Source organism: Caloenas nicobarica, chromosome 1 (genome assembly GCF_036013445.1).
Source record: "Caloenas nicobarica isolate bCalNic1 chromosome 1, bCalNic1.hap1, whole genome shotgun sequence".
NCBI lineage: Eukaryota > Metazoa > Chordata > Aves > Columbiformes > Columbidae > Caloenas > Caloenas nicobarica.
In genome coordinates, this window is record NC_088245.1 from 178,409,434 (window position 1) to 178,553,612 (window position 144,179).

Genomic DNA, 144,179 nt, shown 5'->3' on the forward strand with positions numbered 1-144,179 from the left:
GGGAAGGTTATTTTGCAACAGAGCCAGAGAGCCCTGCACAAGAGTACCACTCACTGGTGGCTGTCAAAGGCTGCAGGCGAGAGCCCATATCCAGCAGCACAATTGCTGCCTTGCTTTCTCTGATCATCCTAGTTCCATAGGCAACAATATGAAAGGACTTGACTTCGTAGAGCCAGGCAAAGCATACTGAATTGCCCTTCACTTCAGATCAACAGCAAAGAGAAATGATATAGACAGTTACTGGCTCAGAGCCTTCTCCTAGAACAAAAGCTAATACCTTAGGCATCACTCAGCTAACTGGATCTTTCTTAAACAAACAACCAACCAAAAAATCCTTCATACAAAAAAACCGTCATCCCCCATATCCAAAAGAACAACAACAAAAAAGCTTCTTCAGTTCTTCTAAATTCCAACACAAGCAGAAAAAACATAGGGGTGAGTACACACAAACAAGAACAGCTCCTGGGACATTTCATAGAGAATGAAGTCCTCTCAGAAACTGAATACAGAATAAAGACCAGAACAGGTGAAAGATAAATACAGGAGTCCTTGCCCAAACATGAGAGATTGAACTTGAGTCTCTACATGAGTGATTCCTTCATGAAACCTTTCTTTTTCTTTCCTAAATGGACAATTGAAACTTGTAAAATAAGTATTTAGCCATCTATATTCTCTCTGCTTTTATCAATTTTGCTGATTTATGTTATTCAGCAATTCTAGATATTTTCCTGGATTTTTGAAGGGCCATGTACCCTATTAGGTATATATTTCAGAGGCTTCTTTCTCTCCTCTCAGAACTGGAGCGTAGGCTTCCTCTTCTATGTGTAGACAAGCAATGCTGCTTAACAGGGACCATATTGGGGGTATCTAAAGTTATACTGCAACATATAAGTAGGAAATTCAGCTTCACAGACCAGGAATTTTCCCTCATGGTATTCGTTAAAAGCTGTCAAAAGCAATTAAACACTTTCTGGTTCTCTATTGTCAGTAACACCTGAAGTGCTAATATCCCAGTGCAATGGAACCACCTGGCCAGTGCACATTTCAAAAGCTTTCCTGGGTTTCATTATATTAATAGGACCTTTTATCTTTCTCCATCTCAACCCATTCAAAAAGAGGACTTAGTTGTTGAAAAGAAACAGAACCCACAAGTTAGAGTTCATCAACTGTCACTTATGACAGAGCGAAAAGAATTCTGTACGTCCAAAAAAAAGGGTGATCTCTCAAGCTTTATTTGTGTACAGAATTGCCTTCCTCAACACCTCTCAGCCTTCCTCAGGATTCTACCTACCAGGCCTCCATCTGCAGCCACAAGTTGTTGCTCTAATAAACCCCAAAGATAAAGCTGTTCTTGAAGAAACACCTGCCTGGAGTTCGGCTATAGAACCTAAATTTATCCTGCTACTCTGGGCCATATCCCCTTGCAGGCTCACCACTTCTCCCCTGGTTGCTGAGGTAGGAACAAAAGCATGACCAGGTTATGGCAGGGATAGCTTCCAAACTTCCGGCTCTCCTTACCAAAGGGGTAAAGCAAATTACAGACCCTTCTTTTTCTGCCAGCAAATCTTGCCCTTCGTGATGAGAAGGCACCTCTGAACTTGCTTCCAACAACCATATGGGAAAGAGATGCTTCAGTTTCGGTGTGGACAAAAAGCAGATGAGAGGATCTCAATGTCTAAATCTGCTTTTCTACACGTAAAATGCCTTAGGGTCTGTATTTTTCTGGTGGTCTGCTGCCTAGTTACTCTTTCAGCTGCATTTCTACCAGTACTGCTGCCATCTCTGGGCCCAGCATCCAGTTGGAACAATCACTTTTTCAGACTTCCCTTCGGAACACGCAGAAGAATTGTTCTAGGGTCACTTTTTTGCCATCTCTTGGAAGAATAGTCATCTCTGGTTTCAGCCATAGGATTCAGGAACTCTGTGTCTCCTTAGCCACTCCTGCAGGGCTAAAGTCTGAGACAACTATATCTCCTGCTTCATCATCTTCAGTTTTCACAAAGGCTTCTTAACTCAAACCAAACTAGAATACTTGTATAGTCTTAAGCATCTCAGCCTTATCATTAGTTAATGATGTATCCCCAAATGGATAATCCATTCCAGGGCTAGTTATAGATATCATAGCAGAGAGATTTTAAATTATCCACTGCTATGATGACTCTCCCATCTATAGCAGGTTCCTATGTCCTTGCATCCACTTAAGGTCTCTCTTTCTCAGGAGCTGTTAGTCAGAACAAGAACTGCTGCTATAATGATTATGTAGGTCAAGAGCTGCTACGATTCCTGTCACCAGACACTCATTATTCACTACTTTCTGGCCATTTTGATTGCATTTAACTCTGCATAAACTGGTTCTATTTCCTGTTAACCACCTCAGTAAGAGAAGTTGCAAGATACTGTCTTTCTCCCCCACTAAAAATATATATATATATATATATATATATATATTTCTACCAATTTCACCTTAAGACAAAATAACTATACTTTCACAAAATCACAGAATAGTTGAGGTTGGAAGGGACTTCTGCAAGTCATCTGGCTCAACCTCTCTACTCAAGCAGGGCCACCTAGAGCTGGTTGCCCGGGACCATGTCCAGGCAGCTTTTGAGTATCTCCAAGGATGGAGACGCCACAACTTCCCTGGACAATCTGTGCCAGTGATCAGTCACCCTTACAGGAAAAGTGTGTGAGGGCTCATTCAAGGATATATCCAGTAAATAACCACTCACCAGAGGAGGAGGTGAGGCACTCTCAATTCTGGGAAGTCTCCTTAGAAAGCGTCCCAGTTTAAGGGGAGGGCTCCAGTTCACAGTCCCGCTGCTCCAAGAAGACCACTCAAAAGGGGTCTTTGGCAGGGACCCCGTTTTGTAGCCTGGTCAGATCTGGCTGTGGTCATTACAACGTGGTCCAGAAGCTTCTCAGCTTCTCTGGGCACCTCCTTTGTTGAGAACCCTGTCAATTGACTGAGGGTCCCACCCCTCCTGCCCCTCCAGCTGGGTGGAGGTGAAGTCACTCTGCCCCCAGTGTGGGGAGGACGTGACTGTCAGCACCATCCTAGGTGTATATGTGGGGACAGGCACACTGGGGCACAGAAGGGCATCCTTGGGCAGTAGCTGTAGCAATAAATAAGAATAACGACTTGATCAGCAGTCAGTCTCAAATGCTTCTGAATTAATTGTATTCTCTCTGTGTTAGCTCAGGAATGGCAATATCTGTGATGGACCTGGAACAGGAATGTATGATCACGGAATTCTCCTTCCAGGCATGACACTATAGCCTGCTTCTGCAGGCAACTGCCAATACATAAAAGGAGCTGGGAAGAGCTGGTATCTTTTGATGATCCTGCTCTGGAAAGAATTTCCAAGATAATGGCTCTCTGGAACCCCCCCTTTTGTTCCTGGAGGAAGAAGCCATATGCCACTCTCCTGACTCAATCCAGGACAGGCTTTCATTCTCTGCTGGTACTGTCCCAAACTAAGCTTGCAAGTTAAGAGCCTCTTTTTGTTAGCACAGATACATCTGACAAGGCTCCCTAAGAATCAGGGTAGGATTTCTTCACATATATATGGAGTTTGCACATAGCAAAAGGGATTGGGAGGTGGAGAGAAGCAAACAAAAAAGGATGGAAAGCAAGCAGGTCAAGCCCAGCACCAGGGACCCTGACTCCACTCACCATAGAACTTAAGGAGAGGTGTAATCCTCAACTTATTCATATAAGAAAGTCAATCTGTCTCTCTCACACACATACACTCTTTCACACTATTTCTTTTTTTCCTAATGCTCTCAGAAACTTCTACTTTTAGTCAGGCATCTTTGCTGTAAATCTCTTTAAATTGTAATTGTATGATCTCCCAGTTTGGGGGGGCGGTGCTTTGTCAGAGGAATTCCTGGGGATGTGGCTACTACCTGATGAAATTCCTTGTCCATTCATGTTCCTGTGTTTTATTTTCCGTCTGCGGTAAGCTAGGCAGCAGGGTGATCAAAATGCATCTTTACATCTCGATTCCGTGTTCTAACTTAGGAACTCTATGTGCTGTGTTACCCAGACTAACAAGTATTGCCATGTGCAGATTTTTACACCTGCTGGTTGCCTTGCTCCCGAGATAGCCGTGTTTCTGAAAAGAAGGATAATCTAGGCTGGCGTGGGAGAGCCCAGGTAAGAAAGTGAGGAGCTGAGGCCCATCTTGTGGCAGCGGAGCTGCTACAGCCACTTTGCAAAGCAGAACGCTATGCCTGGAGCTGAACAGAGTATGCTGCTAGAGGCACTAATTAAATGTCTGGAAACTCATAGCAATTTGTGATAGTCACATTAATATAATACAATCAACTTAGCAAATTTTCTCTTAGGATTACTCAAATCCATCTGCACGACTTGGTTCTAACTCTAAAATTTAATAAATTCTCTCCCTTTGAATGCAGACAAAAAAGACAAATTAAATAGAAGGTAAGGTTTTTCCCCACAATATAAAAGAAAATTTGAACAGAGAAATGATTTTTAGATGAAAACAAGAGAGACAATGGGAAAAACAGTCCTTTAGTGTTGAACTTCACTCTATTTTTATAAACCAATAAAGATTAATAGATTCCTTGTGCAATAAAAATGGAAATAGGACAGATATATTTCCTCCTTGCAACTCATTTAACCAGAAACTTCTGCACTGTTCTGCGAGAAGTACCTTCTCTCTGAGGACAAAAAGAGAATGAATGTAGAGAAAGGGAAAAATGTGTGAAACAGAAAACCAGCAAGCTGTCCAAACTGTATATAACTGAAAATAATAAGAGCAAAGAAAGTTAAACATACTCTTGGAGCAAGAGCTACTGCTCTATTAGTAGAAAAGACAGTGATCTTAAATACAGGATTGATAAAGCAACTAGCAATTACATTGGACTACACTTCCTCTACATCACTTCACAAATAGAAACAGTGTTTGAAGAAAAAAAAAAAAGGCAAAGGAAAATAAAATGATCTATGAAAATGCATAATGACCACTCAAACTGAGACACCAAAGCAGTATTATACACCTCAGCTGGACATAAGGACACTCTAGAACAAGTATTTATTCACCAGTTTGCCCATTATTGTTTGTGACTACAGTCTTGCCTTCCACAATGCTGGGAAGTCAATTAGCCTCCAGTGCTTCATCTTAGCTTTCAGGGTAACAACAGGCCTGGTGACAGGAACATGGGGAGTGTAAAGCAGAAAATTCACAAAAATCTCTTGTAAGAGCCGCCTTGTGGACATCCACCAGGACATCCTGCTCTGAATGGTCGGGGAATGTATGGCCTCCAAATGCAATTCACTTGTGAGTTCCCGTGGAAAGTTGTGTACCAGCAGCAGAAGTTACCAAACACCATACACTTCTAGTGTCTCTGTCTGGACAGTCAACGTAAACCATATCGCTAGAGCTTCTTCTACTTGGAATTTCACAGAATTCTGGGTTAAAAGTTGGAGAAATTCACTCAGTCAATATCACGCTATGACAGATTCATTTGTGAAAATCCAAGCTCTTCTCCCAAAACTTACACACTCTACAATGAATCACCTCCATGCAGATGCTTTGAGGATCATTTCTCTGTCAGGAAGATCTAAAACACTGGCTTGCACTCTTTAATTTTCCCACCACGGGATGGGAGGCAGGGAGCAAGAATGGATGGCCCTCATGGTAGCCATGCAGTCATGCTCCGTAGCCCCACAATTCCAACTCGTCTTTGCAAACAAACTGGTACATTTGCTTACTAAATGCAGGTCTGTTAATCAACAGCATTCTGCTTATTAATGACAACAAAGGATACAAAATTTCCATGAAAATAAAATGTCGGAATCAAAACCAACTAAAAAAGACAGCTACTGTATTTTTAGTGATGCAGTGGGTACAACGACTATGTTTAGACATACCATGAACATAGGCTACAAGAATTTGGAAGGAGCTTTCTAACACAGCAACAGACACAAGCCTACTCAGCTCACAGTTTGAACTGTGAACATCCCTTCTTAAAATACAGAGCAGTGCAATTTTAGTCGCATCGACAGAAGTATAAAATATTGGATTTATTAATGTAAACCAACATAACAAATTTGTGATAAATGTGATTTTTTTTTTCATGTTTTTGTACCTCCCGTTTCAAATAAGTTTGCTCTACAAGTCAGAAGCTTTTACAGAAAGCCAATTCAGAAACATAACTTCAAAGTAAAAAAGGAAATCACAATCATCAGACATGTTCCTCTCCATAGTTAGGGGTAGTGTCTGCTTGAAATTATCCCTAAAGGAACAAGTTGTATTCTTAAATTTCTGCACAATCTGAAAAGCTTTGATTTAGACATTTTTCATTCAGAACTGGAGAGATTCAGTTTGAAAGACTGCCTGGATGTTTCTGGATGTTTCTGGAGAATCACAAAACTCTGTGAAAAGGTGCTAAAAATTCAAGTAAACAACATAAGCACTTTGGGGAACACACATCAGAAACACAACCTTAGATATTCTTAATGTATCACTGAAGTATTAAGATCCAGTTTTTACTGACTCCAGAAAGCCCATTAATTCCCTGTCCCTCACAGATGGGAAAGTGAAACATTTTGTGCTGAGAAGATTGAGGCAAAACCTATGTATTTGCATGAATATAAGTGCTTTCTGTCCAAATAAATGATTACCCCTTTCTTTTACCCCTGAGAACATTAGCTATTCTAAACTCTCACTTTAATATGATTCAGCTATCAAGGGCAAAGGGATTTTCCTCATTACATGCAGATTCAATGGCATTCATTATGCAGCATTAAAGTGCTCTGTAACAATGAATTTTAGGTCTGGATCCCTCAAAGGGATCCAGGATTACAATAACTTTTTCAGGCTATGAAATCTTCCGATGTAATAAGGAATGATTAAGCATTTAAAAATGGAGCTTTGCCGAAGCAGCTATCAAATAATGAAACCTTAACCATGTGAGGAAAATAATTCATGCAACCTGTAAAGTGCACTGCAGTTCACTTAACTCTGCCGTTCACTTAACTCTGCCATTTAAGGGGTGTTAATAGAAACAGGCAAGATTCCCTCCCAGTTCCTGGGAACCACACTTTTTGGCAGTAGGCAACGCATACATAGCTAAAAAGACTAAACATAGTGTCTATTTTTAATCATTCTAGTCGTTAATACATACTGACAAAGAATGGTTATTGAGAACTAGGATGAGAAACAATTTCTCAATTTCCCATGTATCTCAGAGGGGAAAAAAAAAGAGAAAGGAATTCTGTGTTTAGATTAAACACTTCCTACTCAAATATTTAAAAATAAACTGCCATAACGTGCTTCTCTCCTCTTATTAACAGCCATTTTGAATATTATTGTGTAAGTAAAAGATTAGAGATAAAATATTTCTGTATTTTATAAGTTTATTCAGTGAATCTGTCGGCATTCATAATCAGTGACACCTTTTAACTGTGTTTTGAGCACAGCACAAACAGAAAACTAATTTCAAATGTTTTATTACAGCATGCATTTTAAAAGTTACAAAGGCAAGGAGAAGCCACAAAAGGACAATGCAGTAAATTGGTTTGGTTTGGGTTTTTTTCAGAGGGGTTGTTTACTTGTTTTATCAAGTTATCTGCTTGTTAGTGCATCATAGAAATGTGAGCTTTGAGCTAATCTAGCTCAACATACAAATTTCATGAGCTTCGTGTAATTCAAGTTGACCTCTCTTAAGATGAGGATTACAAAAGCCACTAAGATTTCCTTTCAGAATGAAGTGCTAGACAAATAAAAACAACCAACCAAAACAACAACAAAAAAACCCCAAAACAACCAAAACACCCCCCAAAAAACCCACAAAAAGCCCCACAAACACAAAACCTCAACAAAAACAAACAAACAAACCAAAACAAACAAAAAACCAAAAAAACACCCACACCAGACCCACAAAACAAAACCACCAAACTAATTAGTGCTTATGTATATCCTGGACAGACCTAAATTTCTGCTACTTTTAACAGATTTAAGCCTGAAATTTGGAGCATGTGGATAAATCTTGTTCCCTAGAAAAGTATCATATAAACCACAGCAAATATCAGAATTACTAAAACAGAGGAACACAGAAGTCAGAATTCAGAACAAGGGTATCAAACCACACCAAAAATAATGTTAAAACTGATGCTAGAACCCAAACCATTATTATTTCTGAAAGCAACAGCTTTTATTCTCATGTAAGATGTGATGATTTCAACAATATATTTGCAGTTTTTAAATTTGTTTTGAGACAGATGCTTATTTGTAATTCACATTTTAGTATGTTTTTACATCAGACCATATAGACTTCCGATACAGTAATTTTCCTGCACTACAAAAAAAATTGTCTTCAGTATATTGACCTAGTGTTCTAGGTATTCAAAACTCTGTTCTGTTTATAGAGGTTTAAAACAATTTTCTAGTGCAAAAGTTAATCTTCAGTGCTAGTTAGAAGAAATGCAGTTCTGCAGAGTTTTAAAAAGAGCACTTAAACCCATTAATGCAAATCTGGATTCCTGTAAAATTAGAAAAATACAGAAGTGGGCAATGTACAGAAGTAGGGTAGCAAATCAAGAATATGCAGAGTACAGTGAGATGAATGACATTTCAAGTCTGGCTGCTCTATATTTACCATTAACTGCCATAATGAAAGCAGCAGCATTTTCTCTGTTTTCTTTCTCAATTAGAAAATTAGTGAAACGCTGCCAGCATCCACTCCTACTTGTTACCATGTTAGATCCTAATTGCAATGGAAAATCATAAGAATTACCAGGCAAAAGCCTTACTGATAACAATAGGCTCTGTTGACTACAGGATTATTTGCCTGTGTAGAAGAATTAAAAAAAAAAAAAAAAAAGTCAAACTAGGTTAGTACAATCCACACTATGAAACACAGCGTGGGTGGGACAAGACAGATAGAAAGATGGCAGCTGTTCTTAGACCGCTGTTACCACATAGCCAAAAATATGCGGGGTGAAGTATGGGCAGAATTTCGACTGGAAAAAGCTCCCACAGATTACTTTGTTTACACAGTAAGGAGGAAAACCGGAGAGATTATGATTTTCATTCTCAGTCTCTGTGTTGCCGAGTAGCACAGACCCTTGTTTTTCCATAGGGCAGAAGCAGCCACACCTGCCATGTAGGGCAGGTAGCTTCTCGCAGTTCCTGAAGCTGGTGAGCCAGCCCATGGCAAAACATCACCCAACAAGCTCTCAAGAGCAGGTCCTTATGGTGCTCATATGACAGATCACATGTACACACACACGAAGGCATGAATAAAAAAACCCAAAACATTCTGCTTTGGCTACACTGGTACACTCATAGTGTTCATACTACTGTAATCTGTTTCTATAAGGGAAAGGAAATGACCCTTTAAATTACCATAAATCTCTGCTATAGGAGGATTTCTACCAGTATAGTTAGCTCAGGAAGGAAAAAGTCTACCCTTACATTTTTGCCAAGAAAGGCTGGAGCAAAGGATCCTTGTGGTCGCTTCCAACCCGGTATTCTATGATCTAGTTATTACACAGAGAACACACTTCAGTATATTCTAGGCCCAGGATTACCTGTGCTAAGTTATCCATAATGAACTATGTTCTATAAGTTGGCCTCAAGTTGCACCAGGGAAGGTTCAGCTTGGATATCAGGAAAGAGTTGTCAGGCATTGGAACAGGCTGCCCAGGGAAGTGGTGGAGTCACCATCCCTGGAGGTGTTTAAAAGGCATTTAGACGAGGTTCTTAGGGACATGGTTTAGTGCTAGAGTTAGGTTAGGTTATGGTTGGAGTTGATGATCCTGAGGGTCCCTTCCAACCAAAATGATTCTATGACTCTATAAATATTTCTTCTTCGAAAAGGGAAGCGCTGCTAGCCTCCAAGTCATGAATTTCTCTAACAATGTAAATATTAAATGACAGGCCTTAGGTGAATGAACAATGATCTTAATCAACCACGCTCAATGAACCATAGCATTATAATTTGATCTTGTTCATTACTTATTACTTGGCATTAGATAAATTGGAAGTAATTTTTGAGTTTGCCAAGCACAGCTGAGGTCTCCCCTCCATGACTCCTTCAATTAATCACATATAGATGTTGACTTTTATACCATATTTTGGATTATCTATCTTACAGCATATCATAGCTCATAATAAATGAACTCACAGTATAAATCTCCATGCAAAGGAAAGTTTTAAATACGCTAGCAACTTTCATACTTGGTACATTTAAATAAGCAGTTGGAGGAACTGGACCAAAACAGGCTCAATAAACGTAGACTCTTAAAATCCAGTCTTGCATAAATCCTCACATGATGCCTTAATTCTGCAGTCCACAGGCAAATACAGAGGAAGAAACATACTTAAAGCGATGTGGTAATCTAATAGAAAATAGGATACTCTGATCTTTCAGATTACTGTGACCAGCACAGTCTATTCCAAGTTTTATGGGATAAACAGATATATGTTACAGCTCATGCTCCTAACTGCTAGCAATAAAACATACCCATTGAGAGCAAGTCCTGGAGGAAAATAACATTTATTTTTCATTAAATGGGCTCTCCAGGATATGCCTACCCTTGTGATTTGTACAGTACCAAGTTTCTCTGGAGGCAGTTTGGAGACCGTGCCAGGAGCTTCCTGTTCCTCAGGTCCTGCTGCTGGGAATAAACACATTAATCCAGCTTCTCTGTTGCCAAGTCAATGCTTGTCAGACTTTTTTAAACTTGCACCCAAGGCTAGCCCTGCTCCTGACACTGTCCAAGACACTGACTTCTGTTCCACATAGGAAACAAGTAGCTAGCATGGAGATTTTACTCTGACAGCATTAGACTATTTTGCTTCTGGGTCCTACCATATAACATAATGTATTGCTGTCAGCAGATGGCCTCCCTGCCCTACTTCAAAGCATTCCAAAAACCATATTTAAGATAAAAAAAGTTGCTTCATACTGATAGTATCAACAATGTAATAAGCAACCTCTCCTTCCTCAGGCTTAGTTACTACTGTCTGAATTTGCGTGTCATGTGTGCTCAACTCTTCGCCTGTTTTTATATTCAGGAGGAAGTTTTAACAACCAGTCATGTCAACACCTTGTCAAGAAACATCAGCAGGTCAACACAAAACTCCAGTATCTGTTAGCAGAGCATGGTTTTGTTCTGTTGAGCAACGGTCATCTGGCATACAAGGAGTATGAATCAAAATATTTTAGAAACATAATAGAGCAGATTCACAGTAGCAGCATTAGATCAGCCAGGCTTAGAGATTGTACAATATAAGACATTTTTTCTATCACAATTATATCCATATCTTTGCTTTCCTTAAATTATTTTTAAAATAGTCTACTTTTGGATCTTCCTAGTTTTTTTACAAGGACATGAGACATTCTATACAAATTGTAATTAGAACAATAAATATCCCATGGTATGCTGTAGTAACAGGTACTCCCTGCCATATAGCCTCATTGCAAATCTCTCCTACTGAGCAAACATTTCACTTGTTTTCTGAAGCACAAATCATTACTGTCTGATAAGCATCCTTCTGACCTAGCAGCAGCCTTCCCATAGGGAGATACATCAACATGAAGCCAGGTTCTTCACAGTGCATGGCAGGACAAAAGACAACAAGCACACATTGAAACAGGACAGGTTCAGACTGTATGTAAGGAAAGACTTTTTTCCCCTGTGATGACAGAGTCAAACGTTAGAGCAGGTTGCACAGAAAGGTTATGCATCTGCATCCCTGAACATTTTCAAGACCTAGCTGGATAAAGCCCTGAGCAATCTTATTTCATAGAATGTCCTGAGTTGGAAGGAACCCACAAGGATCATGGAGTCCAACTCCTGTCCCTGCACAGGACAACCCCACAGTTCTCACCATGTGTCTGAGGGCCTTGTCCAGTCTCTTCTTGAACAGTGTCAGGCTTGGGGCCGTGACACCTCCCTGGGGAGCCTGTTCCAGTGCTCCACCACCCTCTGGGGGAAGAACCTTTTCCTAATGTCCAACCTAAACCTCTCCTGCCATCATGTCATAGCTGACCCCTTTTTGAGTATGAGGTTGGCCCAGACACACAATTCCTGAGGTCCCTTCTAACAGCACTGTTCTGTAATACTATACATTCTTTTTCCCCGATCACTACAAGAAAAAGTACATGAAACTACAAGTTGAAAGAACTTATCAATTTGATCAAGGCATACGCAACTGAACAGAAATTACTGCGCATAACTAGAAGCATGAAGGACCATGTGAGTCATAGAACCTCCTGCGATAGCATGCTACCACACTGCAAACCCTTATTGAACAGGATTCGCAGAATGTTACTCTCCCATGCCCTCATTGCGCACAGTTTAGGAACTGCCCACAAATACCCCCAGGGTTACATTAGAGCTCTTTAAACTCAAGGTCAATGGTGACACAAGCACAAGTGTGTATAACTGAATAAGTTTAGGCTGTATTTAGAAGACTCTTAGCCTTCTGAGGAATTAAATTCTGGAACAATCTGGTAATAGAAGTAATTAAGAATAGCAGAGCAAAGTGCTTGCAAAAGCTAAGGAACTTTATCAAAGGCCTAAGTTAATCAATGTCTACAAAAAAATTAACAAAGCCCTCATATGCAGAGGACTCAGGAGATTCCTATTAGCTAAGCTGAAAAAATACTTGGATAAAAGTCTACAGCCTATATGATGAAAGTCAAACTTGCCTTAAAAACATGAGTTTAAAATGTAAAGTAGCACTGATAAGCAGTCTTTGATGAAAGGATCTGACACAACAGTACACAGCAGTATTACTCCTGCCCAGTTAATCCCAAACCAGAATATTTTGCCATGTTTTACAATAGATTTTTTGCCAGGAAAAAAACAACATACCAAAGCCAAAACAAATCTCCTTATTATTCTGCACTACACTGGCTTTGAATTGTAGGTGTTATGCTGCCTAGAGAAAAGTCACAAAAGTGACTAATGCAATGCTTAACAGTTTACAGATTGCAGGTCACAAATGACCCAACTGAATAGTGTGACAAACATTCAGGACACACATTTTCTTGAGAGATACATGGACCTTCCCATGGGCACTTATTGCCCAAATAGAACATAATTGTACATAACAAAGAAACAGTGTGACTCGTCATTCATTAATGGTTAATCTACAGTAAGAGGTACAAAAATGATCAATGTTTTGGTCAGATGAGGACATGAATTCAGTTATACAGACTGGCTGGTCTTCAGCATATGACCCACAATTCTCTCACGAGAGGCTAGATGGCCTGCTCTTGCTAGAAGAGTGGCCTCCATTAGTATCAAGGAAAACAACAATATCTGAAAGGAGGTTGTAGCATGGAGGGTGTTGGTCTCTTCTCCCAAGTAGCAAGTGACAGGATGAGAGGAAATGTCCTCAAGTTGTGCCAGGGAAGGTTCAGATTGGATTATTAGGAAAAAATTCTTCACAGAAAGGGCTGTGAAGCATTGGAACAGGCTGCCCAGGGAAGTGGTAGAGTCACCTTCCCTGGAGGTCTTTAAAAGGTGTTTAGACGAGGTTCTTAGGGAAATGGTTTAGTGCTAAACTTTATGGTTGGACTCGATGATCTTAAAGGTCTCTTCCAACCAAAATGATTCTATGATTCTATGATAATTTCTAACCACGAATTAAAAGAGAAAACAAATAATGTAGTGACTGAATACTTTTATTTGCCTTCTAGGCAAGAGCACCTCACCGACACCTAAGGTAAACAGTAGTTAAAGGCCTTCTTAACATCCACATAATCACATCATTGCAAAACAGAAAAGTCAAATAAATGGTGCCGATATGAATGATACATTCGAAGGATCTTAAATTTGAGATTCTTTCTGTAAATTCTGTGTATTCTACCCACAAGAGGCTGCATTTCAGGATGCTAAGTACTTTGTAGATGGCATACCTTATTTGGCAAAATTAAGTTACTATATCATCATTTAACCAGTTGTTTTTCCACCCATCTTGTGCAAGTATGCACAACTGCAGCTTGCAACATGTTAAAAATACAGCATTCATCCCTAACAACTACTTAACCAGTGTCCCAGTTCCTTCTGTATTTTCCAAGTACAGAGTACAGCCTCTCACATTAATTAGGAGGAACTCGTAAACTGAAGTCACTATCTTAACCTCTCTATCAGCTTTCATCTGAGACACCCAACTCTTGTCTGGATTCTTGCAAGGTGCTCTGAAGAAGCTGGAGCGCCAGAGGCAACTGAAGCCAAGTTCTTCATGGGGTATAGGGGCTGAATGAAGGGCTGGGGTAAGGTTGTTCTCAAATACAACTATTCTAGATCAGAAGTATTCAGATCTTCAATATTTTAGAAAAAAATGCCAGATTCCACAGCCACAGAGCACAAAGCTTCTTAGATGATGTGCATGGCACGTTTTCACATTTTAAAACTCTTACAACTTTGTTTCTTTCTGAAGATGGAATTTAAAACAAGAAGGTGATGCCTACTACGTCACATGTTCAGTGTTTTATGTACAGCTGTAAGAATTTATTCCTTATTTTTCCTTTTGAAAATGAGAATACAAAAGTTAAAGCAAACAAGTCAAATGGACTAACACAGGCTGAATTCTGCTGTCATTTCCATAGCTGTAGCACACTGAAACTTAGCTATAGCTTCTACTCCCAATTAACGTCAGCATGACACATCTGAACATTGCCATGTACAATGCTAAATCTCAAGTTTTGATATATACATTTTAATCCAACCAATTGGAGTAAAAACACACACTTATTACTTGGTCATCAAGACTACATGTTATTGGGAGCATTTGATCCTAATATATTCAAAGAGACTGATATGGCAAGAGCAGTGAAATGCCAGAGTAGATCATCTGTCTTATCCCATCAGTTAAACTGGGATGAAGTATTTTTTAATTAGCAAGGTGGGGTGGTGGTGGTGGGGGGAAATATAAAACTTTTACATTAAAAAAAAGCTCAATTTTGAAGAAAGCTATTTTACTCATTCAAATAGCACATGGAACACTGTATATGCTATTCTAGTCCCTCAGTACAAAAAACCCACACTGTTTCACTTGTGGCATGTCAAAATGATAGAGCGTCCCTTATTTATTCTGCTTTTTACTTTTATTATTGTTGTAAACCAACCAAGTTCCTTCGTTAAATAGCTACAGAAAAATAATCAACATAAAATAGATGGTTAATTAAGACTTGAATGTGTGCACCATCCTGTAAGATTACACTGGTTTAGCAGAGGCACAGCCATTTATCTAATGACTTAAAAAATGTACTTGAGCTAAGAATATTTTGACTGCAAAACAAATATGAACTATTATTTATGTTCTTTAACTTTTGTGGTTTAGATATGTATGGTATAAAATCAAAGCAAAGCATTCAAGATACCATGAAATACTAAGCTGCCTGATAATGACATGAATATCTTCTGCACAATACTTAACTCCGCATCCATTTTAACACAGACATAATCAAGTTGCCTGAAATATTACAAGGCACTGTAATATCATTGCAAACATTCTCTTTAGAAGCAGCTGCGGAATTTTTTTTAGACCATCTATAGTGCTCTGTTGCTATTCTACACCTAATCATTTGCTGTCCCACAGTTCCTATTTATTTGAATATATGTAAGATTTATTTTTAATATATACTAGATTCTGGTTTCAGTCATACCACTATAATTTCCAGAATATAATTACGTCCTTCAACAGTTCATGTGTCTGTATGGAAACTGACCTTTTACAGTTTCTCAATCTTGTGGGAAAATTAAGTAAAGAGAGAAATTACATCAATACTTTTAAAACTATTTGGAATCATTCTCAAAACCCCAAAACAAAATTGTAGTTTATAGCCAGAACAGGCCAACATAAGCAATTGATATGAAATTAATAGCAGAAAAAAAAAAGTAATTATGAGTCTCTACCATTGTTTTGAAGGATACCACTAACACACAAAGCTTTTCATAATTTGCCATTCTTGATGCTTATATTGTTTTCAAAAAAGTTATAAGATTTTACTGGAGTAAAAAGTAATGTGATGAGAGGACACTCAGACTGGGATTCTCCTTCAAGAAAGCATCTATAGACAATTGTTCCAAATGATACGTTCCTGCGTATGCACAAAAGCACTAGCTATTTCTCTGTATGAAGTCCCGTCTAACCATAATGCTAGAAAGGGACTGTTTACCCTATGCTGCCGGACTTTTTCAGCTATGTGGGTAACACTAGACCAACCTTCATCAGTCAGTTTGGCCGTCTGGGAGTTCTCTTGGAAATGTCTCTTCAGATTTACTTCAAGCTAAATCGTTATCTTCCATTAAGCTTTTACTCATTCTGTATCTAATACAAAGTGCATCTCATGGGTAACATTTGTCCTTCCTGTGATATCAACTTTTTGCCACCCAACGGAAATATGTGATGTTGTTAATACTGCCTTAGAAAGCCACATTCCCAACAAGTTTCATCTGCATAAGGCTCAAGTCATTACAGAGAGATTCTGCAGTGATAATTCCAGACATGTTTCTTGGAAGAGCAACTTTGCAAGTGATCCTCAAAATCCTTTGTGTAGGTGCTGCCAGAAACTTAATAAGTACCTGTTAGTGACAAAAGAAAAAGCTATATTAATATATATATTAAATACACATGAATATCTACCAGAAGATGTTAGTCCAAGGAAGAACTTTAAACGAAAACATGACTTCAGTCAGATTTTGTTACAAAACTCTAAAAACATGTAAGATAAAACTAGAACATTTCCACTGTTTCATAATGATTTAGTATCTCAACAATATAAAGGGGGAAAAAAACAGTAAAATAAAGTTTTATTCAATTTTATGCCAACTTGGCATATACCTTTTAGAATAATTTCAATCAGAAATTCTAACTTTTAAAAATTTCCTTTAGGTAAAAATGTTATATACAAGTCCATGGCAAGGAAAACATCTCATTTGAATTGCATTTCTAAAATTCAAGACAGAAATTCTCACAAGCTGTATCTATAACCCTAGTAAAGCAGGGCAGTGGACCACGGACCTACTGGTTCACAGGTCAAGAGGCACAGATTGGCTCATGTCCAGCTTGCAAAGGTGTCCTGGTTTTGTTTAAAACAAGACCAATTCTCTTTTAGTGAATTTTCTTTTCAGCTAAGTTCCTCTAAGTAACTGCATGTTTCTGAAATTGGCTGCATGTTTTTTGGACACTGTTTGCTTCAGAACTGATGACGGTAGGGAGGGTATGTAGAAAAGGCCCAGGCTTATCCTTATTGCTATGGCAGCCAAAGTTGCTGATAAATTTTGTACGTCCCATAAGTGAGAGGGTTGTACAAAACGGGTGACCAAAATTGACCACCTAGGTATTCCATTCCATCCACGTCATACACCCTGTAAAAGTGGGAGATCACAAGGGTCTTGCTCTCTTTGTCCATGGCCAGGATCTCAACAGGACCCTGCCTGTGATCCTAGGCCTGGTTCCAGTCTGTGCATCTCCAAATGCAGTTCCTGTCTGCTGCAGAGTCCAGCCCAGGACTTCTGGGTGCCTGCCCTGCAGCCACTGGAGTGACACCAGCTATACCAGGAAATTCAATATTGGTTTTGTATATTTTGCAGTATTTTCTCTCTTAGTATTAATAAAGTATTTTTAACTTTCTGACTTGTGTCAGACTGTCTGACTTTTCGTCCTAAGAGAGCGTCTGCCAGTTTATTGTTGTCCTGCAATAAACAGCGACAATAAACAGCAAAGTTTCTTTGTCACAGGTTTATCTTAGAAACAGCTAGTCAAGAACACTCCAAAAATCAGAATCAAGCTAGTAAATAAATAGTGTGGATGATCATGATCCAGTGCTCCTTATCAGCCTTTTTCATTTAAGTACACAGATGGAGCCCCACAAATATTCAGTTTACATTTGCTGTTGCTTTTGACAAAGTTAACTTTTATATCAGTTTTGAAGACCCACTTAGTCATGATAACTTTTTCTGAACATATAAGCTCAGTAAATGAACGTTGTTCTTGTGTATGTAAGCTTTACTACATTGTGACTTGTAGTTTTGATGGATTATGCAAAAAAAAAAATATATATATACATACCTAGTTTATCATCATGTTGTTTCCAGATATAGGAATCAAAGAGCATAAATATCTCAATTCTTGCTTTTCAGAACAGATTGATGGAAATAGTTTTTATCTACTCAGTCACTGGTTCTTCAGATCCTGAACAGACAGAGCTTTCCAAAGAACTTATTTCAGTCAAAACAAAACCAGAAAAGAATCATGGAACACACAAAGACAATACGTCTTTTCAAGGAGACTCTCCAGCTGTTTGCTAACTCTGGCTTTCCAGTTCCTCAGCACCAGTGAAAAGACTAGGATGTGGTCTTTACTGTTTTACAAACAAAACCAAAATTCTCAAACATATTTCATTTGCCTATAGACAGCTGCACATACATGTGATAATTTCAGAATGCCACAACCGCTACAGAGGAACACTGCATTCTATTTTTAGTCTTCAAATCTTCATAAGTAGGCTTTATTTTTTACCGTTCACTAAATAAGACTGCAGTTTTCTGAATTCTATGATTTGGCTCACAGCAAGAATGAAAGCTCAAAAACACACAGAAGTTATTTTAATTTCAGAAAAATGCTTTGGTACGCTGATTGTAGACTGTGCATTAAATGAAAGCCCTATGTCTAAAGAAAAATCAGAACTACTTTTCAAAACAATGCTACAGCTGCATAGCTTTATGAAGCTGAACACCTATCAATGGTCTTAGCAATAATTCTGGAAGTAAAGCATCCAACATCCAATGTATTAAGATCTACAATTTATTTATTTGCTGGTACAATTTAGCAGAACTGACCAGAATGACTCATAGTATTTGGAAAGTGGTTTCTAACTTAAATTTCACAGACCTCATAAAATTTGTTGTGTGCCAGTTGGTAGTGAAGAACTTCAACATTGCACAGCTCACGTTTTAAGCTTCCAAATTTCTTTGGACTTATTAGTGAGTTGCATTATAATTCTCAAGGAGCTGCGAAGGATCCATTAAGGCAGAAAAACATGTTCCTTGCTATTCTGAAAATATTTATGCGCTTGCTAAGATATCACTGCATTCGGACAGCATTATGTACTACAAATACATTCAATTACATCATCAATATAAAACTTATTTTCATCCAAATAAACAGATTCTGTCCAAACAGAGTTTTGTACGAGCACTCAAGAGAAACTCAGTAGAATTAATTGTACAATTTATACCATCAAAACATATCTTGGGTAAAATTCTGTCTTTAAAGAATTACCTCAAAACATATGTGCTATTTCAATCAGAAATAAATGATCAGAATAAAGCTTAGAAGGGATTTGCATGGTACATAGATCTTGAGTGCTTCTCAGCTGAAGAAATAGTGAAATTTCAACTATTTGTCATAATCACATAAGAGTCAAAGATACAGCTTAGAATTAAAAGTAGTTTGATACAAGATTCTTTCAAGTGCCAATGATAATTGAAAAATTCTAATATTACGAAGCAATAAAGCAGAGTTTCAAGCTACAAGAAAGTTAGAACCTACTATTCAACAGCTTGCACATTTGTGCATGTATACACATATTTATGTTTAAAATACTCATATGCACCTTTCGGTATTTTTTGTTTAAACTACTTTCCTGTACCTTCTAGAAATGTTTCTATTTCTGTAATATAAATATTTCTAAAAAGAAATTATTTACCTAAAATATTTATAAAACGACTATTGTAACTGATGATTTTTTTCCCCCCTTCGACCTTTTAGTCACAGATCATGAAAAACAGAACAAGCAAATCTGTAATTTGGCCTTCAGCAACTTTGGAAAATAAACACAGACAACACAGTCAAAACCTATTCAGAATTTCACTGTACATTAATTAGCTGAAAATTTTTAACATGTTTCACTAATGCTAGCCTGAAATCTAAATTAAAGGCCCAATCCTGTCTGCTTCTGAGAAAATGTTTTACTTTTACTTTACTAGAAACAATATTAGAACCAAAATCGATTCAAAATTAATAAAAATCATGATACATCAGTATTATGTTAACTAACAATGAAGGCTCAGTAAAAAGAATACAAGGCAAAGAATAGAATAGTGCACTGTGGTTTTATTGATGGCAGCAATGACAATTTGCCTCTTTCATATGTAAAAAGTATTCAGCTTCGTATAATTAAGAACTTTAAAAAAGTCTATTGTGGTGTCAGGTCTACATTCCTTCTGCTCATATGAGCTTTCTCTGTTCCATTCTGTTGCTTGGAAAAAGCCAGAATTTCTTCTAGAAAGAATATCTTCAGCAAGTTGGAGCTGCCAGTGAATTTTCTTCCACCCCGAGAAAGTTTCTAAATGAAAAAAAAAAAAAAAAAGAATAAAAACAACTCTCTGCTCCTTGTGCAACATACACTTTACTGTTATTTCATTTTCTTCCTCCAAAAGAGTAGATATCTGCTTTTCAGTACTTACAGAGATATAAGTCTTGAAAAGAATAAATCAGAAGGTTGCACTTACATTGCAATAGATATGATTGGTATAATACAAGGAAATAACACTTTCTGGCAGTAACTTCTCACAAAAATTTCTCCATTGGTAAGGACTTCAATAGAGATTTTATAGCAGGTTTGACATGGTGCAGATTAATTCTGCCACAGAGCAAAGGAATATCCAAGAAACAGATAATGACCAAGCACTCATAGGTTTACACTCACAGGTTTTTTCAAGCTCTCCCAAAAGCTTCAAAACATTCATTTCTGATTACTTTTTCCCCTTCTTTTTCATACTGTCATGACATGCTATACAGGAAGTGTAAGCTCAGGATGTATTTCTATTATTGTTAGATCCTAATTCTTATATCTTGATTCTCTAGGAGGAACACCTTATTTTACAGACCTGTTAAAGCTAGTTATTTGACTCATGCACCCTAAACAAGTTAGAGTGGGTTGAATGGCTCTCAACAGAATGCTCTGAAAAAACTCTGAATTAGTGTTCTCTACTTCACACTGCTGGATATTAATAAACGACCATTTCTAGGTCAACAGCAACCACAGTGAGGTACTGACTACCCCATACTTCTGTTACTTCGCCTTAACGTGACTACTTTATTGCTCTGTCTTCATAATAAACACCGACACTAGACTTCCTGCAAGGCTGCAGCAATTATTCCTAATGCTCGAAGCATGTAACAGAAGGATCACAGAATCATAGAATCATATAATGGTTTGGATTGGAAGGGACATTTAAAGATGATCTAGTCCAACAGCCCTGCAATATTAACATTCTTCAGAATTTACCAGTTTGTAATATAAAATAATCATCAACAAGGTCTCTTTACAGGAAAAAAAAGTTACTTTACATAATACAGAGATACTCCCTCTCAGGGAGTAAAGGTCCAAATCATCAATGATCAGGTGAAGAGATAAAGCATCCTTCAGTGGAAAGTTGTGGTAAAATTATCTCACTGTATTCTTTAAAACTTCCCCTGATAAAAGTCTGGGTAAACTGAAAGCAATTTAGAAAAGGACTATCTTTGATTTTCTGCCTACATTTAAAATCAGATAAGAACTGATTACATCCATCACTTATTTTTTGAAAAGCTTAATAGATCTTCTTTACTGGTTTCTCTTTAATTCCACTCATTAGGTCACAGGTAATGCATTTCAAAATGCAACCTAAGCATAAGATATGTGGTAGCACGAGATGTACTATGGGGAGCTATAAGCCAAACCTGAAAAATATTTCCACCACAGTATCACAATAAACACTTCCTCACTTCACTTTACCTACCAAACAAGGCAAATGAGGGCAGCTACACTGGGCTTTACATGCGTTTCAGAAAGCAAATCTAGCAGGTGAAAGCTACTCTGAACCACACAGTAAAAGCTTCTGGATACGGCACTACAATATTTTTACCTCAGAAAGAGGGGCAATAGTGTTCTTAAACTGAGGAAGAATTTCCACTTTTTGACACTATTCAGAGATGGCCACAAATGCCACACTCTTGAAAAGAAAGGAACACTATGTTTAGTTTTCCAAATGCTCCCTAGAACACAGTGGCGGAGGATAAAAATCGGAGTTACAAATTCTAGACAAAATAAAGGATTGTTTTGACTGGAACTAACACAGAAGCTAACTATGCCTAAGTAGCACCACTCAACCTCTATGTCGGAGACATCTTCTGCCTCTCTATTTTCTTTTTCTACCTGTGTGATCCTAGTATTTCAAGAATCTAAGATCGACATATTTAATTTCATACATTGCCAACTTCTTTTTGGTGTTAGCATCCAACAGCTGTTACATTATTTTATGTTGAGCTGAATACTGGAAATTTTCCAAACACAAACCTAAATCTGATAAAGCAGCTAATTAAAATAGCTAGATACAGCAAATCATTTTATTATAAAATACACAAATATTCTAGTTGACTACATTTTAGCCATCGCAGACAGTCTCCACGTAATTAACCTTCTAACAATTCAGTTAACAGCAGCCAAAGAAGATAGTATTGAATGTTTTGATCTGGAGAGAACGAATCTTCTTATCGAGGAGTGAATTGTATTTTCTCATAATGAATTGCTGTTTATAGTGATTATTATTTAAGGTATCTATAACTCCTAAAATATTTACTTACTATTTGAATTGTAGAAGGTAAAGTGCATAATATTCCAACAGAGATAGACTTACAAAAGTAGCCAAAATTTACCAGGTTTAAGTTGCCACTAACTGTACACTGCTCTGGGTTAATACGTTCAGTTTTGGATGACAAATTGGCACAACTTTTCTAACTTGAGCAGATGTTGAAGTAAACAGTCCTGGGCCAAAAGAGGACACAGGAAATACCGCATTTCATCAACACTGAGCACATTTCATTCGGCTGATCACACTGACACTCCTCTGAGCCAACTGAGCTGGTTTAGAACTCAGCTCGGTGCACGTGCCAGAATTATTCTGCATAAATTATCTCAGTACATGTTTATTGACAGCGACTGATGCACTTACTTAAAATAGAAAATCCAGTGATATGGGCAAAAATAGAATAATTATCACCTTGGCAAGAGTCAGGAATAAATTTTGGTCTTCTATTGCCAGTACTCCCCCAAATGAAAAAGCTATTTTAGCATATGACCAAAAAAAAAAACCACCGTATTATTGCATGTCAGAAATAGCTGCAGAGATCAGTAGCACCTATTAAGCCAATTGAAGATGAAGGACTGGAACAAGAGAAGGAACTAAAAAGAGCTCGGGAAAAATAAAAAAAATCAGATTCTAGACAAAGATATACTGTAGATGTACACAAAATAGCTCACTTTATTCAGGATAGATTTTTAATCAACATTTGGAAATTAAAGATTTAGAAGATCCACAAGTAAAATGAAAGCAGTGAAGTATACTTGATTTGTTCAGTACAAGAATTATAACTTTTATCTGGCTGGACATTTTAGAACGTACAAATCAGGTGTACTTTTTGAGTATGATATAGAATCCCTTAATTTCTGCTAATTAATAAAATGTAGGTGCAAGTATATCCTCAAGATATAGAGGATGGTAAATACTCTTAGGTCTTGGACCTCCCCATTCAATGGTGAACTCGCAGATTTTAGATTTCAGTGTGCAAATTCTCCTTTCCATGCTAAGAAGAACCTTAGAAAGAATATTTATCCAAATAAATACAATAAGTAGAATATGGGATTTTGGACAGGTGTAGACAGTATTAAGTTCAGCAGGGACCACAACCACTTATTTCAAAGAAGATGGTCCAATGTAAGTGAACGAAACTCACAGTTGTTATCAGAAGTATCAAGTAAAACATTGCTCAGACCACATGAGTCCTTACATAAAGTTAAAGCACTATTTGCCAAAGTGTTTTTATTGCCAAGCCTCTTCCCACAGGTATATTAAGGCCCTTCCTACAGCCACAAAAATCGAGAGAAACATGTATCTCTGACTTCTAACACAAATATACCAATATCCATAAAAAAATTTAGAACCAATATGCCAAACATTATCTTCCATGTAGGTGATCGCAACAAGTGGTTTCTAAACTAAAAAGACACAACCATAGAAGTTTCACTTAAATAACAAGGTGCTAACTTAATATCAATAATTCTCCATAGATGTGGCCATCACTGCTCTGTGCCTGCTCCATATAAACAGATTATCACTATTAAACAAAGTCAGTCATACGTGTACTGTTGCGTAATATTTTTTTTTAAAACGAGAAACAAGGTTTTTCTAGGAATTGCAAGTTGTCTATTTGCTAGTAAAATGGTGATTACAATAATTTTTTTGTTCAAAATATTCACGATCTGCAACCCAATTTTGAGGGTCCTAATACAGCCAAATACCGGTAAATTTCAAGGAAGTTCTTTCATGAACTTCACAAAGACTGAAGAACACTGAAGCACAGAACAATCCAGATAAACTTTTATTGAAATCTAAACCCATTAAAAATGTCAATATCATATATTTACCTTTTATTTCTTATTAATCAGTTTCTAGCTCTTGGGGGTTGATAAAATTGTTGAGTAGGCCGTGTGGACCGTCTTGGCTGACCATCCCCTCCTCTGCGGAATTCTAGAGTTTGTTCATATGTTTCTTCTTCCTCCTCCTGCAGGTAGACAGCATTGTTTTAAATGGAAGAGTAGGTAAATGCATTATACATGAGTAGGTATATGCATACATACATACACACCCCACATACACACACATACATGTATGAATGAATTCATGCACACATAGCAACTGCTGCCTCTGTGCTGATAACCACTTAATAAAATAAGGGAGATAATAGGAGTGAGTTTTTCAGACCTAGGAAAGCTAACAAAAATAAGACTGAGAATCTCAAAACTGAATTCCCCAGGGCAGAACTAGACGTTATTAAATATTTGCAGAAAAAAGCGTATGTATTAAAGCAAAATTATTTTCCAAGAGCCATACAGGCAAGAAACTCAAGAAGCAAAATTACCTGAATAACCTGCCTGAGTAAGAGAAATATTAGATTTTGGGAGTTTAGAAATGTGTGTGGAATGAAATAAAAGCATTAAGAAATGGAAATGCAAGAAACAGTATCTGGCAACATGCGTACTAGAAAAACAAATCTGAAACAGTAGATAAAATCTGTGATACAGTAGTAATGACAAAACTCTACAAGTATAGTGGACAGCAATTTAGTTATGAATCTTCTATGTGCAGCATTAATAAACATAACCTCTGAATAGTGAAAGGAGAGGCAATTACACATTTGCGATATTGCATTCACTCATAGGCATCTCAATAGCAGAAAGATATTGACAAATTAGATTAAATTCGGGGGGTGTGGGGGGGGAAGGTGTGGAAATCAAGAGACTAGAGAATAATTTACAAAGGAAGATTAAAATAGCCACATATTTACTTTGATCGAGCAATACTGAAAGGAAAAACATTATTCTGATGGAATATTTGTAGGTGGTATGCATTAAAGATAGAGAAGAATTTTAAGAGCACTAGAGTTGATAACAAAGAAATAGAAGAAAAAATTATAGGCTGAAAAAATAAATAAGTTTCTGAATATGATTGTCAAATGGTGTCTCAGGGAAACAGGTACAATTTTGTTTCTTTAGTATCCTAACACTACACTGTAGAAGACACCAGGTCCAGAGGGAACATGCTGTAAAAAAACAAAACCAAACAAAAAACCACTTTTGGGAAAAAGTACAGAGTAGGTACCTCCTAATTCCCTTTCATTCACAGCACAGGAACATACAGGAACAAAACCCAAGAACACTGAATGAGTCATTAAAACTTCGTCAACAATTCCAACACCCAGGAGCTGTTTTAGAGTGCAGCATGCATATAACAGAGAGTAAGCATGTCACAGTAGTAAAAATATTTCACTACACGAGGCAGAAAGGAAAAATCTACAGCCGAAGTTTCTTTCTGCTGTGAAAAGTCAGATCTTACTCAACAAACACCTCTTTCTGAATCAGACTGAATAACAATAAACACACATTTTAAAAATAAGTTACAGACAACCACATTCCTCATGGTAAGTCTCCTATTCACAGGGCACATCAGTGGTCATAGCTGTATTTCCAGAACAACAGCTTAAGCCCTAGTAGTGTGCAATAACTGTAGAAGAAAACAGATTTTCAACACAATTGAATACAGGTCAATTGATTTATGTATTTTAGTTGCAAACTAGCCACAGAATTCTGCCATAAAACTTACTTTTCTTTGTGTACCTTTTTTACTGCTTGCAACACTATCAATTCCCTCATATAAAGAGGTTCAGAGACACTGATAATAAGAAAGAAAAAAAAATAGAAAAGCAGATGTCTAACAAAAAAAAATCCACAGAGTTTCCAATACTGTTAGCCCTAATACAAACCTTCAACTTAGTATAGGATGTAACCTCCCATCACTGACAACACAAGCTGTACTATCATCAAAATGTTAAAAGGTAACCTAGATACCTGAAGTGGTCTAAATACCTTTAGTGCTTTCAGCACACTCCAAGAAACCTGAAGAGCTGAAAATAGTTTCATATTATGTGCCAAAAGATTAAAGAAAGATGCAATTGTAAGTTTTCTTAAAATTCTTTGCCAAAGCTTCAATCTAACACAAGAGAGCTCGCTGTTCAAGAATAAATTGGTGAACTTTCATGTGCTTGATATTTGGATTTCTCCAAAACTGGAAAACTAAATGGCATATATGCATGACTGAAAATTTTGCAATGCATACTGGTGTTTTCAAGAGACATGAATTACACAATTAGACATGAACCTTTTCTTTGTAACCTTGATAGTGCATTGCACCTCATCTGTAACAGACAGCCTCCTTCTGACGATAAGTATATCACAGTGAATTTCTAGAGCAGCAAATCTTCACCAAATCTCAAGGTTAATGTTGTTGATCCTTTTAATCCAGTAAAACCAAATTAAAACTAGACTGTGTCTTACACATTTCTATTTGGTGTAGTTACACATAAAAGGAAAAGTTTCAGATGCATGCATTCCAATTCGTGTTTTTATTACAATAGGCAAGAGTGAAACATGAAATCACATTCACTTTCTTGAGGCTCTGAATGCAAGTGAGCAATGCAGTAGATGATAAGAACAAATGAGGAACAGAACACTTTTCAACTGTTCCGTCATTCCTCTCTATGCCCAGTGACTCCCCACACAGAGTTCTTGATCATCTTGTTGAATTCTGCCATCTTCATGTCAAATGACATGTTGTCATTTGTTTCTTGGGTCTCACCTATTCACATTTGACCCTAATTGGATCTAACATTTGCCAAAATAAAGATATGGCTTGACAAATGGTTATTAAACATTGTTTCTTGTTTTACAAGTAATTGCATTTATTTTCTTCCACCAGTTCTTGATCACTAACCCTCAATTCAGCACAGCTGATCTTCCTTCCTTTTTGTAGGGCCATTTTATTTGATTTCAAGCTTAAAAAGATTTTTTCTGGGTTCATCTTTATCTTAATTTACTTTAAAATCTCTCCACTAAATGCTCAAAAACTGCCACTCCTCTTCTGGTACAGTATCCATCCTTTGCAAGCAAAATTTAGTAGCTCTGATCTTCATTTGCTTTTCCTGTTCTTCTAAAAACTTCAGCTGTCTATATTTATTTGGAGATATTCAAAACCTGCCTGGACGCCTTCCTGTGTAACCTCATCTAGGTGTTCCTGCTCTGGCAGGGGGATTGGACTAGATGATCTTTTGAGGTCCCTTCCAATCCCTAACATTCTGTGATTCCGTGATTTCTTCCATTACAACTCTGCAGTCAATTAGGTCACACATCTTGCCACCAGCTCTATTTTTCCACTCTTTCTTGCTGCTTGCTTTCAATTTATCAGTTGCTTGTGATTAATTCTAAATTATTCCATTTCCGACTCCCTTATCCATGTCAGATCCAGACTACATTTCATAAAGCAAAGGCAGTCACAAATCTCTCTTAAAGCATTTTCATTCTCCTTCTATTACTAGCAGAGGTTTCATATTAGTCCACTACTATTTTATTATCTCCATCCTTCAGCTTATCATTTATCTAATATTCCAGGATCCAGGACTGAGTTCCGTAGTACTTGCACAATGCGTACCTAGAGCTATGTACCCTGAGATTAAATGATACCACTAAGCACACATGCAAAAGATGGCAAAAACTGGCAGATCCATAGGAAAAAGCAAGGGAAGGTTTACAATGCAAAAGATGGAATGCACAAAGAAATGATTGCAGTAACAGGTGAGAACAATATGGGAGAGAAGATGGAGGATGTCACCATTCTTCAGGTACTTAAAACAAGAAGGCCAACAAGGAAGAATAAGTCACTGGGGATTTCAGCTTCTATTCAAAATTTTGCCATAAAATATCTGGTGTTACTTTTGATACTTCTGTTCCATAAGATGGACAAGAACTAAAAAAGTGTGAGACGGGAATACATGCACACTCAGTGGTTTTATTTTGCACCCACGTATTCTGGAAAGCTTGTACCGCCACCATACTTTACCAGCTGAGCTTAGTGAATCGGTAACTTCAGTCCAGCCAAGTGATTACCAGCATGCTCTTACATAAAAAAAATTAAACAGATTCTATAGCTGAAGAATAATGTTATAAATCCAGCATTTAAAATATTTTAATAACCGATTTACTCTTAAAATTAACAATATTAGAGCAGAGTAAATTTATATTTCATCAAAGTCTTTCTCATTGAGTTCCAATTGCAAGACTTCTTTCAATGCATTCAAAAGAAGTCTAAAAACTGGTTTTTGGTGGTTTTTTGTTTGTTTATTTTTTGTTGTTGTGTTTTGTTTTGTTTTTAATACAGTCCTTAAAGTGAATCCTTACTGTATAACTTCCGAGAACAATGAATTGGTGGCTGACAGTAAAGAGCAGGACAGAAGTTATGCATTACACAAGAGCTTTGCCAAATGTTCTGCTCGCATATATTTAGGATGCAGTTGCAAGGCACAGCCGAGCAGCTCCAACAGTTTGCCCCCTACTGTCTATTACTGCTTACGAACAGAAAATTCTGCTCTGTTCACTGGGCCCTTCTGCTGAGGCTTTTCAATTACTGCTCCCTGTGGGCTACCAAGGGATAAGCAGCAGAGCCTGTGTAAGGAGGCACGAAGGAGCAGCATGGGGCCAGGAACCACAGGATGAAGAAGAGACAGCGGCAAAGAAAGGAGAAGACATTTTCCATTTCAGGCGTGTCAAACCACTGCTCCAGTTTAAGCTGTAGTTTTAACTTTATCCACATACTCAAGGCATGGAAAACTTTTTGGACTCAGTACAAAGAAAGTGCATGCCTCCTTGCAAAATGAACTTTTCTTTCATGTGCATTTCAACTCCCATTTCCCAGTCCAGATTTAATGCCTCTTTGCAGTGCCCACTACGCTCACAACAGCTGTCTCCTGCTGTTAGCACACCAAGTGATCTCATTTTGCTGCTTAAATTCCTTTCTTAAAACTTGCTTCTTTTGCCTAATCATCCAGTCTTGACCTCCTTCAGTACTTTAATCTTTGATTTTTGCAGTTTCTTCTTACCTCTGCCTGTATCAATTGAAAATAGACTGTAAGATTTTCCAGACATCAAAGACACAACAAAAAAACAAACAGAAAATCCCACCACGCTATGGCCGTATTGAAAAAAATTCACAAGTTTCCTAGGAAAAGCTAAACTTAAATGGTTAAATTGCAATATATAACACACCATATATTCATAAAGAAAAAAATTATTCGCTAAAGTGTCTACAGTATTCCCTTAAGCCAGCACTCTTCAATGTCTTTATAAATGACTTAGACTCAGGACTTGAGGGATTGCGTAGTAAGTTTGCTGATGACACAAAATTGGGAGGAGCTGTTGACACTCTTGAGGTCAGAGAGGCCCTGCAGAGGGATCTGGACAAATTGGAGAACTGGGCAATCATCAACCGCATGAAGTTCAACAAGGGAAAGTGCCGGATTTTGCACCTGCGACACAGCAACCCTGGCTGTACATACAGACTGGGGGACAAGATGCTGGAGAGCAGCTCTGCAGAGAGGGATCTGGGGGTTCTGGTTGACGGCAAGCTGAACATGAGCCAACAGTGTGCCCTGGCAGCCAAGAGGGCAACCGTGTCCTGGGTGCATCCAGCACAGCATTGCCGGCTGGGCAAGGGAGGTGATTGTCCCGCTCTGCTCTGGTGCGGCCTCACCTGGAGCACTGTGTGCAGGTCTGGGCGCCACAGGATAAAAAGGATATAAAGCTACTGGAGAGTGTCCAGAAGATGGTCACAAAGATGGTGAAGCCGTATGAGGAGCAGATAAAGTCACTTGGTTCATTTAGCCTGGAGAAGAGGAGACTAAGGAGAGACCTCATCATGGTCTACAGCTTCCTCACAAGGGGAGGAGGAGGGGCAGGTGCTGATCTCTTCTCTTTAGTGACCAATGACAGAACCTGAGGGAATGGCAGGAAGATGTGCAAGGGGAGGTTTAGGTTGGACATTAGGAAAAGGTTCTTCCCTCAGAGGGTGGTGGAGCACTGGAACAGGCTCCCCAGGGAGGTGTCACAGCCCGAAGCCTGACAGTGTTCGAGACTGGACAACAGCCTCAGACACATGGTGTGAACTGTGGGGTTGTCATATGCAGGGACAGGAGTTGGACTCCATGATCCTTGTGGGTCCCTTCCAATTCAGGACATTCTATGATTCTACTTTATCTGAATACTGGATTCTTAGAACCCCATGACAACTAAGAAAGAAAATGGTATTTGATGAAAAAATAGGGGTTTTTTCATCCAATAAGAGAACAAGTTTTAAGTTATACAATCTTAGACCAGCTTTAGGGCATAATTTCAAAAATTCCTATCAAATGAGGTGTGAAAGTTCAAGTAAAAGAGAAATTACCACTAATGTAGATTTTTTAAGTATCCTAACCAAGCACTGACTTTGTGAGAAGAACACTTCTGAAGTGTCTATTACAGAATAATTCAACATATTTGCTCTTCATCAATTTTCTTCGCAAGTTATGCTTGTTACTTAAAATATCAGTTCCTCTCACAAAGTAATCTCTGTGAGCCTGCAGATACTCACAGTTTTTTCACAGTACAGAACACATCTATATTAGACTTGGCCTATGGCCATACAAATTTCTGAGATAAATTATAAGTGAGAACAGCAAGTGAGATTTGAGGTTATACTGCTAGACCTGCATAGAGCTGACTCTTCACTGCTGTCAGATAATTAATATGAACTTTTAGCCCTAATAATGTGCCTTTAAAAGAGTCAGGGTAGCATTACACATTTTTAGAAACATGTACTTTAGGTATGCTCACACATGTCATGTAAGACATTGCAGTAATGTATCACTGATGACTGAAATTGCACATAACTAATTGTAAGGATACGGCTGTATTTAAATAAAAAAAAGGTTATTTTATTTTAAAAGTTATAACACAGCAATTGCATGCTAAAGTTTTTTAATTTAACTTTCTAATATACCATTTTAGAATGTTAACAGTAAGATACACAATTACTATTGTTACTTAACTCTTGCCTGGATATTTTGAAGTGTATCATCACTCTACAATTAAATATTTTATAAGCAAAATAAGTAAGTAAAGGAATCAACTATGTGATACCCTTAAATTTACAGCCTCATTCTGACATGGCTGTAGTGCCATGGAGAGTTGCATCACAGTAATGTCTGACTACTGTTCAAACTCTCTTCACTTCTCTTCTCCTGCACCTTTTTCATCACTTATCTTTCCACTTTTCCTTTCTTGCTCAGGTGTACACAGTTGTAAACCTGTAACTAATGCAGGTTCCAAAGGCAGGATGGTCAGGATTAGGGAGGACAAACTGCTTCCCTCCCTCAGAGCTGACCCCTGCTCATCAGCTCAGTCCATGAAATCACACTTCTAGTCACTCATCAGAAATTCTTTTCCCATTAAAATAATCTTATGGAACGTGCAATTAGCCCCGCTCTTATTCAAATGTCATGGGTGTGTGAAACAGATCTTGACATTTTAAGTACTTAATTAAGAGCAATTAAAAGTATCTCTGAGGAGGATAATGACTTATGAGCTGAAGTGGAACTTACACCTTTCTTAGCACAGTGTGTGTTTGTGTTCACACTTGTCAGAGAGAACGGTCCCAAAGTTACTTTTTCATTGTTATGTTAACCCCCACTATCATCCATGTCTCTCAAATGCAGAATCACTTTTACAGTGCAAAGGTCATTGGTTCTATGTTTTATGGTTTAATTCTCTTAGTAAACATGATTTGCTCCAATTTTTTAAAACTTAAACAGTATTAGAGTTTTTAAATTTAAGATAATTGAGATAGATTGTATGCAAATTTAGAACTTCAAATAGGTTGTCCAGACTTCGAATTAACTTTATATTATCCTAAAGACCAAAACCATTAACTTCTAATGAAACTGGTAATTTTACATGGAACTTGTGAATATAAAGTGAGAGAAAGGCTAAGACAATTCAAAAATAAAGAACCAGATATTTCTTCACTGTTGAATCACAAATGAAAGGAAAAAATTCACAGGACATATGAAAGGCCATACACCTTTTCCTAACTTGCAAAACCAGAATAAGGTACATTCTTTCTTTCATACGTCCCCACTGCCTCTGTCTTTCTCCTTAAACATATTTCTAGGTATCCCAATATATTTTACTGAGGGGACAAAGAGCGAGCTGAAATAACCACTTTTATCTTCTGTATTGGATGAGAATTTTTTTTATATTTAGACTATCTCCGGACAAGTGTACAGAAAACCTACTGAACACCAAGACTACATCTTTAAGTTATTCAAATAAATGCAAATCAAAAAAATCCAAAGATACAGAGAAAATATTTACATGTGCTTTTTCAAATTTTTCTCTCACCCATTGAGAAAATACTGGTTTAGTGTTGACCCCTGGATATAACCAAGTTGTGAACTACGGGATACTTAATCAACAGACTAACCAGGATTTATTGTAATGTATGGAAACAGTTGCATTGTTCTAAAACAAGCAAACAAACAAAATAGGAAGAAAATGAAAAGATCACACACACTGGAAATGTTTGGCCTTATTGTCTAAATGGATGTTTTTAAAAACAATAGACTTTTATCCTGAACTAGTAAAAATCTGTACGGTTTGCTCAAAAAAAAAATATTTTAATTTTAAGGTAAATCTTATCAAGAACTTTTAATTCAAGCTAATTTAAAATTTCTTCTAATAGTACAATGCCTGAGGAAATTTGACTTGGGTCACTTCCAATAGGGAAGCTCATCTCCATCAGCAGTAGGGACTACAGGGGACTTCAAAGATATTTCTTGATGACTGCATTGATACATTGGCATTATTTTCTGTCTGCAAGGATATGGAGGATAAACAACTGTACAGGATTTATAGAGTATACACATTCTTCTCTCACTTGAAAGTCATGACCTCATAAGCATCAAGCTACATATGGGACATTACAAGCATTAGATAACTAGTACAGATGACACATGTATATGAACATGCATACACTACATGTATCGTACTCCATGTTTAACACTGATTTGACTTTTACATCAAAACCATCAATAGCTTTGCTGAAGTTAATAGCTTCAGCTTTACTACAGTAGAATATTATATTATAAAATATAAGACAGTGGTGAACAGAAATAGCAGTATTATGGAAATTACTGATTTTCTGCAAAAATCTTAACATCACTTAAATTGTCTTTAAAGGGATACAAGTGGCTCGCTATACGGTACTGTATGATTTACTAAAACCCCCCCAAGACTTTGAACTGCAACTACACAATTACTATTTGTTGCCATTCTACAGATAGCCAGAGTAATTCCTATCGATTTATATAATGTTTTAACCTACTATACTAGAGCCATCTTTCTCTCTTCTACTGTTTCTCAAACTGTAAGAGATTTTGATGTACTATATGAATAAAACACTACATTCTACATTCAAGCTCTGTACAAAGCCTTTTATGCAGAGAATTTCAGCTAATAGTTTCCTTAATGCAGGAGTAGTTAAATTCAAAAATTACTGACAGTTCATTAAAATAAACTTGCTATATTGCCATTTTAAAAACAAAAAAAAACCCCAAAAATATACACTTAGAAAAAGGAATTGATCCTTATGAGAGCAGGTTTTTGTCTTCACTGAACACGCATTGGCCACGAGTTAAGTATGTTCCTAACTATGGTACGTAAAACTAGGTGGCATGTAGCTACGTCATAAAAGTTGTTGCTTTTTCATTTTCAAAATAAAAATTTCAAGATGACTCTTCCCTGAAGCAGTCTTTGCTTTAGCATCAGAAATAAAATAATAACAGTAAATCTTTTCTGTTGACTTTCACTAACCAAACCAAACATCGGATGTCAAATAATTTTACATTTTCTTGGCCAGTTTTTGTAAAATTATACAAAGCATTCTTCAGGGCCAGCAATTTAACAACTAAGGCCTTAATACACACTAAGATACTGAATTTATAATGTTCCAGTAATCCTGAAAAAAAATTGATATACACTATTAACATTTTAATTAACTCATTTTTCCTTTGCTGAAAAATATAAGCTGTGACAAAAGCAGCTGAACTTTAAACACAGCTAATTTTTAAGTTATTCTATCAAGGCAATATATGTCTTGAGTTCTGAGTGAACCAATAAACATTAGACAACAAATGAGAGAAAAATTGTAGATTCTTCAGAAATAAAATCAAGAAATAGAAAATAGATGAATAGACAAGGAAAAGAATTCCATACTTAAATCTGAGACTGCTAAAAGCAACGTAAAAGTTAACCTGGAATCAGACATATCTCTGTACTTCATTGCTTGCCTTCAATTTTGAAAACAAAGCATTCACTTATTTTCTATAGACTACATTCCATTTCCATAAAACTAGGGTAATGTAAACCTGGGGCATGATTATCCCACAGACATTCTGCAAGCTTATCTCTTCCCCTTAAGGATATAGCACAGGTTATTCATACTTGCAGTCATTCCCCATGCCACATATTAAAATAAATGTGCAACTCTTCTTGTGAGGTTTGTGCTTGAAACAAACATTCCCTCCTGCACGTTGTCACCATGTTCTTAATACAGAAAAACGTAATGAATTTTAAAACTTCTAAGGAAGTTAGTAATATTTAAGCTATTCGCACCATATCACACCAATGAAACAGAAATACCAACTTCTACTTGTAAAAGCTTCTCCACAGAGTAGTACCAATATCAAACTATAAATGCTTAAATGTTTATTTTTAATAATTTCTAAAAGAAAAGTGCATATAATGAAGCGAGATCTATATAAATAACACGCAACCAGCACATATCGAGTTTTCTGAGTTCAGCAAGAAAAAAAGCCCCAAACTGAAAGTAGAAATGTTTTCAACAAAACACATAAAGGCCACAAGGAGTAATGTTACTATAAGGAGTCATTGTGCTACGTTTTGGAAAACAGCATCTAATTAAGGTTCCATCTCCATCCCTCCCCCATTTCCAACTCTTAGACCTCTGCTCTTCCCAACTTTATTTATTTAAAAACAAACAATTTCCTCACAAGCAAACGAAAAAAAAAAAACACCAAAAAAAATCCCCTACACACACACAAAAAAACCCAAAAACCCAAACAAAAACAAACAAAAAAAACCCACAAACAAAAAGAAAACATTCATCCAGTTTTTCACATCAAGTTGAATTAAGACCTCTGGAAAGGTCTTGGCTTACATAGGTAATACAGACACAGTCCTAAACATATGCCCAAAAGGAATACTTGCACAGGCTTGGGGAAAAAACTTGAGCTTTCATTTTCCTTGCACTAAGCACACTTGCAAGTAAAACCATACAACATCCATATGGGGAGAAAAAAGTATTTGCTGTATTGCTGGTCTTAATTTAGTATGTAATCAGAAAATTCTGCCACAAAAAAATTCAGAAAGAAAACACTAAGTGATAGTATGAGAAATTATCTAATGCTTTGCTGTTAGGGCATGAAACTATTATCAAAACCTAAACAGGGAAGCAGTGAGTTTTGGTGACATTTTAGCTGAAATCGAATGCTGTGTGCACACACCCATGACAAGATTTGGCACACAAATCCCCAACATCAAACACACACGTCTATCCAGTAAACAAACGTCTGTGATTTTACTTGTGAATGACCAACTGCACACAAAAAAAATTTGAAAGTAAAACATGGCAAAATGTATTTAAGTAAATATACAGAAAAATTTTAAATGAACAAATTTAACCCAACTCCTAATTAAAGAAAAAACAAACCAAAACTGCTTACAGGTGATGCAGGGACACAACTTAAGAAAGTCCTGAAAGTGAAACTGCCCATGAAGCTACTCAGAATAGTCCCATAAAAAAAGAGAGTATCTTAACTTGGAAGTCAGGACCTCTACATAACATATGCTGTATGCTTACATTTTGAAATAAAATATGCTGAATTGCACCTATTTTAAAATTATTAACCTTTACAATTATTAACTACTTTAGAAAAGTAAATAGACCATGTTATGCTGCAAGTTCTACAAGATCAAAAAATTATGATGGGCAAAAAACACTTATACACATCAGGAACCTTTTTAACTGCTACAGGATACAACAGAGCTCTAAAACCTAACCTTTAACAAATTTTTTTGTCTACACATAATTAGTCAATAAATTAGGACCAAATTTAAAAAAAAAAAAAAACAACAAACCAAAACATACAACAAAAAAGACACTTTCCCATGTGTAAGAAAAGCAAAAGCGCTACATAATAACCCTCCATACACCAATTTACTCATGTTCACAGTATTTCCTTTCCCTCTTTGATATGGAGTACATTAAATAACACGTCTATTCAACATGTACTGTATACAGTAAGAGGAAGTAAGATCTGGAATCATTTGTCTGCAATACCAAGCCAAGTATCTCTTCCCTAGAAAGCAATCAGTCAGGAATATTACACCAATTCCCCCAGTTTCCTTTTTAATTAAAACCCTTTGAATTAATCTATTAAATCTGAACAAACTCAGAACACTGAAACATGAAGGAGACAGGGAAATTGGAAGAGAAATCATATAATCATTTTGGTTGGAAGAGACTCGAGATCATTGAGTCCAACCATAACCTAACTCCAGCACTAAACCATGTTCCTAAGAATCTCAGCTGTTCGCCTTTTAAACACCTCCAGGCATGGTGACAATAGCAATGGTGGGAATATTCCAGACGTTTTTACACAAACTTCTTTCACATGTTCAGCCTTGACGCAGACAATACAGAGAAATCTGAGCATTAAATCCTTTAGAAGTCTCAAAAGAAGAATCTGAAGAACTTCCATCACAAGACAACAGGATTAAAACCAATACCTAAACCAGAGTGCACTATGCCATCTCAAAATTGCAAGCCACTGTAGGTAGAGGAAGGTGTTTACTGAAGAACAGTTTATCTCAAAATAAACAACATAAGGAGCCCATACACAGCCTCCAAACAATGAATCATCTTCATACGCAATTACATTTAATAACAAGGGGCGGGGTGGGGGGGGAAGAGATGAACAGTGTAATGCTCCAAGTATCCTGCTTTAACTGTCACGACTTTTTTCAATAACTACAAAAACTCCAAGAAAAACGTGTCCTCAATTTGATTTGTACAGCTGGCAATAATTTGCAATGATATTTCATAGTCTGATGAACATGAAATGCTCAAGTGGAAGACTCAAAACATATTTTGCAATGCCTAATGATACAGACAGAAAATTGAAAGCCATTGTTTTATGCCTACTTAGTCTAAATTACCTCCTCTCAACTGAAATTTGCCTGCTTTTGGTTTATTAAAACATAAAATGCAGTTCCTTAACCACCTTTAAATGACAGTTATTACATTTCAGCTAAGGGCCGGTAAGTTTCAGAGGAACAGTTAACTCAAGCTGTGATCATCTCTCTATATTCAAACATGGATACACCAACTTAATGTCTGAAAAACTATGTAGGTTCTCAGAGAACAGAGGCGCTAAAGAAAAGTACTTAGTAGTAGTTTACCAGGATAAATGCTTTCCACAACAGTTGTCTCTAAATACTGCCTCTTAAAAGGTGGCTTGGGAAATAAATAAATTACATAAAGGGTTATCCTGACAGAACCTGAAGGTTAATTTTGTGTAAAGGCACGTGTGACGACACTCTGCAAAAGAAGTGATGGAATTTAAGGTAACATTTCCAGTAAATAGAAAAGTCTCTGATAAGAAAAAAATAATAATAAAATAAATTTTTTTAAAAAAAAAGGTTTAGGATAGACTATGAAAAATAATCTTTCAGCCTGGCAGGACCAAGGCAACTGAAATCACCACAAATTGGTGAGATGGAAAATGAGTCACATACCAAAAAAATAACTGCTTAAATCTGAAGTGTTTTAATAAAGCAGGAAGATAGCCTTTTGTGGAAACTAAATCCACACTAGTAACTTTTATATTTAAATTAATTAGTAAATATGCGCCACCACTCAGGAAGAAGAGTAGTCCAAAATACTCAGCATTCATTTAATTCATTTAGTCAATGAGTAATTATGAACCGTAAAATTATTCTAGAGATTTTCCCAATTGTACAGAAGCCAAAGAATGAAATATATCAAATTCTTATCTGATGAAACTATTTAGGGACATTTTTTCCTACAGTAATCTTAGAACTGATTAGGTAGACTGTACAATTCTCTTTAAACAGCACTGTTTTCAGTATAGTCAGCGAGTACAAAACTAGATCTAACCAAGACAGGTTTACCTACTGCACTTACTTAATTGTTCAATGGGAAAGACTTCTCACTTGACACACAACACAAAAAGACCATAGTGTGATGCCCAGGCAGTCTAAGCCATAGAGCTGTAAAAAAATGGCATCCAATCCTTCAAGTAAGTATCTGCCTGTCTTGAATCAAGACACTGGAATGGGTTCAAAACTTCCATAAAACAGAGAGGCAAAAGTCTTCTTTAGTTTAAAGAGTCAGCCGTAAGCCTTTACTGTTTAGTGGTTTTCAATGTTGCTCTTCACAATGCTGGAGAGAGGTTTGAACACCTTCAGAACACTCACAGGAGTTTCCTTCTTTACTTACCTGAAACAGGGGGCAGGTATAAGAAAGCCCTGAATTATAGTTTGATTTAAGATAATTCAACACCTGCAGAAGCTCTTAGAGCTCTGTGAGGTATGAGCCATAACATCACCAAATTTGAGCTCTCAAATGTCTGCCGGCATGAATTAATTGTAATCCAAGACCCTTTGCTATTTTCTTTCCTCAGCTCATTCTTTACTGGAGGAACAAGTTGAGGAAAGCTGCCAAGTGGATTTTCAGTCTCCACGGAACACAACAGATTATAGAAAAACTAAGATTATAGAAACCTTAATAATAATTTTTGCCTTCTTACGTTTCTAGGCAGAAATACACTGCAAGATACAGGAAGAGCTAAACTACAAGCTTCACTTCATAATTACTATTTTTAAGTGAATTACTCTAAGCAAAAAGTTCGTGTGAATTCTAGCTGGTTTTGAGAGCAATCAGAACGAGGTCGTAGCATATGCAGTTGGGAAAATTACAATCTTTATTTCCTTCATGTAATAATAGAAAACAAAAAAAAAAGAAAAACGGTAATAGTAGTGTAAATGGTGGAACAAGGCCTAGCACATGACTAAGGAAATGTAGAACAGAAAAGGGAAAGCAAGAACTTGGCTTTGGGGGAAAACGTCACAAGATAAGCACTTAGGCTACACGTTTTCATAATTTATTAAGGAAAGAAAATCCTACAAGTTAGAGAATAAAATTAAGGCTTAAAGTTTAAAGTATTATCTTGACTTTATTTTTTTTTTTTTTTTTACCGCAGAACAAACTACTGAGTCAGGAAGGCCCTTAACGTTCCATGCTTTTTAGTTATTATAATCTCACATATTTTACGAAAAAAAGCAAGCAGTTCTTATTTCTACAATGGCTTTTCAGTGAATTTTTTCATTGGGATTATAATATTTTCATTAAATGATCCCTGCTACATTGAGGGACATAGAAGGATATAGTATTGTAGTGTTACATATAGGATACTTAGAAGAACTCTAAACCAGTGGAATCCAAATGTAATGTCATTATTAAAAAAACTTATGAATTGCACACCTAAGACATATTTTGAAAGCACTAAGAAAAGACAATTTTAGTGTTCTTACATATCTTTATATGTGTATTGTATGTGATTATTAAAAAATCCCCAGTAGCTTTTTTATTTACCTTATGTAAAACACAGCTTTATTTTCTATACTTCTAGCCATCAGAAAGATAAATAGCAGTGTTGGGTGTCAGAGGGACTGAAAACTTACAAGGACTCAGGGCAAACTGGGTGATGGACAGTATACAATCAATTATCAAGGAGTCTAAGTTCATCTAGTAACACTTTTTCCATTAAAGTGGAAAGCACAGTATATCTTGAGAACATCAGGCAGATTTGATCTACAGTTAAGGAAAACAAACACACACAAACAAACAAAACAAAAACAAACCAAAAAAACCACACAGCAAATGAAAAACACCAAACCCACACAAGCTCAAGCAATGCAGTGTGGTTCAGCATAAGAAAGTCAGCAGGAACAGAGAGCAGAATGTTAACCAGCAGGGGGTGAAGAGAAAATGAAATTATATTAAACCTACTAACAATGTTTATAAGTTTCATTAATTAACTATTTTTTTATAATTATAAAGGTTGCTAGAAGTAGACCAGAAGCTCAGGTGGTTAAACAATAGGTCATGTCATCAAATTAAGGTCACTGTGATATCTTGGCTGTTTTTTCAAGTGACTAGTTGAACAGCTTATTACTTTGCCTTTTTTTTTTTTCCCCTCCTCCCAGTGGTATACTTTCACGAGTTTATAATAGTTGGAAAAATATTAAATTCAACACATGAGTTACCATAAAGTGTGCTAGAGAAAACAGTAAAGAATAATCAGTTCTAACACATAGACTAAATTTATGCCTTCAAGTCAATTCACTAAATCTTTTCTTAATATAAACAACTCTTTCAAACAGGAGTCTGAAAAACTGGCAATATTAGGACATCAGAGCTCACATACAGTATATTTCTACATTAGTAACAAGTCTTCCCTACAGGGAGATAGGAAAGACCTAGCTATCTGGAAGATACTTGGAAGGACTGAAATAAAACTCAGCATAAAACTTCTAATAAAACAAGTTCACTGTTGCCGATAACATCGATCAATGAAAGAAAAGTAATTACTGAAGTCAGTTTAAAATCTGTTTTGTTCTCTTGTGAAGAGGAAATACCACAAAGTTACTTAAATCTTATGACAAAGAATTAAGTATTAAGCAGCATGAAAACTTGAATTTGCATTTCTGTGTGCTATCTAGATTTGTACGTTAATATGAACACTGAGACAAAGAAAAGTGACCAACAGTGTTCAGCTTAAAAGACAAACCTGGGGATGAGAGCGTGACTCCAGTGGGTGACTAAGAACTGCAAGTGCACAACGAGGACTAAAGTTAGCATCCAAACACAAAAAAGTGAAAGCAATGTGCTCATCAACTTTCTCCTGCAAAAATCCTAGAGCTGTGAGGGCCTTTTACCAACAAAATAGTAAAACGTCAGAAAGAAACCATTAAAACTTTGTTTACTGTGAAGATGTTGCTTGGCATTTATCTTACATAACTATAGCGATCTAAATTCAGTTGTTTGAATTTACGCTATTCACTTGGGTCCCTTGAGAGAAAAAAGAACCTTGAGAAAGGTATCTTTCATTTCTGAAGGGACTGAAAGATCCTTGTTAAATCCTTAATTCGCTCCAGTAACAACAGAGGAAGTCTCAATGACTTCATCAGGGTGCAGCATGATGTTAGGACTATGCTACTTCAGCGGCAGAATCCCCTCTCCATACACCGTCCCACCATCTTCTGTCAGATTTAACAAACTAACTCTGACATAATACAAATGAAACTGGAGGGGAAAACATGGTCCACCTCATTCAACTCATCCTGTGGCTACATGACTAACGATCCAATGTGGGAGGAGAAGAAACAGAAGGAACATTCGCTCAGAGAAAGTAAGGACCAATGCCTCAGTTTGGCACCTCACTACTAGATCAACTTAGTCTTAACACCAGCTCAAGTTCTTAGGCTGTGAGAACTAACTTTTAGAGGGTTACAGTCAAATAAAAGACACTCCCGAAGATTGTACTTATTTTGACCCTTTTTCTGGGTTAATAATCAGCCTCTTCTTCACACTTGATTACAATCATATGGTAAGAAATTAGCACCTTCCAGCTCAGCTATTGGAATAAAAAGAAGAGGGAGGAAAAAAAAAAAGGGTACATTTTCACAGAAACAGTATTGCATCAGCTGGGAAGAGCTTCAGATATCTTTTTAAGTACAGAAAGGTCATCTCAGAAGTCATAAGGGCATCTGAGAGCTACAGCAAGAACACATCAAAAGGCCACCAGCAGGAAACAGTATTTGACTGCTCAGCCTCTGCAACAGGAGTAATATGGCTACATAACCCCGAGGTAAGAAATTAAAATAAGCACAGTCAACTAATCATTAAGGAATCAACAGACAAATATGAATATTTTTTTGTGCAGCTTCTTTAGTAAAAGCAAATAGCAAAGAATTGCGCACTCCTGATATGTTAAAAACAAAAAAAAAAATCAAAATTTACCTCTATTTCCATGACATTCAGAAATAAAGCCTTCTGAAATTTCCAGCTTCCATAAGGCTATTACATTCTAAACCTCATAAAACAGATTTCAAGGCATACAACTCCACCACAATATTTGGCAAAGAAGAAATCATTGAAACAAGAATAAAATCAAGATACAAAATAAAGTGATACAGACGTCTATTTTTAGCCATACATACACACGTAGTAAAACCTTTAGAATATATATTTTAAAAGACTGTTTCCTAACCGTTACAGGACAACATACAATGTACATAAAATGAAACAAAACACTGTGTTTAATAGAGTACACAACAAGTTTTAGAGAGAAAATATGCATAAAACTGGCTGACAGGTCAATTATTCATTTTCAAACAATACAATTCAAATTTATTATACAGTAAGAATATCCCATGATAATACACTTCTATGAAGTTTCATATGGACAACTAAAAGATGAGATTTTGCTCCTGTATTTGCTTAACTGTTTTCTACACACGCAATTAGCAACCTTTGCATGAGTAGGCATTAATATCTGAAGGATCACATATTTTGTACAGACTATGCAGTTTATACTTTTTAATACAATTTGTTATCACATACCCATGTGTCTGCATGAACAGGCCTGATGTTGCTGAGAAGCACCTCTTCATAATTTCCATAATCACAGAATTTAACAACTGCAGTTGTCCCAGAAGAATGGAGAGCTTCGATTTCTGCACGGTAGAACTTAAAAGAGAAATTTTCAAAGGTCATAAAATACTACCTGAAATACTGCGAACAACTACCTTTTCATATATATGTGTATACATACATATTTAGCCTTAGTCAGTGTTATATTTAGTAAAAGATTTATACCAGATATTTAACTTCCACATGGTAGACTGCAAGGACACAGTAGAATGTATTTAGAATACTCATGGAGAAAATATGCAGCTTATTAAATTAGACTGCACATTTAAAAGGCTTGTTTTCATTTCTCTGAAGGCAGAACAAATTCTTCACTAATACAAATGCTGTTATATACAGAAAAGTGTTAGCGTAAGATGTTTTCTTAAAATACGCAGTGTCTATGAGCCATATACACTGTACATACTAATATATGCCTATTTTAAAACATAATAAAATATGGTAAAATATTATAAAACTGTCCCTTCAAAAAGTCCTTTTTTTAATCACAAAACTTGATTTTTTCACATTTATGTAAACACAGATCAGCTTTCTTGAAGGTATTCAACCACTTTTATGTTACTGAACACAAAGACATCACTACCTCCCAACATGGTTAAGCTAAGTATTGTGTTTTATCATTACATTTCAAAACTGCCCCAAATATGAGAAGCAGCATTTAAAAACACAATAACACTAAACCAAAACAACCTTCTAATGTGATGAATGCTTTTCAGATAAAAGTCTGGAATTACCTCATATCTACTTATTTAGCAAGTTTCATACTTTCCAGAATTTCAAAACCTCATCTCACCGTAATGCAAATGTGTCTCAAAACAGGAAGCAATTCCATAATATGCCACTATATTTCGCACTAATCCATTCACCCAAACTACATATTCTTATTTCAGAGAGTCAGCTTACTATATATTGCCACTACGAAAAGTTTTGCATGCCCTATATTTCAGACATACAAAAGAGAGAAAAATAAAGTCATGCTGCTGAGCTAACATTATCCTGTAAAAAGGACAAGAAAAAAACTTAAATACATAACAAACAATAACAAAAGACAGAAAATGGTGAGAATAAAACCTATTCAAAGAACAATACTATTTAAGGTAGTTCTCAGATTATCAGAAACTACCCGAGAAGAGTGACAGACACCTGAACAGATAATGACAAATCAAAGAAAATAGCCTAATTTTTTTTTTAGCAAAAGAGAAGATGAAAGCGAAGTGTCCTGCTGCAAGAGAAATCTTACTAATAGGACAAACAGCTGAAGAGGAAGTATTTAAACTTCTTAAAAAACTCAGTAAACCAAAACTATCATGCAGCATAACTAATTTGTTCCACAAATTCTTCAGTTAATAGTCTACTAGTGATAATAATAAACCAAGACTTTTGCCGTTTTCTTTCTCTGATGACTGAAATAAAAGTGTTTTAAACAGCCTGTTTGTCTAGACTCTGGTCCTCCCTTGTGCTAGTAAAGGTTGCATGCTGACTTATTCTAGAAAAAGGCATTACAGACAATTCCAGATAGCACAGCATCCTGCTTTTTATTTCTTAGAAAAGAAAATGGGCACCTAGAACGATATTTATCCTATAAAATTTTTGGCACTTAAGTCAAATAATTCAATTAGGAGCTTAGTCATCCTAAACTCCACCTAAATGAGAGGAAAAAAAAAAGAAGACGACCTTCAAGATGACTTAATTTAAGCACTTAAAGCTTCAGACAACAAATACAAGCAACATAGCTTATAAATTTTTAAAAAATAGAACAAGAAGATATCTAAGAAGCACACTAAATACCTACAAACAAAGACCCGTGCCTCTGTGCTAGCAGGCTAAATCTCCCACATGTATGTAAGAAAAAAATTAAAGGTACAATTTGAAGCATTTCTCATTTGGCAAAGGCATACCTTGTTGTCTTCCCAATAAAGAGCAAAACATTCGTCCCCTGGTCTCCAGCTTTTTCCATACTCCATGTGAATCGATGGTTCTAATATTTTCTCTGGTTTGATGGGCCCAGACCTCCTTTTGGGACCGGTGTTGTAATACAACATTTTATCATCAAAAGATGGGATTGTAGCAGGTCCTGATGATTTGATAGGTCCTACTCGTCTTCCTTTCTGATGATGCTCGGTATCTCCATTTGGTACAGTATTAAAATTATCAGTTCTACCAGGATTTTGGTAATCATTATGAACAGCAAAGTGTTGCTCACTTTTTACAAGAAAGGCTTCACTACTTATTGTTCGTGCCTTTCTATCACAGAAATTTTCAGAATTGTGTATTTGGTTTTCCCTTTTCCCACGTTTCTGGTTATTGTTGTCTGTAATATCTTGAGCAGCAGAGTTCTCCTTGAATTCTGTGAAAGACACCCCTTTTCCTACTCTGTTTTGCATATTGTTATCCCTTTTTTTGAAAGTAATATCACTCTGGTGAGTGGCTACGGGATAACCCAAATCCTTTGGCCTATCATTTCTAGGATAATGTCTGTCACTTTTATTTTTTTCATCTGTCCAGTGTTCCACAGAGCTGTGCCTTTCAGGACCTCTGTTTCTTGGTAACCCACCACTTTCCAAAGCCTGCCTTGCATTTTGAATATCCCTTTGAAAACGAGGGGGCTTCTCATTCCTTGGTTGCCTCATGTCGTTGCGAGACATGTGTCTTGAATGATTCTCTTTGATGCCATTCTGTTCCATATTTGTAACTTTGTGTTGTACTTGATGTGGTGGCTGAAATTGCAATTTTGGTTCTACAAAGAAAAAAAATTGCTTCAATTATTAACATATTTCATACAAACGTCTTTTAGAAATAGCGTCTCAGACCTTCACTGATAAAGCAACAGTATTATTTAGAAAAGTATGCAGTATTTCCCTCTGTGATGCAGAAATGGAAAGGTACACAGAAAAATTAGCAGAAACATTTGAACTGTAATTTCTAGTTATTGGAAAACATACACTCTTCTGGGATGTACTTGGAACCAAACCACCTACCAGTATGAGAAAAACTGGGCATAAATTTCCAGGAGGTTACTCATTTCTCCCTATGGACATCAGTAACTTACTCGAATAACAACCATTTAAGACAGAAAAACAGAATTCCAACATGGAGAAAAGAAGAGGGAGGAAAATAAGGAGAAAAAAACAAATACTTTTAATCCAAAATGAAACTTTCTGTAAAAATAACTTAACAGCTATTCAGCAGAAAAGACAAAGGCAAGAAATAGAAGTCGTAAAATGAACATGGCTGACAAACCATAGATAACAGGCATAGTAACAAAGCCCAGAACTCTGGAGACCCTGATCAATGAGCCATAACAGGAACCGCTCAAGCATTACCTTCAAAAGATTCAACCAGAACTTTAACTGATGAGAAGAAAAACAAGATTATCATGGATCTCATGAGAAAGTGTAAACTTGCTATGGGAGGCTAGGGAGGAGGGCAACTGAGGGGATCCGTGAAACTTTTTATGGAATTAATTTTTTAGGCACACATGGAATTTTTAACGGGATGTTTAGATGAAAAGCTAAAGAAGTGCAAAGTTCAAGATGAATCCAAGAAGAATAAGCATCAGAAAATAAAGAAGGAATGAGATTAAATGGGACAGTTGCAAGTAAGCAGGCTCCTGGTCAATGCACTTGCCAGGCCAACTCTTCCATGTGATCACTATAGACTGTCTCATCTCCTCATTCAATTCTGTTTCTAAAACTCTTTTGTGTGATCAAGCTCTCTATTATGTGTGTGAGGGGACAAGTTTTTAAACCTGCTGGCAAACTTGAGACGGGATTAGCTGGTAAGTGGGACAAGAAAGACCTGGCAGCTGAATGGGAGAGACCATGGGTATGAAGGCCATCTATCAGACAGACCACAAGCCTGGGCTCAGATGCTGGTCAGATCTACTTAAGTACACTCATGTAACCCTCCTGCAAACTTCAGGTTTGGAGAGGAAGCTGTATGAGGAGCAGCTAAAGTCACCTGGTTTGTTCAGTCTGGAGGAGACTGAGGGGAGACCTCATTGGGGTCTACAGCTTCCTCACAAGGGGAGGAGGAGAAGGGGTAGGTGCCGAACTCTTCTCTTTAGTGACCAGTGACAGAACCTGAGGGAATGGCAGGAAGATGTGCCAGGAAAGGTTTAGGTTGGACATTAGGAAAACATTCTTCATGCAGAGGGTGGTGGAGCACTGGAACAAGCTCCCCAGGGAGGTGTCACAGCCCCAAGTCCGACAGTGTTCAAGAAGAGACTGGACAACAGCCCTCAGACACATGGTGTGAACTGTGGGGCTGTCATATGCAGGGACAGGAGTTGGACTCGATGATCCTTGTGGGTCCCTTCCAACTCAGGGCATTCTGTGATTCTATGGCAAGCAAGTTGGACAAGAGGTGTCTGAGGTAGGTACTAGAGGTCAAGGGTCTAGGGGCCTGTAGAACCCATGTGAGTGTGTGCACGTGGCTGGCTGGGTATGAGATCTGCTACCAGACTTCGAACCTGATTGAAACTGAAAGTGTAAACCCATTTGAGTGACTCATGTTTATATGAGCAATTTTGTGTTGTGTGGGTGCCTGCAAAGGTGTCACCCTCTTGCCTGTGTCCATCCATGGCAGTTGGCCATGTATGTACCATGTGCACGAGTCTGGGGTGCGAGCACAGGCCTGGTGGACAATCCACTCAGGCTCTCTGTGGCCTGGCCCTGAGTGCACTCTTATGGAGAGGAAAAACTAAGAACTTCAGTTCACGTGTTACTGCTAGAAACAACAAATGCTGATATCTGACAACAAATATAGCAGTTTTCATAACGAGTTGCTACATGACAAGAGTTCAAATTAACATGTAAACTTTAGCTTTTTAAAAAAACCACAACAAAACCACATAAATTAATAGCTTACAGAATTTTTATCAATTTATTTAACTAAACTTGCTAACAAGAATCTCATTTTATTTTTATATACCCTTGATTTACTCAAACTTTTAGAAGTAAAAAACAGTTTGACTAAAATGACTTGGTGGGGTTTTTTTAAGTGACATAAGCACACAAGGCTTAGCATGATCATAATCTTGATTAAAAAATCTTACTACAAAATTTATGACTTTGAAACCAATAATGTTTAATGCATGCATATGTAAATATATATTACTCAGAAAGTATCAAGAGTTTCATAAATATTCATTTTCTTTTTAAAAATGAAAACATGACTTTTAAAATCTTGCAATATTTAAAAATATTTTTAGATGAAACCCTTTATGTTTAAAAGTACCTCTTTATCTCCCTTTTACAAATGGAACATTAAAAAAATGTTTTTCTTAATTTTGTATCTGTATCTTTCCTGTAAGTATCTTCATTCCACTTTCCCATTTCTGTATAATACATACCAATCTTCTAGATTTCCTACCGTCTAGAAAGGTTTATTTTCCTAATTAATTAACAGTCTTCCTTCATGACATTCTTATTTCATATCTCTTCTCTAGTAGCAAAATCCCTTGGCTTCCACTCTTCCTATTTCCAACCTAAACTCTTATGTCTTTTCCTAATGTTAAAGACACATGAAATGATTGAACTGTTTGATGACCTCTGAATGTTTACTGCCTTGTAAGCACCTTTTATAAATGTGTATAAAATTCTAAAATACTTCCTTATAAATAATCTCTTTAATATTTTGTAACATGAAATTAAACAGTCACTTGCACAGGGGAAAGCTGTTCCAATGGTAAAATGGGCTAAAGCCTAGATTGGGCATGTTAATATTTTGCTAGCTGGCAGGATTTTAGATTTGACTTATAATTTGTTTCCTCTCGAGGGTTGTCCTTTGACCTTTTCCTAAATGAAGAAACATCTTCTGAGATGGGCAGTCACCTCAAACAGCGCCTGGTACATACAAGGACCTTGTACAACCGCAAGACTTATCCCCAAAGCATGCAGAGCAGTTACAATACTTTTGTTAAAGCCTTGAGGAAACATGTACATGTTCTTCTATAATTGGAAAAAATTTACTGAAATTTCTACTCAATTTCATAGCATGTAATAAGCAATTTTAGCTAATGGCTATGTGCTTTAATGAAAATAGCTAATTTTACTAGAAATCAAAAAAAATCTGGATATAATAGAACTCTGAACAATCTACTTCTGTCACACAGCTGCAGAGACCTTCTCTACCCTTGTTTCACCTCTTTGACCTTCTTTCCAACAAAAAGTTACAAGCATTCTTACATGAGACAATATTTTCTGTCTTCAGAAATGCAATATTAATCTTCAAAATCTAGGAAGAAATAATTCAGAACTCAAATGCTATACATCTACCTAACAAGATTTATCTGTAAAAAAACAGGACTCTGAGAAGTTTCATTTAGAGTTATACCCCACTGTTCCACAAAGAAGCAGAGCTAAAACAGAGTAACTGCTAAAAAAAACAACCTTCAACATTGGTTTGAATTGCTCCACCTAGAACAAAGTAGTTGGGAAGAATATCTCTTTTTTCAAGCAACAGAAACTTTAGTAGTATGTTAACAGAAAAGGCCATCTTTTGCACATCCATTTAACAATTTTCTAATGTATCAATTGCAAAAGCAGGAATATTGAATGTTCAAATAAATTATTTCTACTCAACATAATGTGATCATGATACAAAAGCAACAAGCTTTGTACAATTTCCTGTAACTCTCTCCCATGGATTTTACCATGTTTAATATTGTGGTTAAACTCAAAGACAGCGGACCTTCTCAATTTGGTGGAAATGTTTTGGGTTTATTTTTCCAATTTGAATTACATTTTTGTTTGACTTTATGGAGGCATGTCTTTGAAATAGCTACCCGCAGAGCATGTTCTATCTTGTATTGGCCAAAAGATTAAAAAATTAGAAGGACATTAGTAATACATTTGCACACACTTCATGTCATGGAGTGAAATTCCAGTTACTCAAGAGCTTTCTCAAGTTACATAAGTATCAATATAATCCTTTCTAAAATACAGTAGCACTGAGGAGCTAGAACCCGAGCTCACGTTTCTGTTGAAACAAAATAAATATAAGCTGAGGAGGATTAACATATTAATAAAGAAGTGGCAAAAACCCCGCAAACATTCTGCCATTGCTTTCACTACAAACTTGAATTTACAGGATTAAAGGACTGAAACAAAAATTGCTATTTTTAATTATTCTCTAAATGTATGAAATCTACTATTATTTTTCTCTCATATTTAAAGAGACATTACTAACAAAAAACGCCAAAGGTCTCCTAATATGTCACCAATGCTAACATAATACTACAACAAAAATCAGTTTCATTGTCTTGATATTCACAATTTACAGTGATTGAAATCCAATTTTAGAAGTAAAGCTGCATAATAAACAGGACTATTTCACAATTCAGATCCCTTACTGTCAACAGAGCACTGTGCTTGTTGAAAACATGGCTACTAAATGGTAAATTCCAAATGTTACAAATTCCCTTTAACTCCAAAAGGTCAGACTCTTTCTTTCCTCCCAAGTTCCCTCACCCCCAGATATTCAAATAAATTGCCTAAACAAGAAATTAAACAAATATTTTTTAAAAAATTATATTCTATTGCATTAGCAACTTATTTCGAATCTTTAACTTATTTGGGGAATATATATGATAATGGACTAAAACAAGAAAAAACTGTTAAAATTAGACAAGATGTTCTAGCCTTCAAACTGTCCAAACAATTTGTTTTCATATAAAAACAAACAAAAAAAAAATACACACGTAATACATTCTGGTTTGCCTTAAGCACAAACAATTAAGTGGCAAGAAAAACAGATCTTAAAATCTGAAAGCCCAGAAATGCCCTGTTCCTTTATCTCTGGGGCTGGGTCCCTACGTGTTTGGGTGTGTGTCCTGCTGGCGATAAGTGCTTACTCTCCACTGAAGTCCTGTTTCTTCCGAGGAACATTTGGGTGAAGAGTTCATATGAGACAGTAAGAAAACCTCTGCGCAAGGCAATTGTTTGCAAACCCTCGTACAAGAGCCAGCACCTGTTCTGTTACTTATGTCCTGCAGAAACACCAGTGCAGAGAATAGAATGGTAACTGCAGCTAAATTAGACGGGATGCTCAAGATGCAGAGTGAGCAAAGGCAAGAGTCCCCGTGATACTGATGTTATACAGCATCACGCAAACCACCACAGAAGCACAGTCTGTATTTATGGGATGCATATGAAGAAGATAACTCATAAATGCGTTTGTTGAGAAAACAGAGAAAGCACTCTGGTCCAAAGTCTCTGATGAGAAGCTAGAAAAGCACAATCCACACAGCTAACAGCTGATGGATGAAATACAGGTCCATTATGTCTTACAAATAGCTACTAGGAAAACAAATTTTTATAGCTCTCTGCATGGCAAGAAAGGCATAATATACAGCAGTTAGAAGCTGAGTATAGAAAATTCAGATCAGAAATGAAAAATTGTGGGTTTTTTAAAACGATGATCTTTAATTCATGAAACAATTAACCTTGGAGTAGAAGTAATTTACCACCTTTAAATCAAAATTGCATATCTAAATTTTTATTTCAGTCAAAGCCTAATTACTGGAGCAAGAAGCAGAGACTACAGCCTATGATCTTCTCCCTTCTCCTGAAGTGACCCTTTTAACAGACTACACAGACATGCTACCTCTCACTTGCTTTTTCTGTGATCCCATTAATAATAGAATCATAGAATGTCCTGAGTTGGAAGGGACCCACAAGGATCATCGAGTCCAACTCCTGTCCCTGCATATGACAGCCCCACAGTTCACACCGTGTGTCTGAGGCTGTTGTCCAGTCTCGAACACTGCCAGGCTTGGGGCTGTGACACCTCCCTGGGGAGCCTGTTCCAGTGCTCCACCACCCTCTGAGGGAAGAACCTCGTCCTAATATCCAACCTAAACATCCACTGGCACATCTTCCTGCCATTCCCTCAGGTTCTGTCATTGGTCACTAAAAAGAAGAGGTCAACCCCTGCCCTTCCTCCAGTTTGTTGCACACAAGGTTCATTTTAACAGGAAGAACATGAAATGTCCACCTCAAGTACAGCCTGTCTCTTGGGAGGGCTGAAGAGGCAATTCTGCACTATCTAAAACTCAAAAGGTTCTGACATTCTACATCCTGGGTCAATACCGTAACCAAAATCATTGCTATGATTCCCACCACCTACCCCTTTTAACTATAAATAAACAAATAATTAAGAAGTTGATATTTGCTTGAGTCTTTCAAAGACACAGATGTCTGTCAAAAGCTTTCGTGACTTTGGATGCTGAGCAGGTGGAAGCACCAGCCTGTTCTCAGTCTCTAAGAACCGAACAGAAAGAAAGTATCTGGAACATGCCTCGTTCTCAGCATTTTGTCCATTATTCCTTAATTCTAAAGTCAGAGCTCTTGGCACTGTTTTGCTCTCCCTGATAATCCTTGTGCTTACTTATTTAAGCTGGCAAAGATGGATGTATTGTTTCTCATGATAATAATAAAAAAAAATTAATGGAAAATGTCTTTTGTGTTCAGTAGCAGAAATAATCCAAGTGCAAGCAAAAGCAGCTAGTTGAAGGCACTACTATTTTTGTTATCTCTCACAGTCAGCAGGTTTCTCTCTCCAACCAGAACTCGAACTACTGAATTTTAACACAGGAATACTTTCATAGGTGTCACCAACCATTCACAGTTAAATAAGTAAATCTGCAGTGTAAAGCTACAGGTTTGGTTTAATTCTTTGCATTTCATTTAAATAATGTTTACTATATGCTACATTTTATAATTAAAAAACTATCAGACCACGGAGTCAGGTATTTAAGACTTCTGACCACTGTAGATACTTAAAATCATTTTTCATTAACTCTGATAAAAGGAGGTAACACAAAAAAAACCTCACAAGACACCACTGACAGGGCAAAGACTAACATTTTACTTTCTTATAGCTAATTTATACTTCTTAAAAAAACAAATAAATAAAAAGCCACAACAAAAAAATTAATGTACCATCTTTCTTCTATTCCTTTTTAGAGATATCTCCTAAACAAAATACGAAGGTATTTCAATTCATAAATACTTGGTCTAAATCCAACTATGAAAAAGTATGAAATCAAAGATGATAACTTAAACAACTGTTCTGCAGTTCCTGTTCACCGATGGACCCACCTAGCCTGGTTACTGCAAACCCAGAACTGAATTTAGAAACTCTCAACAGTACTGAGGTTTCAGGGGCTATTAGAAACACTAGATAAGAAAAACAAGGAGGGATGCACGGAGAAAAGCAAATAAATCCTCTGTGTGCTTGAAAAGAAATTAGTCTTCCTGTCAGCCACTTTCTCCTCAGATCACATAAGCAGTTCTGAAGAAAATGTGGCATAGCACGGAATTAAAAAAAATATTTATCTCAGTTCAGTAAATGTGCCTTTTTCTTTTGCTTCTACATAGACTCTCAGTCATTTAGAAGAAATTACAATCTGTCTGAAGGGCGCAGAAGCCTAATGCTTGTGATAATGATAAATATGGCCATTCCAGGTAATCACATGCTCCTGTTCATATGCATCAGTGTAAGAGCAGGGGTGTCCTTATTTATTCCAAACCACTATCCCTATACAACGGCGCTCTCTCTGAATATGTGAAAAACAAACTGGGATTTTATAGACTATATAGGACAGCAAGGGGCCAGAGATACTGCAGAACAATCAATCTTTTATATTGCATGGAGGCTGTACTACGCTACATATAAATGCAGAAAAACCTGCCTGCCTGAGCCCTCCTTAGTTACTATACAGAAAAATCAATGAATAGACCTTATTCTCGGCTATGTAACATTACATATTTTAGTTGTTTCTAGCTGTTTCCCTGATGTGTCTTTCATTTCTGATCACTACTTTTTCAATACTAAGAGAACTACATGTCTCTACCAGTAACAACTGACAGGACCAAACGAAATGAAAAAGGTGCTAGTAATATACATATATGTACACACATACACACTGTTTTCTGCAAACACTTGGAGGAAGGCTTCACAACAAAAGAGTTCACAAGTGGTAATCACTGCAGACACATCACTCTGCAAACGTTGTTAACACTCGCATCATTTCAGTTTGCATAGAACTTAAGACAACTAATCATTACAAATTTAAATGAGATTATTTTCAGCCACAGAGGCATAAAAATGCCAGAAAAATAAGAGAACTAATCATTACGAATTTAAATGAGATTATTTTCAACCACAGAGGCATAAAAATGCCAGAAAAATAACACGATTTTTAAGATGTGTTTGAATTTGTCAGACTGCACAAGTTCTCTGAAACTTGTCAAAAAAAAACGCACTTTAAAGAGACAAAAAGCCTGCAATTCAGTGTATGCCTATGTATTTCTTGAGAAATCCATTTGAAGTAGACTCTGCAAGATAAAAATAAAACCTGTCACAGAAACAAAGGCACAGTCCTATGAGCAAGACACATTCAGTAAGGAAAATAAAAACTAACAAAACCCAACTGAGCAACTGCTGTAAAGCCCACTGACTTCTGAATAACAGAAAGTACAAGAATGCTCATTATTATTTCTTCATAAGGAAAAAAAGGCAGAAATACTAAAAAAATCCCTTTAAGAAAAAAAAAAAAAATCAGAACACTTTCCAAACTCTTCAAAAATGCTAACAAGTTTTCTTTCAGAAAAGCATGACTCGGGAATAGCACATCACATTGCATATTGATCATCCAGAGAATGCTAAAATAACCAATGATGTAAAAACACACAAAACCAGAAACCCTGTGTATCATGTTAGGAAATACACCAGAACTTTCGGCAACTGAAGGAGTACAAAGCCTTTACAAAGCTTTCATAGAATTATGTTTTTCTTCTTATGACATTTATGGAATCTTTTTGTTTTTATTTAAGAGGGAAAAAATATAAAAAAAGGAAGTGTATTTATCTTTAAAACACAATATTGAAGATTATAAACTATATATGTTACATCCTAATATAACAATTTATTTTGCTCACAGAGCACTATGCTTTATTACACGACAGTATGTTGGCTATGTGCATGTACTAAACACAAAGGATGACAGAATTTACTCTAAGCTAACACTATTACTCAGCAATATCATTTTAAAAGAAACAATTCATTAATTTCACAATTTTTGGTAAATTACTATTACTTACTATGAAATTACTGACAATAAGAAAGGAATATGTCCCACAGGGATAATTTCTATTATTTTTCCTTTAAATGTCTTTCAGTCACATATAAAAGCCTTCTCTAATCTCTCAATATAAGTACAAAATTTATCTAAAGAAAAAAAAAATCAATGTTCATAAAGTGAAAGAACAACACTACGACTGTTTTCATTTCTGTTCACTGTAAAAAAATCTAACTCGTCTTTGCTAAGCAAAATGATTTGCCAAAAGATCTCTCAAGCATAATTCCCTACATGTGCTTTTGAAAATGCGATTATATTAATTACCTGAACAATTTACAAAATTATATCAGCTAATGCAGAATTCTTACATATTTGAAAGCTATCTTCTTTTAAATTTCTTACAAATATAGTGGAGACTCATGGTATAAATGTTCAATCTACAACTGGCTGCATTTCATAGATTGTGGCTACTCACCATAAACAAACTATAAACACCACACATAAGAAAAGAAACTCTACTATAAATTTTTTGTTCACTTTGTACAAACTGTTTCAGTAAGACCTAGACCCAACTAAAATAAAAACCAATACGTAGCTATTTAAAAATCACTTATTTTGCAGGCCAAAAAAAGACACTGTTGCAATGAAACTCAGCCTAGGTACAGCAACAATATAGCATTTACTATCCGAAGAACTATAAGCTATCGCATTTATAAGCAAATGCATTTCTGTTCATAGTTAAACTTTAGCATGTCACAAAAATGTTTAGTGAACTCTAAAATGGCTCACAGTGCACCTAATTCTACCAGCAGCAGCAAAAGAACCCTGGGTTTGCCAGCAGGTTCGCTAACTCCTGAGCTCATCTGTGGAGGCAAGTTTTCTAGGACAAAACGTGTGTCCTTTTCCTTTGCTACCCTCTCCTCTTTTTTGGATAAAGGCACCCTCTGCACAGCTCCAAGAACTGAATTTCTCGACTGCTGTGTTTCCTTCCACCTGATCATGTTGACCCTTAATTGCTACGGGCTGCAAAAAATATGCAAACATATTGATGCAAAATGCTACACTGCTTATGCAAGTAGCAACCGTAAACGTACAGCTACAAAGCTCCAAGAGATCTAACAAAAATAACTCTTGAAAAAACACACCACGCATTTAACGGAAAGCAGAAAATCCTAATAATTCTCACAGAAAACTGGGGGTTTGATGCACTGTCAGAGACTACCTGGCTTCATGTTTTCATTACTAATTCAATAATGACTCTCAAACACAACTAACCTTAAATTCACTGCTATAGCAAAAAAAGGGGAAAATATTTACACATTTTTAATACGCATAAGCTACAAACAAAAATAATACATTCAACAAAAGCTTGTTTTCCACTTTTCTATATTCCTTTTTTTTTTTTTCCACAAAGCAGGAGTCCACTATTAACAGCCAAAGACTATTTTGGAACTGAAGTTAAAAAAATAATTACGCGCAAATGTAGCCATTCCTTAAATGCGCTTATTTCTTAGAAAATTCCAAAATATCAAACAGTTCATATAAACTAGTATGACCTTATTTCGCCCTTTATGAAAAGTGTCATTTTATAGGGATAAAAACATTGCAACACCACAAAACCATAACGTTATAAAATAACGGAAGCAAATATTTTAATTTCATGTTGGTCACTGGAGCACCCCCTAGGCCATACCCAAAAGAAAAAATTATCTCCATTTATTACTCAGCTTATAGTGGGTTTTACGTCGATATTATAGCAGCCCCTAGAGACCTCAGGATGTATGGAGTTTCCTCTTTTTTCTTTTAATGCATCTGTCTGTTAAAGTTTCTGAAGTACTGAATGATTTAGAGCTAAACAGACACCCTGGTGTATAGGCTACATTCTTGTATGGCTTCTTAAGAAAGTAACTAGAAGGCCATTAAAGAAATATCCCACACCTTTTACATTAATTCTGAGGGATTATTTGACTTCCATCTTTCTAAAAATCTTAACTTTTCCCTCAGTCCTTACAGTTATTAAACAGGAAAACCTGGAGAAAATAGTTGTTTAATATTTTACAGCAGCCCCAGATATATTCTTTTCCCCTCCAGAGAGAGGGAATACAAAAACAATTAAGCTCACCACAATTACTAAACTCTTAATTGGGCAGCACGAAAAAATGTGCTATTTATAAACTGAGGAACGAGGACTGTGGTTATGGCTTTTTTCTTTCTTTACTTCTGAACAATATGTAAGTCCATTAAAGTCAGGAGATCATTTATCAAATTAGACTAACAAACTGGGATTTATGTCACCCTATTTCAGAATTGCTGACTTTTAGACATCTAAGCCTGAAACAAACATCCTAAGCTATTCTACAATCAAGACAGAAGCACAAAGCACCACAGTGTGATTTGTTTGATGTTTCTTGAAAGGGGAGGAAGAGCTCTCTAGGACTTCTTGGTTTTTTGGTTTTTGTTTTTTGGTTTTTTTTTTTTTTACAGCTGACTGTGGAAGAAGTTCTAGGAACCACCTTTTAGATGACAAGTTAGGAAAAACAATTCCACCAACACTGTCCAATCTCAGTTCCAGAAATATTAACTTCAATAACTTACCCTCTACTGTTAGAGTACCCATTTTGGATTCCAAAAAATCAAACAGTGTGCTTGGTGCAGACGGTCTGGAGTTTCCTAGCTCTTCTTCATCTTCAGGCCGTACTCGGCCTCGGCCTTTCACTTTACCTGTAAACATCAGAAGTAATTTGTGAGTGAGGAATAAATAAGAGTGCATGCACTTTTAAATTTCACTTATAAAATGTTTGTATTTTCTATCTGTAAAACATTTTACCATGGACAAAATAGATACAGATATTTTTCATTTAAGGATACTCAAATCTGTGACTTCAAGTTCAAAAATTTTGACAAGAATATAATATACAGAGGCCTTTTCTAAGTATTTGCTTTCAAGTTTGCAATGCATTCTAACTTGCAGGAGAAAAAACATGCAGATATGCCCTTCTATAGCTACATTAACAATCCATCATACACAAATTCCTTTGCTCATAAACACTAGTTTAAAGAATTTCTTTGCAAGTTTTACCTCTAGGTGGTGGTCCCTGAATGGTTTTTTGTTTACTGCTGTTCAGAAGAAAATTTAATGCTGCCTCTAGACTGTTATTGTTATCCATAAGTGCCTGTCTTGCTGCTTCTTTGCTGAAACCCATCTCTGTTATGTGTTTTAGAGCCTTTTCATCAACCTGAAATGAAAGATATAAACAGACCTAACAATAAAATACAACAGAGATTCCATAAAAACACCAGATATGACTTTAATTACTCATTAATTTTTAATCAAAACACTTTCATATTTCATTGATGATAAATATTTCAGTTTTATATAAAATCTTCACATATGATCTCTCTTAGGTCCAAACAATTGGCTAGTACAGGGGTTTTTTAATATTATTATTATGATTTTTAATTCATAAGTTTTCAGTTCTAATATTACGTGGTTTCAAGCACAAATTGCCCTAGTCTACCTCTTTCTTTGCTGTATACTGGAATAGTATGACAGACTGTAATATACTTTCTCTAAGATGAAAACTAAAACAAATCTCTCAGAATAATACCGGTATAAAAACTAGCCATTGTTCCTATTTGTAGGTATTTGTAGGTAAAGACACCCTTCCACAACTTTTACAGACAATATAAAACCCAGTTACACACTTCTTAAAAATGGAGAAAATATAATCAGTAAAGGTTCTGTAGAAGAAAGGAAAGAAATACAAACAATTTACTTCCACAGAAATACATGCTTTCTTATTCTAAACTGTATAGAGCATGACAACAAAAAGACAAAGCAGGAATCGCAGAACATTAAGTACAGAAAATAACCTTACATCTGCACGGTGCTTCAACACAGTCAAGTGAGAACTGTCTCTTCCAGTGCAGACAGACCTACACGCACTAAACATGAAATGGGACTGGGCCATCCGTCCTTCCCCATCCCATATGCAACCAAAACGATGCCAGTTACCCACCTACTGCAGCAGTTGCAACCAAATACATTCTGGAGTCCCGTGAACGTAATATTTTGCCTACAGGTTCCAAAATAGCCATATTGTGACCTCCCCACCAAAATAAAAAAAACAACCAAACCACTCAGACCCAACGGAATCTAACCTCTAAGATATACAACCCCCTCTTTGCCCCGCTGCTTAAAAAAACTTTTATTGCTAGAATTATTTCAATTACAACTGTATGAGAGTTGTATGACAAATAACATTTAACCCTTCCTCTCCTCTGTTTTCCAGTCTTACGGTGTAATGGGCAAGACATGACTTTGCAGCACTTGGCAATAACTCCCACATGCTCAGCAATGTTAACTCCAACGCTCTCATAGAGCATTCTTCATTCCCCACCTCAACAATACTCTTCATTTAACTGTCCCAACTGACTAAGTAAAGGAATAGCAATTTTAAAAGTCTTTGATGACCAATGCAGCAGAAACATGACCTCAGTGTCTATAGGGAATCATCATCCCGATTGAGTTTGACTTCAAGCTGGCTAAATAATGTCTTATTTTTAATGACAGAATTTAATAGCTCCTTCTCTGGGGCATTCTCTTAGAATGGTAACAAGGGTCCAACAGAGAAAAGAACTTCCTCAGCAAATCTATTTCATTCTTCTCCCCTTTGCAAGTAAGTAGTTGGTTTCAATGAGAAGAGAACTTCTAGCCACTACTGCTACATCATCTCTTTTCAACAGTGGAAACTCTGTGCACAACAGATATGTTCAAAGATCAGTAAGAAATGAATACTCATATATACCTGTACAGTCAACTATGGATTAAAAAAAAAAATATCTTGGCTAAGTCACCATTTGAGACCCAAGTGAATGGCAATTTCCCAGATACAAAGACTGTTTGAGAAAGGAGGTAGTATCCTAAGTATCTTTGGATGCCAAAACCTCTCCCTTCAACTCCATTTACGCAGCAAAAATCTTGCTTTTCCTACACAAAACTGGAAAGACAAAGAAAACTATAGGACACAGCCTGTAAGGACTATTAATAGCGGAGGAGGACTGACCTCCACAATCTATTGTCTGTCTACAAATGAACAGGAAAGAAGAAGAAAAAAAAGAATTTAAAAAAAGAAAAAAAAAAGAAAAAAAAATCGCTGCTTTGTTTCTTACTTTGTACGTAAAGACACAACACTTGGGGTTTCTCAGAAGGTAACACATCAAATGGATTAAAATCCTTTAACCATTTCTAAATATACACACCAGTCAACAATATACGTGAACAACAATCAAACCTACTTGATGTCACAATTCTAAAAAGACAAAACAAATTTATTATCCATTTCTTCTAACCAAAGAAGGCCTTCTATATAGGTTTAGGGGGTTCATATTTGCTTCTACTGAACAGCACCTGAATATGTTAAATGACATAATCCTAAGATTTGATAAATTGGAAGTACTGCCATTTAACAGTGCAAAGTAATAAAAATTTCTCACAGCCCACAGAAAAAACAGAAAACACAATACTTTAAACAATTACACAATTAAAATCGTGTGGTCTTTTTCTGGTGGTTTTTGTTGTTGTTGTTGTTGGAGTTTGTTCTATTTTGTTGGGGGTTTTTATTTGTTTGGTTTTTGTTGCTACTCTTGTTCGCAGGAGTGTTTCTTTGGGTGGAGGATTATCTTTTTAATTTAAGTCAGGGTCTTTTGGTTTATTTTTGTTACACTGCTTTTGGGTTGCTTGTTTTGTTTTTTAATAGTACACGTTTAAGGTTCCATTTAAGTCTTCCACCTTACCAGTTCTCGGTAGACACCTTCATTCTTTCCTTCAGGTTTTGTTATCATCTTCTCTTTCTGGAACAGCTCCCTGTTTCGGTTCCCTCCAGCACTCACACTGAGATTACTTCTGCTACTACCACCACCTCCTCCAAATGTCTTGGTCTTTATATAAGCACAAAAATAACACTTCAGTAAACAGAACTTATGAAAGTAAGCTTTAATATTTAGCTAGCAGAAAAAGTGCGGTAAATTTGATGCAGCTGTATTTTTTACGATTATGTTTGGCATCAAGAAATAAAGCACTAATTTACACACAGAAAAAAGATGAATTTATTAAGTAGGTATTTTTTCCCTGTGCCCAAATGAGGCTGTAAAAAGGGAATATAATTCTAGCTGTTATGACTTACCAAGCAAATTTGAAAAATAAACTTAAAGGGAAACCAAGGGAGGACATAAAAACCTGACATGATGGAACTAAACTTACTAGCTATCTTCCAGACTGAATGTAGGGAATCACAGGGTTTTCAGAATTGAAAAAAGCTGATGAAAATTGATAACATGCATTTATTACTTAAATCTCATTAGCTAAATTGTAAAAACCACATTTTTTCATAGTGGTATCAAAACAGAATCATATCTACAATAAAATATTATGATACATTTATTGCCTTTATTAAAATGAGAACATACTCAACAATCCAAAAGGACTCTATTTTTGATTCATCTTTTTAAAGATACATGACTAGAATTATAAGCAGACTAACATCAGAAACCATTTGTCATTTAAGAGAGAAATACATAAAATAACAAGATAATCACAGTAAGTAAAATGCTGCAACACGTGCATTCTAACCTCCTTGCTCTTTGTTACTTCGGCAATAGCAGCTGTTCTCTGCTTTTCAAACTCATCATTCTCCACAATAGTTTTTACAGTATTTGTCATTTGCAAAGTCTTTCTGCGATCAAGCTCTCTGCTATCCACTTGTACATGAGATGCACATTTCTGAAAAGTCAAAGGAAAAATTTAATTCACTTTTCTACCTACTCTCATTTGAAAAAAAAGTATTATTCCATTAGAGTAGCACAACTTCAGATAAATAATACGATTGTAAAAATATACACTTAAGACATTTATATGTCTTTGCTGAAAGCACACTCCTCTGGTCCACTAAAAAGACCAAAAATACTGACTTCTATATTTTAAGCTTAGTTCCTGATGTAGCTAATGTAATTCTTGTAAATACCTCTGGCGTTCAAGAAAGAACCACGTTAGCACTCACAAGAGCTATCCAGAAGAATCAAAGGCTCCACATACCAAATAAAATTTTAAGTTGGAAATGGAAAGGAAAAATGTTAAATATAAATTGGCACAACAAAGTGACAGGATCAATGCATTTTTTAAAAACAGGAACATTTTATAGATCCGACTCATCATGATCTAAGGTATTTTGATAGCCTTTACCTAACTGGAACAAGGTCCACTAGGTATCACGATACAGGTCTTTTTATGAAATGACAAAGAGAAGTACACTATACCTGCCCAAAAGGTACAAAAGGGGGAGGCCCACCTTCAGTTCCAATATTACTCCTATTGTGTTTCGCTAAACTCTGTAAAAGAAAAGTGTCGATAAATAAATTGCAAACAGAAGAGAGATTATACGATAAACACCTCTGTTTCAGAAAGCACATTAAACTTGCAATATCAACATTTTAACCTAAAAAAAAGAAATTCTATACTTAATATACTTAATTATATACTTAAAATCCCAAAGCACTTAACTTAAGGCGTACATTGGATGAGGGGCAGGGAGACACAGAAAACGATTAAAATTTGCAAAATCATGAAGGTAAAACATACGGCAAATGCAGAAAATTCAGTTATATATCAAAATCTACACTAGTAGAACAAAGCAGCACACAAATAGGCAGCAGTTGTTTCTTTCCATAGTGCCTAGTGAACTGGCTGCCACTAGAGGCTGTAAAGGCAAACAGCTTCAGTGTGTTTAAAATGGGATCGGACCAATTCAGCCTGGAGAAGGCAAGGTTTGGGGGGATGTTATCAATCTACACAAATATCTGAAGAAAGACTGTAAAAAAGATGGAGCCAGGCTCTTTTTAGTGGCACCCAGTGACAGGACAAGAGACAATGGCCACAAACAGCAACACGGGAGGTTCCCTCTGAACATCAGAAAACATCTTTTTTACCATGAGGGTGATTTAGCACTGGCACATGTTGCTCAGGGAGGTTGTGGAGTCTCCATCATTGGAGATACTCCAAAGCTGCCTGGACATGGTCCTGGGTAAATGGCTCTAGGCGACCCTGCTTGAGCAGGAGGCGGGATTGGACCAGATGACATCCAGAGGTCCCCTCCAACCTCAACTATTCTGTGAAATTCATGAACCCATGCATAAGCAAATACTGAAAGGATTAATCCAGACTGTATCCCCTGATAAAACATAATACAACAATTCTGGACACCGAGGCTTTATAAGAGCTCAGGCTGCGTGCTCTCCCTAAAAACCATTTCCTTTTGCCACGTTTGGAAGCAGAACACTGTGCCTCTAGGAACTTTCCTCTGTGGTCTCACGAAAAGTATGGTACATATGCTAAATTGATCAGCGGATCTTTGGATCAGGAAGACCATAGAAAGCATAACAACTACTGATATGTAATATCTATAGAAGTGCTCTAAACTCTTAGCCACAATCAGGCAATCAGTGACCTAGGCTTGAAAACAAAGCATACTCAAATAATACAAATTACTAGCGGCCAACGACAGTAAAAAGATGGATTTGTAAAACATTGCATTAAAGTATCTGTCCATAGTTTATACACCTCTTTCTTTACAAATTGTGACAACAGCAACAACCTGCAAGAGAATGCGATTCACTGGAATCGCCATTTGGTTATGTGTTAATTATTTCACATTACAGAGAAATATATGGTTTCAGACAGGGAAAGAGGAAGAACAGGTCCTTAACGCTGTTAAAATGCTTCAAAACTGTATTTTCTATAATCCATCTGTTTTATCAACTTCATTTCTTATTGTCCCTTTTTGTGCTACTGGAACAGTCACTCATGATTACATACATCATTTACTACTCCCATTGGCAATTCTAAGGCAGCACTTAGAAGCGCAGAAATAATATTTTTTTTTTCTGGTTTAGTTTCAATCAGTTCACTTCAAGTGCTGCCTTAAAACCAGGAGCAAACCAAGGGGCTGAACCCTGTAGCACCCTCGCACCTTCCCCGTATCTGTTAACTGAAGCAGCAGACAATAAAGAGCACCTCATGGCCAAGCTGCTTTGCCTCCCCAGGGCAGGTGCTTTAGATACAACTACTCCTGCACTTTTGTTGTTTCGTTGGATCCAGAGAAATGTAGGCAATTCTGAAATGAACTCCAGCACTCAAATTATAATAAAAATATTGATACGATGGCCTAAGAACTCTAACATTTGGTCAAACTTAATTCCTCGTGTCCTATACTCAGGAAGAACATGCTCAAGTTTAATGTCTCACTTGGGTTTGGGGTTCTTTCTTCCCCAAAACAGACTCAAGCAAAAAACTGTTGCGAACTTGCTCAAACACATAATTTAGCAAATGCCGAAAAAGCACTTAAAAATTGACTGCATATTTACTAACATTTAGCCATATGAGTTCCGAATCATAACAATTTATTGCAAAAAAATCATTATCCAGAATGAAAGAACCCTGCCTAATGGTAAATAATAGCCTTGACACTTTCTTTTCAAGTAGCACTGTCTGCTGAGAAGTGAGAACAACTGCTTTGGAAATTAAATTCCACTTTGCACTGAGTAAGCAGCAAACTGGCAACAAGAACAATATTTCTAACTTACGATTAAATTTGCTTGTAGCAGAGCAGTAAATATAATTTACAATAAGCTCTTTTGTTAATACATTCAGTACGTGGCTTTTATCCTTTCTGCTGTATTTGGAATGTGACATTAAAAAAATATTTCCTTAGGGAATCACTTAAGAAACAAATGTTTACAATATGAGACTGAACTCCTACATATCATATACTATTATCCCCTCACATTTCTTTCTAAAGTGAATTTGGAAGTATACATAAAACTACTCCAATTCCAATATCAGGTAACCTCAGTATTTAGCCTCGCCTTTATCAAAAAAGAAGAATCACTAAGTATACTTGAGAACTTTACTTTTAGATCCATAATTTGACAGATGATGCATTTTAAAAATATAAGGGCCTGCCAAACAGTCTCACCAATCATCTCAGCAAAATTGGCTTCAGCCTTCACTTACAGACGGTTTGATATTTTGATTAATAGCAATACAAAGTACTCTTCCTTCATAAAAAGGGTACTAGAAATTATCTTGCAGATACTGATCCTCACTGATTGAAATACCAGTCATCAGCGGGACACTGGGAACACTATGAAGCAATAATTATTTGGAACAGTATTCTCACCTAAACAAGTCCATGACACATTAGCTTATATTTTCAAACAGTCTGGAAAAATGATCACACAGTAACACTCCCATTTACTCCTTCCTTATTTATTTACTGACACTTAAACAGTAACAATTAAAAAAATTTGACATTTCTGTCAGGGAATCCATGGACCCATAGTGGGCATTTCTGTGCAACAATTACTTTATTATAAAATTGAATGCTACAAAGAATATATTTATTCCACATGAACTACATTTGTAGTGTGATAATACTGCATTAATTCCACATACACTGCATTTGTAGTGTTGAGTTTTCCATGACAAAAACTCAATTCCTCTCGAAAGCAATTCCAAACATCATTCTGAATGGGACAAAACGGTAACACAATTAGGCAACTAGAAGCTGAGACATAGGTACAAGGCCAGTAATTTAAGACAGGAACAATAACTTTAGAATTAAAATTTTGTACTATTATTTGGCTTAATAGCACTAACTTTTTTAATAACTATAAAAATCCTGAATTTATCATCTACATAAGACGCCAAATTAACACTTCTCGGACATCATAGTAGAAAGAAAAAAAAAAAGGCTTCAAAACAAGTAATTTGAAATAGTCGCACAAATAACAAGTTTTCTGTCTTTTTAGGCAAATAGAGTTCAATATTTTATTTAAGCTTCACTGGCAAGATTAGACAAGGAATGGCAATGTCCTCACTTAAGTTTCTTTGAGAGTTGACAGTCTTGCTTAGCTGTCAACCATTCTCTTCTGTATAGCTTTCCGAACAGGACAGAAACACCGAGTTCATGAGGACACTACTATCAAAGTAGCATCTGGCTTCTATAGACTTGCTTGAGCACTCTATGTCTAGCTGTCAGTCCGGATATAGAACTGGAACTACGATTTCCAGTGGTCATGGTTCACCTGTCCAAACTGATCTGTTGTCACCCACAGCTTTTCTGACACGGCCACATTTATGCTGGGAACCTGACTGTGCGCTGTGAGCTGGTCAATGAGACAAAGAAAACGATACCTTAGCAAATCGCAAGATGGAACCAGAGAATTGAGGGGACAGCAAAAGGCAATAGTTAACTTCCTATGTTTTATCTTACCAGAGTAAATCAGTGAAAACTTAGTTACCTCTCTTTTAAACATATCGCATAAAGCCAACAGAAGTGACTAACAAGAAGTGCTAAAACTTGTAGTCAGCAGCATGACAATGGTTATTAAATGGTTTGCTTTCTCGCAAACAGAATGCGTTCCAAGTTATTTCTTGACATTGACCTCAAAAACAAATTTTTATAAAGCAACATTTGTTTATTGAAGCCCAAATAGAAGAAATATGAAAACAGACTGTCCAAATTATGACCAAAAAAGCTAATTAATTCTACTGGCCCTTCTCTTACCAATTAAACAGCACTCTTAACAATGTGTTACTTCTACTTTTCCACCTCCAAAAATCTTAAAATTTAAGTGTTTTTTTAACTGCAGAGAAAACTCACAAAACTTCACACTAAATACAAATAAACCCAACAGAATGGGATGATTCTGCTGTTGGCCTCAGAACCTTCTTTTTAATCAAACAGGCAGCTTCTTTTAAAACCAGAAATGTTTTTAAAAAACTACTTTCAACTATAAAAGCACAGAAAGGATGCCAAACAGAAGCTAGAGTGGACACCGCATAACTCACATTTCAAATAAATTTTGGCCTAGTTTCTCAAATCCATAAAATGCAAACAACACTGAAGAAGGCTACTCGTAACGATAATGGCTGTGCCAAACTTCACATCAGCAACAATAAAACAAGTACTTTAAACAGAAATGACCATGGTATTCATAAGCAGCTACTCTGTTTCAGAGATGTGGATGTACAGATATAGAGATGTATGAGTGCACTAATAGCGACAGCCGATCTGGTAAGTATTTGGGACTGTTTGTAGCAGGGTCACAGCTTCCTGCCCTAGGAACTTCCACTCATTAGTGAGAAAATGTATGAAAAAGTCTTCCAACTTCTGGTCTGTTGGGACAGGAACAAGGCTAAAATGGAGTAAAGGGGTTTACAAGCACTTATGGCTTGTTCAAAGATTTTAAACCCTCCAAAATATCTTTCTGATCACAAATTTAACTAAAGCACTGATGAAATCTGCAATACAGAATTCATACTTACGGTTACCAGCTTCAACACTTTCCATACAATTACTATTTTTTTTTTTTTGGTCTCAAAAATATAGTCTGCAGATGGCAATTTTAAGAGGCATCGTTCTATAACATTTCGGTACCAAACACACTGTTTAGGAAAGCAACTACCCAAGACTGCACTAAAGTAAATTTAATATGTTTGACCCGTGCAAAGATCACTTATATTGTGTGCTACTGTACTCGGCACTGGTGAGGCCACACCTTGAATACTGAACAGTGTTCAGTTTTGGGGCCCTCATCATAAGAAGGACATTGAGGTACCAGAAAGAGTGCAGAGGAGGGCGACAAAGCTGGTGAGGGGCCTGGAGAACAAGTCTGATGAAGAGCAGCTGAGGGAACTGGAGCTGTTCAGCCTGGAGAAGAAGAGGCTGAGGGGAGACCTTAGCGCTCTCCGCAACTACCTGAAAGGAGGTTGTAGCATGGAGGGTGTTGGTCTCTTCTTCCAAGTAGCAAGTGATAGGACAAGAGGAAATGTCCTCAAGTTGCACCAGGGGAGGTTTAGATTGCATATTAGTAAAAAATTCTTCACAGAAAGGGTTGTCAGTCATTGCAACAGGCTGCCCACGGAAGTGATTGTGTCACCATCCCTGGAGGTGTTTAAAAGGCATTTAGACGAGGTTCTTAGGGACATGGTTTAGTGCCAGAGTTAGGTTAGGTTATGGCTATCATGGTTGGACTTGATGATCCTGGGGATCTCTTCCAACTGAAATAATTCTATGATTGTAAATACATTTTTTTCATTTGCGACATTATACGTAAGACCTATTTATGTGTATTTGGCTGCATTCCCAATGATACTGGAACAGTACAGTTCTAAAAGCTTATCATATTAAAGTTTACAGTCAACACATTAAGACAAGTATTTCCAGTGGTGTTACCTCACCCTTTGTAATTCCCACTTTTCTATAAGATGCTCCACTTCACCTCCAAGAACTGCTGTGTTACTGTCATCCAACAGCAAGAATCCATTTCTCACTTCAACAATTCCTGAAAGCTTAATTTTTGTTCCAGGTGGAGTGTTCAGGCTAGAATTAGAAACAAAGCCAAATACTTCAAATACGTTTATTAATATTCTGTCATCAAACACACATAAAATTCTACTCTTGTTATACTTCCACTATTGTCGCATAAAAAAAATCTTTGCAATAATTCCTTCACTATGCACAGTGCTTTCCAATAGCTTTTTTGGAACACTTCCTACTCATTACACAAAAATGCCATATTGTAAATTAGATTCTAACAGAGATGAATGTTTGCAAATTGTCTGTTTGGTTAAAATCCAATTTAACAATACCAAACTACGGATGTGATTTGTTTAGACTAACAGAAGATGTCTCAAAGTCAGTTGTGTAAGTTACTCATCCTAGGATGCATTTCTAGTTAATAAATAGAGGAACTCCAGATGGTTAATCATCTCATTTATTTTAGACATTTAACTTGGGAAAAAAACGAAGAGCTGTTAGAAAAGAAGCTTTCTATATATTACGAACAGCCAGGACTGTATCAGAATAAATATAAAAAACATGCATCATTTAAAAACATAGGGACATACTCTGTGGTCAACTCCCACAAGAAGGTACCTGCCCTATGAAAAATAACAGCAGATGCATAATAGATCACGCATCTTCAACCCATAATTAAAAGATATGATAAGAACAACAATCTGGAAACTATGATTTTTCTTGTGAGAAACACGACACCGTTAGAGTGAGCAGCAATAACCTCGTTAAAACATGCTAAAGCTATTGTTGCAATCACAGGACCATACCACATGGTAAGGAAGGTAAGGAACATTTACAGTGGAGTCAGCCAGTTTCAGGACTAGTGGCGTTAACCTTAGCAATATGAATGGATTTTAGGTATTGTTCTGATAAAAGTAAAGAAAATGAGATCAGAAAAAACAGGCAAGAAAGAAATACAGCAAAAAAAATGAAAAGTATGCAAAGGGGTGGAGGGGCAAATGGAAACTCTAATAATGAAGAAATTCTAATTTCAAACAAAATTCTGATTTTTATTTATTTATTTCAAAGAAACACTATGTACTGAAACAGCATATTATTCAAGGTTAACGGTCCAACCTCAAACCTGAAACAACCACATACAACACAAATTAATTTTTCATACTGTGTTACTTGAAAACAAGAGCTCACATAATTAGTACAGAGTGATGAGTTCTCTGACATTTTTGAGCTTTTTTCTAAAAGCTTTCAAATTAAGTCTTCTACTGAGTGTACCAATTCAAGTATTTTGTGATCTAGAATCTACATACACGGGAGCCTTTTTCCCTTCCTTTTCTGCTCTCTTTATATTCATGTTGGAATATGACATTCTAAGTTCTGCTGGTTTAAGCTAAAATTAAAATATGATTGAGTGTTCAACCTTTTAAGACAGCATCACTCTAAACTACACGCTGGCTTCTGCTAAGGAGCAGTTTAACAGTGAAAGATGACATTTAAAAATGCGGTATATATCTACATCTAACTGCTGCAGCTAGCAGAGAGAGGAGATTTTTTTTTTAAATCAAAGTGAACTGAACCAGGGTGAAGAGCAAAGCACACCATGACTCCAGAGACTAAACACTAGAAATAATTTTCAGCATCCTCATAACCAAACACACAAAAAATCTCCACATTCAACAGTAATTAGCTCTCCTACCTTTCGTTTGTTAACTGAAGAAATACTTGCTAATTCAATCCAAGTTAAAGTCTTGCCCATGGTAAAGCAGCGCTAGTTGCATTAAGTTAGGTGTGTCAGGCTTGTGATACTCCTGCTACCAGCGTCAGACAAAAGATCTGCTGCTACCAAAAATGGGGAATTTGGCTCAAGTTTGCACACACCCAACACGCTGTCTGCGATGTAAACTCCAACTCGGCAGATGACTGCAAAAATCCACCTTCTTCCATTGTGTACTTCAGCATAAACAGTATCGTAAATTACATTCATATACATCTTTGCATGCTGAATTCAAGGTTCTCCTTTATATATAAAATTTGAGAAGGAAACCTGTTCTGTCATGCAATTTTTCCATGTATGACTAAGGATACTTCCATTATTTTAAGGATATTTAAGTATCAAAGCAAAACTTTGGAAATAAAGTTGTTCACCTTATTTTTGACATGCTACTGTATTCTATAGCTGTGCAGCTTGTGTGTCCATCGGTCATCTGTAAACGTAACATTCTGGGAGCAGCCTGAGATTCTTCGTTATCCTTTGGTGCAGCAACATTGCGTATTTTTTGTATTTGCAGAACACATGGCCCTTCCAGCTACATATGCAAAACAGAAAAGACAAAACTTAACACCATGAAGCAAACACGCTGTACTATCTAGACATGCTAACAGATGCCCCCAGGCAAAGGAAAGTTCAATTTGATCAGGCAGTCATGTTCGATTTCTGTCGCTCATGTACTATACATTCAAAAGCATGATAAAAATGGCTTTTTCAGAGAAACAGTTGTGATGCTTCATGCATCTCTGCAATAACGATTATGGAAAAGAACTGAAAGAAAAGAGGTGAGGGGAGCAAACAAGCAAAACCATGAATATTGTCACTTTGAACATACTAACTATGGAGTGCAGATAATATTTCACGTGCTGTACTGCAGGGTCTCATTTACAATGAGTACAATGACTACAATTAAAGTAAAATCGCTTTATAAAAAACTAACTAGTAACACAGCTTCTTCAAATAGGTGCAAACACAACAAACAAACAAGAAAACCGCACACCTATACTTCATCACATTTAGGTCATAGCTGAGCACACAGTCATTCTGAACCCTCTGAGAAATAAAAATGAATAATCCGTTGCTGCTCAGCTGATCTCTAGCATCTAAGACAGCAGATAAGATGAAAAAGTGACAACTTCATCAACTTCTTCCCTTTGAGAAACAGACCAGTTAGCCCAGAAGAACATAAATTTAGAGCAACTAACCAGGAAGTGGATATACATAAAGAAGAGTGAGATAAATAAATAAAATAATAGAAGCAGTGAAACTAAATAAATTAGAAGATGAGGAAACATGAACTTTATTTAGGATGAGAACAAAAGAGAAAGGAAAATACTTTGGAATACCATTAAAGCATGAAATCATACTAAGAAGAGAAAGAAAACTGTCACTAACAGGAACAAAATTAGCACTCTATAGAGTTCACATCTTAAATGGTTTTGTGACCTTAGGGCAATAGCAAGTAATATAAATGAAATTTTCTACATAGTTTTCCTATTCTTGACACCTTCAAATACATTTAAAATTTGAAAGCATCTGCATCATTTATGACTTCAAATCGGACCAAGGAAAATACAGTATCTGGGATGGAGGATTTCTCAGAAGCTAAAGCATTTTTTTTATTTGAAATCGAGCACTAAAACAGGCTGCCTAGGGAGGCTGCAGAGTCTCCATCTCAGAAGACACTGGAAAGCCATCTGCACATGGTCCTGGGCACCCAGCCCTGGGTGGCCCTGTTTAACCAGGGATATTGGACCAGATGACAGTCCCTTCCATCTTTAACCACTCTGTGATCTTGTGACTGTTTTGTTGTATACATTCCCATATTATTATTTAGGTAATGCCTTCATCCTGAAGTTCTACACAGTACAGCTGTAGCTTGTCCTCTCCAGAAGTTATTTACAAACTGGGCAAGCAACTGCATACATATTAAGGCTGGAATGCTATGAAAAGCAATTCAGATGACTTTAATTTTAAAAAGAACAAACAAAAAACTAAAAGAGGAGAAACAAGTAGAAAAATAAAGAAATCACATTTTATGTGCCAGAGTAGTAGTATAAACAGCTTTCAGTGCTTACAGTCTATAGTAGAGGGGTGTCCCACTCATTTTCATGGGAGGCCGCATCTGTAACAGTCCTAAAATTACATTCGGCCCTTTGAAGGCAACCGCAAGGCGGATGTGGCCCCTGGTGAAAATGAATCGGACACTCCTGATCTACAGGATTAAAATGAGAGTACAGAACATAGGTTAAATGAGCTGAGGAATGAAGATTAATTATGGGGTTAATGATGGATAAAGCTAATGCTCTGCCTACTTTTTCAAGGTGAAAAATATAATAATATATTATACTATGTAATTTCATTATAATATTCACAGTGTAGGTATTACATTAATGTATGGGAAAACTACTGGATAACTCAGAATCTGAAATCTGAAAGAGCAGAAAAAGGCATAAGAGGAATGACTGGAAATGGAAGTTTAATAAAAAGTCATTGAGACATACCACATTCCACTCTTTCCCCTATATCCATGAAGGCTATCAGCACTAATTCAAGAACACACTTTACTCTCAGGGGGCAAAGAGAGGAAAAGGGGGGAAAAGAGGAGAAAGGCAACTAACAAAAAAACCCAAAATAAACAAAAATCCACAGTATCATATGACAGAATTTGAGTCTTTCTGGACATAGTTTAAATTAATTAAAATACCATTCACGTCATTTGTTCATGCGTAGCTAGACTATAGGCTTCTCCAATACGAAGAAACTAATCTAAGTACTTATATTACGTTCAGAAAAAAAAAAAAAAAAACACACCTGAAATGTTATCTACACACACTGACTGGAAGGGACTAACTGCTCCAGCACTCTAACCATCACCATGGCCCTTCTCCCACAGGGGTTAATGTTAATAATTCAATAATTCAACATGCTCCAACAGGTCCATGTGCATCTTACGTTGTAGGCCCCAGAGCTCAACACAGTACTCCATGTTCTAATAAACCAATCTCTTCAGATCCCTACAAAGATAAAATTTTAAACCATGTCCAATACCTATCTGATAATTTTCAACAAATTTTGCAATATAGCGACGAGGTTATATTCTACTCTTTTCAAGACTACCATGGCACTGTCTTCCTAGAGGCTTTCACACACTTAAATTGGTCTGAAACCAAAAACCAGTCAGCCTCTCACAAAAATTTAGCTTATTATATCTAACATTACATACTTCTTCCTCAAAAACATGGAAGTAATCACGCCTTTTTAAGAGCTCCTGAAATAGGCATTGGAAGCTAAGAACGCAATCAAAACACTGATCAAGGTGAAGAGCTCAAGGCCCACAGGTTACGTAAAGCTGCCAAACAGCTGTTTCTAAAAAGACTATGCCTCAGTTTGATCTGTCAGCATTACCACACTCAGAGTCTTGTCAAAATCATCTCAATTGGAAAAAAATAAGCAAGCAGCTAAAATTATGTAGGATAATTTTTGACACAGGCAGTTTCAAACGCAGTTACATCAGGAGATCTGACGTAGCAAATCACACTCACTGGAAAGTGAAGATGAGCACCTTAAGACCGGAGTGTTTTTGTTAAATGCAGATCAGTTGTAACTGGAACAGCAAATCTGATCATCCCCCCCGCCTTTTTTTTTCTAAGGAAAAAAAAAGCCTGCAGGAAACCAAAATCTGCAAACAAAGCGGCATTTAAAGGCAACAAAGCACAGTTAGTTGTAGTAAAGTAATGAGATGGAAGTTGGGAAGCGTATGAGTAACCTTAAACAAGAATTAGAATCACTTGGCAACTTATGTTTTAACTGCTTGCCATCAATCTGTCGGTACTCAGAAAGCATCTCTGAGCTCAGAAATGAAATCCTTTCTGAATGCTCGTGGGATGAATGCTTCCATTGTAATGAAACACAAATACTCAAAAGAAAACAAGTTATGCCTTGAACACAACATCATTACTAAATTATACATTATAACTATATAGTCTTCTTTGCATTTCTATTCCATTAAAAATACTTAACCTATATTTATGGCTTATAGTCATCTAGATGGAAATACGAGGGTTCAGCTTTTCCAAATACTATGCAAATGTGGCCATCTTGTGGATAATGCTGGTAATATTGTTTTTTTTAAAATCCATACAAAACACAGACACAAATGAGTGAATAAAACATTTCTGTGTATTAATGATTGAAGTTGATAACTACCTATAATGGTCAAATACCCAGGTTGTTTTACACCAGGACTCTATGCCCACTTTTATGCAAATATTTGCCTATTACACTAACACTACAAAATAAAGTTATTTTCCATGCAAGATGGAAATGTATCATGTGTTCTCAAGACACACATAAATAAAACTGATCCTAGTCTTGGATGAGAGGAACAACAGTAATATATAATTTCTATTGTTTCCTGAAGCATTTCTGAACCACAAATGACTGCTTTCTGAGAGATAACATTAAGGAGCCACTCCTGTCCCAACCGTATCCTTTACTTACATAAGGCAAATACTCTCCTTTATAAACACATAGTTTCTGTAACATAAAACATCTGTATACATTGCAAGCTAAATACCAGCAGTTATTAAGTAGCCAGATTTTGTTTTCGTTACTCAAAAAAAAGGAAACACTACAGTTAAGAAAGCAAAGATTTAATATACTATCTAAAAGTCTGGGCTAAAAACCATAAATAAGAGTCATTCCCAAACAGACTTTTTCTGTGCAGTCATTACTACTTTTCAAAACTTGGAGGATTATCATCCTGCAGCAAATGGTTTGCAGGTGTTTGTTGGGGTTTTTTTAAGAATAATTTTCTAATATCTATGATCCAAATAAAGACAGCTGATTAAAGTAAGATCAAACTAAACTTTACTTGATGTTCACATATAAAAAATCTTGGCTCCTTAACAATACTGATATATAAGTCCCTAGGATTTAACAAATACTATTTGTTAAACAAACATTTGTCATTAACCAAGACCATTAGGGGCCATGTTTTTCTTCTGTCCTGGCTTGCTTCCTCCAGCTTCTCGCAATTCCTGGTACATTACATACTAGAAAAAAATACCCTTTTGCTCTGTATTTTCACTCTTTAACCATTAAAAATGGAAGGAGTCTGTAAGCACTAATCTCTCTCAACCTTTGGACAATCTGGGAAACAGAAATACCTTGATTCAAACAAAGTTTCAAAAAGGAAAGTTTGGATAGGACTGGATTCCTGCAGCATTCAATCCTATTATCCAGTCTTCCATCTCCATCAACTGTGAGACAATCCCATGTGGAAATTTATAAAACTCTATTCAGTAACAGTTCATTTTTGTCTTTTTATTTAGGATCCTACATATATACTGCTTTGTACTGCCAGTAAGACAAACGAGGACCCTCTAAAGGACACGCAGTAACAAAAAGCAGAACATACCCTGAGGGGAGAGCAGCAAGTTTAATAGCGATCCTTGAAAATTAAACTAGAATTGGATTTCTTCCCTCACTTTTCCCCGTTTTTCATTTTCTGAAATGTTCAGTTTTACAAAATACAGAAGTACTCGTGTGTGTACAAGTGCAGAAGGTTTTTCCCATGAAAAGGTAGCTGTTATCTCATGGGTATTTCAAAGCACTAACCACCACAGTTTTCAAGCACACATCTCTCATTTTTCTGCAGAGGTTTTATATTTTGTGGAAACAAATGGCACAATTGCACCTTCACTTGTTTGAGCTGAGAAACATGAAAAACACAAGTGATGACTTGAGCAGTCAAACTAGAAGCAAACATTTTAAAGCATGTAAGTAGCTTCTCATATATAATGTCCATCAAAGCTTTTAGGATATTAATGACACTTTTACCTTTAATTGACCATTTGAACTACATAATTACAACAGAAATTTAGAAAACATTCTCTCTAAAGGAAATGGACAAGTTATTAGGTATATTCTCAAGTGATGAATAAAAGCTCAACAACTACCTCTAAAGAAATTTTACCATTATGCAGCAAAACTCTGAAAACACACTACAATTACAGTCACTTCGAACTGAAATCATGTTTCAACAGCGAAACCAAATAAGGCAGGCATTACCATACTCTGAAGGATTGTATTTAACCAAATACATTTGGACCTCGTGAATATTAAATGATCTGAAATGAAAAATTCAGTAAGACACCAATTAAGCAACTGAGAAATAAACAGTGTAAAAAACCACCATATAAAGCAATTATTTTGCTTGTTTTCCGTACTTCAGAAACAGGATACTGAAGAGGAAGAAAAATATTAAAATCATAAAGAACAGCTAAATCAATTTTTTGCAGGTGGTACAAAAATTATTTAAGCACTGAAGTATCTTGAACAGCATGTTATCCAGAAACCTAAACAGGTAAACAGCCAGATTTTTTTTTTTAAACTAATACCTGCAAAAAATGTAGCTCCACATTAAGTTAGTAAAACTTTTCCCAGAAAGTTAGTTTAATAAGCAATGTGTTGCATGCACTGAATGCTGCCTGGCTAAAAACTATGATCCTGCAATACACTATCTCTCAAATGGGCTTTTCACATCTGACAACAACGTTCCTGATGTTGTTCTTGTAGAAGAAAGTGTCTACAGCAGTCACTGCTCCATTTATACAACAGCATCAGCAGAAAAAAAAAAAATCCTAACAGTTCTTAACAGCCTCTCTCAATCTTGCTGTCTTAAAACAACACCCCATGATTGATCACTATTGGAATTTCAACATTAATGAAAAGTTTCTCCAGAACTTTCACATCAGTGATACAGATTGTCAACTTTTGGAAGTTAGAGATAACTGCTTGAATTAATAACTACTACTTGGTTTAAAATCAGATTCCTTCATTTATCCACTCTCTTAACTGCATGTAAGAAAGGAAACAAGAAGGGTATACTGAAAGAGTCAAATTTAATTTTTACCTAAACTTACAGCATATGTTAAAAATCTAGCACATCCAAGTTTCAAATATAAAACTATTCCGTAACATATCAAGTGTTATACCATCTAACATGGTCTATCCACCTAACCTATAGGATACATAGTCACAGGACAATTACATTAAGTCTGTAGCTGTAATTCTGCAGACCAGTTAAGCAAAGTAATACAGCATCAACATGTATCACTATGTATCATAATCATACAGCTGCTTTGCTTTATTCCTAACCTGCTTTGATTGCCCTCCCAAAAATAAAGGAGGAGAAAAAATTAACTTCTGATACCATGTCATGATCAAACAGGTTAAATTACTTCTGCGTGATAAATTAAGTTGCTAGGATTGTTCACATTTATTTAATCAGTACAAAGTTGAGAAATAAAAGAGTCCTCTCCTTAGGAAGCCTAGTGGACAAACTAATACGTTACTATATTTATCCTATAATATACTCAAATATTGGGTTCTTTTGTATGTGAAATAATGGCAAAACCAGACTAATGCAGCATAGAAGGCTGTCATCACACAGAAGTCCCAAAACATAGAAAAAGTGAGGTAAAAATATTGTCTACCTTTTCCACTTTTCCACCATTGATGTCACTGGGGAGGAATTTCTTGCCAATCGTTCTTAAATCTGTCTGAAATTAATACAGAAGACAAGTAAATATTAACCTAAAATATCCTGTTTCAAAAAAAAAAAAAATTAAAAAGAGGGTATTTCTTCTACAATGCCAACTATTTACAGACTATAAAAAACCCTCATCCCTATAACTGCATATGATGAAAAAAAAAAATCAACTAAAGGAGTTTACAAAAGAAATTCTTTTGCTTTTTAAAAGATACTCTTGTTTTAAGCACATTTTCAAAGATTATTAATAAAATGCCTTTAATAGATAAAATGATGAAATAATGTTTATTTGACATAACTCTGAGGTTTAATATATGTAAATGTCTTTCTTTGCTCTCCATCTGGCACTTAGAGAAGAGCATTTTGCATTTTTAGTTTGTGTGGTTTTACATGCACAAAACCTTCATAAAAGTTTGGGATGATTTTTGTAATTATACCTGGAGTAAAAGCTTACATCATGTTTCCACTAAATGCTTCTTAACTCAAATGTCTGATTACTTCTTTTAGAATTGAGGCAGACAGCTACATAACATTATTCAGCAACTGTGTAGCATGGCCACCAACAACATTGAACTGAAGAATTCCTATGATCAAAGGAACAAACCTCCACAAAAGCACTTATCCCACCTAACGCTGTTTGGACAAGCTTGTCACCAGGGTGACGTGTGACAAAAGGATGCACTGGATGGCTATAAGGTGCAGCGTATGAAAATAGAAAATGGAATAAAAACTAATTAGACTTTACAATGTGTAAAGGTTTTTAGTCCATTTATATTTGTTAAGAAAAAAATAAAGCACAGCAGTGCATCTTAAAACCCTATGTTTTCTAAACTTCATTGCTTGAAATAAGTCTGTTGTTTTAAGTAGAACGTGCTGGTGCAGATTACTGTACTGAACCTGAAAACTTTCTGTATTTGTCATGCTCATAAGCACTTCCAAAAGAAGAAAGGCTAAAAGTAATTACTCCTGGAACTTGTACACTAACTTGCCATTAATATATGTCAATGGATTATTGTTCCAGCATCCTAATCTAGAACTGAGCAACACAATATTTTAGTATCTGAAACACTAAAAACAAGTGCTTTATTCTGTTTTTCAGTGACAAACATTGGTACCCTACAAATAGAAAATTAATTGTACAGATGTTCTTTCAGTGTATTTACTCCGAGTATCTATTTAGCAGATAAACGCTCAACCCACTTTCTATTGCACAAGAGAGCCATAGAAAGTGATAAGAATGTACATTCAGTTTTCTACCTGAGCCCACCTGAGGTAAAGTGATCTGCCATCTGTCAGTTATTTATCTCTGAATAGCACACAGGCTCCTATAAATTGTTCCAGCATGTTCCATATCCAGATAATTGACAAGTCTCCAGCAAGATGCTTTGCAATCACAGCAGCAGGAAGGGGACAACTTTTACAAACTCTTTGCAAGATCTTATACAAAATAAAAGCATCTGAAGGAATGAAGCTACATTTATAGCTATTTCGTACTTACTTGAGCAATTCACACACACAAAAAATAAATTTACATGGATTAGTGCATTCATACATAAGAGTGATTGAACACATGCTTCAAAGAATAAATGCAAGGACCAGAGGGGATACTCTTGTCAGCATATCATCTTAAACCAGTAGAGGTTGAATCTCAAGGATGGGCAAAATAATTCCTCACAATTCTCATTTACTATTTCATCGAGAAAGAATACTTTCAAGTACATATTCTTCCTCCTTGGAAGTACACATAGTTATTACAAAGGACAGAGTTTACATAAATCTGTACACAGCACATACAAGCTTTAACACTTCTGAGTGTGGATGACTAAGTTTTAAACAAGTAAAACGTAAAATTGTCAAAAATCTACCTCATGATTTTCACAGAATACATTAAAAATAAGTAACAAATACATAGATTAAGTAGCTGTCTTCTGTTTCCTTGTTACTGAAAAGGATCAAATTTACCAATGTTTACCAACAATGTATATACCAGGATTCTGAAAAACAGAAATTCACATGCACACCTTTCTTGAGTCCTTAAAAGTATTCCTTCCTATTTTATTACTGCTTGTACTTCGATTTTAGATTTACATTTCGTAAACATAAAAATACTTTCCTACAGCAAAATATGTTCATTTTTCTCCTCCAGGTTTCACAGTTTGGAATAGGTTTTATTTCCAAATAAAATTCACAACTCATACAAGGAGAGAGACAAGTACTCTGCACTTTATGTAAATCACACAGACAATGGTACACTTAATTAGCCACACAAACCTATACTTGAACCATTAGATATATCATTTTTAGTACGATACATTAGAAAAAAGTTTTCACAATCATAACTTACATTAAGGGCAACAAGGATAATGTCATTTGTATTAACTTTTTCAGAGGAACTTATGCAAGCCTCAATTCCTTCGTCTGAAAGATACCTGTTAAAGAAAAAAAATGTTAGAATATCACATGATTTATTAGGCAAATATTTTTTTCTGTATGTAAGATTATTGTCTTTACTTTGTATTTTTTGTACTGCTGAAGCATAGATTTAAAAGTACTTGGAAAATGACTTCATGTCATTTACAGGAGCTGGACTCGATGACCCTTGTGGGTCCCTTCCAACTCAGGACATTCTGTGATTCTATGTCATCAGTTTCCTTACACTGAGATTGAGTGAGAGGTTTCTTCTTCCATAATTCTAAACAAAGAAAAAAAGTGCACTCTACTTAGAAAGTAACAACAGCTGATTATGTGGAACAGTGTAACACTAAGTTCCTGCTTCCCCAAATTATAAGAACTTAGTTTCAAAATGAACCACTTGGGCTTTACTTGATATAAGTGGCATACTTTCATTCATACTCTTCCAAGGAAAAAAACAAAACAAAACAACAACAACAACAAAATAAATAAATAAATAAATAACCCCCACAACAAAACACACCACACAAACCAAACCAACAAAAACCTGTATCCCATACACAACACAAAATGCAACCACATTTGCTTCTGAAGAGCAAGACCACACAGTTAAGCCTTCGAGACCTGAAGGCACATAACACTGCCACTCTGTAAAATGGATTCTTGCTTGTCCGGGCTACACAGAAATTGATAAAAATGGAAGCACGTTACAGTGTATCAATAGTCAAACAGGGTGAAAAAGTTTTAAAAAATAGAAAATATCCACAATTACATTTAGAAATGGCATTTGTGACCCTCATGGTGATAGTCCAGGATCAGTATCTTTCTGCAAAAATTCTGAGCACATACAATACATTTGTTCATCTGGAAACTAAGTGAGTTTTAAACTGATTCAGCTAATGAAATCAAAAGGGCTGACGCAATCTAATCCCTAGAAACACTTGGAAAAAAAAAAAACAAACTTGAGTGATCAGAAATTGTGACATTTGTTATTCATTTTCCCTACTATTTGAAGGCCCTGCTTTCATTTTTACATAGATGGCAATCTGCCTCCTCTGCACAGCTCTTCATTTTATTTAAATACATCACAGCAATCATTAAATAATTGATATTTGCTAGATACTCAGCCTGAAACAGTACTTGCCCAAATAACATTTAAATAACTGACTACCCAGAATCCACCATTCCCCAAGGAATAAAAGAATGATTTAAGAAAGCAAGCTTAACATACATTAAGAAATATTGAAAATAAGAAATACTTGTTTTTAGAGAAAATAACATTGATGGTGTAACATATAAATAAGGCAAAACATTTGAAGGAAAGTACACTTGACAGGCCTTTTTCATTCTAGCCCAGGTAACATTAACATCACCCTCTCCAGCCCTGCCAGTGTTCCCAGACTAATTAATGATCCCAGCTGTGCTCTCACCCAGACCTTTGATAGGATCCAACTGTTCAGGTCAGACACTGACATCTAGCAAATCCTGAGAGACTAGACCACCATCACCAGAAAAAAAAGAAAAAAAAAAAAAAAAAAAAAAAAATATATATATAAAAATAAATAAACAAACCCCACCACACAAACAAACAAAAACCAAACCACACCACACACAAATGCCAAACATCCAGATGCACTGATTGGGAAAAAATAGAATATATAAAAACATAGGAAGAAACGATCCTGTTTTTTAATATAAAAGGCAGATGCTTAAGAAGAATATGGTGGCAATATTTGGTGGCTTGCACAGGAATGCAGGATTTCCCAGCTGAGCGACTCTGAGCTCAAGTACTGGGACCCATGAAGATTCAGGTAAGCACTGTGAATTAGCAGATCTCATTAGCTGGTGTCAGAAGGTAAAGTGGAACAGTATTCCCACTCCGTGCCAGAGAAACCTAAAACGGATACATCCTACAGGGGCTACCCTACTTTCCAGGCTTTAACTGCGGTTTAATTATACCAACAGACTTCCTAGAAAGAGCAGTATCAAACTCTACAAGTTTACCTTCTGTTATCTTCAGCGTAAAATTGAACATAAGTTCAACAACAGGGGTTACAGGGAGTGCAAAATCCATAACCTGAGGTTAGACTGTCAAGCAAGTCTTGCAAAGATACCTGATCTTCTGCTTCTAACATACATGAAGTCACTCTTCAACCGAAGCTAGCAAGACTGCAGGTCTTAGTTACTTAGCCTACTATATAATAGATGGAAGCACTACTGTTTTCCAGCAAGAAGATAATGTTTTTAAAGAATTAATGAACAAGAATCTGACCTAGAATTAAATTTTCCCTATATAGGACAGGATTAATTCTGCTATCACAAATTCACTGCTGAGTCATGTTTTACTTTTTCACTTCAAAGTGAAGACTGAATCACAGCTGTCAAAATACCACTCTGCTTTAGTCAAAATTTTCAGTTCATAACTTTTTAAATATATAAATTTATTATTAATTATTATTATTAATTAAATATTAAATATATAAATTATATATATAAATTCAGTTGAGTTTGTCTCATTATTTTGGAGGTTTCCTGAGACGAGAGGATAAAGAGAAACTTATTGAAAAAGACTACTCATTTTTGACTTGTGCTAATTTGAGCAACAGCACTTAGCATAAAACAATGCCCACCTGACTGAAATCTCTGCCAACAAAACAAAGGCATCAGTCATGAAATGCCATTGGGGACACCTGTTAGTTTGATTTAAGCAAACACTAAAGCTTTTCAGTAAAAGATTGATTAACACAGTTATTAAAATAGTCTTCTAAAAAGCAAAATCTGTGAACATCAAAGTGGGTGGGATATTTTATAGTTTGGGGTTGGTTGGTTTGGTTTTTACAGATATTACACGAAAGTTTAAATCCCTTAAATGTGTAAAATCAGGATCAAAATTACTTTCAAGAAAAAGATTTAAATCAACAAGTATGCTAGCAAAATTATGCTGAAGAATTTAAACAGAGAAAGAAACAAAATTAGCAGAGCTTTCAGTAATGCGTCAGGTGTTGCTTGTGCAGAACAGGACATAAAACCGCAGATTTCATCAGAAATGGTCAGGAATTGGGCAGGGAACAAATCACAACCAGGAAACACTATATACCAGAATTAGCCAAAGCACAGATTTCTCCTTCTTTAATAGAAGCTTAGAACTAGAGTATATCAAGTCAGTCTTGTCCATTTTGCCCTAATAGCTCTCTTTTACCAAATACTTTATGCAGCAATGAGTATTCCAAATGTATGTTCAGATTTTCTTTACAACCTTACATAAAGTTCTTGTTTAAAATAAACTATTTTATCTTCTCCGCATTGTCTGTATAGTCTCCCAAAAGAACTACCTAAGTTTTAGCTTTGAATATTTCCTGCTACAGGTTCACAAATTATTTAAGATAAAAATACTGTGGGGTTTTTTTCCTTTTTTTTTTTTTTTTTTTTTTTTTTTTAGGAATTTTTTGTTTTAAAAGAAATGTATTTATACAGACCTATACCTCTCAAGTATGAAAAGGGAGTTGCAACTGGCAAAATTAACTCTCCAGATGGCATAATCCTTCCCCCACAACACACAGATTATTAAATCTGAAATTCTTTTTTCCAGGCTCTGAAGGAAACGGAGTCCCCTTTTCTATCTGCTCTTAATAAGAATCATAGAATCACAGAATCATTTTGGTTGGAAAAGACCTTTAAGATTATTGAGTCCAACCACTAACCCAGCACTGCCAAGTCCACCACTACACCGTGTCCCTAGCCACCACATCTAAACACCTTTTAAACACCTCCAGGGATGGTGACACAACCACTTCTGTGGGCAGCCTGTTCCAATGCTTGATATCCCCTTCTGTGAATAAATTTTTCCTAATATCCAATCTAAACCTCCCTTAGAACAACTTGAGGCCATTTCCTCTTGTCCTATCACTTGCTATTCAGCAGACCAAGATCCTCCATGCTACAACCTCCTTTCAGGTAGTTGTAGACAGCAATAAGGTCTCCTCTCAGCCTCCTTTTCTCCAGCCTAAAACAACCCCAGTTCCTTCAGCTGCTCCTCATAAGACTTGGGCTCCAGACCCTTTACCAGCTTCATTACCCTTCTCTGAACTTTTTCCAGCACCTCAATGTCTTTCTTGTAGTGAGGCGTCTAAAACTGAACACAGTATTCGAGGTGATTTGCTGGCAGTACGACCTTTACAGCGTAAGGCCATTCAATCTTTTTGTTCTCTGTATTAGATGATAGTAAAAATAATCTGACCTCGAGCACCAAAGACAGCAAAAATCTCCTCTAGAGTCAGACTAGCTCTGCAGCTCTGTGTCTCTATTATATTCATTCCAGTGCCTCCCAACACCTACATTACCCATTCTGCTCATTTTGCAAAATATTACCACCTATCACAGCTTTCAATAACGAAAGGTGAACTACAGTGTGATCCTATTACGTTATTTCCACACAAGGGGTAGGAAGCAATCCTAAACCACCCATGAACCAGACCACACTGCTGCAAGCAGCTCACAAGCTCCCAGTCCCCAAAAGGGACCTGACAGCGCTGTACAAGCAGCATCCTTGGCGATTCTTGCTCTCCATCCCTCCAACCCAAACTGTCTCCACCTTTTCTTTAGAAGGCAAGGAGGGATGGGGAATAACCTGGCACAGAAATGCTGCTGCTGCTATCAACAGATTTCTCTTGGTCCTTCCAGTAAACAAACACTTCAGAATTATGCACTTTTGCTTAAGGAGCAAATAAATAAATGGTAAAATAAATGGGTGAGAAGCATAGAGAGGCAGTCAAGCTCCACAAAGCTCTCTAAGAACTCAAAGGCTTGCCAGTAGCTGACCAGTGACATCTTAACCTGACAGCAATGAGACAAATTATTGTATTTACTTTATATATGACACCACCCTGGAAGATGGGCCTAAAAAACTTAGAAGGAGGCAACTATGTTCCAACTGGCAGCTTAATTTTTGGCTTTATCCACGAAAATCTTAAGCATCCCAAAGAGATGATTATATTTTTGAGGAAATTAAAAAAAAAAAAAAAAAAAAAGAGTTTAAAACCACTTCAGAAAAACTCCAACACAAAAAAGCACAATGAACTTTCCTCTGTGAGGACTGGTAACTACAATAACATACATTGCAAGTACCTTTAATTTCTAAGAAAAGAAGTACTTCTTCCTTGCACATGTTTTAAGTCAGTCTCAAAAGTTATAAATTGAAGTAATGCAGACAATTCAATTGATTTCAAATGAATTACAGCAAGTAATGCTGCAGGAGTCACATAGGGATTTTGCGGCCTTGGAACATTAATACAAATTAAAAAAAAAAAAAAAAAACCAGTTTACAGCCAAATGGGCACAAAACTGCCACAAATGGTTGGAATGGTTATTTGTAGAGAATTCTCTTGAGAGAGAAGACCAGAAGAGAGGAAAATAAATCCTTCTACTGCAATTCTTCCACATTATGCTTGCTGAAACCTGAGGGATATTTCATCTATTCCTCCCCCGACTCCCAGCTCCGCTCATCTGAGACACGCAGCGGTACAGTCCTCTTAGCAACAGCTTTTGTCAGAACAACATCCCCTAGAAACTACCTAGATTCTTACCCTACCTTCAAATGAAACATTAAAGCAAAGCCATTAGTAATGAATCAGCATTTTCTACATGAACCATTCACATACATATCCAAATACGCAATTTTTCTGTCACAATGTTCCCAATAAGCTTCTATGAAAAACAGATCTTAGTAATCGTTCTTTCGTAATACAAAGAAAAATATATTACATCAGTGACAGGCAGAGCTGTTTTCCCACTGCTCCTTCATATCAAGTATGGTATCGATTTAATAACCCTCTTTTGCACATTATGGGAGCACATTCACCTTTTTGGTGCTTCCTGTTGCTAAGGGCTGTATCTCTGTAGTACCAATCTCACCTGCGCCTCTACTTATTTTATCTTCTGCTTTACTTCATCAAGAACAGATTACACCTGACGTGGCCTAAACAGACAGATTTCTGTCCTGCTACACTATTACCACTTATGTCTGAAACACTGAAGAAACAGGCAGTATCAAAGGAAGATGCATTTTTGCTTGTCTGCTCTATATTGCTGGATCAAATACTTGATCTGCAGATAAACATGCATGTATTCAGACACACACAATTTAAAAGGTTTAAAATAAGAGTCTTATTCTAGAATTAAATTTACTGGGTAAACTGATTTCCTAATAATTTATTTTTCATAAGCAGCTTTCCTGAAAAGCGTATTTTCTCTGTTTTTAATTAACAGTTCATGCACAAACACAAATCTTCAGCCTTCCATCCTTTTTCTATCCTGCTTCACATTTTTCTAGAAATCCTCTGTAATTTTTTCCTATCATCTCTACAATTAACGTTTTATTAAGCAGAAGCTTTCTTCAAGGAAATAAGTAAATAAGCGAAATCAATATTAAAAAACATGCTCTATAAAATTTATGTATTTCAGATTCACAACTCTTCACAGAGTCACTATGACATTAGCACAGAACACAAACTGTGCTAACAGTACTTCTTGTAATTCAGTGCAAGCCACATGAAACAATGCTGAAGTTTTATAGGAAATTTTCTACAGCTATTTTCAATGTATGTATGCAGAAAACAGAATGTTCCTTCTACTACTTCGTCAAGAAAGCAGATTTAAACAATTATACCATACGAATAAGGTTTTAAAAGAAAAAATAAATTGCAGAGAGTTTTGGAATTTCTCCTACTTGATAACACCACAGAAGAAGAGAGCGCAATTTTAACCAAAAAGCCAAGCTCAACTTCGAAGAATGCACTAGTACAAGACCACCACTGGGTGCCAGTATTGTTCCATAACAGAAGAACCATATCTCCTGTATTAGCTATTTTGAAAACTTGGAGTACTCTTAATGGGGTTTCAAAATGTTCTCCTGAATTTCAGTTGTCTAAAGGAATTACACTGCAATGTTACAAATTTTATTGAGGGGCTATCATTAGAACTGTTAAAAAAAACACACACACCAAAAAAAACCACCAACCACCACACATATTTTAAAACATTATCATGCTAAATACGAAAAAAAAAAATCAACTTTTAAAGGTTTCTCCATAACCTATAACCTACATAACAATACTGGGAAGGCAACTGACACTGTTCTTTCCTTCAACTTATTTCACTTAAAGAATAATGTAATATTGTACAAACTACCAGACAAAACACAATGGAACTTAGGGGTGAAAAAGAACAGAGAAGATTTTAGAAAGACTGGAAAGCCCTGCCAAAATCAGGACCAACTGTTCCTTTATCCACAAGGCAAAGGTCTGTAAGGAATGACAAATGTAGATTCAGTGGCATTCTCGGCCATTTTACTATTAATATCCTCACACCCAGAAAAGCGAAGTTTTTCCTAATGTCTAACCTTGCTGCAATTGCCTTCTCTGGACTCTTGTTTTCGCCACATCTGCGGAGAAGAGATTGTACCTGCCCTTCTTGCAATCACATCTGAAGACTTACTTTCTACATCTTGTACATCCTGCTCTCTATCTTGTCCATCTGGTATATCCTCCTCTATGTCTTCTACTTATACTGATGATTATTGCTATCCAAGTATACTTTTGCTCTCCTATCAGTTCTCCAATTTGTTAACATCACTTTGAACTCTCACCCTGAGCACTCACAGCTTTGCATTCCTAAGGAGCTTTATCTTGTGTTTAAGCTTCACACTTCATGCTCCGTCATCCAGGTGTTTAATGACAGTATCAAATAAAACTTGATCCAGAAGATGCCTTCATGCAGCCTCTGGTTTTGACAGTGAACCATTTGTAACCATTCCTCCTGGTACAGTCAAACCAGTTTTACAGTTGCCTTACAGAAACTTCATCTAAACTGCTTCCCTATTTCACTCCTTAAAAATGCAAAACTCAAATGTTGAAATAACACTATGTACTGTATTATATCGCTATTGAAAACTCACTAAGTTTTAAGTGGAGTTATACTAGTAAAAACCTATTTGCACCATCCAGAAAGCACACTGAGAATTACAGAATTCTGGTGCCAACTAGGTAAGCATTTAGATGAAGAGACACCGAGGTACTTAAGTCTACCTTTAAACATATTACTGACCTTCCTAAACTGGTACACAGCTATTACAGCACCTCTGTTGCCCAGGCAGTAAAACTTGCATCCCAGCTACCTAACTTTCACCTCCTGGGAATATACCACTTCCTTAAGTGCTGTCTCCAACTCAGGTCAGGCTGAAACCCCAGAAAGGAATTCATAAAATATATATTCCCAAGCTCAAGTTCTCACACATTTAGCTGCCAAAATTTAAGGTCTAAACCTCTCTCAGAAGTCCATGACATTTGACTCTCAATAAAAACACCAGATAATAAAGCCAGTGTATTTTTAGAACAAAACAAGCAAAAATGGGATTTTTTTTTTTTTTTGCATTACATATTAAAAGCAGAATGGCTGTCATTACTGTCCCCTCCTTTTTTCAAATGTGGGAAGCAAACACAAGTTAATTATGTAGCAGTAAAATGTATTTTGTCAGTGAAATCATGACCTAAGGAAAGCACAGCAAATGCTCAGACAGAGTCAAGGAAAAAAAAAAAAAAAACAAAACACAAAAAACAATGCATTAAGCTTCTTCCTAGGCTACTTCTACCTGAAACATAAAGGACGAATGGGATAACGACCAATAATTTAAGAACACTACAGTCCTAAACAGATGCAACACCGAACATCACAAACATTTTTGCATTGCAATAAGCAGTATTAGTCCAGCATTTGACAGTGAAGCCCAAGGTGGGCACCCACCGTGCTGCTCTTTCAGGAACCTCCTGCTCCCCACCCAGCCCCCTGATCTTGCTGCAGAGTTGGTTCCTTCCCCTCTTACCAACACTGCAGAGGCAAAGGGTCTGGGTGTAACTGCTTTCCCTAATGAGCAGCGTTTCTCCCTCCTCCTGCAACACCACCAGCTAGAAGAAGACAGTTGCCTTATACCTGGGTCAGTAGGTCCTGAGACAAGACCTGGTGGCAAGAAGGTTTCTGCTAGGGGCTACCAAAGGCAGAGGGGGCACCCCAGCACTCCCTGCAATACTTCAAGTGCTTCCAAGTTTGTATTTGTGTCATGATTTTTCAGTCACCTTTTCTAACCCAGCTTCTCATCCATTTCCAAAAGACAAGGACTATTTTTATACAAAAGCTTGAGTAACCAATGACAGTTCTAGAATAATTCTTCAGTAAATTTGACGTGCAAACAGAAGTATTAGTCTATTATTAGGTTAGACTGACAGTCCATCATTCTCTCACACACCTCCCCAGACCCACACACCACTCTTCTTTTTAATTACTGGCACATGTATTGGTTTTTTCTCTCTCCAGACTCCCTGAAATTACTCTGTTCCAAAAATTAACTATCAAAGCAAGTTTACAGCATATTGTTCATCAAATTCTTCCACAGAGAACATGCATTTTAAGACATTTCAACACTTGCATTAGTGAGGTGTTTATAGTAGCACATCCCACAGTGTGAGACGCGGTGCGACGTACGCTTTTTGCAAGTCCATTTTCTTCCATAAAATTCCTACTGCTGGGAATGTGATTTTATTTAAAAAAAAAAAAAACACAAAAAGGTTTAAAACTATATTATGAGACAGGCAGCACATCTTCCACAAGCATTTCACAACTGAAAAATTAAGAAAAATTTTGTGCTTGAAACAAATATAAAACTTATAACACCTTTAGAGACACATTACCTATCTCCAATAAGCCCTGAACAAGAGTCAGAAATCCTAGAAACTAGAGGATGTCTCAGTTTGACAAGAGGCTGGTTTTGGGACACCCACCGTTCTTCTCCAAGCAAGCAACTGAGAAAGGGAGGAATGCATGTGGAGAAGCCTCACTTGAACCGACAAGGAATGACTAGGGAGTGAACCCTTTGAAAGGGCTGCACAGCTGCTGATTTTACTTCCTTTTGCTTTCAAACAAAGCTCAAATTAAACAGCCTTCACTGAACGCTGTAACGCTCACCTCTTTTCATTGGCATCTGTGAACAGGGTAAGAAACCACTGAAGGACAGGATAAAAGCTACAAGTAAAGTTGTGAGAGTTGCATGTGCTGGGTTTTAATAAATCACACAGCTGCATTTTTAGGGTATTATCTGTGATATACTTTTAAATTGTATTAGCAGCACTGTGAGTACATGCAAGGTAAGTACCCTCAAGGTTTCTGCAAGTAAACAGCCATTTGAATTTCTACTTTAAAACAACTACAAATGCTACTGATAAGTACGTTTACATTCAAAAATTATCTAACAAAGTATAAATTTTTCATATTAAATATGTCAAAATCTGAAGGACTTGTTAGAAAATAGAGAATTAAGTGGATTGAAAAGATGAAAAATAACAGAATTTTCCCCCAATCAATGATTGCAATTGCCAGCTGCTTAGCATCAGTCTAGAAGGAACTTTTGCCCATCTCACCCATGACCGTATTTCTATTTCTTCAGTCCTTCGTGAACACAGGAGACACAGAGTGTAACTGTCACTACTGGAAGCAACCAACTAAGTTCCATAATGCAGAAGTAAATACAAATCACATCAAAATGCAGACCCAGGAATCACTTATTTCACCACCATGTATAGGTAAGACTGGGAGTGTCTGAGTCAAACTGAGAACTCTATCCTGCATAACGTCTTTTGATTGTGAAGATTAAAAATGTATATAGCTCTTGCTTAACCGTGTAGATAGTTACATACAGAATCTTAGAGAGAGAGAATGAGCTGCTATCAAGTTCAAGAAAACAGACAAAAGCTCAGGAAAAAATAGTTACTTAAGATACTATTAAAATATTTTTTAAACTGTGAGGAATTACTATTTCTTGATTAAAAGATTTAAAAAAACACATAAACAAAACACATTTCATGTTTCCGTGATTTCCCAGAAAACTTTATTCCACAGCCATTATTAGTGATGGCCTAAGCAAAACAATAAAGGAGTAGTGAATTTTAAATATAAAATCCCCAAATTAATGGACATGCTTCAACGAAAAAAGGGAGGTTAATTATACTAACCAACAATTTCAAAAGAAAGACTGACCAAAAATACTCCAGAAGATAATAAGACATTTCAAAGCAGATGCAAGAAATCTGACAGATGACGAGGCTGATAAATGACCGAGAAGCAAAAGGATTGATAAAGAAAGAAAGCTATAACATACAAGCTTTTTTTCTTTTTCTTGTTTTTCCCCCTTTACTTCTAAACTAAATCTCTACAACGGATATTTGGAAGCTTTCCAAACTTAAGTTATTGTTGAAATAAGTATCTAAGCAAGTTTCTCAAACTGATATTACAACATAAAAGGTCTTAGAATAAATACCGCAATGACAACAAAACCCACTGGGACCAGTGAGTATTCACCCAAGAGCTCTACAAGAGCCAAAATACAAAACTGCTGACATGCTTTAAATCAACACCTCTACCAGAAGGATGGAAAATAGTAAAACATCACACAGTATTTTTAAAAGGAGCAATCACATGTAATCCTAGCAGTCACAAAGACCCTTACAAGCACAGTCATATAAGCTATAACAGAGACCAGAATTTGTAGGCTCGTGAGAAGCCTGTGAGGTTTTAGGTGAAGACAATACTTCTGGCAGGCAGAAGATGTCCCACCCACAGCTATTAGACTTCTCTGAAAGATGAAGAAAATGAGCAGAGGGAGGAGGGGGTAGAAAGACTTGTTGAAATATCTTTGATAAGATCCTTCACCAAAGGTTCGCAAAGAAACTGAATTGTTAAGGTACAAGAAGAAAGAGGAATACTTTCTCATGTACTAAAACATGGGAAAAGAAGGGTATGAATACAACAGTCCCTCTCCTAGAGGATTAGTTAACAGCAGATGTATTTCATTGCTCTGTACTGTGTACCCAAACATTAAGACAAAGGACTGAATAGCAACGCTGCAACTGATGATTATACATAGTTCTAGATGACACCAAAATCTAAAGCTCGTTGACCTCTGTGACCATAGGATAAGACATCAGGTGAATTTCAACATTAATAAAGACAAAGTACTGCATAAGGGGAAGAAAAAAAGTGTAATACAACATGCAGAGTCCTGAGCTCTAGTTTAGTTATCATGCATAAAAAAATATGTAGTCATGGTTATTTTCTGGACATTAATCCGTGGCTTGACAGCAGTCCAAAACACAGAAAGAATATTAGGATCTCTTTTCAAAGCAAAACAATATTAAAAAAAAATAAAATCAGAATTACCAAGCAACAGTGACTCTGTACATAACTTTCAGCTATAAAAGCTGAAAATTTCAAGTTGTTTCATTTTTAACACAGACTTCCACCACAGGTGGTACAGTGCAGCACAGAAACAGGTTCCCCAGAGTAGTTGTTGAACCTCCAGCCTTGAACATCCTCAAGATACACCTCGGCAAAGCTACAGCTGACCTGATCTACAGTTCTTCTTGGAGCAAAAGCTTTCAGGTATTTCTTTCAATCAACCTTTCTGTTATTTCAACAACTCAATGCAATTTGCAACTGTACCTGAACATTATTTAAAACTAAGCCTATACATTTGCATAATAAAATATAATCTAAAGTTATGCTGCATTTTACTCATGTTTCCATGTTGGGTTTATATACACATATATATATTTACTTCTATTTCCATGGTTCTAAATTCAACTGGAATTATGCCACAATTTCACAGATGATGTTGTGAGTCAGTGTTTGGTTGGTTTGTTTTCTTTTGTACCTTGAAGCAAGCACTATTTAACTCCTATAAATTGATTTGGTAATTCTTTGGCAAATAACATATATTTTACATTTAAGTACAAGAGAAATATAAAGTCAGTTATTAATACTGATAAAGAGAGATAAAGATACCAAATCCTAGTTCAGAATACATCTAATACTCTATGTGGTACATTTTTCATCTTTCTGACAGCATGAAGTGTTGTGGATTGTACTGCTGCCTCAGCAAAGGTTCAAGGCATATGCCTTCAAATGTTACAATACTTCTATAATTTAATGTCCTAATTTACGAATATTTACAAGACATACAGCAAACAGTTGATAGGAATGTGGCCTCTGTGTAACCAAGCTGATTATATGACAGATGATAGAGCTCAGCTTTCCATAAAAAGCCAGACAAGAATTAACTGAGACCAGCTCTGAGCATGTACAACACAACTGATGAAGTGGTAATTTACTGTACAGGAACTTAGTACATATTTTCATCAACTAATGACTTGGGAAGGAGTTGAGAATCAATAATGCCTCTAACACTGAAACATATCTGTAAGAAACTATCACACAGATAAATGTAGGCAATTGAGTATTTGTGTTACCGATATTGATTTGTTCCTCTTCCCCCTACTCCCGAATCAGTCACAATTACAACTTCTAAGTGTTCTATAACCACTTTTAAGAATCGGAATGTAATTTTGCAATTGATATTTAGAGATTTTGTTTGGCTGGACTTTAAGGTCGTTTTGCTCAATACCTGGGAGGAACACAGCAATTCATTCCAGTCTACCAACACCCTCAGCCATCCAAAGTTAAGATATCACCACCACCCCTTAGTTGACTAAATTATAGAAGCCTGCAGTTTAGTGACACAGAGCACCCCTAAAATCCCCATCTTTGATGGCTCTAATTGGATGTCAGCACTGAAAAACTTGACCAGACACAAGCCCTTCACCCACAGAAACCATTCTCCTATTCAGACAGATACAAAAGGCAGGCAGGATTAGAATTAGGATGTGGAGAAAAATGATAGTAAGGCTATCAAGTCATTAAGTATTACCAGCAGTAACCCGATGACAAAAAAATGACATAAAAAAAGATTTGATTGGGCATAAAATATCATGAATTTTAAGTCATTATCTTGCTGTCAAATATGGGGATGCATCTTCATAAGCATATATTAATATTTGTCAATATGTAGTTCCAGAACAACCTTGGTTATTTCATTTTTTTTTTTTTAATCAATTTAGTACTGTTTCTCTCTTCCTCCTGCACTCAAACTGATGTTACTGTCTTCTAAATTCATGTAATTTATAACGATGTTTTCCCAGCTTATAAAATGAAGGTAAATACAGCAATTACAGTGTTTATGCTAATTTATTATTGCAAGGTAGAAAGTGAGGCTGTGATGCTTCTGGCATTCCACTGCATAGAAAAGCTAAGTCTACCATCAGACAACAACTAGTTCTCTGCCAAAACAAAAGAAAACATATAAAAATGAAAAGCATGGCAGCAAAAAGTGAATTTCATTAATCATACCAAAATTCAGACAAAGAAAAAGCAGCTCCAACATAAACACAAATATGAGTTAACCACCAATCTTTTCCCTCATAAAATAATCATTAAAGTATTTGTTATTGATGAAGTCCAGAAATATTTACTAATCATTAAAAATCAATGTTTTAATTTCAATCTTCTGAACCTCAAAGCTAATACAGGGAAAGTAATTGAATTTATCATCAATACTGGGTAAAATCTTTCCCAAAACCTTATGTTTTGAGATTTCACCTTACCAATGACAGCTACAAAGGCAAGGATCTCTGTAAATGCTCTGCTTTCTAGCCTGCCCCTCTTTGTTTTGCTCATTTTGTCTTCAAATAGTGACATGATAAGTATATCCATTATTTGTCGACATTTTCAATTAACCCATGAGGATGATGTGTTTCCTCATTTATCTAAAATAACTGAGGCTGTAAGATAAGCATAAATAGCATTTTTAATAGGAGAAGGGTTCATTCTATTTATTTCCCTTCCCTATCTTCTTCCTCCCCATGGATCTAAACACTTCTTACTCTCAAAGTGAAGGACTGCAGAAAAAAGCAAGCTGATTTCATGTAACAATATGCAAAAAGGCACACAAGATATCAAGCTTTATGACCGATATGACAAGACAGCTTTCAAATGGGCAGTTCACAATATTCTCAGATAAGATCCACAACATAAATATATTTCCTTGAAAATACACCCTTCTCTATGTTACTGCAGCATTATTACACTCACATATATGGGATTTGTGTTAGCTTATAAATCATATAGTAATTTATCTACTCAAGACTATTTTTATTTTCCATATTGGTCACACATTAATCCTACAAGCAAAATAAATTTACCCAAATATGCAGAAGTAGGTGTAGAAGTCAGGCGTACACTCCTTAACCACACCTTGATCATTACTGCTCTTAAGTATTACCAACAGCTACCCTGTTTCCCTGAAAATAAGACAAGGTCTTATACAATTTTTGCTCCAAAAAATGCTTACTTTTCTACATGTATAGCTGCCTAGACACTATTTAAATTGACCTTTTTATGAACTGTAACTAGGGCTTATTTTTGGAGTAGGGCTTATATTTCAGCATCCTCAAAAATCCTGAAAAATCATGCTAGGGCTTGTTTTCAGCACAGGTCTTATTTTCAAGGAAACGGGGTATGAGAGGAGACCATAGTTTTTAAATATTTGAAGTCTTGGATTTCCTAGGCTTCTCTTTTTAAACTAAACTACCAAAACTCTTTTCGCCTTTCACTAAAAGGTCATGTTGTTCTCTAGTTCTCTACTTAGATTTTTTTTTTCTCTCTTCCCATCCACATACTTTCCACACAGTGCTGCACCCAAACTGGACACCAACTCCAGCTAATGCCTTACAGTGCTGACCAAGGTGAAAGAACATTTTCAGGTATCTTACAAACACCATACTTAATTAGCAACCAGAGCAGTTGCTTTCTATGCCCCCATTCAGCAGAATGCTACTGCATCCTACTCTCAAAATATTTTTCTGCAGAACTGCTTCATATGAATCCTTATGATATGCAGGTGACTAACCTACCCACACCCACAAAACAATATGAATTAAACTTAATGAAATACATTGCCTTTGTTTCCCTTCCATTCCGCATCCTTTTCAAAGTTCATTTTAAATTCTAAAGACTTGCCACTGAAGTGCTTGCAACCGCTCAGGTCAGATATTGTCTTGTACTACAAGTAATCTCCCATCTTACAAGCAACTGTGTCTGCTGTATATAAACTACTTTATCTCTTAAGTAGCTAAACCAAAAAAAGCTTCATTAAAGATAGAAGTACTGCTTTTTCCTTGTCAAAACTTGTCATGCCTTGTTTCTTAAATTTCTGTTTGTGGTTGCCTGTCATTCTATTATGTCTGTTTATAAAAACACTGAAAAATTATTAGCCTGAGTGTTTTGAGATTCTCATTTTTTACAGGAAACAAAATAAAATCTAAAGAAGCAGCAACAATGGCTAAAGCCTGTGAATCCTTTCTACCAGTGTTCTGCTGCTGCTACATTTACAAAAGTGTGAACCATTCAATTTTACATATAGTAAAAGCAGTTTTTTTGGAGGTAACCTTGTTACCCAACTATAGGCTGAAAATTTTAACATAATCCTGGATGAAGATAATCCAGACGAACAGCTCAAACACATAACGTGAGAAAGGAGGAGTACTTCATACAATAAGATCCCTACCTTAACCTGTTCCTTGTGATAGTGAGTTGAAAGAGAGAAAGAGAGAAAGAGAGAAAGAAAAAATTAAAAAGAGCCACAAAATATTTACCAACTTTTCTCTCAAAAGGTGTGTCCTACTGCTCAAATTTTGGAGAACACCTGGTCATTTAAACTTCCCCTCTGTGCTAATTGCTAGTGGCTGGACCATTACACTATGTTAAGTGCCAGCATTCAAGCATGGCATCTGAAATTTCACTGATGCCAGTTTACAGTATGCCTTGTGGTGTTTACAATCTTCGCAAGACATCCCAGATCACAAGTCACAACATCTTTCACTTAAATGTTGCCAGTTATCACTCATGTCATATGCCAGATGAAAGTGAACAAGACTTGTTCCTGCACTTGACACTGTTTCAGTGACAGAAACCCTACTGATACTTCCATATTCAATGAGTCACTCATGTGGAATCTTAAGGTGAAAAAAGGATTTACTTTCTACAAGAGTAGTTTCTCACAGACATTGCCTCACAGCAGGGAAGCTTCTCAGCAACAACTGCTAGAGGCATTAATTGCATAGTTTGCATGCACACTAATCCAGGTATAGTATTCCTATAAATACATCAGATTTGTTCCCCAGAGAAAATGTGCACTGATTTGAGATGGGTTATAAAGGTTAACCTACACATGATTTGCCATCAGAACTTGGATATGTATTATTCTTGCTTTCTTGCTGCAGGATGGCAGCCAAGTAGCTGCTGGCAGCATCTTACAGAAAAATTTTTGTTGTGACAAATTCGTGTGGCTGCACCAGTACAGTAGAGAAGAATGAAAATATCCTTCCCAGGAATTTAAAAAAAAGAAAAAAAAAAAAAAGAAACTATGCCTATCTATAGTAGTGAAATTCAGGGCAAAGATTATCTGGAACCTCTCGGTGGCAGTCCCAGTAATTTCTATGGAGACATGCTAAGCTTTGCCATCAAAAGAACATCTTGCAGATAGTTCAAGCAGCTACAACCACCTTCAGCAACAAAAGGTAAACCTATTCCCTTCCTTCAATTAACAAAGTAGTGTATTTGTGCTATAAAATATCTTATCATGTAAAAACACTTTTGTAAACTTGTTAGGCAATTCAGCACATTTCCCCAATGCCAGTTTCTACAAACTCCCAGGAGATTACTTGTTTTTACTAGAAGTACAGGGTTTCACAACCTTCTTAAAGTACATTTGTCAAGCTTTTTATCAAGATGTATGAAACACACTGGTACTAACCTGCCTTCTTACAGCCCATGAAGACAAATACTCACTTGTTAGCCCAAGCTGTGTTAGAGCAAAGGGTAGTCCCTATTCTCACTCTACTAAACCAGGAAGGGAATAAATGAAAAGCAAGTTATTTTTCAGCATACTGCAACAGCTTTGCACTGCTGGAGATATGCACCTGTACACTGATGTTTATCTCCTTCTGCTAAGTACAAGATAACATCATGCCACGGCAAAACATTTCAGAACACAGTTTCCCAATTTTACATACAGATGCAGCATTCATGAAGATTTATCAGATTCCTAAGGCCGAGATACCCTAAGCATAGGCAATATTCACATTTGAGAGGCTCAACATACAGAGAAAAACTTCCTAGACAAAACTAAGCTAACTGCACCACAAAAGGAATTCAAGCAATCAATAACGAAAATTCCCACACATCAAGAAAAACCTTTTTCATAGATCAAATAAAGCACCTCAATGTCTCAGGCATGATGCTCAAGCAAAGGGTGCCCCTGTTCCCACCTTTTCCTCCCGCTGTCAACTGGGTGCTAAATTCCCTTTTTTCCACTCAGAGATCTGAAGTATACAAGCTTAGCTGCTGATCCAGAAAAACTGTATCTACGTTGATCCGCGTTTACCTTCCATTTTGCTCATTGTTAAAAACTGAAAGGATTCCAAGCCCAAAAGCTTGTTCACTCTTTCCAAATTCATTGTTTCCTCATATAAAGCTTGCTTTGCTTTATCCTTGGCCCACCATAGCTACAGTAACATTACTAACGTAGAGAAAAAGAAAAAAAAAAGAATCACTTTCAAAGAGTCCACTTGACAGTGATGCATACATTGTAACGTTTGTTTTTACATGGATCAGCTGTTTCCAAAAAAGATTCTCACAGTACTTTTAAATGTATCTTACCTTAAATCCTCCCATGACATTGTTTCATGTACACTAGCTGCAGACTACAAATGACCAATGAAACAATAATTAATGGATACTGCAAGTAAATTAAGTCACAATGAACAATTAAATTAAGCATGTGGCAAGTTCCTTCATAGTTTGCAAAAATGTCTTTGGGTTGCCAGTAATATGCTGATCCTTCAATTGGAAGCAAACACTACAAACAGCTGATCCCTTCCTATCGTTTACAGGATACTGTAACTGCTGCTGAAGAAACTTCCATTTCTTTCTACAGTTCATTCCTCCTGATGAGAAAACACATCTACAATGGCTACCATTAATACAGATAAAAAAGCAAAGTGGAATAGGTATACACACATATAGAGATGATAACAAAACAGAAGGTTTTAGAGCATTAAAAAAGTAAAAATTATACAGGGTGAAGGAAAAAACACAGAGGGCCATTCTACTCAGAACTTTCACTGGGATGGATCCAAAACCAGGAGAAAAAATTAGACAGCAAATGGCTCTTACTGCTCGTGACAGCCAGGAAGAAGAGCTTTCAGTGACAATACATAAGAATAGTCCCCTCTTTAGGAAGGGATGTACAGCAAACTTGACACCTGAAAATGCAGAGACTGTAAAACCTTTGATATTTCCTAGCAAGAAAACAAAAAACATTTTTGGAAATTTAATTAAAGTCAACTCTTATCTTCGCCCGAGTTCCCCTGGAAATATTCTGCAGTATGTGAAAGAGACACAAATGGGTGTCCCAGCACCAGAGCAGGTTTCAAAAAACCTCAAATAACTACATTTCTCAGATTCTAATGCTTCTCTGGTATTTTAATACTGCTAACTATAACTTCCAGCTTCACATCCAGTATTCAATATGAAATCAAATTCATTTTTATACAATTACAACTGAGAATTCAGAGTATGAGTTGAAAAATATCACAAACTGACAAAAAAAAAAATTCTGCTCATTGTTGTGACCTTGCTTCCACCTGTCACAACCCCGATTCAGATAACAATCCTGAGTTTTGGAATTGCTGTTTTATGTCTCCCCATATAGAAGTTAAAATAGGAACTACACCATCCAAGTATTTGGCCCAATGTAACATAGATGACTTAGGATTTCCCGGGATTTATGAGTTTAAGGTTTTGTAGCATCATTCCTAGCATCATTAGCATTTTCTGAAATAGTCGCAACCACCTTTCCTCTACAAACTTTGACAGTGTAAATACATCCAGAAGGTTTACCAGTGCAATCATGCCTGCTTAATTATAAGTGAAACTTTCACATTTACTTTAGGCTTATATTGTCTTCTATAACTACACGAGAGAAACAAACAAACAAAAAAATCAAAAACTAAGCAGTGAAAATGAACTGCAATACACTAACACGAAGGCATACTGTATGCGCTTTAGAAATTAGAAAAGTCTGTGTTTGAAAAAAAAAGTTGTTTTCTTACTGTATAAATAGCTTTAGTTCTAGAACTTTCCCACTTTAAAAATAAATTAATTTACTAGGTGATGGTACTGAAATTACACAAAAATTTCAATTCAGACTGAAGATTTTACTTCCCCCAGGGAGCTGGAAGATTGAAACGCTACAAGAATACGCCAAAAATTGAGATATTCCAGTAACAGGGATCTTGAAATCCTTACGTGGTCAATTTAAAAAGCTCTCTATTAAGGTACCTATCTGAGACAGCACCAGCTCCCAGCTCGGATGCCGTACTGGGCTCCTGTAAGTCGTGTGTCACACCTGCCAGCCCTGAGTCTCAACCAGCATCAGACACTTGCCCATCCAGGTAACATCCCAGAGCCCCCACGGGACTCTGCTCCCAAGGCAGCTGCGCTCTGTGCCTGCAACTACAGTAAAGCTGCTGCCACGGCTGCCTGCTGTAAAAAAGCCATTACAACAGTTCTCTACCTCACGAAAGCACTGAGGGAAAAATTGAATTTGAGGTAGGAAGCACTCAGAAACAAAAAGTGGATTTTTTTAAATTTTTTTTGTTTGGTTGGGTTTTTTTTTTTTTTTTTTTTACGAGCAAATTTGGAGTCTTTTTAACCAACAACATATGAAGCAACGTGGTTATTATACCTTGTGTTCAGAAATACTGCAAAGATCACACACACAAATACATTCCTTCCTCTGTTATCTTCCTCCACAGAAAAGGCACAAGAAAAAGCATGTTTATTTTATATTCAGTGATTTATTACATCTGTTGCTACAACTAAAGACACAATTAAAAAGCAAAAAACAATTAATATTGTCTACCACAGTAAAGAAAAATAAATAAAAATCACTGGACTGTATTTTACATCCATCTTAACTATGCCTAAACAACCTAGAAAACAAATACTCCTTTAAAAATGGCTCGGGTGAAAAGGAACATTTCCTGAACTACCACTGACCCTCTGAACTGGGCCTACAGAACCAAAAGGTGAAGCAAACGCAGTAACTCATCCAGACCTCCAGAGCCTCAAAGGCACGCAGCAAGGGCTGACTTACACTTTATATACATATATATATATATCTCCATAGCTAGAAACAGAAAGAAGCAATCCACGACAGTTCTGATGAGATGCAGTGATCCTCACTGCAGAGGGTAAGCTAGATATTTGAATCTGAAGGAGTCACTCTCTGCTCCATTTGTAATCACCATAGCAATTTATCTCTCTTATCTTGGACATCTAGCTTAGAAAGAGATGAATGGCTTTCTGGAAGTAATTATTTCAAAAATTTAACGGAGACTTAAGAGTAACTAGTCCAACACAAGCATCTACATTTTAGACAAGTAAATTTGGACAGAGAATTAAACTTATGTCTACTGCTGGAGCATAACTCCTGGACTACACATTCATGACAACAGGCATCAAGACAGGAGCTATACTTTCCAAAGCATAGGCTAAGATTTACCCAATATTTGAATGTAACTGCAGAATAGCTTTTCAGTATGCCAGAAAACAACATAAAGCTTCTAGAAAATAGGCAGAGTCATAACACTAGAGAAAAGAAAGTTCTCTCCTCAGAAATAACAATTAAAAATATGTATATACATCATCAAAATCTTCTGAGAATCAAAAGAAAGTCCTTAGTTTCCCAAATATCGACAAAAAAGTCCTTCTTTGGAGGAACTACACTTGTGCTTCCTACTCTTTTCCCTAACAGGAAGACAGAAATAACTACTACAGATCGAGTCTTGTAGAAGACTTGCCCAAGAAGTTAATGAATCATTTTACCGTCCTCCACCAATGACTGAACTTGTTGGCTCACGAAAATGATATAGATTGATCCAGATGATTTCACAGGAACTGCTACTTCAAACATTGTTACTTTTACACCTACAGCACCAATGGCTGCTCAATAGATTGCAGAAGCGTGCAGAAGGGAGACAGTGTTAAGTCAGGACAGCTGAATGACGTCCCTTCTGGAAACAGCCACCTCACAGCACGCACAGCACCCCAGCTCCAACAGCTATAGCAGTAAACTGCTTGCAGAGTCCAGTCCAGGATATCTTACCACCAGAAAGTAAAAGACGTTAAAGAAACTCATGACAAGCAAATAATGCACATAATTGTAATACCTCTGAGCATCTGCTACTGCGTGCCTGTTTTCAGAAAAAATTGCTATTATTTTTTCACTGAAGAGACACCAGCCTAAATTTCTACTTCATGTAACTCAAATTTGCCACAGGTAGTATGTAGCCAGTTAACAGTAGCAATAATGCAAAAATCTTACAGTCTCTACTTTGCTTCATCCTATGAACACCACAAAAAAAAAAAAAACAAAAAACCAAAAAACCCACAAACCACAAAAAAAAAACCACCAAAACCTCTTCCATCTTGCACTTCTCACAACTTTCTCAAATTGATTTTGTAACCATACTTTCACATGTGGACAAAAATTCAGGAACAGAAAAATAAAGTTTTCAATAACTTATCCGATGGGATGTATCGAAAATCTACAGATTGCTTTCAAAACCTATGTATTACTATACAAAAGCTATATTAAAGACACACTAAGGTTTCAAAGACAATAAAAAGAGAGACAAGACAACCATTAAAGGTCAAACTGAGGTTTCATAAGCAGTCTTCTTATTTGTATTTACACGCACCACTTCAGGTACAGGCAAAAACATAATACGTAGTCATTCTTATCTTCAATAGCTACTATTTGCAGTTCACACCAAAAATAATACTATTCCACCATAACGATTTTTATGGTCAGAGAACCCAAATGAACAATATGAAAAAATTAAACCTGCCTTCTAGGGCTTCTGTAAGGTGAGATGACATCACCCTTCTTACACAATACGGAATTAATTGCAGTTAGATTTCAGTTAAAAGCATCAGAAAGACTAGCATTAACTTTAAATGCCCTGCTTGAAACAACTATGCTTTTCTGTCTGAGCAGCTACCATTTTCATGTGAGTTTAGAGGCACGCACTGAATGTACGATAGTCGGAAGGTCGGCACTTCCAAAAATCCCGACTAGCTTTCCTCATCACTCTGCTTCCAACCCTAGTGCAAATATTCCCACCCTTTCACTTCTCCGCCTTCTGTAGCTGATGCAAAGCAGTCTTCTCCCAGTCACTGTCCAAACACAAGCAGATCGTCAGTAAAGTGTTACAAAGAGACTTAATAACATCTACAGAGAGGCAGGTAAAGAGTACTTTGCTAAGTGTACTCAGATAAAGCAACTTGGCATCTGGCTTGCCATTTTTCTACTCTAGCAGCATGTATTCTATTAATGTCATGACTCCAGATATACATACTACAAAATTTCCTCATGACCTTAAAGGTTCAGAAATATTTTTGATACACTAGAGCTCTTTAATTCACACTGAACACAGGAAAGTATTTTTGATATAATCAGCTAAGAGATTATATAGAAGGCATTTATTTCCCTTTTCCCCTCTCTATGTGCCACTGAGAAGTTGTAAATGTATACCTAAACAACTTAGTGAGGGCTTCTGTCTTGCTGTACACTCAGACTATGCTTACCCTTTATGGCCAACTATTTATTTTCTCTTTACAGATTAAAGGATTTAGCCAATGTCTGCTCAAAAATAAAATAAAAAAAAATAAATGTTCCTCATGAGACCACTTTCACATCCCTCTCCACAAACATGACTGCTCTCATCTCTTTGACATTACTGACAACCCTTAGAAAGACAGGGAGTCACTGCCTGCACTTGGCAAGACTATTAAGCTATTTACTACTGAGAAGTTAAGAGAAGTTAATGGCTTGACAACAGAAAATTTGGCTTTCAGGAAGAGTGGTCAAACAGCCATATAACTCACAGTGCTGATCTCATCAAGTTGCTTTGTCCATTCGAATTTGATCAAGAACTCCCATTTTATTCACAGACTTTTTCCTGAACCCGGCATCATTTTGGTCTTCCACAGCCTGTACAAATCCTTTACTATGCATTCTGCCTAACTTCAGATGTGCCATCAGATACCTGTATCTCCTCTGAAGTTTGATTCATGTATAGATACAATTTGTGATCTCCATGCTAACAACTGCAATCACCTCCCAATAACCTGTACAATAACATGCATATCACAAAGTATTCTTCAGATGAATTAGTTGAAACATTCTGTTAAGTCTGAATTAATTGAACTCCAGCTCCATTTTCTAGAGGCAACATGACAGTGTATCTCAAAACTTCATGTACAAACATTACGTAGAAGTGTTTTCATAGCTCCATCTGTGTTTACCAGTGAGGTGAGACAGGATGATCAGTGAGCAAGCCATGGGGTGTAGAGGGGGGATGTACAGGGATTAAGACTTGAGGTGTTCAGTTCCAGACATCAGCAGCATTTACACACTGACCAAAAAAAATTTCTTTAAACCGCTCAAATGACTCAAAACTGCAAGCTTCAGTATGAAGAAATGCGAAAGACCCAGACAAAAAGTATGACAAAAGTGAAACAAGGATGAAGAACAAAGCTAGGAAAAATGACAAAATAAGTAAACTTGCCTCTGCTTTTTTTTCTAATATCATTTCAAGTGAGACTACTCAGTTTCATGCAGTCTGACGTTCTTTCAGCAGTATTCACAAAGGATACCCAGAAAGAACAGAGCAACATGAAGTCCGTCTTTAATGTCATAAACAGGTAACTAGTATGACAGCCATTTTGTTACATAAATTGCTGGGGTTTTTGGTTTTGCTGTTTTGTTTGTTCATTCTTTTTTCCCCCCTCTCTTTTCTTGCTTTTTTGTTATTTGACTGGAGTTAGTATGTTAGCAAATGTGGAAACACAGTAACAGGAGAGCAGGAGACCCATGTTCTTGTTATCTATTCAGTGTATTGCAGACTAATCAAAACACAGTATTACCAGCAATTCTGTCATCCTTCACTAGTACACCCCCCCCCCCCCCCCCAGCTACTTCAGATTCTGTTTTCCTTAGAAGTTTCACAGACAGTTAAATTCCAGTGTACTTCCAGTATTAACTTCCAAGTATTAAAAGTTTAACACCTTAGTACACACCTGTTCTTCAATCTCTGCCAAGTACGGGAGGAGGTGGCAGCGAGCAAAATTCATGTGTTAGGATAAATAGAGAAGTTAAACACACAACTTTTGCTTTCTGATTCCCATGGAGAAGAGACCAACACAACTAACTCGGAGTTAGGACAAATCATGATGCCTCATCATAAAGTGGGGAAAAAGTAAAATTTGCAAAGCCATGCTTAGGACCACTGTCTTCCTTATTTTGAAGACATTGGCTCAAATCAAGACAAGACACACTAAAATGTTTGATTTCTATGAAGAGAACCTCCTTCAAAAGTTATTCTCTTATGCTTTTCAGGATAATTATCTGCCAATAACTGTACATGCCCTATAAACTAAAATGTAAAAGAAGAACATCCCTCTTAGCCTTTTTTATTCTGGACAAATTCTGATAAAATCTTTTCTGCACCTGTTGAAATTTTATCAGCCTCACAGGTCTTTCAGGAAATAGTCCCTTCCAACCTGTCTTGAATGATGAGCTTAGTTTCTGCTTCTGAAAACATGAAGGGATTAAAAATACTTTACCATAGCTGCACATTTTCCTACCAAAGAATAACTGCAGTGGATAATCATACAACAAATAACATTGTGTGCAAAAATTAGAATTCAAATCATAGCACTGCATGAATATTAGCATCTCTTCACAGTTTCAGTGTTAGGTATCTGAGTCTTTGACTGTTAAAAGTTTCTCCAAATGTTAAAATACACACAAAGGGAAAAAAAAAAAACACCAACACATCACAGATTGTCTCACTAAGCCTAATGCTAATGGATAATTTGCCTGAGACTCTAAAGGAAGCTTGATTATTCATAAAAGGTGGAACAGCATCAAAGAAGACAGACTGTTTCACCACAGTGTATATTAAGGATTCACAGATAAAGCACTCTCCCTCAAGAGGCAGAATACATGGTTGAAATGCCCAGGACCTGAGCTGGTATCCATTTCACTTATACTGAAACACTCTAGCTACTGAACTAACCAGCACAAGGAAAAGACAGACACTTGCCGAATTTCTCCTTTCTCCTTTTGTATTCAATATTTGCAAATAGCAAACACTTCACGGATTGAATAGATAAACCATTTCACAGGAAGTCTAGTTTCTTAATTATTTTTTTTCAGCAAATAAATTAAAAAAAATTTAAAATGCAGTTGAATTCAATTACCCTTAGGAAACCATAATTCTCTATTATGCAGTCTGTCCGGCAGCCCGATCACACCGATGAATTCTAATCATGCAGGCCAATTTCAGCCAAGTTTGACAGAGAAACCAGGTCTCAGAGACACTGAGTTCCCTCAGGTTTCACAGAAATCAGCTGCCGGGTAGAAGCAAGACATACAAATTAGCAGTTCCATTGTGGAAAAGGGAAACAGAACTTGGCTTTCATCCATTTCGAGCTGCAGCAATCAACTGGCCAATTGAAGCACTCGCCCAGCTCCAAACCAGCCATAACACAGGCTGGTGCTTGCCAAATGGAGAGGGACATGAGAGGAACCCAAATGTGTGCTGGGGTAGGACAGATCCTGAGAAGGAAAACAAGGCATGAGAGTACACAGGCACGAGAGAGCACCAAGGGCACTGCAGCAGACAGTCACCAGAGCCCAAGGGGAAAGTTTACAATGCCGAGTTTAGTTTTAGGAGTGGAGGGCACAAGCCTGAAGACAACCACACTTTTCAGATTTTCAGCTCTCAAAAGCTTGTTTTCAGCTTGTTTTTCATTTCATCAACAAAGCCAAGTAATCACACAATGCTATGGATCAAAACCAGACTACTTACTTTTTTAATGCAAGTTAAAATTTATGCCCTAATATTCCAGTTAAAAAACAATGAAATCAAGCGTGTGTCACAACATTTAGGAAGTAATATTAAGCTGAAGAGTACAAAGTGAAATATACTTCTGCATGCCACACAAAAATCTAATTCACAGTACACAACAGGGTCAGGACTCCAATGGATGCAGGCAGACAAGCAAGAACCAGCTGAGATAAGACACCTCAAGAAATAATCATCTCTCAGCTGAGTAGCAGTAACTGATGACACTCTTCATCTGCCAAGTAGTAAAACAGGCATATCGTCTTCACAGAGAGAGATGGCATGATAAAACTAAAACTTTTCATTCTGCATGTTTAATGACATAAGAACACACCCACATCCAGCCACCGAGTCTCAAGAGAAGCCTGTGCAAGTCAAGCCCGACCTCTTGTAGCTGCAAATGACTGTTCACACTCTTATGCTCACTCTTCTACCCAAACTCACAAGTACATGAGGGGCTAAAAGACACCACCCAAAGGCCACATACCTCCAACTTCAAAACTTGCATGTAATTTATCATGCATTATATTTAGCTTAATAAGCTGTTAATTAATTTTTTGGGAAGGGAGAGAGTTGAATAATACCATACCTGCATCATGTTACATTTTCCCAGTGATTTGGTACTTTCCTTTACGATGACAGAGACTGAATGATACATTATCTACAAGGTATCTCACTTCATCTTCCTTTTGCCCCTGTCCTCACCAGATCACTTCCTTTCAGGATCCTGCATCTTCTGTCTGCCCTTCTTTACTTGACAGTAAGAAAGCAGATCAAACATACAGAACACCTTTCTTTTGAAGATTAGCTACACAGAACAGGCTTCTTCACCATGAAAAGGACTGACAGATTTAACATACGTATCACTGCAAGTGATGCTGAAGAGATAAAAATGGATTGGTTATTCCCTGTCTCTTAATTAGCAACTGAGAAATTCACCAAACATAGGAACAGGGTGCTCCATACAGTATATGAAGTGGTTATTCACTTTTTTTTTTTGCTGAAATTTTACATGGGTTCAGAAAACAACTGCACAGATACATGCAGAAGAAATTCACCAGAAGTCTATTTAATATAATAGAAAGAAAAGGTCCAGCTAAGGAAATTGCTGAAAAAACAATATAAAAGCTGGGAAAACATGCTGAGACATCATCTCTGCATATTTGTCACACTCTCAGGCTTCTTTGCAGACATCAGTTATTGAACTTGATTAGAGACGCCATACTGGGACATAAACTTTGATCGACACAGCAAAGGACAGTGCAAGATCATCCACTGTAGAGAATGAGCAAGGAAAGATGTGCATGGCGAATGGCATTATTTAGGTCTCTTGGATCTATAGCAAAGTTAACTCAAAATACCACTTCCATACAAAATGAAGAGATCTTTCACCTTCCATGTTAGACTCCGGTTCATAAAATTTGAGAAATAAGAAGTTAAAATAGCAGCCAGACCAAAAAAGGCATTCTAGCAATGGTTCATATTAGGTAGTTACTTTCTATATATCACATTTTCTATAATCAAGTAGCACATTACAGTTTTTTTCGCCATCAGCATAGCTTGTGCTGGCATAAGCAAGTCAAAATTATATCAACATAATGACTTCATAGTTTAAAAGAGCTGCACAACTTTTCGTCAAGAAAAACATAATGGAACTGATTTTCATTTTTTCTTTTAGGATGCAGGGGATGACACACTAATAAAAACTGAACCATGTAAGCAGCACCACCATAGCAGTTCCTTGGCCAAAAGGAGCATCGCAGAGCTCAAAGATAAGCACCGTGCCATTCCCCTTGCAACTACTGAGGTTGGGAGGTGGCTGGACAGAAAGCAGCTCCGGGGGTTCATGGTGGAGAACAATTTGAACTCAAATGAGTGTGTCCATACAGTGGTAAAAACTAACAATGCACTGGGTTAAATTAGCAAGACTGTAGCCGGCAAATCAAGAGACATGATTATTCCTCTTTGGAGTTAGCCCTGCTTTGAGAAAGGGATAGGACTAGGATCACCTCTCCAGAAGTTATCCAAGCTATCTTTTTTTTTTTTTGAAATGTTATTTTGAGTTTCTCAAAACAAAGCAAAACCTGGCTTCTTTATAACACACGAATACCAAAAAACTCCTTTCTCAACGGAACATTTTGTGCATGTTTCCAGTAAGGATACTTAAAAGTTGGCCTATTGAGACTGGAATACAAAACATACAATATTCATACATAAATATCAAAAGGCTATATTTTTAGTAGACTAATTTTGATCATTTTTCATCACCTAATTTAGCTTATCAACTGCACTCATGAAGGAGACTATTAATATTTCTCAACTCCAGCTTTATTACCACATAGAAATGACACTGAATCACAAAACTACAAAATGAAACTTGGAAACAATATTAATTGGTATTTTGTTATTAAAGCATATCTTCCATATCAGTGTCAAAGACCTGGACTACTTCTACTTCAAGACACTTCATATTAATTTCAGAAATAATAGAAGCTTAACATCCTCAGTGTCTGCTGACTCACAACGCAAGTTGCTAAGCAAATGCTTTCAATTTTATTTGAAATATTTAAACCAGAATTTTATCACCAATATGAAGTCTCCAAGAATATCTGCTGTAGTGGGTACTGTTCTTACGGAACTGGTTCTAGTGTTCTAACTAAAAAAATGTAACTTTTGAAGACACTCCATGCACATTCCTCCCTCCTACATATCCACATTGACCAAAAAACAAAAAAATAAGTTACAACCTGCTCAGAAGACAAGGATGAAAGATGAGTATTCACTACTGAAACAAAATAGTGTGTTATAACTGAAAATAATTTATTTTACAGCTGTGGTCACCAATGCTTAAAATACACACACCTCTATTATAGCAACATTGTTAGGTTCAGAACTGAAATATAAACTAAGAAAACAGAAGAGACAGTAAGTAATGAAATTATGAGAAAGACATTTCCTCTTCCCTTCTCTTCCCCATTCCCGCACTTAGAGAAAACCACCCCGGTAAACCCTTAGCAACATTGTCCAAGGAAATCTGTTTCCATCTTAAGTAGATGATCTTTTTTCCTAAGTGTCCAAGATCATAATGATCACCAATCATGAATTTCTGTGATAGGGGATTTCCTCCAGGTTAGCCAATCCTTCTGTTGTGGTTTAACCTCAGTCCGCAGCCAAGCACCACACAGCCACTCACTCATCTCCCAGTGGGATGGGGGACAGAATCAGAAGAGTGAGAAAATTCATGGGTTGAGATAAAGACAGTTTAATCAGTAAAGCAAAAGGTGCACACAGAAGCAAAACAAAACAAGGAATTCATTCACTGCTTCCCATTGGCAGGTCAGAGTTCAGCCATCTCCAGGATATCAGGGCTCCATCACATGTAACGGTTACTTGGGAAGACAAAATGCCATAAAACCAAACATTCCCCTCTTCCTCCTTCTCCCAGCTTTATATGCTGAGCATAATGTCATATAGCATGGAATATCCCTTTGGTCACTTGGGGTCAGCTATCCTGGCTGTGTTTTCTCCCAATTTCTTGCAGACCCCCAGCCTACTTACTGGTGGGGTGGTATGAGAAGCAGAAAGGGACTTGACTCTGTGTAAGCCCTGCTGAGCAATCAATAAAACATTCCTGTATTACCAACACTATTTTCATCACAAACCCAAAACATAACCCAATACTAGCTACTATGAAGAAAACTAACTCTACCCCAGCCAAAACCAGCACACCTTCAACAGGAAATACTGCAAAGGATGCAAGAAGAGTTTCAGGCCAATTTGATAGTGAGAGAAATCATCAGCCATTACAAAATAATAAACTAACAATTGTTATATACTTTATTTAATGACACAAAGATAGTTTGAAATCATTAAAAGTTAAAATTGTTTTTGAAGATGTAGCATATAAACGAATGCAAACTGGTTTAGCTTAAAATATTAAGTATACACATGGATGCATCCACTTCATTACTATGATTTTCATAGTTAGAAACAAATGAATTTGATATTATTTTGTATCAAAAATAGATAAAACATTGCAGATAGCACTCAAGTGAAAAGTTGCAGAGGAATTTGGCAAGTACTTGCCAGAAGGCAGAACTCCAAGATGTTTCTTAGACTAGCTGAATGGCAACTTTCAATTCTATCAATAATTATGTTTATTACACAGATGTATACGTATGTTACATCTGAATTAACATAACCCTGAATAAGTTTTTAAAACCAAGACTCATGACTGTGCTCATTAAACATTCTCTTTTGAAAGAAAAGCAGCTTGATGGATCATATATTTTTACATAAGGGTCCTCTCAGCATTCCTGAGCAGCTCAACACTTCCACACAAAATATGCTTCATTCAGAAATCACTATTCTGCAGTCAGAACCAGACCCCTAAAAATCAGCCACCTTCTCTATATCTCCTTCATTGACTTTTTTCCCCCCTCCCATTCTCCTCCAAATAACAGTTAAACGAAAACCTTAGCATTTGCAAGTACTTTCAATTATAACATAGAAAGTATTCTAAGAAGTTAAAAAATATAATGCTTTATTAGTGTTACCATTCTAAAAGTAATTCAGAATTCAACATCTCTGGTTTGTATTTAAAATTGTCTTAGATACAGCATCACAGTTTAACAAATAATAAAAGTACATACTTGGAACCTCCTAGTTAACTGCCCTGATGCTTTTTAAAGTCTTCCCCACTCACACTGTACAATGACCCTAACAGTAATTACTGTAACATCAACCAAAAGAAAGGAATTTAAATGTTCTTCCATAATAAATGGTAATTTCTGTCTTATTGTTTTATTAAGGAATACTACATAACAAGATGATCTAGCTGTTGAAAATTGTATTTTCCCCATTCAATATACCGCCATCAATACCAGAGCTAAGTAAGTGATTTCATATCTTCATAGAATTGGAAAATAATGTTATTGATGCACTTGGTAAAGGTCCTGGATAACATACACTTTTAGCCCATGTTTTATAAGGTATATTCTGATTTACATCTCTATAAGTATTTAAATACTGCAATAACAACACACTGTATCTTACAACAGGAAAAGAATATAACAGACTGAAACTTCAGCAGATTAAAAAAAAAAAATGTTAACATGAATCTCTACAACTACTAAATAGAAAAGATTTAGTGATAAGTACACACACTGTTATCCCGCAGTAATAGCTGCGATGCAAAAATGTCAAGCTTTTCCAGGTAGCACACAGAGATGTGCCCAAGATAACCTCACTAACTCCCAACTTTGATAAGATAAGCTTGCAGCAAGTGGCACTGCTGTAATACAGCAGATGCTAGAAACAGCCCCTGCAGTCAGAAAGCACTGGACAACAGCTCTTGCATGCTTTGCTCCTTGAGAAGATTTGTTACTCCACAATTCATAACAGGCCACAACAATTCAACATGCAAGTGACAACAATGAGAGTTTTCTTTCCTCATCTAATGAAATTCTTTTTTTTTTTTCCCCTCATATACAAGTTGTGAATACTGTTTCTCACCCACATTTCCCCAAGAAAAGGTTGGCAGCCACCCTAAAGTGTTAAACTGAACACAAATATTCTAAGGCTGGGGCCATGCCAAAGACACAGCTGCCACAGCACTGAGAGTATCTTGAAGCTGTCTGAACACACATGGCTTTTTCTCCTCTGGCTTTCGTCAACAGCTCTGTTTCAGACAAGACACAGCACAAGAAGTTCCTAGCCATTCCTGGAGCACTATGAGACAAACGACAGGAAAGAAAAAGCCAGCCTTGACCACATTCCCCAGACAGCACTCTCTGATAAAGAAGCAATTTCAGCAGTCTGTTCTCTAACTCAAAGACTTCACTTGCTGTCAGTTAATGCTATCACTCCCGTTTCTAATATCTATGCTACATTTCTCAAAGTGAAGGGCTCAAAAGGATGCCAATGCAAGAACGTCCATCATGCTTTAAATACCACTGTTACAAACATTATTTAAACCTGTAACTTTCTTTTTCCTCAAATGTGCAAAGCAGCTCTCTCAAAGGTTGTAGATCAGTCCTAGAGCTGCCCAGTCTTCTTAAATTTTCACACATCACAATTATGCATTACATTAAGTACATAAAATATGATTAGAAACATGCATATGTGATTCATCTCCCAGAAAGCCTTTCCTTCTTTCTGTCAGCTGTATTATAATTATTGTTATTGGAATTAAATATCTTCCTTTTGCTCTAAAGAAGTAGAAAATGCACTAGTCCTGAAACTATGAACAATATGCACAGTTTGGAGAATCAGTCTTAAATTTATTTTAATTATATTCTTAGGACTATCACAGAATAAGCAACCTATAAAAAAATGAACCAATGTATTGGATAGCTAAAAGCCAATGTTTCTAAGAGTAATTCTAATTAAAGATTCAGAACAGCTTCATACTTCTACATATTCCTACATGTATCATTTACATTAAGCTGTATTTTATCTAACAGTAACACTTAAGTAAAATATGCACACGTCAAAACCTACTGAATATATCAGTTTGTTACCGGTATCAATGACAATAGTATCTCACTCTTCCATTGGGTAGTCCATTTGGCTTTGTTGGAAAAGGCAAATAATAATCAAGCATGCTGCTATTCCATCCTGCTCAAGTGTTTCTCTCAAATCCCTACCAAAATCACATTTTTACATGCTCTGCTTACAGTACACTTAGAAGCAAAATTTGTGGGATGGAAAAGGAAAATTAGCCCAAAGTGGTCAATCACAACTGTAACAAGCTCCACCCATTCACCATGTTCAAGTGATGATATCAATTAGTTTACCAACAGACAAACTGATAGAAAACATGAAACTCAGCAGACCTCTCCCATCTCAGAGATAATGTGCACTGTTCAATATCGGGTCAGTCAAATAGCACAGTGACAAAAAGAGGCAGAAAGAATGAATCTACTGCATCACTGAGTCAAACACTTTAAGTGACACTTGTCCTGATGAAGTACTTGCATCTCAAAAAGGCGCCAAAGCCTATGAACTGTAAATAAATAAGTTCTGAAACAAGACTGAGTACATTCAAAATCTCCAAGGACTCCAAAAAGGAGACCAGCTATGGAAAGACTACGCACTCCTACAAAACTCATCAATAGGAGAGAATCAACCTGAGACACACTATACCAAGAAAAGTCATGCCACTGAAAAGCTGGGTGTTAAAAAAGGTCTGTAACAACTGAAAGGACCTTCAGCTTTAGATGTGTAGCAAGTAGACTAAGCTTTTTTCCTTTTAGACATATTAATCCCCTATGTCCTTCCATCTCCTTATTTTAGCTATCCTTCTTTGCACCTTTTAAATTATTAATTATAGCCCTAAACTAATCAATTATAGCCCTAAATCAATTAATTGTAAAAAGCTGGGATGATTCCATCTGATTCCACTAATTTCTTACCATCTAGCATCTTCTTTTTTTAAAAAAATAGTATCTGTATTACTTTCTTGAGCTTGTTTCCCTTAACAGAAGGTAAAACACTGGACCTTTTCTGCTCCTCTAGAGTGAAAATGACATAAAGAATTGCAGGTCCTAACTACCCATTATTCATGATCCAGCAAGAATACAAAAGGATCAGATCAGCCAGTAAGGCATACAACTGAACAAGCAAAAAAATGCAGCGATGGGTCTTTTTGCTTTGTACTGGCACTTTGAGATTTCATGGTACCAACCAATCTTCTCAAAATTACTTTCATCACAAAAGGAGCGTCAAGAACTACTTTGCCAAATTCCTGCTACACTCTTCGAAAGCAGTGTTAGATTCACCCCTTTTCCAGGCATGTACCTGCTTTTGCTTTAGATATTGGTTCACATCATGTGACCAGCCATAAAAAGAACAAGTTTGAACAGACCAATTTTAAATCTAAAGTTATCCAGTATGCAGCATATTACTTCCTGAAATACCTAAAATTCAGTTTAAGATAGTCTGGCATACACCAACCATACAGTTTTCACTTACGAAGTATATAAAACCAAAATTACATTGATATAAGGGTTTTCTCATGGATTGGTAAGTACCATTCTTTTGTTTCCAAACAACTAGTACAATCCAATTCCTCTTGATCTCTGGAAATTTTCACAGTTAGAACATTGTCTATATAATCTTGAAAATACGTAAAGTTTTAGAAGACTGTATATTTTTTCCACAGACTTCCTATAGGCATTTCCATGCAATTAATTCCCAAGTTCTGCAAAGATCTAGGACACTGAAGAGGCCCTGGCTTTTCATATTCTTTTGTGACATGCCACCTGGGAGACTTCCAAAACAAACAAAAAATTGTGTTGCGCCTCAGTGTGAGGTGTTCTGTAAACTAAAAGAGGGGAGGTTCAGGCTCAACACGAGGAAGAATTTTTTATTTACAATGAGGATGGTGAAACACCGGCATAGGCCGCCCAGAGAGGTGGTAGATGCCTCATCCCTATAGACATCCAAGGACAGGCTGGATGGAGGTCTGAGCAACTTGATCTAGTTGAAGATACCCCTGCTCATTGCAGGGGGGTTGGACTAGATGACCTTTGAAGGTCCCTTCCAACACAAACTATTCTACAATTCATTGTTTACATAAGAAGGATGTATTCTGCGGTCCTTCTGGACTGCACTTTCAGTAAGAAAAGTGGATTCAATAACTCAGGTTCCATTAAGGTCTATATTTTAATTGGAACACCAGCAAATTGGTTCCAAAATTCATGAATGTAACTATAATAATAAAAAAGGTAATTCTCCCTGCCCCTTTGCCTTCCTCTTCATAAGTGTCTGGTAATTAAATTAAAAGTTAACACAGAACTTTTGTTCCAAGACAGAATATTTTTTCACTGCAACATAATACTAACACACCTTATCTCTAAAGTCAGAGCCAATATCCAATTCCAAGGCATAGTGTGTAACGAAAAGAACCGGCCTCCAAAAATGCATACTTTGGAAGCCAGCTGCAAGGGCACCTCTTCAGAAAAACTACAATTCTGCACCCAAACTCCAGAGGCTTTTTAGCCATTTTCATGAAATGCCGCCATCAAAAAAAAAAAAAAAAAAAAGACGAAACAAACACCACACCTTGGCAATTAGCTACCACTGTTCCATTTAGTAGGTAGAGTAACTTCAAATTTCCAGGCATTTTTACAACAGATTACTTTCTTACGATACCTATTTGGAAAAAAATATATATATTATTACTATACCATATTAACCACATCATATTCCTGCTTTACTTGAAAAATAACTTCACTTTGTATTCAGAATTATAAAAAATAAAAATTGCAGAAACTCACATAAACGAGTGTCTACATTAACCCTTCTTACCTTTACAGATTTACAAAACTTACAGTAAAATTCAATCGGTACAGGCAGTGTCTTACAAGCTAGCACATTTGCAACTGTGGAAGCACAACGGTTTCTTACTTGGTTTGAAATACCAAGTGGTGCCTCTGCAGTTTAAGTGGGGACAGATTTTAACATATAAACTCAGCTTCATTTTTGTACTAGAAAACATACCATTTTGACATGGGGTGACAGCAACAGTGGTAACTAATTTGGTACAGAACATGATTTAATCACCAGTGTAGTAAAGCACAGCCAGAAATATACTACATCAAATACTGATGAAGGCTTACTCATACATGTGTTAAATAACTTTAAAATCTACTATTAATATGAGCAAAGTCATAAGCATAAGAGCAACAGCAAAACGGCTAAAAGCACGGACACCTAGGTTATTTTTTTTAAAGTGCATGAACACTTAGCTAAACAAGATTTCTGATTCATTATTTGTTTTTCCACTCCACCTCACATTCCTCAAAAGTATATGTATTCATTTCCTCATCTTTCATACCACCCTTCCCAATGCAACTAGGTCAAGGCATAATTCCAGTGCACCTGATAATGAGCCCACTACTTGCCCGAGCATCTTTCAGTCTCTGTCTTTGGCTCACACCCTGCAATATTGCAAGAATAACAAGTGTTTTTAGCCATCTAAGATTATTTGCCCCCAAGGAGAGAGCCAGACACTGCGCAATGACAGATTGTTTCAGAGGCACCTCCTATTTGTACCACCAAAACCTGAAAGCCATTTACCAATGGCAATCATTTAACTAAGTAGTAAAACAACTAAGAATTGAAAACTGTGTGATAAAATTTTGAACAGGCAATAGAAAGCAAGAAAAGAAAACTATGAAAATAAAAATTACTTTTATGGAAAGCTTTCTCCTTTACAGAGAGGAATAAGTATAGAAGGAGGGGGGGGGTGAGTTTCAAGTTACAGTCAAAACATCCTTTTAAATAAACTAATGTTAGGAGAAGTAGCATAAACAGTTATGATTCAGTACACTGACAGGCAGCATCACAGGATCCTGAAAACCAGAACCACTTAGAACAGTATTTTTGAAAGATACAATACATGTATCAAAGAAGCAGGCCTAAAGACACTAATTTTCTCAATTTAGTTAGTATTATCAGAAAGTAACACTGTAAAAGCTAGGTTAACAAAGTATAACCAGCTGGTCAAAAATAGGTGATTATCCTGCTACATTTAGTTTCGGTGAGGCGTCACCTTGAGTACTGTGTGCAGTTCTGGGCCCAACAATTTAACAAGGATGTGAAGGTCCTTGAATGCACCCAAAGGAGGAAGGCAACAAAGCTGGTGAAAGGGCTGGCAGGAATGTCCTACGAGGAGCAACCAAGGATTTTGGGTTTGTCTAGGCTGGAGAAGAGGTGGCTGAGGGACCCTCATTGCTCTCTACAGTTTCCTGAGGAGGGGAAGTGGAGGGGGAGGTGCTGATCTCTTCTCCCTGGTATTCAGTGATAGGATGCGTGGGAATGGTTCAAAGCTCTGTCGGGGGGGTTTAGACTGGACATTAGGAAGCATTTGTTTACCGAGAGGGTGGTCAAACACCTGAACAGGCTTCCTAGAGAGGTGGTTGATACCCTAAGCCTGTCAGTGTTTAAGAGGCATTCGGGCAACGTCCTTAGTAATGTGCTTAACTTGGTCAGCCCTGAGTTGGTCAGGCAGTTAGACTAGATGGTAACTGTAGGTCCCTTCCAACTGAAATAACCTATTCTATTCTAAACAATATGACATCTGTTTCATGACTTAGCCATACATAAAATAACAATCCAGAAGGACTAAGACAGGCAGCTGAACAGAAATACCCCTGAAATGCCATTGGAAATAACTATGCTTCTCTCAATTTGAGCAATTTTTCTCAATTCCAACTAAAGTCAGATGCTTTGTGTTTTGCTAGTTAGCACTGAGCTTTTGTCTTGGTGAAAAACTGGTAAGTAGTTAAGGAAAAAAAGACTAAAAAAAGCCAGCAACAACAAAAATCAACTTCTAATCTAAACACCTCTAGGCTACCAAGTGAGATGCAGAGTTTGCATAACTCATTGAAACGCGTTGTTCCAAAACAGATGTGGCGTGCCCAACGATTAGGACCGACTAGAAAACACAAATACCCGGGTTCAACATTCACATGAGTATTTACTCTACTTTAACTCCACTTTTTGCATCTTATCTTCCTTGCTGAAAGGCTGCGCAGCATAACGAAGAGCAATAAAACTATCGGCAAGTTCCAGGCCTCCTGGCATTTGCTATCGCCGACACCCAGCCGAGACAGGCCCCGGGGAAAGGCAGCCAGGAGCAGGGGCAGCGGGCAGGCCGCACCGCAGCCTCGCCGGCCCCGGGGAGGCTCACGGCCCCGGCGGCAGCCGCTTTGCCCCGGGGTGCGCGGCCCGGGGAGCGCCCCCCGCCGCAGGGCCACCAAGGGGGGCCGACAGCTGCTCTCCCGCGACGAGCACAAGCCGCTCCAGCGACAGGCCCCAAACGCGCAGGGGGAGCGGCAGCCCCTTCCCGCGGGCACCGCGACGGGCTCCGAGCCGGAGCTCGGGCGGGGGTGTCCCCTCACCGCTGAGCGCTTCAAAAACGGGAGAACCCCCCCAAACCCCACAGCGCTGCTCGGGGCTACCCGCAAGGATGCGCTTGCCCCCAGCCCGCTCCCCCAGGGGTGGCGGGCAGCCTCCGGCGAGGCCTGGCGGCCCGGCCCCGGCGGCGGGACAGGCCGCGGTGCGGCCGAGGACGCCCTCACTTACCAGCCCGACTCGGAGAGCGCCGCCCTCGTCCTGTCGGCCATGGCGCCTCCTGCCGCCGCTCACCCACAGAACTTGGGGCCACCGGGGCGGGGCGGCCGGGCGCTGCCGGGAGCTCCGGCGCTCGGAGGAGGGACGCGAGGCCCGCTCGTTCCCCCGCCCCTCGGCCCCCTCCGGGCGCACGGCCCAGCCAGCTCTCCGGCGGGGGAGGGAGGGAGGAAAGGAAGGGGCGGAGGCGGCGCAGGGAGAGACGAACAAAGCCCGCGACCAACTGCTACGGGGATGAGGGAGGCGGCGGGGGAGGGCGTCCCGCTGCCTGCCTGGAAGCTGCTGCCGCCATGGCGGAGGAGGGAAGGAGTGAGGGCAAAGGAGGAGAAGGAGGAGGCGCCGCGGGGCTGGGAGGCGGCGGAGCGCGGGCCCCGCTTTGCCGGCGGCCTGCGGCCCCCGGGCTCCCCCAGGCCGGCCCCGCTGCGGGGGTCTCACACGGCGCTCTAGCGGGTCTCTGCCTCTTTGTAGAAGCGTGAAGAGATGAGGAGGAGGGGCAGGCTCCGACCTCTTCTTTTTAGCGACTAATGACAGAAGCCGAGGGAATGGCAGGAAGAATTGCCAGGGGAGGTTTAGGTTGGACATTAGGAAAAGGTTCTTCATCCAGAGGGAGGTGCAGCACTGGAACAGGCTCCCCAGGGAGGTGTCACAGCTCCAAGCCTGACAGTGTTCGAGAAGAGACTGGACAACAACCCTCAGACACATGGTGTGAACTGTGGGTTGTTATATGCAGGGACAGGAGTTGGACTCAATGATCCTTGTGGGTCCCTTCCAACTCAGGACATTCTATGATTTGAAACATATCTGATCTATAAGTTATACTAGGAGTAACAATATTGTGTAGGGAAAGAGCCTCCTCTGTGCCTTCAAAATGGCTATTGTGGATGAGAAGGGGGGGTTTTTAACAATTAGAGTGACAAGACATGAAAAGCTCTTCCCGTGTTTTCTTTAACATCTTTATGATTTTTTTTTAATGCTTTCCTCTAAAATGCTGAGCACTGACATGAATATTGGGTTTTGTGATCTGCCTTTTTAGTAGGAATTATACTTCAAAGGAGTGGCACTGTTTCGTTACTGCTGTTGAAGGTGCCTGGTTATCTCAGGTGTCAGTAATGGACGGCAGGAGTGCTGTCCTCCCGCTTCATCTGTGCTGCTGCAGGCAGAGAAACTGCCAGAAGAGTAACGTGAGCAGGTCAGGAGTTAAGTAAGTGCCTACCTGAGCCTTGGCGCTCTGGGTTTCTGCCTGCAGGTGAGGGCAGCTGCCTTCCAGAAAACACCGACGATTCACATTAGTCAGGTCTGGCTACTTCTGTAATCCATTGGTGCCAAATGTTAATTCTCTTTTACTGCACCAAGCTTTCAAAACCTAGCTACCTGCTATGTTTGTCTATTAAAGATGCACTTTTTTTCATGGGTCATTGTCATCCTTGGGATGTTTCAGTTTTCATGCAGCATCTTCAAAACAGCTTCTAGTTGGTTTTTGGGTTTTTGGGTTTTGATCCACCTGAACATCTGTCTTTGCTATACTGAATGGAAATTCCTCAGAAGTTTTACACACAACAGCCTGTGACTTCTGCTGTGCTGGTTGGCAGTATTCACCTTTTTTTTTCTTTTCCTGTTCATTCATTGCATTCTGTTTTGTATCATGTGGATTATATACTCTAGGACAAAGGTTTTGTCACCAGTGCATATAGTGTCATGCGTGGCTGCTGTTTTTCAACAAGTTACACATATTTTTTTTTAAATTGGTGGTTATAAAACGTTTGATATAGAAGAAGGAAACAAAACCTATATTGTTCAGATTAATCTGAGCAATCTTGTATGTTACACATATAATAACCTTTGAAGCTTTTCTGATCTGGAGTCTTAACAGAAAGAATATACTCTAGCTCTAAAATAATAAATTTCCACTTAAAATAGAAGACTGATATACGTGGTCTCTGCTAGCAAAATCCAAAAACAAGCATCACACTCAGGGAAGTTTTAATCCTCGTGCTGGTCAATTAAAAATAATAGCAGAGGGAGCATTATTAACTGGGAAAGTGCAAAACCACATTTTTTATGCAAGCTCATAGAGAGCAATTGCTAGAGTCATCTACGTGGAATTCAGTAAACTGAGCCAGCCATATAGTTCATAGACTGAATAACCATATCACTTGTTTGGGCTTTCAGAGGTTGTGCAGTCCCATATCATGACAAGACTCCAGGTATATCTGAGCTCCCAAAGGAATAATGTCAAGGAGAACTAACATAAGAGCCCTGGAATAGAACTACTGTATGTCTGTACCAATGAAGCTCTTAAGTTACTGCTGAGGAATACCCTGAAGTAAAGCAGAAGAGCTACACTGAAATGTTAGTGGCCAAGTCACACCCTTGTTAGACACTGAACAACTGTAGCAGCTGCTGACATGGAAAAACACCAGCAGATAGGTGGAAGTGAAGTGCCAGTTCATACACTCATACAAAAGAAACGGGAATAAAAGCACCTTGCATTTGGAGTCTGGCCTGGTTGCACATTAGATTATCAATAAAGGGTTGTAAACGTTATTGTAACTCAAAAAGAGGTACCTGTAGAGCCAATTAGTAAGGGATAGAATATGACCTAGGAGAAGATGAAGAGAATTATGGACTTTATGCATTACCTTATGTTAGTTTAAGACTAGAGCTTTTGCTCACTTAAATCTTCATTGAAATCACCAGGCAATTATACCAACAATTTACATCAGCATATGGCTAGCCGTTGCACCTCTTGGCACAAAACACCATCTATAAAGAAAATGTAATATCCAGCACTATCCTTCTTAAAGGTCTGTAAGCATCTGTTCTAACAAATTCATTATATGCAACCTGAGATATATATATATACACACATACACATCTTTTTGTACATGAGAAGTCCCCATTAGTACACGTTTATCTACTCACGGATGGCCCTGCCTGATCTTTGCTCTTTCTAGTTGCTGTTAGCTGTGCTGCAGTGAGGTAAATAATTAGCACCACTGTAAAACAGAAGGTGATACAATGCCTGCCAGGCAGAAGAAAACTACAAATTAGAGGGATGGGACCCTCTGTGCCAACTGTTCATGATAAAGCATTCTTAGAGCACATCTCCATATCCATCACCTTTAGAATAAATGACATTGCTGAATCTAATGAGCATCAGAGTACCTGGGGCTAGACTCCAGCACACCTATAAGGGGCTCTGTGCCTCTGTAACTTCCTCTGAAAAATGCATGTTACTCAAGATGAATCAGTACATCACTGCTCACAAAATTCACATGGACTCCTTCTGTCCAAACCATAGTCTAGTTTGATATAATTAACTGGTTGAAAGGCTCATTCTAATTTCTCTTGCCAAGCATCTCTTTCAAAGTGTTAGCCATAGAAAAGTGTAAGGTTAAAAACAAGGTCTGTGAGGAACAACTAACACTGCTAAGCTTCATATATAGCTTCAGAATAATTTGTGATACAAAATCACTTTTGGTAATACCTTTGAAAGATGTCAATACCATCCAAAAAAAAAAAGAGTAATTCTTAGTCATTGTGATGGTTTGCAGAGATGCGCCTCCATTCACGATAGGTTGCCAGTCCTATTTAAAAATGCTACATGCGTAAATCAGCTATGCTAGATTTTAAAAAATGCCTCAACCAGTTATTCTACAAATGACACAGAGAAGTCTCATGGAGCAGCAAGGGCTGGCTGTATCTCGAGGGACAGCAAGCCAGGAGTGGGGCGCAGCAACACAGCAGGCAGGAACAGTAGCCTCACCATAAGGAGCCAGGACGCGGAGTGGCAAGTCCTGGTGACAATCGGGGCCAGAGACAGTGGCCAGGGTCAAACATGACCCGGGGATCACTCAACACGGCCCCTGGGACAAGACAGGTCTGAGCGCAGCCAGGAAGCCAGGTTGAGTCCAGGTCAGGATGGAGGAGGTAGAAGCTCATACGCAGACGTAGCTGTGATGCAGCCCAGGCAGGAGCTGGGACTACGGCCACTGCTTAAATGTTGCTTCCATGGGAAAGGAGAGGCAGGGCATCACTTTTATCTTCTTTGCAACAAAACTGACCATGCACTTGGCCAGCTAAGCTCATTGACATAGCTACCTGACCTCCTAGAAGCAGGATGTGCTCCAGGCCCTGAGAACAAGACGGTTCTGCTGGTTTATTAATGTGTGAACAGGTCTGATGAGCAACATACTCATTTATCCACAATTTGTCTCTGAAGATGTTTCTCAGTGTTTTAAGCAGAAACAGATTTCTGAATCACCCAAAATCAGGGCATGAGGTTTAACAACTTGCTCTGGTACATCTTGTACAAAGGATTTCAGCTTTCAAGGAAAACTGGAGAATTATCTGTATTGATCTTCTCCTTCAAAGAAATAAAATGTGTCTAGTACTTTATATCTTCAAGGTGCTATGCATGAAACTATTTGCATTTTAATAAGATCTTCCTAAGTCAATATAAATGTTTCATTAAGTTTTAGTTCTATTAAATTTACGTTTTTAGGTATTATGTATGTTCAAGGTATGGCATGGCTATTTAAAAAGGTAGAGGGGGTAAATGGAGAAAGATTGCTCAATATGTCATCTTAAGCATGCTAACTGCAAGTATGCAACTATGTCCAATAATATAGCTGAAAACCAAGGTAAGAAGTAAGGACCCCTCATCTGTGCTGTGCTCTGCTACTAAGCCATATTTAACTATGCGGTACAACTAGTTTTTCTATTACATTCAGATTATTAACCAACAAAATTTAAGGCATTACTACTTAATGCTCTGTGACTATCACTTCGCTCACATCTCTTGTATTTATCTTCCTTATTTATTCAAAATGCAAGAGGCTGAGAGCAGAAATTGAATTTAGGGGCAGCAACTAGTTCCTGTTGTTTATTTTAGCAAATAATAACTAGATCCTGTGATGTCTTCACAAAATCCACAACCTGTACACTGTGTCATCCAGTGACTGAGGGAGGCAGCCCCTCCCATGGACTACCAGGTAATGACAGCCACGTAAATATGTGCCTAAAATACAGTTCTTGACTGCTGCCCGTGGGTCCTGGGACAACTTAATCTACAACAAAGAGGTTATTTACACAATGCTCTGTAATTGCAAGTACCTAAAATGTTTGGTTTACTTGAGCACCTCTGTTAGAGCACTGGTGAAGCAGAGAGCAGACAGAACCAGCGCACAGGACAAGACAGCAAAAGCCAATTTTTGCAGCAGGCCTACAGGTTCCAACCTGTGGCTAGATTCATCCTTGTTGCCCTGATCTCCTTCCAACTCCAGCCCAAATCATCTTGGTTCAGCAGTGGGCTCACAGACCTGGGGAGCTGAAAATTAAAGGAGGCAGAGGGTGGACATCTGTGCAGCAGCAAAGATGCAGGACTTATTGATGTGTTAGAAACCACAGAAGCACCTGAGAATGGTCACATAGGAAAATTAGGGCTTCTCCTCCCCGAAAAGGTGGCGGGATCAGCAGCCCAGCTGAAGTGCATCTACACCAATGCATGCAGCATGGGCAACAAACAGGAGGAACTGGAAGCCTTGTACAGCAGAAAAAATATTATATAGTTGCAATCACGGAAACATGGTGAGATGACTCACACAACTGGAGTGCTGCAATGGATGGCTATAAACTCTTCAGAAGGGACAGGCAAGGAAGGAGAGGTGTTGGGGCAGCCCTGTATGTTAGGGAGAGTTTTGAATGTCTAGAGCTTAATGATGGTGACAACAAGGTTGAGTGTGTATGAATAAGAATCAGGGGGAAGGCTAGCAAGGCAGATATCATGGTGGCATTGCATTAAGAGGGTTAATTTAGCAGAAGTCAAGCCCCCTTTAGTTCTAGCTTGTCCTCAGTGTGTGCATTGGGGGCTAGATGCGGCTGGGCTGAAACCCTGAGTGATGCTCAATTACATCAAATAACCTCAAGTCAGCACTATAGGTCCAATCGCCCTCAACAGCTGGTCCGGCATAACGTTGAATTTGCACAATTTATGGATTTGCTGATAGTACAGGGCAGTCGTGACCATCAAATTTACGGGCTGGCACAGGTTCCCAAATAGTATAGTGTTTACTGTAAGTCTGAGCGCATTCAATGAGAAATTCTCAAAACTAGATCCACAAATAATGAGGTTTATTAAAGCAAGAGGTGCAAGTTCTTTTAGATTGCTGTTGATAAAATACACTGTCTGCAAAAATACAATTCAGTTGCAAAATACACTTTAGTTGCAAAAACACATTTTAGTTGCAAGAAATAAGTATTGGTACCAAATATATATAAATTCTAAGATGACTTTATAGCACTACTAATGTGATTACAAATAAAAGCTTGAAGTCTAAATGTCCTGGGGAAATCCTTGGTATAATCAAGTGCGCAAATCTTGCCCAAAAGAATCCCTTTGGGTGGAGAAGATAGGCTCAGCCCATCGACTAGTCCCAGAAGTCTGTTGTGCTGTTCCCTTGACTTCTCTAGTGATGGTGTCTTCCCCAACTTTCCCCTATTATTAGGGTGTTTTATACTATTTTCTATGTTTAGGTGGAGACTGAGTGACTCTAGTCATATGCACCTTTGTTATTGATTGGTGTAGAAACTCTCGCTTCTATTTTTAAGGTAAAAACTTAACTGAGCATGCTTGAAAGTGAATAGTGGGTGTGTGGGAGGTTGGTATCCTTTTGAGATAGAGGTATGTTTTGATATTATAATGAGATTATCATGAACAAAGTTCATCCACCAGACAAACTTCTGGCTCAGTAACTACCATTTTGAATGGAATTAAACATTTATACTTTTTAATTGACAGCAGCTATGCCATTTGATTCCTGCACCTGCCTTTTTACATAGGGCTTGACCACGGTGTCTTCACACCACTCCAGTCCTTCATACTTCTTAGCTGCCACCACACTGGGCTTTCCTTATGCATGACCATCCAAGAATGCAGTCCAGGTGGAGGGAGGTGAAACAATACAAAGCAGATATAACTTTATGCTCAATAAGTGTATCCTTGGTAATTAGTTTCAATAATTTGCCCCCTCAGTAATTATTCCACAGGCAGGAATCTTGTTATAGATCACCCAACCAGGATTAAGACGTAGATGAAATGTTCTATAAGCAGCTGGGTGAAGCCTCACAATTGCTAGACCTTGTTCTTGTGGACAGCTTCAGCTTACTAGGTGGCTGCTGGAAATAAAACACAGCAGAGAGGAAACAGTCCAGGAGGTTCATGGAGTGTGTGGACGACAACTTCCTCACACAGCTGGTCTGTGAACCAACTAGGCAGGGCACCCCACCGGACCTGTATTTGTGAACATAGAAGGACTTGTGGGAGATGTGATGGTTGAAGGCCATTTTGAGCACATTGAAATGGTGCACATAGGTGCACCCTCAGTGAGTTTGCAGACAACACCAAGTTGGGTGGGAGTGTTGATCTGCTGGAGGATAGGAAGGTTCTACAGAAGGATCCAGACTGGCTGGATCGATGAGCTGAGGCCAATCATATGAGGTTCAACAAGGCCAAGTGCCGGGTCCTGCATTTGGGTCACAACAACCCCGTGCAGCGCTACAGGCTCGGGGAAGAGTGGCTGGAAAGCTGCCTGTGGGAAAAGGATCTGGAGGTGTTGGTTGTCAGCTGGCTGAACATGACCCAGCAGTGTGCCCAGGTGGCCAAGAACGCCAACAGTATCCTGGCTTGTATCAGGAATAGTGTGACCAGCAGAACTAGAGAAGTGATTGTGCCACTGTACTTGGCACTGGTGAGGCCCCACCTTGAATACTGCGTTCAGTTTTGGGCCCCTCACTACGAGAAAGACATTGAGGTGCTGGAGAGAGTGCAGAGAAAGGCAATGAAGCTGGTGAAGGGTCTGGAGCACAAGTCTTATGAGGAGCAGCTGAGGGAACTGGGGCTGTTTAGCCTGGAGAAAAGGAGGCTGAGGGGAGACCTTACCACTGTCTACAACTACCTGAAAGGAGGTTGTAGCATGGAGGCTGTTGGTCTCTTCTCCCAAGTAACAAGTGATAGGACAAGAGGAAATGGCCTCAAGTTGTGCCAGGGGAGGTTTAGATCAAATATTAAGAAACATTTCTTCATGGAAAGGGTTGTAAGGCATTGGAACAGGCTGCCCAGGGAAGTGGTTGAGTCACCATCCCTGGAGGTGTTTAAAAGATGTTTAGATGTGGTGGCTATGGACATGGTTTAGTGGTGGACTTGGCAGTGCTAGGTTAACTGTTGGACTCGTTGATCTTAAAGGTTTTTTCTAACCAAAATGATTCTATGATTCTATGAATGTAATCTCACATATTTATGATGCTGCTGGGTTTCCTCAAGGGCCAGCAGAAGGGCTTATGTTTTTCAGTGATTCTGGAACAGCTCTACCTACTGCTCCTCTGGACACTGAATTAGTAAATAGCCAGGGAGCAGAGGATCAAATGACATACGGCTTTTCAGACTGCCACCAGGCTGCAGTAAACATCCCAGCCCTGAACAGCTGTGCCTCATCTCTAACAAGATTACTTTTAAGATACTGATGCTTTCTGGACTGGATGGAAATCTTCAAATAAGCATGCCGCTGTCAAGGCTGTGTGTGCACCGAGAGGCTTTGCAGCCTCTGCCCCCTCCTTGGAGTTTGGCTGCCTGTGCCCCAGTCCAGCTCTGATGTGGTGCAGCTGTAGTCTTGGATCAGGCTGTTGGGAAAAGTGCTGTGTGAGAAGGAGCTATGGAAAACCACCTAGGGCCCTCCTGCCCTTTGTTTGGGAACTGTGTTGAAGCTCAAGCCTCCATCCCTGAGACTTGCCTGAGGTATGCCTGTGCCTGGCCATGTGCCTTGCTGATCCTGAACCACTGATTTGACTAGCTGGCTTGACCTTGCACCTGTTTTGTCACTGCAGACATGTCAAGTAATCTTGAATATTGGACTGACCCTGCTCACCAGCATGGTACCTGCTCAGGTACTCTGGGATTGTGTCCACCTGGGTGGGATCATTGCCCTACCTGCCTTGCTGTCACCCTCAGCTCCTGGCTTGCCTTCCCTTGTGGGGCAGCCTGTGCTTGCTGCTTCCTGAGGGCTCCTATCCCAGAGCTATGAATGTGGTCTATTACATCAAGAAATTAATGTCCCATTGGCAGTCTGTTCATGTCTGAAATCGATATACATGATGTAACTGAACAAAACTCAATAACAATGGAGACACTGCTGAAGGCCAACTGCTACCCATATAGTCACTTGTTGTGCAAGACAGCAACAGTACCTTCAAATAGAAGGAGAGCAGGTAAGGGATGTCTGGTCCTCTCTGCAGATTTCTGCTTCCCTCATGCTTCCCCTGCCTTTCAAATTGAACTCGGCATAGTTTGTCTCAGTGAAATTAAGGTCGATGCTAATGGACACTGCTGGGCAGAACTGCTCTTGAAGGGCTGCATGGTGAAATCACGGCATATATATGGAGTAGTTGAGCTAGGAAAGCACTTGGAGAGTCTTCCAAGATGTGCTAAAGGCCTTACGGGGTAGGTGTTGTGCAAATAGGTGCCTCACACCGTGTCAGGTAGCTCTCAGAGTGATAATAAATGTCTGCAGTGTGGGCATGTATGGAACACCTTAGAGTTGCCTGTCCAGCCCCACTGATGTTCATGTTAAAGCGAAGCCTGTTCCTCCACGATAGGGCAGCAACACCCCAAACATTGCCAATCATGGAAGTCCATAGATCAACCCATCAGATCAACTCAAGCATAGACACCATCATCCTGTATAGTACACAAACAGAATATGACCTTAACTGTAAACATAGATTAGATTCGATAGCACAGCTGTGCAACAAAACAGTGTCTACCTATTATGCAGCAATATACATGGCTTTGTAGTAAATCTGTGTATTGGTTTTGTTATTATTATTATTATTAACAGCCATAAAGTTTTAATTTTACATATCCACAATACCAGAAGACGTCATATCTATATGAACAGTTTGGGGCGTAAATAATCCAGCAATCTGTGCCAGCACTTGACTTGATTGCAAGGTTGGAGAAAAAGTCTGAATAAATAAATCCTGTTTTCTCATGGAAATCTACAAAGATTATTTTTTGATCATAAAAGATTCACTCTGTGGTTTTCCACAAGTGCTGTTGTACGTTTATGCTTGAGGAAGAGCAAATTATTGGAAATCTATGGCAGGCTCTAGCTAAGCAGTTGACTTTCTGTCCATGATTGAATGCACACTAAGCAGGCAAGTATGTGTTTGTGTTATTTCCTGGCGGTGAAAATATACTGTGTCATGCTTCTTTCCTATTCAGATGTGGAAGCTTTTGCCTATCACTGCTTTTCCCGTGTAGTCTGCAGGCCCAAACCAGTGCAGTTTGGAAAACTGGCTAAATTTCTTAAGAACTTTCAAGAAGCAGCAATACCAACACTTGAAACAATCAAATGCAATAACTGGGCATGCTATTTGCTGATCTTCACTTATGAATGATTCAGTTCCTTTGTCTCCTGGTTTTATTTATGTATCTTTTCTGTCTCTGTTGATTTTAGTTGTTATTCTGTCCTTAGTGCTCCTTGTTTCCTGCCTGTTAGCAAAACACAAGAAACCAAAAGAATGTGAAAGAATCGGCAGATCTTCATAGTAGGATTTTAGTCTTCTTTCAGTAGAGAATTAGGCCTCATATTCTGAGTAGCTGCAGAACTATGATGGGAATTACAGAATTACAGATTCATCCTTAAAGCAGCCTTACATATTTTAAGTTATTAAAAGCAAAATATTATTTTTCCAACGATGTGTTCCAGCTAACTTTTAGGTTAAATTCTGCTATTCTCAAAGATGAAGAATGAGAAGAAACAGAAATGCTAGAGCCCTAAGCAACTTATCATTATTTGCAAATACACACTTTGAACTTCCCTGGCTTGGATATTTATCCTGAGTGTCCAAGATATTTCAAATATAGTCCATGCAACAACAGGGCATAAGAGCAAAGGGAAGAGCTTCAGAGACCAAAAAAGCTGCATAGCCCCTAATCCACAAGTGGGCTCCCATTGCCACAATTGTTTTAAAAGCTGTAATTCCTTTAATTCAGTACAAAAGCATAAGCTCACTTTCTCCATAGCCCATAAAAATCTCCTGATTTGGTTCAGAAGCAAATATACACGCTAATTCAGCAACCACTCTATTCAGAATCCAACAGTTGATGGCCTGGGGGACACAACAACCTTCCAGAAAGCACAGAGCTGTCTGGCAAATTAGTGAATCATTGAGAACTGGCACTCACCTTGAAAAATTAGCAAAATGGGGAAAAAAGAGAAATGCGAGATCAGAAGAAGAAGTTCTAGAGGAAGACGAAAAAACTGAGACAATAAAGAAAAGTCGGCAACAACTGGGCCACACCCAAAACAACAATTTGGGCTACCTGTGTCAACTGGAATTCAGACCAGTAAAATAAGATGCAATGAATGAAAATAATTTCATGTCATGAAACAATAATACATCAAGTAATGCTGCTAGTAAGCAAACCAAAGTAAACACGACATATAAATACACAGAGAGGTCGTTAAGAACTCCTATTTTTCTTCTCATACAAATTGCCTTTTGGCATGAAGGGTGAATACAGATTTTATAAGTTTATTTTTTTCTCCTTTCTGGCCACAAAATCAGAGATAATCATTACTCTGTTCCACCCTCTATAAAATTCACCAGGGCATTCCTTTAACTATGTTTATGTATGGTTATGCTTGTGGGGCTACCGCGTGAAGCAGGCACCCGACTGAAAAAAGGCAAGCTGGAGAGGAGAGGGGGCAAGGTTTTTACTTTAAAGTAGATCTCTTTTCTGATCTGATTCATCTTACAGTCCTGCACCATTTGCGTTGACATAGGGGTAGAAATTAATTAAGTCAGCACTGATGCTGGAGACAGTATATCATCAGATCATTGCTTCTCTGGAAAAAAACAGACCCATTATTTGCAGAGCAGTGTAGCTGCAAATTAGAGGTGTGAGGAGAACACACAGCTGAGGGGCATATGAAAGGCAAATATGAGAGGGACAGAAAATGCGTATGGAAAACAATAGACAGATGGAGAGAAGAGAGATAATATGTGGTAGCAACACCTTGGCCAGCTCACTGACCATTTTTTATAGAGCCTAATTAAAACTTTCAAGTTTTGCTGGGTTTGTCTCATTTTCAGATCTTTTGCAATTACGGCTGTAAGACTCAGGTTTACATCAGCAGATACACAGGCATGGACTAACACACTTTTACTGCTAAAAATGAAACAGTTGTTTTCCATCAAAGCACAAAAAAGCAAAGCAGCAGAGCAGAATCTACCAGCAATTTGTTATCTATTTCAGTGCTCACAACCACGTTCACTTAGCCTTACAAAAAGGGTGGCCTGCTGTTAACAAATATTGCCTGAAGCAAAACACTAAACAATCTAAAAGAACCTTTTATACCTATTTTACATATCTATTTCCAAACACTTCCTAACAGCTCCAGTTAATGCATTAAGGTGCCCAATCCCTACTGCCTGCACAAATCAGTCTTTCACGCTGACGCCAGCAGTATTACCATGGTTACGTGATTAGAGTGGCTTAACCTGGCAGGTGGCTTAGCACAATGCCTAGTACCGAAACAATCCTAGCACACAGTCTATACTTTTCCATCAAACAAATTAGTATATTGCATGCTCTGTTGTCCAGATCATGGTAGGGTGGGAGGGTTTTTTTTGGTTGTGTCTTTTTTCGTTTTGTTTAGCCTTTTTTTTCTGGGTAAAAATGCTGTGCTTGTTTTTTAAACCACTTATCAGTTGCAAAATTGCTAAAAAAAATAAAAGAAGAAAAATGAAGAAAAAAACATCCAACAGCTTCTTCCTGTCACATTTTCATACATTTAAAAATCTTAGTTATAATAACAACAACAACAACAACAACAACAACAAAGCCTTCCACAAAAGTTATAACTGCATTTAAGGCAGGACTTTAAATCTGGGAAAATCCCATACCCCCATACCAGCTGGAGTCTGGCCAGCTTTTACTTGTTTGAGAGGATCCTTTGGAAGACGTAGAGTTCTGTACAAGCTCCATATTATTATTTTTTAACTGATGGTTTCAAGCTAAGCTTCTGAAGCTTTATAGATTCAGCTGTAAAAAGTTGTGGTTGACAATGGCAGAATTACTCCATCATGGAATGAAAATATTTGCCTACCAGGTATCCAGACCAAGTCATTCACATACAGATTGAAAAATGTTCCATAGAACTTAAAGAAACATGCCTGTATGAGAGGACAATGAATCAGAGGAATATAGGAATAAAAATGAAAACATAATGGACCGATCAAACTTTGGCATTTAAGTAAAGTACAGCTAGCAGTTTTTCGGATGGAAGCTACCAGCCATTGCAAATCACAAACTAATACAAAGCCTTAATACCTCAGCTGGTATAATTTTAGCTTTAATTCTAAAGTTATCATAATTGTTACATGTGCTACATGCAAAAACCCTTTTTTGTTCCCTCCTATTTAGTGGGGTACAATCCTAAACAGCAAAGAGTGAACTTTGATTCTTAACACTTTCACACTGTTTTCCAAGATGCATTCTCTGATCCGAATATACAACAATATAGTAACTCAAATATAAATACTGAAGGTAAGAAGACACCCTGGAGTGTGTAGAAGTTTCATAGATGTTTCATAGATTCATTCACAGGATTGCCCCCTACGTCTTCTCTTTCACCTCTGAAAACACTGGTGCGTTGTGTTTCTCAGCTTGTGTGCATCTCTCCTTTCTCATGCCAGTTCCACCGCTGCACGGACAAAGCTCCAGTCCTCCTGTCTTCATACTGCAGTACTCAAGTTAGAGACTCGGAAGCCTTCCTTAGAAGTGACTCAAAGAACTTCTCAATGGAAGATAAGCTGAAAAGCCTTCAATATTTAAATAGAAACATAAGTTTCAAGTGTAGCAAAAAGGCTTTGGATCTCTTAACCTTATTCACGAATTAACATATCTGCAACAGCTGCGTTTTGATCCATATTTTCAGAGAACACTAATGCTGCTGATACAGCATTTCGAGTTCAGTCACAGGAATACTGAAGCAGTTTTCAGAAGATAATTTTAAAAGTACTCAGTTGACAGGATGTTTCTCCAGGGAACCACTGATCACATTCTCAAATTGCAACAGAACCAGAGATAGTCTTCATTTTAATTTCAGTATCAGGAATGCCTTAAGTGACGATCACAGCTAACCCATTTTAATGACAACCCTGAACATTTAGAAACTCTCTCTATTCAATATTCCTCTGTGCAGAGAAACAAGAACAGATGGATATTTCCTTAACACCTGCTGCTGTGGGAGTCTTTTAAAACTCTTGCAAGTAACAAATTATTACTGCTATAAAATGTCTCAGTGTTATTTGTTTAGAGGATTTCTATAGAACACACATACAATTTATTTGAGATTTCTCAAGTTAGGTGGTGCTTTTGGAAAGCTGAGCAAGTATCACTTACTGAAGGAAAGCTTATTTCTATGCCTCATAAAAAAAGGTTTTAGGATATTAAATTCAAGATTTACTGCAATCTGTTATGTAAGCAGACTGAGGGACGTGCATGGTGTGCTACCACAGAAGTGATGGAATAGCTCCAGGGACAAAGAGCCCAGTACTGCAAAGCAGGAGGACTCCCAGTGAAGAAGATAGGGCTTTCTAGAGGAAATCACAGAATATTGAAGCCTAATGCTTTTCTGACTAGGAACATCACAGAAAGATGAAGTGCAGAGATTTTAGCTCATAATTACCTTAACAACTTTCCTTGGGTGATTTGAATGCTCCTCTGTTTCTCCATGTAGCCAAAAGGAGACAAATTATTTCCTTGGTTTATAATGCTATTCTCTGTTCTCTTCTGAAGTTAAATGCATCAAGTTTTGTTTTGTTTGTCTGTTTTGTAGAATTTCATATGCAGTAGATTCAATAAATAAAATGTAAGTTCAAATGATCTGAAAGTGAAATGTTATTAGGGATTTTAATCTACCTGGATTATTTAATCGGTTTCATTTTAATCATACTTAGAGGTCAGAAATTGCCCTAAAAATCTAGTTATTTGCAATGGGAGATACAAGCCGAGTTACATTATACAACCTAAGTTACTTCAACTATCAAAAGAGGACAGTCTAACTTATGTCCAAAAAAAAAAAAGAACTTCTTTTCCTCCTGCCATGTTTTCACGGAATCACAGAATCACAGAATATTAGGGATTGGAAGGGACCTCAAAAGATCATCTAGTCCAATCTCCCCGCTGGAGAAGGAGCACCTAGATGAGGTTACACAGGAATGTGTCCAGTTGGGTTTTGAATGTCTCCAGAGAAGGAGACTCCACAACCTCCCTGGGCAGCCTGTTCCAGTGTTCTCTTTCCCTCACTGAGAAGAAGTTTCTTCTCATATTTAAGTGGAACCTCCTGTGTTCCAGTTTGAACCCATTGCTCCTTGTCCTATCATTGGTTGTCACAGAGAAGAGCCTGGCTTCATCCTCGTGACACTCACCCTTTACATATTTATAAACATGAATGAGGTCTCCCCTCAGTCTCCTCTTCTCCAAACTAAAGAGACCCAGCTCCCTCAGCCTTTCCTCATAAGGGAGATGCTCCACTCCCTTAATCATCTTTGTTGCCCTGCGCTGGACTCTCTCCAGCAGTTCTCTGTCCTTCTTGAACTGAGGGGCCCAGAACTGGACACAATATTCCAGATGAGGTCTCACCAGGGCAGAGTAGAGGGGGAGGAGAATCTTTGTTGCAAAAATGAACACAGGTGATTAGAAATTTGGAAAATGGAGAGCATGGTAGTATCTGACAGAGAAATAAGGTATTTCTTCCACTCCAGGCAGCCATTGAGGATTAACCATGTAGCACATCATTCTGATTCTAGTTTATAGATCCACAGAGTTAAAAACCGAAATAACTATGTAGACAATTTACTCTGAGCTTTTGCATGATAGAGGTCACAATACCTCACCCAGTAATTCCTGACCTATAATTTCTGACTGTGTTGGAGGACATCTCTTAGACACACAATCATAATTTAAAAGCTTCACATAGTGATAAATCCATTAATTCCCAAAGTAAGATGTTTTGATTGTAAATTGCCATCATGCTAAAATGATGTACATTATTTTGCCTTGCTTTGATATGTTTGTCTTCCAACTACAGAACTTTTATATGTTGTCTTACTGACTCCACAGTTCTCTGACCCAAGTCTCATCCCAGTGTACATACTGATAGACTATGATCAAATAAGTTTCCTGTTGGCTAAACATATTAAACGAAACTCACTAATTTGTCTCCTTGATTTGAGGCATGATTTCCAAACTTTACCAAATTAAAAAAAGATTTAGAAGAAATCTACAAGTATTTGCTGTATATTTTTAAAGACTAGATGGCAGAAAATAACACTATTTCTTACTCATTTCTGCACTAATGCCAAATACAAGCATACAAATACACCTTTCAATTTTCTTGTTAATTTATCACAACATTTAATTCAGACACTAGATATTAAGTTATCCTGACAATTTACATGTATCTAGGATAAATCTTGTAGTTTGCTTTTGTTCCTCTGTCTCCTGAACACTAAGATAAGTTTACTGTGTGTCTAGGACTTGAATTCCAAGAACTGAACACTATATGGTGTTTAATGTACAAGTTTAGATAAAGTGTTTATCTACTCTGAGTGATTAGGACCTGAAGTACAGTACCTAAGTACCTGAAGACTTATGAGGAGAAGTTTAAAAGAACAGAGATGGTTTAGCCTCGAGAGGGCCCAGGAGGAGTTGTTCTCTACCAATGCCTATTTGGGAGTGGAGGGAAGATGAAGCAGGACTCTCCTTGAGGTTGCACAGTGAATGCATGAGATGGAGTGAGCACAAACTGCTACAAAGGAAATTCTAACGAAATATTAAGAGAAAAAAATTGCTCCTATTGAGGACACGCAGCCACAGGTTGCCCAGGGAGGCTAAGAAATCTCCACCCTTAGAAATACTCAAAAATCGACTGGATGACTTGAGCAACCTGCCAGACCTACTCTGAATGGTGGATTGCACAACATTCCTTCCAGAGAGAAGTCCCTTCTAATCCTAATGACTCTGACTCTATGACTGCTTAATTAGCTCCGCTGGTCTTATTCAGTGGCGGAACTGAAGTGATGCTGTAATGTTGGCTCAAAATGCAGACCTTTCTCTGCAGACTTTACTTGATACTTGACAGCAGGAACGGAGGTTTTATCAGGGTGATGATTCATACAAACAAAAGGGCAGACAAAAGCTGAATGTCCATCTCCCCCATCCATCATACTTCTCTTGGACCTCCCTGTCTCTCCTGTATGAACTAAACTACTTCACTTTGCAGCACAGCCTGGTATGGTAAACTGGCATCGATTTCAATTCTTTGCAATAGACCAGCTTTAGTTCCTCATACTGGACCATGCTGTAATATCCAGCAATGTAGCAGAAGCTGCTGCATAAAACTCTGACTTCTCCCCACAGTAACTGGAGGGCAGATGGTTGAGAGGAAAGGGAAGCATGGGCAAAAACAATTTCTGAATCAGAAGCCTTCTTTTTTGCTTTCCTTGCCACTAAAAATTGGTACAAAAAGTTATGGTTTTGACGCAACTACAAGATGTGCCAAAGCTAAATGTTATTGAGCTTGCTTAGCAGACATGATAAGCAATGCAATGTATATAATACGGTTAACAACTTAATTTGTACCTGTTGTGTTCAAACGAATCATCCTATTATCTTTACTTAACATTCTTTTACAGCCAGTTAAACTAATCCAGTGAAATATACGTACATAAGAATTAGGCCTTTGATATGATCAGTAAATTAAATTAACTTGACTCCAGGAAGGCAAAGATAAGAAAATGCCTGTCCTTACAAGAAAGGTCACAAACAAAGAATGGGAAGAGTGCACATTCAAAAATTCCAGAATATAGAGAAATACTGGCCAGACGGATAAGGGACCTGCATTTTCTGTAAATATCTGTCTTTCTGACAGAGATCTTTATACTTGACACTTTACAGTATTCCCGATTAAGGTCACTTTCTGATTACATGTTCTGACTTGATATACCTGAAATGCTGTGCTTTTGTTGCAGAGAAACAAAACAGACCATATTGCATCAAAAGTCAGAAATGGAATAAGCTACAGTTGCATTGGCCAGTGTGTTGTAAATATACACATCTTCTTCTCCATTTTCCTCTCCAGTTTGAGGCTCACATCAAAGGCATGTCCCTATATTGAAAGGAGAAAAAGGCTTCAGAAGTCACTGCTTCAATTAAGGAAAACAGAAGATGAAACCATGAAGGTCTATGAGCACTGTGGGTTACTCTGCTAAGGCTGTGGACCTGGGAGAAGTGTAAGTGCAAAGTGCAAAACTCATCTCAGAGCTTTTTACACCTTCTCTTTCCAACAGCAATTGTTTTAGCTTAGCTTTCCGAGCTATAACATGATCTGCTCACACAACCAGGAAGATTTAAACGGTGTGGATACATCCTGGAAAAGGTACAGTTGAGTGAAAGTCAAGCAATTCAACTGGAAAAAAAAAATTCAGAGGAAGAAATACCCACTAACCTTAAAGACTGTCAAGAGTGACTACAGTGAGGTTTGTCAAGTAAATTCCTTTGAAATATATCTGCTTCAAAAATAAAGCAAACAAAAAAATCTTTCTTCCACTTTTTGACTGGATGCGTGACTCACCTGCGGGCATCCAGATTGAGCAAAAGAAGACATAAACTTACTTAAACTGCCTTTTTCAGTGTTTCTGTATACTGTCTCAGGTGTTTCAGATTGCAAGTTTGTTTTTCTTTAACTGTGTAGAATAATTTGTTTTTCAGTCTTGGCAGATGATAAAGTGGTGACGCCCAAACACTATTAGCAGGAACCTTCTTTTCCTACCACACCTCACCCACACCTGCTAAGTAACAGCCTTGTTCAGTGACTCACTCGCCCTTTCACTACACAATTTCTCCCTTTCTCCTCAGAGCAGGGAACGGCGGTAGTTTCGTCTTCCGTTATTCATCAGAGAGCTCTTTGCAAGTCTCTTGCTGCTCATCTGGTTCCTCTCCATTTTCTTGATTGAAAACTGAGAGTTTTGTTCATACAATGCTTTATAGTGTGTGGGCTTGCCTTTCAGCTGTTTTTGTCTGATAAAAAATGTATTTGCAAGTAGTTTTATCAAAAATTCTGCAGCCATAACAAGATTTGTAACTGCAGTACAACTGAAGGTGTGAAACGTGTGTGTGTGTGCATATACTTGTCTCTGTCTTCTCAAATAATAATTTAATGAAAAACTTCGAGTGTTATTTATATATCTACTCAAAGCTCTGGAGTAATTACTGTGGAGTAAAAGAAAAAAAAAGAGAGAAATGCAAATGTTATAAATCTTTCTTTATGTTTGGGGGCTGTACTAAACATAATTTGCCAGAAAGCTGCATCTTGTGTTTGCATAGTGTTTATCAGCTTTCACTATTTATAACAGATGGAACTAGGGCATTGTGAATGTTTCTATTAAACAGTAAATGACACTGCAACATAAACACAATATTGCGGAAGTTTGGTCTTGCAAATTAAATTCTACAACCTGGCAGATAGCTTACAAATTTAAAATCATCTTATCTTCTGTTCTGTAGAATGTAACTATAGCAGATAACCATGCCACAGGCTCAGTGAGGGCAACATGATTGCTGCATACTCTGAAACACAGGAAAGCAATGATAATACTGATAATTCTGTGAGGACTATTGCATGGATTTTATGAGTCACTATCACTTATGAAAATAAATTAATGGTCAAGCAACTAAGACAATCTCTCCTGACAGGTAAAGAAAAATCAGTCTGGTCTGACTGACTCTTAGGCACATATGAACCACCACATTTCTGGGTAAAATAATTTTCCAAACTGATTTTGGTTTAAGTCAATAGGCAAAATAAGACCATAATCACAACCATCCCACATTGAACAAGTGACCATTGCTGATCTGGCAGAAACATCCTCGTCCAATAAACAACACACACTTCCAAACTTATGACTTTGGACATCTTCGAAGGCCATGAATACTGTTTACTCTTGGGAATTTATGCAAGTCCTTCAGCTGGTCATCATCTCCTTATCTTATTTCCAACATCTTCATCTTTTTTTTCTTACAGGCTGTGGTGTCTTTCCTCCTGGGTTTCCATAGTACTTATCCTTGTTACTTGTCCATTCAAGACTAGAGGAAGACACTCGTTCATTGTCTGTAATTTCTGTCTTCATTTATTATTTAAAAATCCCCAAACAAACAAACAAACGAACAAACCACCAAACCAACCAAAACCAAAACAAACCAACCAACCAAACAAAAACAAACCTCATGTGTCTGAACAAAAGCATAGGACCATAGTATAAGAAGTGCCAGCTACCAGTGAGTCAATGTCTTCAAATCCCCCCACCCTCCTTAGTTTATAACCTTTTTGACAACTAGAACAACACAAATGGCCACAAAATGGCACTATCATCTTGTAGCTTCACTCATATAAAATGTTATATGACAGTTTCCTTCTCCAAACTCTTGCAGAAGTTTTAACCTGAGATCCCCAGGTTCCAGTATAGGCTGGGGAATGACCTATTAGAGAGCAGTGTAGGGGAAAGGGAGCTGGGGGTCCTGGTGGACAGCAGGATGACCATGAGCCAGCACTGGGCCCTTGCAGTCAGGAAGGCCAATGGCATCCTGGGGTGTATTAGAAGGGGGCTGGTTAGTAGGTCCAGAGAGGTTCTCCTTCCCCTCTACTCTGCCCTGGTGAGACCTCATCTGGAATATTGTGTCCAGTTCTGGGCCCCTCAGCTCAAGAAGGATAGGGAACTGCTGGAGGGAATCCAGCACAGGGCCACAAAGATGATTCAGGGAGTGGAGCATCTCCCTTATGAGGAAAGGCTGAGGGAGCTGGGTCTCTTTAGCTTGGAGAAGAGGAGACTGAGGGGTGACCTCATTCATGTTTATAAATATGTAAAGAGTGAGTGTCACGAGGATGGAGCCAGGCTCCTCTGGGTGACAACAAACAGTAAGACAAGGGGTAATGGGTTCAAGCTGGAACACAAGAGGTTCCACTTAAATTTGAGAAGAAACTTCTTCTCAGTGAGGGTGACGGAACACTGGAACAGGCTGCCCAGGGGGGTTGTGGAGTCTTCTTCTCTGGAGACATTCAAAACCCGCCTGGCCACCTTCCTGTGTAACCTCACCTAGGTGTTCCTGCTCTGGCAGGCGGATTGGACTAGATGATCTTTTGATTTGGTCCCTTCCAATACCTAACATTCTGTGATTCTGTGATTCTGTGATTCTGTGATCCTATTCCCTGTAGAGTCCAGGCTTTTAGTTACTGGGCTTACATGCATGTGCATGGAATGGTAACCCACACGGACCAGATGGTACTGAGTGCAGGTGTCAAGGTTTTAATAGCCAGGAAACACAGGGGTTGCCTCATGTCCATGAAAACATATTTAAGAGAGGCCAGAAAATGCCAGACAGGCAGAGGGGGAGGGTACAAAAGAGAGAAATAGCCCGGCAGACACCAAGGTGAGAGAAGAGAGAGTGAGAGCAGGTGCTCCAGGTGCAGGAGCAGAGATTGCCCTGCAGCCCCTGGAACACACCATGGTAGATCAGGCTCCTGACAAGAACTGCAGCTTCTGGAGAGCCCATGCAGAGGCAGATTTACCCTGAGGAACTGCATCCCGTGGAAGGACCCATGCTGGTGCAGGTGGAAAGTGTGAGGAGAAGGGAGCAGCAGAGAGGAGCTGTTATTATGTGCTGATCACAACCTCCATTCTTCCTGCACCATGCAGGAGGTAGAGGAGCTGGGAATGAATGAATGATATAGAGCTTAGGAAGACACAGTGTGAGAGTGGGGGGAAGGTGTTTTAGTTTTTGTCTCTTTCCTTATCATCTTACTATATTTTACTTTTCAATATTGCTTAATTTTCTCTAATGTCAAGTCTGGTTTGCCCATCGAAGTTATTGGTGAGCAATCTCCTTGTCGTCATCTTGACCTCTGACTTTTTTCATCCTATTTTTAGCTCCTGTCCCACTGAGGAGGGGCAGTGAGAGAGCAGCAGAGTAGGAGTTTCACTGTTAGAATCATAAAATCATTTAGGTTGGAAAAGACCTTTGAGATCGTCGAATCCAACCATAAACCTAACACTGCATTTAAGGTGATCTGCTCCATAACCTTCCCCAGCACTGAGGTCAGACTGACAGGTCTGTAGTTCCTCAGATCCTCCTTCCAGCCCTTCTTGTAGATGGGCATCACATTTGCCAAATTCCAGTCATCTGGGACCTCCCCAGGTAGCCAGGACAGCTGATAAATGACTGAGCGTGGCCTGGTGATCACCTCCACCAGTTCCCTCAGAACCCTTGGATGGATCCCGTCTGGCCCCATAGATTTGTGTGTGTCTAAGTGATGTAGCAGGTCACTATTTCTTCTTGGATTATGGGGCTTCATTCTGCTCCCCATTCCTGTTTTCCAGCTCAGGGGGCTGGGTACCCAGAGAACAACTGGTCTTACTATTAAAGACTGAGGCAAAGAAGGTATTAAGTACCTCAGACTTTTCCTCAGCCTTTGTCACTATATTGCCCCTCATATCCAATAAAACATGGAGATTCTCATTAGCCCTCCTTTTGTTGCTCATGTATTTATAGAAACACTTTTTATTGTCTTATACAGCAGTAGCCAGATTAAGTTCTGGTTGGGCTTTGGCCGTTCTAATTTTCCCCCGGCATAACCTCCTGACATCCTTGTAGTCCTCCTGAGTGGCCTGGCCGTTCTTCCAAAGGTCGTAAACTCTCTTTTTTTCCTGAGTTCCAGTCGAAACTCTCTGTTCAGCCAGGCCAGTCTTCCTCCCCGCTGGCCCATCTTTCAGCACATGGGGACAGCCTGTTCCTGTGCCTTTAAGATTTCCTTCTTGAGAAATGTCCAGCTTTCCTGGACACTTTTGCCCTTCAGTACTGTCTCCCAAGGGACTCTGTCAATCAGGCTCCTAAATCAGCCATAGTCTGACCTTCAGAACTCCAAGGTAGAAGTTCTGCTGACCCACCCTCCTTGCTTCCACAAGAATCAAGAATCCTATATTTCATGATCGCTGTTCCCAAGATGGCCTCCAATCATCACATGACCCACGTTGCACCGACCATACCAGTGCATCGTGTCTGCGTCTTCTTTAGTATAATCTCTATCAAATGAGTCCATTCAAAAAGTCAAAACTAGAAAAGATATATGCATACAACTTTGTGTTGTCCAGCTAAACCCATTAAAAATTTCACTTGCTTTTTTGTGGGTAAAACTGGACACACCAGCAAAATACACATCTATAAGCCTTATAATGTTTTTATTTCTTAAAGATTATCCTCAGTAGTTCTCCTCATTTCTCATATTTCATTACAGGGCTGGGGTGGAAATGAATCCGATTAGCCTGAATAACTTTTGAAAAATAGTTCTTGCTCTTCGTACGTGTTCAATCCGCAAGATGTATGGATAAGGCAGCATTTATCAAGATGTGCATACATAACCACAGTCACATTAGTATCTTGTCCATGAGCCCCTGAAACATTGCTGGACCTTCATGCTTGCCAAGCAGAACCAAGGCAGCCGTCTGTACCTTCCTGTAGCTTTCTGCCACTCAGGCGCTCTGCCATTATGTTCTCCAGCTGAGCATGATTACATACATGACTTCACCTGGCATTCTGACAATTCAAGACATCAGATAGTGACAAATTCAAACAGTGGTCTTAGATTCAGGAATCAATATGTAAAAGATAATATGGCTGAACTTTGGAGCTAATATAAACTATATCACTATAAGATAGCACAAGGAATACCCCAACTGGTATTAGACATTTCAACAACATCTAGCTTAAGTATCTTTAAACCTTCCAAAAATATTTACAGTATCTAGAAGTGATTCTAACAGATCTGAGGCACATGCAGTGTTCAGTCAAGTGGATTGCCCACGTAGTGGTTATGAACAGATCTGATCCATAAAACTCAGATTTCTGACTGACCTTATATGTGACCTGTGTTTTGCCTAGTGACAGTTAATTATTTCAGCTATTAGAACTATAAAGCAGCATAATGGATTTTTAATTTTATCTTGAGTGAAGAATCAGCTCCATCAAACTTCTATCCAATTTCAGAATAGCATTAAACAAATTTGGCAACTGAAAATCTGCCAAGACGTTTCTATTAAAACAGTTGCGTTTTATACTTTTGAAATTGCCTGTGGCTCTTTATAAGATATTTTTTTGAAAAATGGTTCTGTATTTATAATAGTGGCTCATCTATTGATGTCAACCAAAGACAAAAAGTTCAACAGGACGATAAAAATGAAGTTACAGTTTGTAGCTGAGCTTCTTCAAAAAGCTTCTGATTTTTGGATTAGAGTGCTTCCCATGTCTTTATATCTCAGGTTTAAGAATTAATTTTTGCCTGTGAGAATATTTTCTTTCTGAAACTTGGCATGACATAACTATGATATTATTATTAATCTGCATTGTACACACTCAAGTCTCTAAAT

The 144,179-nt window shown here is 37.6% G+C and overlaps 1 protein-coding gene across 1 annotated transcript; it reads right to left on the bottom strand.

The window, feature by feature from the left end:
• Nucleotides 1-20,093: 20,093 nt before the first annotated feature.
• On the bottom strand, nucleotides 20,094-119,800 carry TDRD3 (tudor domain containing 3). The gene is made up of 14 exons (XM_065652874.1): nucleotides 119,592-119,800; nucleotides 80,459-80,543; nucleotides 78,059-78,124; nucleotides 70,934-71,094; nucleotides 68,713-68,854; nucleotides 62,730-62,801; nucleotides 62,047-62,196; nucleotides 61,212-61,355; nucleotides 58,495-58,651; nucleotides 58,011-58,136; nucleotides 45,229-46,067; nucleotides 43,244-43,369; nucleotides 24,463-24,599; nucleotides 20,094-20,340 (listed from the first exon to the last, which is right to left on the bottom strand). The coding sequence occupies exons 1-13, from the start codon at nucleotides 119,630-119,632 to the stop codon at nucleotides 24,480-24,482; spliced, it is 2,229 nt and encodes a 742-aa protein (XP_065508946.1). The 5' UTR covers nucleotides 119,633-119,800; the 3' UTR covers nucleotides 20,094-20,340; nucleotides 24,463-24,479.
• Nucleotides 119,801-144,179: the final 24,379 nt, after the last annotated feature.

Excerpts from the sequence above, each read along its gene's own strand:
- TDRD3 (XM_065652874.1), bottom strand. The coding sequence starts at position 119,632 with ATGGCCGACAGGACGAGGGCGGCGCTCTCCGAGTCGGGCTG. Across the intron at positions 58,137-58,494 it reads TCAGGGACCACCACCTAGAG|GTAAAGTGAAAGGCCGAGGC; the intron begins GTAAAACTTGCA and ends TGATGTTTACAG. Across the intron at positions 43,370-45,228 it reads TTTATTGGGAAGACAACAAG|TTCTACCGTGCAGAAATCGA; the intron begins GTATGCCTTTGC and ends TTCTCTTTTAAG.